The sequence below is a fragment of the Silene latifolia genome, chromosome 11, assembly GCF_048544455.1.
Source record: "Silene latifolia isolate original U9 population chromosome 11, ASM4854445v1, whole genome shotgun sequence".
Taxonomy (NCBI): domain Eukaryota; kingdom Viridiplantae; phylum Streptophyta; class Magnoliopsida; order Caryophyllales; family Caryophyllaceae; genus Silene; species Silene latifolia.
In genome coordinates this window covers 62,946,577-63,090,755 of record NC_133536.1, presented here as the reverse complement: position 1 = coordinate 63,090,755, position 144,179 = coordinate 62,946,577, and the positions used below count along the sequence as shown (strand labels likewise).

At 39.0% G+C, this 144,179-nt stretch overlaps 5 protein-coding genes and 1 non-coding gene across 16 annotated transcripts; 3 read left to right on the top strand and 3 right to left on the bottom strand.

Moving 5' to 3' along the window:
• Positions 1-10,462: 10,462 nt before the first annotated feature.
• On the bottom strand, positions 10,463-10,569 carry LOC141616124 (small nucleolar RNA R71). Its single transcript, XR_012530494.1, has one exon. It is a non-coding gene; the product is annotated as a small nucleolar RNA R71 (small nucleolar RNA).
• A 53,211-nt stretch (positions 10,570-63,780) lies between these two features.
• Positions 63,781-81,533, top strand: LOC141611699 (pleiotropic drug resistance protein 1-like). Of its 3 annotated transcripts, none has more exons than XM_074430302.1 (23): positions 63,781-64,175; positions 71,833-71,953; positions 72,039-72,127; positions 72,577-72,661; positions 72,738-72,897; positions 72,977-73,053; positions 73,571-73,624; positions 73,723-73,813; positions 73,976-74,277; positions 74,375-74,653; positions 74,906-75,383; positions 75,464-75,567; positions 76,164-76,320; positions 76,402-76,461; positions 76,548-76,699; positions 77,169-77,501; positions 78,041-78,331; positions 78,427-78,510; positions 78,774-78,907; positions 79,098-79,325; positions 80,114-80,285; positions 80,707-80,961; positions 81,054-81,533. In XM_074430302.1, the coding sequence occupies exons 1-23, from the start codon at positions 63,919-63,921 to the stop codon at positions 81,309-81,311; spliced, it is 4,221 nt and encodes a 1,406-aa protein (XP_074286403.1). In that variant the 5' UTR covers positions 63,781-63,918; the 3' UTR covers positions 81,312-81,533. The 3 variants fall into 3 exon arrangements, 2 of the variants coding, with proteins under 2 accessions (XP_074286403.1, XP_074286402.1); XM_074430301.1 differs by having other exon boundaries at positions 76,545-76,699; positions 81,054-81,363; XR_012528699.1 differs by lacking the exons at positions 80,707-80,961; positions 81,054-81,533 and having other exon boundaries at positions 76,545-76,699; positions 79,061-79,325; positions 80,114-80,221.
• On the bottom strand, positions 64,428-67,619 carry LOC141611701 (pre-mRNA-splicing factor ATP-dependent RNA helicase DEAH1-like). The gene has a single exon (XM_074430303.1). It carries the CDS (start codon positions 67,529-67,531, stop codon positions 64,550-64,552), a length of 2,982 nt encoding a protein of 993 aa, XP_074286404.1. The 5' UTR covers positions 67,532-67,619; the 3' UTR covers positions 64,428-64,549.
• Positions 81,534-82,832: 1,299 nt separating the features above from the next.
• On the top strand, positions 82,833-113,483 carry LOC141611698 (pleiotropic drug resistance protein 1-like). 9 transcript variants are annotated; one of them, XM_074430294.1, is made up of 23 exons: positions 82,833-83,098; positions 91,278-91,398; positions 91,529-91,617; positions 92,002-92,086; positions 92,163-92,322; positions 92,395-92,471; positions 92,910-92,963; positions 93,062-93,152; positions 106,522-106,823; positions 106,921-107,199; positions 107,571-108,048; positions 108,129-108,232; positions 108,429-108,585; positions 108,668-108,727; positions 108,805-108,956; positions 109,370-109,702; positions 110,132-110,422; positions 110,518-110,601; positions 110,745-110,878; positions 111,057-111,284; positions 111,366-111,537; positions 112,760-113,014; positions 113,104-113,483. In XM_074430294.1, exons 1-23 carry the CDS (start codon positions 82,848-82,850, stop codon positions 113,359-113,361), a joined length of 4,215 nt encoding a protein of 1,404 aa, XP_074286395.1. In that variant the 5' UTR covers positions 82,833-82,847; the 3' UTR covers positions 113,362-113,483. The 9 variants fall into 9 exon arrangements, with proteins under 9 accessions (XP_074286395.1, XP_074286394.1, XP_074286393.1 ...); XM_074430293.1 differs by having other exon boundaries at positions 108,799-108,956; XM_074430292.1 differs by having other exon boundaries at positions 108,796-108,956.
• A 5,592-nt stretch (positions 113,484-119,075) lies between these two features.
• On the top strand, positions 119,076-119,853 carry LOC141613492 (uncharacterized). Its single transcript, XM_074432232.1, has 2 exons — positions 119,076-119,253; positions 119,483-119,853. The coding sequence occupies exons 1-2, from the start codon at positions 119,076-119,078 to the stop codon at positions 119,851-119,853; spliced, it is 549 nt and encodes a 182-aa protein (XP_074288333.1).
• A 6,648-nt stretch (positions 119,854-126,501) lies between these two features.
• LOC141613491 (uncharacterized) lies at positions 126,502-127,343 on the bottom strand. The gene is made up of 2 exons (XM_074432231.1): positions 127,158-127,343; positions 126,502-127,017 (listed from the first exon to the last, which is right to left on the bottom strand). The coding sequence occupies exons 1-2, from the start codon at positions 127,341-127,343 to the stop codon at positions 126,502-126,504; spliced, it is 702 nt and encodes a 233-aa protein (XP_074288332.1).
• Positions 127,344-144,179: the final 16,836 nt, after the last annotated feature.

The window sequence follows — 144,179 nt, the reverse complement described above, 5'->3', positions numbered from 1 at the left end:
TATCCCAACCCTCGTGGGGTTATTCTTCCATCTGATGGTACTGTAGCCAGATCCAACCTTGTTACTAGTTCAGTTGGTATCCGCTGTTTGCTGATGCCCCCATGTCGATCTACCGGTGGAGATCTTCCTTCACCCGTCACCAGCTTCGGGGTGACAGATCTTTGTTTTAGGACATCAATCTGTGCCCAGAGCTCTCTGTCTCTCCTTCTTGCTTCAGCTTCCGCTTTCCTTTGGTCTTCTCTCATGTTTTCCATGGCTTTCTGAAGATTCTCTACGCCAGTGAGCAAGATTTGCGTGGGACTAGGTGGAGGGATGAGGCCTGAGCTCGCTGTTCCTTTATCTGATCTGGCCTGAGCTGTGACAGCATGACTCTTAGGAGGTATAGAGGTTTTGGTTGTTTGTGTTATTCTCGAGGTATGTCCGGGAGCCTGCGTTGCCACTGTTGATGTTGGATTCTGAGTAGAGGTGTGTGGTGGCGACGGTTGTCTGCTCCCTGACACGGCATCCGATGCTTGTTTATCCATTGTGTATCTAGAGTATCAACGATTAACGACCACAATGCCCCACGGTGGGCGCGAAACTGTTTAGGTATTTTTTACCAAGTTGATTGATTCGGGTCAATGCGGTCTTACTCGTTGGTTAGTCGTATGATTGTTCGTGTGTTGATGCGTAAATAAAGAGATAAAGTACGGAATATAAATTAACATGTGAGATTTGGTGACGCGGAAAACCCAATGTGGGAACAACCGCGGGAGGGACGGTACCCTTCCAAATATTGCACTATACTTGAATAGGAGGATGATTACAATAGTAACGTGATGCTAATCTCGCTGGCACGAGGTGTCAGGCCTGCAAGATCTTGGACGGAAGTATATGAGAGTATGAGAATGTGCTTATGTCTTGAATGTATGAATGAATGTCCTTCTTCGATTGTTTCCTTGGCTATTTATAGGGTGAGAACCCTAGATATGTCCTACCTTGATTATGGAAAGGGAATATAATTTCCATAATAACTCTTTCCATATTTGGCCGCCTTCCCCAATTCTCCCTGATCTCCCTAACTTCTCCCTGACTCTTCTTTCCTTAATCCGGACGTCTCCTCTGATGGGCCCCTGGTCTTCTTTCCGCACACGCCAGCCCGTTCCCCCTTTTCTAATTACGGGCTTCCTTCCTCCTTATCACTCCTCCCTTAGTCTTTTATTTTATCAAGTGGGCCTTCTTTTACTGTGCTATTTTTAGCCCAAAAAGTAGGCATTAGGGTTCGAGAAGCGGGATTTCTTAGCATCGGTCGGATCCGGGGTGGGTCCGATTGGTTGTAACTTCCCTTGGTCCATGACCCTTTTCAGGGCACTTGCATAAGTTGACCCTATATTAGTGAACACCCTCTGGGGGCGCTCAGCCCTCTTAGCGGTTGGTTCAACGAGGTTAACCTCATCAATCTTGTTCGTCTGACCATAAGGGCGAGCTCTGGTTGACGTGGATCCCTGGTAGCCTCTACCGGTGGTTTTGGCTAGGACACCCTTTCGGAGGTCATCTTCAATGCGTGTTCCAAGAATTTGCAGGTCCTGGAAGGTCTTGATGTTTTGGTACCTCAGTAAGTTGGCATACACTGGGCAGAGATTGTTGACAAACTTTTCCACCAAGTTTGACTCACTCGGCTTGCTGACCAACTGGGTGCTTACCCTCCTCCAACGGGTTAGGAATTCGGTGAATCCCTCCTTGTCATTCTGGGTTAGGACCTCAAGAGTACGGGTATTGGCTTGGATTTCGACATTGTCGGCATACTGCTTAGCAAATTCAACGGCGACCTCATCCCAGGTAGTGAGGTTCTTCGGGTCAAGGGAGTAGTACCATTGGCGAGCGATCGGCTCCAAGGATGATGGAAAGATCCGGGTGAAAAATTCTTGTTTGACCCCCTTTATGGCCATGTAGTCCTTGAAGGCTCGGATATGATTGAGTGGGTCCTCCAGTCCCTTGAATTTGGGCACATCAGTCAGGGTAAAATTGTCGGGTAGTTGATCCCCAACAGGTTCAAACCTTCGGTTGTTCTCAAGATGGATATTGTTACCCCGGGCTAGGAGTTGTTCTTCCAAGAGCTTGAGCCTTTTCTCAGTTTCGGTCAAAGACGGAGCGTTGTGCTCTCCAGCTTCCTTGTTTTCCAGGGTGTCGATACGGGTCTCGACACGATCCAGAGTGACCTTAAGAGAAGTGAGCAGGCTGGCTAGTTGAGCAGTTGTGACATCTCTGTTGTTATCATTGTTGTTGTTGGACGAAGCTGAAGACGGGGCCATGGCTCTGAGGTAGAAAAACGGCTCACATTACAACTCGATCCGACACGGTTCAAAGACTGAACGCAGACAACACAAAGGATGAGACAAAGAGCAGACTCAACAAGACGAGGATGACCGTGCGTGGTACCTCGGTGCTGACTCGATTTATGACGTGACGGTGTTGACCAAACTTTTGACACCCAACATAACGGCGTGACGCCGTCGGACAAGTCTCGTGGTGAGTGATACCGTCGTAGAGTATAAAAGATAAATTTATAATCCAAACTACTACTATAGATAGTGGCAGTCGGGGTCGAACCACAGAGAGGCGATGCAATTAACAGTTGTCTAATTTTAGTCTAAAGTAACAGTTTCGGGGGTTTGATTTGAATAGTTCTATAACTAATGGTAACAAAATTTAAAAGTAAACTAAATCAAATAAATGAGCAAATAAAAGGAAAGGATGAAATCAAATATTAAAAGGATGCTAAGATGGTCGGTTTACTGTTGTTTCGACGGCAGTATCCTAGGTAAGTCTGAGATAATCACGTAAGACGGGAAAATAAGAAGTCCTCTCGGTCCATTATTAACAGGTAGCATCTTTCGATCTAGCTACGGGTCCCTAATATAACTAGTACTAACTCTCGCCCTGAAAAGTGATTCTTAAAAGCCTAAATTAACTTATCTCTCGATCTTATTAATTTAGTCGTCTTAATTAAGTAGTCTATTTCCCTCCCCTATCTTTCGATCTGTCGGGTCGGTCAATTCCTAAGCATTCAACTAGTCGCGTGCACTCGATTCGTCAAATATAGCAATTAAATCAATTAAGGCGAAGCTGATCTCACGTGAGTCGGTCGATCGACCAGGGTAGGCAGTCGATCGACCATGGCGCGACTCAGGTCTACGAATTTCTACACCGCCTACACTACAGGTCCCCTACATCTTAGCACGAAGGGTTTAGCTACTCATGACAAAATTCATAACAACAATGAAATTAACAATTAACAAAACTGGATGCATGATTAAATAAACTAAGCAAATAAGATGCATAAACGGAATAAAGCTTTGGGAAACTACTCTATGCAATCTAATCTATGAATGAATAAAAGCAAACTGAAATCAAGGAACGTAAATTACCGAATGAAAGCAGGAAGAAGAATCCGAAAGCACGAACTTTATTAACGAAAGTAAATTGTATTGAATGATTATGAACTCTAATGCTAAACTCGATATTGAACCCTAATTATTTCCCTAAAATTCGATGATAATCTTCTGAAACCTAAAGTTACGTTATATAGATAGTCTTACGTAACTTTTATTCCTAAAACCTAATTACATTGGGCTTTCTAATTCTCGTCCTTTTAATTCACGCCAGAATCACGGTGTGGTCGATCGACCACAATAACCAGTCGATCGACCAAGCCTCGCTGAACAGTAGCTTCTGATCTATTTCAGGAATCGCGCTCTGGTCGATCAACCATGTAGGTCAATCGATCGATTGCTTTAGCTGGTACTTCGCTCCAAAAGCCTCTCAAAGTTGTCTTTCAGGCCTCGATTCGCGCACCAAGTTTGCTTCCCGAGTCTTTACTCCATGTCAAATGCAATGTTAGATACTCAGGGACGGATTCGGCTTGATTTCCGCTGGATTCTTCACATTTCTGCAATATTACACAAAAACACGAAAGTAGACGGAAATAGGGAAAATTGTAATACCCGCTCTTTTAGAGACCCTTTGACCAACGTTGACTGACCTTGCGAGCGGGAATAGTCTTAGAAGTGAGTGCCAAAACCATCTTGGGTTGCGTGTTAAGAGTGGTACTCGATAGAGTAGAGGTTACTCGATCGAGTAGCTTGGTTACTCGATCGAGTAGAGGGCCACTCGATCGAGTATGTTGGGTACTCGATCGAGTACCGAGTTTTCAGCGAGGGTTTTATATCGCCTTTTGTTAAATCCGCAAATCACTTCCGCCACTTTCCTCCTATCCTTCAGTCGCCTCTTTCCTTTCCCTTCACCTCAAAACCTCCATGGAAGCCTTTTGAAGTTCCTTGTGCCTTAGGAGAGCGTCACTTGAGTTGGGTAGCGGTCTTTTGCCGCGTTTCTCCTCATAGGTATGTCATAATCATCATCCGTGTCCTTGTTCTTTATAGTTAGGGTTTCTTGTTGGTAATAGATAATTGTATTGTGGTTATAGGCTTTGCCTGGTCGCTGGATATGTTGTTTGTCGGCATGGATTGGTTGCAGTTGCTTAAAGGTAGGTTCGCCTACTCAGTTTCTGTAGATGGTCTAGTGTGTCGGTCGTTGTGGTTGTATTGTGATTGATTAGTATCGTGATTGTATTGTGACGGTTGTGATTGTGGTTGTTGTCTCTGGTTCTCGAGATGCGTTCTCGGCTGAGTGGGGTCACTTGCGGGAGTGGCTTCATGCCCTAGTTTCGCCCTTCGTGGAACCCGCCACGGAAGAGGATGTGCACATTAATGGACAGGGTTATCGCTCGATATGATGAGCGGGGCTTAGGTGGGAACGGCTGCGGTCCCCCAGCATGGGGCGGTCAGTCCGGTGGACGATCGATGTGGAGGTTGGTTGGATTATTGTGATTGTGTATGAGATTGTTAGCGTTGTATTGTGTTGATAATTGTAGTTGCTGTTATCGTGTCTTATCTCAGTACTGACCTTGTGTGGTTGTTTGTTTGTTATGTGTCTGCCGTGATCCCCTATGGTGAGCAGTCGGTCTTAGCAGGTGTTGATGTTGTTGATAGCTGGAGTCCGGGCAGGGATGAGTCTTCACGAGATATGATGGTCATAGCGAGTAGTCCTTGAGTTGTATCTTTTATATCGTTTGTTGGTTTAAAGCACTTGTAATATAACATAATAGTTCTCTTATCGACGTTTGATAATTACTATCCTCGGGCAACCGAGATGGTAACGCCCTTATATGCTAAGGAAGGCCTAGTTAAGGCTCCTCTGAATATGGGGGTGTTACAAAATGGTATCAGAGCGACGATTTTGGAACCTGTAACAAATGAAAATAATGAACGTAGTGAGTCTAATAAAATGAACCTGGTGTATGTGTAATGGGAGCCCCAGCTGATGCTAGATTTTGGGTGAGTAGGCGCCCTCATTTCAAAATCTTGGCCCCATGATACTTAAGCCAGTCACATGGTACGGGAATGTGGAGTCCGTGTGTATATGTGTGACGTGTATGCTAATTGTGTCGGAGTTACTTGTAGTTGAGCCTTGGTTAGAGTTAATAAAGATATGATAGTTGTATTTGGGCCGGGTTTAGTGAAGTTTTGGCATGATTAGTGAGCTTGTATGACGATTTTGAGATACGTGACAAAAGTCTATTCGATAGAAATGCGTAGAAGGTGAATGGGTGTGCTATAATGGAAGGATTAACATGTTGGTGTTTGCTGTAAGTTGATGGAGACGGTAGTCATGTACGAGTTTATAAACCCTACCGTGAGTAAGATGATGATAGTTATAGAATTGTTGAGTTATAATTTGAAACATAGCATATAGTAATGCGTTTATGCCTTGTTTATAAGTTGAAATTTCCGCTGCGTAATAATTGATTTGTACAAAATGATTTGCTTATGATTGAATGTAGAACATGATAGAGTAATTGGTTATGAGGATATACAATTATATGTTATAAGAAAGAATGGATTAGTGTTAATTATATGTTTCATGTTATTGTGAAAGTGAGTTTGGTAGCGATATGTTAAGACAAGTTTTGAGTATGAAAGGATGACGTGACTAAGCTTCTGAGTGACTCGGTAGCAGGTAAACCGAGTTGGGTAGTTGTGTAGCGTAATGTGGCATACACCTTATTAGTGAGGAAATATGTTATGCGTGAGTGATGATTGTAAAACGTGATCGAATGTGATAATTAGTGCCGAATTCTGAACTTAGTTTGGAATCGACACGCGGTGTTGTTTTGCAGGTGTCTCCGATTTACTTTGTACTTCTGACCGAGTACTTAACTATACTTGACCGAGTGCGAGTGCTTACTAGACCGAGTAGACCTCACTCGATCTAGTTAGGAAGCTATGACGTCGGAATGTGGAAAGATTCCCTACAGATACTCGACGAAATAGCTCCTACTCGATCGAGTAGGGTGGTACTCGATCGAGTACCCAAGGCACTCGATCGAGTAGGTTACTGTACAGAGAATCTTACGGGTTTCATAAAACCCCTATTCTTTCTATCCTTCTCATTCTTCTTCTATAATTTCGAACCCTAAGCCTTGTTTCCTCTCAAAATCTCTCATACTCTTGGGTTAGTGGTGATTCTTGAGGTTGATTTCTTTGTTTAATTTCGTTTCTTTACTTTGCTACTCAATCAAGGTATGCTTTTCTTCCTAATTTACATGATTTATTGATTTGAATGTGTTAGAATAATGATGCAATCTGAAATTTTCGATTCATATGGATAGATTGTTGCTTTTAATAGTTGAAATATGATTCGCATGCCTTCTTTCCATGTTTGTTGGTGATTAATTGCTGTACATTAGACTAGAAATTGCAAAAATTGAAACCGAAATTTCTAGGGTTTGCAAAATTGAAATTGATTTTTGATTGTTTTACAATGATTAGATGATGGAATTGAGTCCTATATATTGTTTATATCATGTTGAAGGATGGATTTTGATGATTTTCACCTTAGAAAGTTGCCTTAAAACTCCGTCTTAAAAGTGCCTCAAGTGGAAATTCATGACCTATAATTGGAATTTGGTGTGGTATATGACTGTTTAAGTGAAGATTGAACTTCAATATGATAGTAGTGATGATAATTGATGAAAAATATGCCAAAATTGTTACAGCTGTAGAGACCGTCTGAAAAGTTTAATTGAGTTATTTGTTTCTAATATGGAAGGTATGATGATGTGTTCTAAGTTATTCTTTTTCATGAACTAGTAAGAACGCCTCACATGTGATTAAGAGTGTGTATGGAACAACCTTAGAATCATGCTAGGATATTCGAATTTGTCGAGCATGTGCAATCACCATGATAAATTTTTCACAACTGTGGCTTATGAGTAGCTGTAAACTGAGTTTATATATCAAATTTGGGAGACTGCTAGTGAATGTGTGTACCTAGCTGAGTATTCAAGTTAATGGCATGAATTATATGCTTCACATGTTGAATTTGTTGGTGAATTTGAGTGCCTAACTGAGTATGTAAAGTCCAAATTACATGAAGTATATGCTTTACGTGTTCATGCAAGTTGTTTAAGTCATATGCTGAAACAGATGCCGAGACTGAACATAGGAACACGTTAAAGTAAACGGGGGAGGGGTAATCCGCCTGAGATTGGGGAAGGGAGCGGACCTGTGGTACCCGCAGTTCCGGAGTACCCTTCTGTTGTTTTTGTTGATTTCAAACAGCGAGAGCGTTTTGTAGCTTTACAAAAACGCAAGATGAGACCAACGAGGTGTATAGATACTACACTGTTGGAAGAATTGGAGATAGAGACGGATGTCCGTCACATATTTGAGACTTTGGGCTTTATGGGTTTGTATAGGCTGAGGAAACACTCTTATCCTTTTCTTACCTTGGAGTTTATAAGCTCCTTTATCTATGACCCCGCTGCCCAGACCGTTGAGTTCCGGTTGATGAACACTAGTTTCTTGCTTTCTATGGACCAATTTGCTTCTCACCTTGGGTTGGCCAAGCCTCCCAAGGACTCCATCACTGATATCCCTGCTGAGTGCGATGTCTGCCGCTGATGTGACCATAATTAGCGCACATTTAGTCCCCGAATTAGCCTCGTTCCCATGCTTTTTAGTGCATATTTGGGTCATTTACTATCTTTAGTTCTTTGTTTTGCATATTCTTTGAGATTTTGATCCCTTGGTAGGAAAGGAGTAAGAATCTTGCATTTTCGTGGCAAAACGAGGCTAAATTGATCGAATCCAATGACCAAGCATCAAGGAGAGACAAGATTAGAAGGCATTTGTACATATGATAGTAGATGAGCAATGTTGAGAAAGGATCCTTGAGTGCCCGAGGAAATCCCCAAGGAATTTATGAAGAAAAGGGAAGAAAAGAAGAAGGAATTGTGCTGAACTACAATCCGAGCGGATTGTCTCCAATCCGCCCGTCTCCTCACAGCACAATCCGAGCGGTTTCCTCCAAAGACGCTCGGATTGCACCACAAGAATCCGCCCGGATTCCCTTGAATCCGCTCGTCTTCCACCCCCAGAATCCGCCCGTCCCGACCCCAATACGCACGGATTCCTTCACAGCCAATTTCGTCTTCTCCAAGCTACAAAGAAAGAAGCCCTTCCTTCGGAAAATACCGGCTCCTCCTTGCTCAATCTAAAAAGTGTAATTACTAGTTTAGCCCTTAGTTAACCCTAATGCATCCTCCCTAATTTTCACTATAAATACCCCATTAGTCTAATTAGAGGAGCATGTTCTTCTTATCAATAATTAGAGTAGTTAATATCAATCAAATCTCTCTTTAATATTGTAATCAAGTATTAATCAAGTTCTAATACAAGTTTTATTTCTTGAATATCTCTTTTGTTCATCCTTTGTTTTGGGTAATTGAAGATTATTTGGGTTATTATTGGGATATTGACAACCTCTCAATCAAACATCAAGTACTTCTATTATTCTTGCTTTGTTATTGGAATCATTAGTAGGTATAATCTCTTAATCGCTTTTTAATTATTGCTAATTACTTTTATTTGTTCATCATGTTTCACTTTGTTAGTATGATTGACAACCTTGCTAGCATGATCAACATGATAATGAGTGAGTAGTCTCTTAGCTAGGGTTAATGGGTGATTAGGGGAAACCAACATGGGGAATGATTCATGCTTAAATTAATATGCTTTCATGGTTTATTTGCTTGCTTGTTTTGATCTCAACTCATGCACATGTTATGTTTCATGAAATGCTAAGCCTATGAATCCTTGCATTTACCACCATCACCTATCTTTTCAATGAGACTTGTAAGACATAACCCAACTCGAGTCTCATTAGACCATGCATGTTGTTGAGTAGGGAAGACTAAGTCGACTTGTAGGTGTTGTACAATCTAATCGATTCGGCTCCGGGACCCAAACTTTCCTAGGATTGTAAGATATAACCCAACTCAATCCATCACAACAATAATTGCTTGCTTATAATTTGAGAACATGTTTGTATGATCATATCCCATGACTCCCCTATGATCCCATGACACCCTAGTGCTTTTTAATCAATTGTTTACACCCCTTTTAATTCATCTTGCTAGTTTATTTTCATTGCTATTTTAGTTAGTGACCTTCTACATCAACCCAATTTGTGACACCCCTAAGGCACCACTAGTTTCAATAGAAATCTCATCTCAATTCCCGTCCCTTGGGATCCGACCTTTACTTGCCTCTTTACTAATTGTAGAGTTGTTTGTGAAGCTATAAATTGTGTTTTGATTCGGACGTGACCCAACGACCACATCTTTATTTGTGAACACGAAACGGACCGATCAAAAATGGCGCCGTTGCCGGGGACGGTGTTTGTTTGATTTAGATTTCTTTTCATTGTTATTAGTTGTGTCTTTTCTTCACCTTGGGGAAGTAAAACTCCTCAAGGTTTGTTCTAATTGTTTTCAAGTTGTTTGATATTTTGCATGTCTAGAAGGTCACAAGGTGACTTGTTACCTTTTGACCGTGAAATTGAAAGAACCTTAACAAACAATAGGAGACTTGTTAGGAGGAATTTGAGAGGTATTAGTGAAGTTATTCAACCAACTATTGAGTTCATCAACCCTTTCGCAATAGAAGGAGAGGAGAACTCATTACACAATACCCCACAAAATCAACCTACAATGCCTAAGTTTTCATCACACTCTGTACCCACCGAGGAGAACCTACCCAATGTTACTCCTACACCACAACATCTAACCGGAAATTTTATTGCCAAATCCGCCTTTATCCAATTAGTCGAAAGGAGCCAATTTGGGGGGATGCCTAGTAAAGACCCTCATTCTCATATGGAAACCTTTTGCGACTATTGTGATGCGATTTCTCAAACCGGTGTGACTCAAGACCAAATTCGATGGGTCTTATTTCCTTTTTCTCTAATCGGCACCGCGAAGCAATGGTTGAAGGGCCTTGATAAGGCCACTCTCGGAATTGATTCTTGGAAGAAGTTGGCTCTAGCTTTCTACAAAAAATTCTACCCACCGGAAAAGACTAACATGCTAAGAGCTCAAATTACGGGTTTTAAGCAAAGGGATGAAGAATCTTTATATGAAGCTTGGGAGCGGTTCAAGGGAATTTGTCGCTCATGTCCTCACCATGGACTTAGCGAATGGTTCTTGGTACAACAATTTTGGAATGGTTTATATGAAGATTCAAGGAACATTCTCAACATGGGATCGAATGGAATGTTCACCGAAGTTGATGACAATCAAACATGGAACAAGATTGAGGAAATGGCGGTCCATAATTCACAATATAGTAGACCTCGCAAGGCTACTAGAGGAGGAAAGCATGAAGTGGACTCCGTTACTCAATTGGGTGCTCAACTTAGTGCTCACATTGACACAATCAATTTGAAGTTTGAAAAAGCTATGGCTAGACTTGAAGAAGTCTCAAAATCACCAAAACATCATGTTAATGCCATGACGGCATCCTCATCAATCCCAAGTGGGATATGTGAGAATTGTGGAACTTTGGGACATGACCAAAGTGAATGTAGGGGAAGAAATGAACAAGTGAATGCTTTCCAAGCATACAAGAGTGGTACCCCTTATTCAAATTATTACAATGAGAATACCAAATTCCATCCAAATCTCTCATACAAAAGCCAAAATGTTCAAAACCCTCAAACAACATACACTCCACCACCCATGAGAAACCAAAATCAAAGACCCTTTTACAATCAAAACCAAGGTTACCAAAATCAAAATCCATACAATCACCAAAATGACCAAGGTTTTGATGTCCAAAAAGCGGTCCTCCAAATGCAAAAGAATCAACAAGAATTTTTCACTCAAATGCAAAAAGATAGCCAAGCAAAGGAAACAACCATCAACAACATCCTAGCTCACACCAAGATGTTGGAAACCCAATTGACTCAACTAGCATCCTCAAGCTCACAAAGACAAAAGGGGCAATTACCACCTCAAAGTAATCCCCCGAGACATGAAACGGTTAGTGCCATTCACTTGAGAAGTGGTACAAGGTATGAAGCACCGAAGAAGCAAGTTGAGGATGAAGTTGTGGAAGCTAGTGATAAGGAAAAAATTGTGCAAAACTCCAAAGATGGAGAATCATCAAAAGAAGGAAGTTCAAAGAAAAATGAAGATAAGGTCAAGGAGAAGGAGCCCGTTGTGATTAGACTTCCTTTTCCAAGTCGTCAAGCCAAGCCCAAATTTGATGATCAACTTGGAAAGTTCATGGAAATTGTCAAGAATTTGGAAGTCTCGATTCCCTTCACGGAATTAATCAATCACGTGCCGGCCTATGCGAAATACATGAAAGATATCCTCACAAAGAAGAAGTCAATACGGAAGCTTGAGACTATCGCCTTCACTAAGGTGAGTAGTGCAATACTTCAAGGGAGTTCACCTCCAAAACTAAAGGATCCGGGAAGCTTCTCAATACCGTGTACCATTGGCGACACAACGATCAACAAAGCCTTATGTGATCTAGGGGCTAGTGTGAGTGTCATGCCGTACTCGGTAAGTAAAAGGTTGGGGATGGGAGAGATTAAATGCACCAACATCACACTCCAAATGGCTGATAGATTTACGAAGACACCATTAGGGATATGGGAAGATGTCCCCGTGCGAATTGGGAAGTTTTTCATCCCGGTGGACTTTGTCATTGTTGATATGGAGGAAGATTCCAACATTCCAATCATCCTAGGAAGACCTTTCCTACACACCGCGGGTGCGGTGATTGATGTGAAACATGGTGAGCTCACTCTAGAAGTGGGAGATGAAAGCATAACCTTTAATCTTGACAAGACTATGAGAGCTCCTCGGTTGCATGAACCGTGTTTCATGATTGATCATTATAGCCGAAAGGATGAGAGGAAGAAATCGGAACTCCAATGGAAGAAGAAAATTGAAGATGCTCCATTCAAAGAGCAAGTGAATTGTGACAAGGAGAGCTTGCAAAGCTCATCAAAATCAATCAAAGAAGAAGAGGATGGCCTCATTGGCCAAGAGAAGAAATTGGGAGAGTTGTCTCCATCAAATCAAGAAATTTTCAATGATCAACTTAATGAAGTTTGTGGTCTTTGGGACGACGAATTTGAAAGGATTTTTAATCCCTACATTGGTAATGCCATCGATCAATATCAACAACAAGGGCAAAGGACTATTGAGGACCTCTACCATGATAATGAACAAGCTTTTGATTACTTTTTCAAGGTGTTGAGCAACATCAACAACACCTTGAACATGCCCCCTTGACATCTCATCAAGAATGAGAGTTTGGTGGAGTCCTCCCTAAACCACCATTTGTAAATATTTCTAACTCCCTAACTCGCATTTCAATTCTTGTATTGCATTTTTGTCATCTTTGGATTTATTTTATTTACTTTGATCAAGATAATTGTCATGTTTGAGAGAAGTGAGGGAGGGACTAACAATTTCAATTGATGTGTAGTGCTTTACCTTAGTGTGGGGATGACAATTGCCTAGGCTATCCATTCCTAGTAGTGCCCCCACAATGAAAAACACAAGATATGAAGAAGAATGGAAGAATGGTAAGGGAAATGCATTGTACACGGATGGAACTGAATCCGGGTACAAAGGGGTCGAATCCGAGCGGATTCAAGAGAATCTGCCCGTTTTCGTGCAATCCGAGCGTACTGGGTAGAAGACGCCCGTCCTGAACTGAGCTGAATTTTGAAAATTTTTGACTGTGACTGAATCCGGGCGTCCTGAGCAGCAATCCGCCCGTCTTGAAGAATCCGCCCGTCTTCAATGAAAGACGTCCGTCTTTGCAGGTAAGGAAAACAGGAAAAATTTCCTGGACTGAAATCCGTCCGTCTTCTGCAGAAGACGCCCGTCCCGTGTTTTCAAATCCGAGCGTCTTCGAAGGAATCCGCCCGTCTTTAGGCGAGTTTTTCCAACCCAGAAAAGGCAGAATCCGCCCGTCTTTGGCTGAATCCGCCCGTCTTGCCCCTGCAGCTCGAAAATTTCGGTTTTTATAAAACCCCACCCACCTTCATTCATTCATTCATTCATTCATTCATTCATAACACTACTTCAAAACATCAAAACCCTCATCCTCTCCATCACAAAAACAAAATTCCTCAACTACATTCACCAAAATCAAATCAAAATCATCCTTCCAACAACAAATTAATCACTCCTTGTTCAATAAAAATCATAACCAAGCACAAATCTTCAACCTTTGAGTCGATTTTTGAACTCATAAAGGCAAAGCCTTTCACCTTTAAATCGATTTGGGTACACTACAAATTGAAGATTTTTCATTCTTTTCTTGGTTAATTCATCAATGGCAAGGACTAAGGGAGCAACAAAGGCAAGAAAGGCACCAAAGACACTTTCACAAAGGCAAAAGGCTCTTCAAGCAAAGAAAGCATTGGCTATGGTGGTAGCAACACCAAACTTGGAAGTGCAACAACAACAACAACCTTCTATGGAAGCAACAACATCTTCTACTCCGGAAATCGATCAACTCTTGCATTATCCGGAGGTAACTTTTATTTCCGAAACCCATAGAAATACTTTTGCCAAGTTTGCTAGGAAATCACCTCAATCCACCAAATTTATTTGTGAAGACACCTTGGATAAGTTGGGTGTCCTTGAGCAAACTAGAGCCTTTTTCAAAGCCATGGGGTTGAAGAAATTGTTTGAAACAAAGGAATTGACATACCCCTCCCTTACCTTGGAGTTTTTGAGTTCTTTGAAGGTCACCAAAGTTGAGAGTAGGGAGAATCTCGAGTTTCGTCTAGCTAATGTTAGTAGACGCATTTCCTTTAGGGAATTGGGTGGAATCTTGGGTCTTAGTGATGAACCGAGTTATTTCAAGAATTATGGAAAGTATGACCCCGACCCTCTTTGGGAGGCAATTTCCGGAAGGAAATTTGAGGACTTTCATGCGAGTCGTGCTCTTTTAGTCCACCATCCGGGCATAAGAGTATGGCACAAGGTCATGGGAAACACCATAATTGCAAGGAAAGATACCAACCATTTCACCAAACTTGATTTTATTCTTCTTGAATCGGCTTTGAATATTGGAAGAGTACACACCAAGCCTTACAATTCTTTGAGGCTCTTGGTAGATAGATGGCTCAACATTGATTGTGGGAAGAAAGGCACTACCGTTATTGTCAATGGCGGCTTAGTCACTATCCTAGCCAAACACTTTGATCCTAACTTCAACAAGGATAACAAGTATAAGGCGAAGGAGGGTGGTCATCTTGTTGATATGCATACTATGATAAACAAGTACAAGTGGGTTGCCCATAACCCTCTTGACACCAAGTATGGATGGCTCACTAGTGAAGCTAGATTGTTCACTTTGCCTTCAAAGATTTGTCGCCTAAGTGTCCACCGGACCAATTATCTACTTCCCCTTTATAAAGAGGCCGAGTATATTATCCAACAACAAAAGGGTGAACTTGAAATACCCTCCTCTTCCAACGTCATACCGCCTTACCCTTTCGAGTATGAAGAGTTCAAGCTCGAGGGGGTTGAAGCAAGAAATGATTATGTGACTCTTCTCATGCAAGCAATGCACAAGCAAGCCTTTGAAGATCGGAAAAATGCTTACTTGGCTCAATATCCACCCCTCCTACACTTAGCTAGGCAAGGACTACTTGATCCATCATGTCCTTTGCCTAGTTGGGCGGATAGAGAAGTCCTATTTCCGGGTGCATCTAGGGTCGTTTCGGGTGACAATGAGGTTGTTGGTGATGAAGAAGTTGATGATAACATTGGTGAAGAAGCAAGTGAAGAAGGAGGAGAGGATGGTGAAGAAGATGATGAGCAAGATAAGGAAGAAAGTGATGAAGCAAATGAAGAGGGAAGTGGCAATGTGACCACTTCTAATGAGGAAAGTGGTGATGATGATGATATGATGGAAGATTAGCAAGCCTTGGAGACTCCTACCCTCTCATGGTTTGTCTATATCTCTCTTTGTTTTTAATTATTTTCTTGATCATTGTTGGAATAGTCCTAAGCACCATAGGGGACTCACACCTCGGTACCATTGAGGTGTTCTCATTTTATTGTTCCCATTTTCAAAATCCAAAATGACAAACTAGTTTCATGCATTGCATAGTGTGTGCATGAACTACACCCACCCTAAGACATTAGCAATAGTGTCTCACTCGGTTTGGGGAAGTTAATGCATACACAACGGGAGGTAATCTAAATTATCCTCTCCGTCATAACAAAAACCATGCATCATGTAGTGTAGCTTAGAATAGATTGCATTTAGTATAGAAATCATGCATCATCTTTGCATAATTTCCATCATTTTGGCCATTGAGGACAATGCCCATATTAGTGTGGGGATGGGAATTCTAACATTTAACTCTTATTCAAAAATCCAAAAAAAATTGAAAAATTTCGAAAATCATAAAAATTTGAAAAATTGAAAACCCAAAAACATGTTTATTTCCTTTTGTACAAATTGTCTTGTATATATTGTGTTTGTTCTATCTTTGTTCACATTTATCGACTACGCCACATCCGAGACATGAGGATATTGAAGACCGCATGGTATGATCTTTCCAATCTCCTTTTTCCTCTTTATGTTAATGACTATGTGGCTTTATTTTGATTGATGCGGTAAAACAATGTGAACTTAGGACTTGAATTTAGTTTACATGTCATATTAGTTGATAGAATCATTTGCATTAGGATGTTTATATTAGTTGCATCATAGCATGTAGTTGCATTTAGAGAAAAGTTTTGAAAAATGCCTAATTTGGAACTTTGACAAGAGCAACTAAGCCATTACAAATACTTTTTCAACTTAAGACTTTGTCTACTAGAATGGTTGTAAAACACCCTAAATTGTGTCATACTAGTGTCTTTTGACCCATGACCCAAAACCTAGTCAAGGGTTTGCATGTGAGTCACCTATTCCAACCCCGTGATGCGATGTGGACTTGGTTAACTTGTCTAGATGACCTTGATTGACCTTGTGGTAAGGCAACCCAAAAATACTTTCTATCAATAAGTTTGAAGTGCTCATTTCTAAAGTTTTGTCATGTGGAAGTAATTTAATGCCAAGGAAACCTCAAATGTTATGAATTGTTGAATGTTGAGAAATTTTAAGTTGTTTTGATGGAGGCGTACCACTTCGATGTGCTTTGGTGCGGGATCCATTGAATTGGGCCCCCATACGGTTGTGAATTCGGCCGCCCAGAGACAGAGTGACTATCACCCCGAAAAGCTATTGTCTAGAGGTTAACCGGTTGCCTAATAAGCGATTGGCGAAAGCAAAGGACACTAGCCCGGAAGGGACAAACCCCATCTTAAATTTTTGAAATGTGAAAGTTGAAATGAGGACAATTTTGAATACTAGTCATATCCACCCATTGTGTATAAAGATTTGAGCATTTCATTCCCAAAAAGCCTTTTTGTCAAGCCACTTGGTCGAGCTTGGGACGATCCATGACCTTTACTTTTGTAGAGAATTCGAGACTTGTCATGTCATATGCTATAGCATCATAGGGATCATCATTCCACCACCATCCGATCGCTCTTGACGAAAGCATTTGGAAATTGAGGACGAAAGTAGTCTAGTTTAACACCATTTGGAGGTGATTTAGTGCCATCCTCTTAGCCTTAGTAATTTGTTGAACTAGTATTTGTGAAGGATTACATGCTCTTAAATTTGTTCCTCTTTAGTGCCTCTGCCACTTGATGAGGAAGTGGCTATTCTTTTGTAGATGCATCCATTTTGTGATTTTGTGTGCTTAATGTTTGGATGTGTCGCCATTTTGGCAAGACCCACCTTGCCTTGCAAGAAGGCATCCTACCTCATGGTTGTCTTGTTGTGAGTTGAAGGGGCGGAGAGAGACCCGCTAATTGTCTCATATCGGCTATATTATTAGGATAGTTTAGTATTGGTCCTAGTCTTTGTCACCTCTTTACTCGGGACGAGCAAAGGTTCGGTTTGGGGATATTTGATGTGACCATAATTAGCGCACATTTAGTCCCCGAATTAGCCTCGTTCCCATGCTTTTTAGTGCATATTTGGGTCATTTACTATCTTTAGTTCTTTTTTTTGCATATTCTTTGAGATTTTGATCCCTTGGTAGGAAAGGAGTAAGAATCTTGCATTTTCGTGGCAAAACGAGGCTAAATTGATCGAATCCAATGACCAAGCATCAAGGAGAGACAAGATTAGAAGGCCTTTGTACATATGATAGTAGATGAGCAATGTTGAGAAAGGATCCTTGAGTCCCCAAGGAAATCCCCAAGGAATTTATGAAGAAAGGGGAAGAAAAGAAGAAGGAATTGTGCTGAACTACAATCCGAGCGGATTGTCTCCAATCCGCCCGTCTCCTCACAGCACAATCCGAGCGGTTTCCTCCAAAGACGCTCGGATTGCACCACAAGAATCCGCCCGGATTCCCTTAAATCCGCTCGTCTTCCACCCCCAGAATCCGCCCGTCCCGACCCCAATACGCACGGATTCCTTCACAGCCAATTTCGTCTTCTCCAAGCTACAAAGAAAGAAGCCCTTCCTTCGGAAAATACCGGCTCCTCCTTGCTCAATCTAAAAAGTGTAATTACTAGTTTAGCCCTTAGTTAACCCTAATGCATCCTCCCTAATTTTCACTATAAATACCCCATTAGTCCAATTAGAGGAGCATGTTCTTCTTATCAATAATTAGAGTAGTTAATATCAATCAAATCTCTCTTTAATATTGTAATCAAGTATTAATCAAGTTCTAATACAAGTTTTATTTCTAGAATCTCTCTTTTGTTCATCCTTTGTTTTGGGTAATTGAAGATTATTTGGGTTATTATTGGGAGATTGACAACCTCTCAATCAAACATCAAGTACTTCTATTATTCTTGCTTTGTTATTGGAATCATTAGTAGGTATAATCTCATAATCCCTTTTTAATTATTGCTAATTACTTTTATTTGTTCATCATGTTTCACTTTGTTAGTATGATTGACAACCTTGCTAGCATGATCAACATGATAATGAGTGAGTAGTCTCTTAGCTAGGGTTAATGGGTGATTAGGGGAAACCAACATGGGGAATGATTCATGCTTAAATTAATATGCTTTCATGGTTTATTTGCTTGCTTGTTTTGATCTCAACTCATGCACATGTTATGTTTGATGAAATGCTAAGCCTATGAATCCTTGCATTTACCACCATCACCTATCTTTTCAATGAGACTTGTAAGACATAACCCAACTCGGGTCTCATTAGACCATGCATGTTGTTGAGTAGGGAAGACTAAGTCGACTTGTAGGTGTTGTACAATCTAATCGATTCGGCTCCGGGACCCAAACTTTCCTAGGATTGTAAGATATAACCCAACTCAATCCATCACAACAATAATTGCTTGCTTATAATTTGAGAACATGTTTGTATGATCATATCCCATGACTCCCCTATGATCCCATGACACCCTAGTGCTTTTTAATCAATTGTTTACACCCCTTTTAATTCATCTTGCTAGTTTATTTTCATTTCTATTTTAGTTAGTGACCTTCTACATCAACCCAATTTGTGACACCCCTAAGGCACCACTAGTTTCAATAGAAATCTCATCTCAATTCCCGTCCCTTGAGATCCGACCTTTACTTGCCTCTTTACTAATTGTAGAGTTGTTTGTGAAGCTATAAATTATGTTTTGATTCGGAAGTGACCCAACGACCACATCTTTATTTGTGAACAAGAAACGGACCGATCAGCCGCCTAATGCCTTGTCTGACCGGGAAACCAGCTCCCACCTCAAGTAACATGCTGATTAATGATGTTCAGCATGTCACATTGAGAATCTTTCTTCGTTCTCTCTCGAACCTCCTTTATGACCGACCGGATATCAGTAAGCTGAACAATCATGAGGTGTTGCTTTTGATCTCGTACCTCAACCCGGAGCGGACCAGGAAAGTGGTCTTTAATGCTCCTTACATGGTTTGTGCTGCCCTTGCCTTGATGGCCACTGCCTCTTCCCGGTACTTGAGTTGTGGCGCTATCGCCACTCGGTTAGCTGAAAAGCTAACCTCTTTTGAGGCTTCTTCGGAGTACGTGCCTCTAGCTACCCAAGTGCCCACTATGGACTGTGACTACTATCTCGACCTGAAATGGTTGAGGACCTTGGCTGACGGTAGCCTAGCTTGGAGGGTGTGGGGCATGAGTTGGATGAAAATTACAGCTCCTGAGCACCTCCCACCGACGGAGCCCTTAGAGCCGGCGGTAGTGACTGTGGATTCTGATGATGAGGATGAGGAGGAGGATGTTGATAGACCCCGCCAGCTGCAGACCTACCTCATCGACGACACAATTCTCGAGGTGATGCCAGAGCCGAAGAAGGGAGAGAATGCATCGGTCATGGCGGTGGAGAGACCTAGGTTGGTGAGAGGACCCCGTCGAGTGAGGGAGAGGACCTGGGAGACTAGGCCACGGCCGGTAGCACCACAGCAGCAGCAACATCCTTTTCCGTGCTACCCTTACCTCGACACCCCGGAGACGCGATCCAGCTACTTGGCGGAGAGAGTGTCATCTACTTTGACACTCAGGAACATGCACGAGATGGCGTACGCTCAGGGGATAGGGACCGAGGGACCGCATCCGGTCTGGTGGAGTGGAGTGGGGGACTACACAGGGGTTTTCCACTCCTACGGGGTGGATCAGTCGACGTGGGGGACACCTCAGTCCTTCTCCTACGGTGGCTTGACCCCATGGTACGTGAGCCCGGGAGCCGGAGCAGGAGGGGATGCGGGGATTGGGTCATCAGAAGCGGGTACTTCTGGCGGTGGTGGTGATGATGAGGTGATGGTTGAGCAGCAGCAGCAGCAGCAGCAGGAGTGATACTCCTTGTTTTTATCTTTGTTTATAGTAGTTGATGTTGGTAGTGTTGTTAGACGGTAGTATTTGTTTTCATTGAGACTTGGTTTATGAACTTGTATTGTTGTCCATAAGGTCGGATTTGATATTTTGAGCTTATTGCAGGATGTTGGGGGTCGGGGAGTCATCCCGACTCGGATTATATAACAACTATGTTTATGTATGTTGGGTTACGACAAGTTTTATAAGGCACTGTGGCCTGTAGGTACTCGACAGAGTACCCCGTACTCTATCGAGTAGCTGCAGGAAAGTGGGATAAAAAGCATTCTGATCTTTGGGCTACTCGATCGAGTAGCATGGCACTCGATTGAGTACCGCTACATACTCGATCGAGTAGCACTGTTACAGGAGATTTTCGAAAATTAAAAATGTTCAATTGTTTTATAATTGCAAGTTTGATGTTTAATGTGGTTATTAGTGCGTAGTAACACCTTTGAACCGTTAATTTCATATGTTGGAAGTCAAGTTTCGGTTTTATAGCATATTTGTAACAATTAGTGAAGTGGTGACGGTTTCTTGATTATTTTAATATTACATATGCCACATTACGATTCATCCATTAAAGTTACATCTTATCATACGTTTGTGCGTATGATATTAACGTGCTTTATCGATGGCGGCTAGTTATCCCGGTGGGTTGTGTATGATTTATAATTTAACGAGTTTATGCTTAGCGAGTAATGTCCACAATAAATTATATGTTTCTAATTCATGTTATGAATCAAGTAATAAGTAATATGCGTTGTAGTTTCGGTGGTGAACTTCGGGGACGAAGTTCCTCTTTAGAGGGGAAGAGTAATGTCGCAAAATAAAAAGGCTGATTTTGAAGTTATGTTGTTATTCGTTTACAAGGTTTTGTTGTTTAATTACTAATTTTTCTAGTACGTTGGTCACATTGCTTATGTGAAGTCTAGGTGGTTACTTTAGTTCGTTGTAATGAATGTGATAGTATGTTTTAAAGGACCATCATAAAGAGCTAGTTGTGGTGGGATGTGTCGTAATAGAACGAATTAGTGAGTAACACAGTGGTGTTAGTTGTGCAGTATGAGGTTGATGTGAGATATGTCTCGGGTTGATAGTTGTTATCGTATGATGGGTGATCGCTGTTGGTGTTGATTCGTACTGCGAGATTAATGTTTTATATACGATAATTTGTAAGAATAGAGGTATACATATAGAGTGATAATTGATGATGATAATATTTGTGTGATAGTTGCAAGAGTTGATATATATATGTATGAATAGAGCGTTAGACGGTGATGATGATGACATGGGGGATAGTCTTTCCGGGGGTAATGATTTGAGCAGGAAGATTGGTGAGGTCGTGTTGTTTCCGTGTCTTGTGCGGGAGATAGGTGAGTTGAACTTAGGGGACAAAGTTCTTTTAAGGGGGGAAGACTGTAATACCCGCCCTTTTAGAGACCCTTTGACCAACGTTGACTGACCTTGGGAGCGGGAATAGTCTTAGAAGTGAGTGCCAAAACCATCTTGGGTTGCGTGTTAAGAGTGGTACTCGATAAAGTAGAGGCTACTCGATCGAGTAGCTAGGTTACTCGATCGAGTAGAGGGCCACTCGATCGAGTATGTTGGGTACTCGATCGAGTACCGAGTTTTCAGCGAGGGTTTTATATCGCGTTTTGTTAAATCCGCAAATCACTTCCGCCACTTTCCTCCTATCCTTCAGTCGCCTCTTTCCTTTCCCTTCACCTCAAAACCTCCATGGAAGCCTTTTGAAGTTCCTTGTGCCTTAGGAGAGCGTCACTTGAGTCGGGTAGCGGTCTTTTGCCGAGTTTCTCCTCATAGGTATGTCATAATCATCATCCGTGTCCTTGTTCTTTATAGTTAGGGTTGCTTGTTGGTAATAGATAATTGTATTGTGGTTATAGGCTTTGCCTGGTCGCTGGATATGTTGTTTGTCGGCATGGATTGGTTGCAGTTGCTTAAAGGTAGGTTCGCCTACTCAGTTTCTGTAGATGGTCTAGTGTGTCGGTCGTTGTGGTTGTATTGTGATTGATTAGTATCGTGATTGTATTGTGACGGTTGTGATTGTGGTTGTTGTCTCTGGTTCTCGAGATGCGTTCTCGACTGAGTGGGGTCACTTGCGGGAGTGGCTTCACGCCCTAGTTTCGCCCTTCGTGGAACCCGCCACGGAAGGGGATGTGCACATTAATGGACAGGGTTATCACTCGATATGATGAGCGGGGCTTAGGTGGGAACGGCTGCGGTCCCCCACTGGCAGGGCTGGTCCAGTGGATAGTCAGTGACGGAGGTTGGTTAGATTATTGTGATTGTGTATGAGATTGTTAGCGTTGTATTGTGTTGATAATTGTTGTTGCTGTTATCGTGTCTTATCTCAGTACTGACCTTGTGTGGTTGTTTGTTTGTTATGTGTCTGCCGTGATCCCCTATGGTGAGCAGTCGGTCTTAGCAGGTGTTGATGTTGTTGATAGCTGGAGTCCGGGCAGGGATGAGTCTTCACGAGATATGATGGTCATAGCGAGTAGTCCTTGAGTTGTATCTTTTATATCATTTGTTGGTTTAAAGCACTTGTAATATAACATTATAGTTCTCTTATCGACGTTTGATAATTACTATCCTCGGGCAACCGAGATGGTAACGCCCTTATATGCTAAGGAAGGCCTAGTTAAGGTTCCTCTGAATATGGGGGTGTTACAAAAATAGTAGCATAAACTACATAATTGAGCTCTGAAATGCGTGTATAATAGGGTGTAAAACATCATATTTAGGACACGCATCAAACTTCCCCAAACCAAACCCTTGCTTGTCCCCAAGCAAGAACTAGACTCGATCCTAAAACCTAATTGGAACGATTTCAATCTCAGAGCGAAATGCAACCTGCAAAGCCTAAACCAGTTTAATGCAACAACTAACAATCAATTAGCAATATGAATCATGAAAACGAGTTCTGTAGTCGTTAAAAACTGCTGAACCGTCAACTATGGAGACTTATCATTATGGACTCTCACGGGTCGCTCATATCACACATAAGCAGAGGTGAATATATGTAAAAGATAGAAAGAAGTAATTTTGTAATGACACTCACCTAACTACGACCTATAAGAACATGTCCTGCAATCTAATATGAAAATAATCTCTACAACCGTACGTATGCATTCCAACCATACAAATGACCATGACACATGCCGAGGTGAATATGGATATATGAGGTAATGGGTAAGAAGGGGCTAAGGTAAATTTGGAATAGAGGAGTTAAAGCCAAGCTAGTAACTACAGATCCAAATTATAACAACATCCAACTTCTTGCTCAAAATTCAACAATAAAACCGGTGCTAATGATTAGCACTAATCTCACAATCTCCAAATATAACTGTAATTCCCCAAATGATATTAATAAAACATGGGAATAAAATCACCAACTAATGATAAATCCAATCATGTGATTTTTCGAATTTTTCTTTCGCTACTGCAGCAAGCAGTCGATCGAACATGTGACACGGTCGATCGACTGACCTTTTTTTTCGAATCATTTTTTTCTTTTTTTCTTCTCTTTTTTTTCTTCTTTCCCTTCTACATTTCACCAACATATTCTCAACGCGAGACATAAAAACCAAATTGCAATAAAATATTCCCACAACTACCAATACTAGCTCGGATAGGGTAGGCTAAATATAGGATGTAGTTAAAGGGACAAAGGCTATTTTTGGCTATGTGAAGCTTATGGGTAAAATAAATAAAGGGGAACCTCTACCACATATGTCAACAAACCACAGACCGAATGCATATAGGTATTAAGCAGATAAAGTTCATATTTATGCATATTGATATAACATGTCTTATAAGGAGTAACTACTCACAATCCTAGGTAAACTGGTCGTGAATGACACCAGTTATAGGCTCTAAATCTCAGAAAATATAATGTAGTTTGCCAAAAATCTAAGTCAAGTCTTAAGATTCAGCGAAATATTTAACGAAAACTCGTAGACTATGCATATGTGATTCTACTAATAACATGTCAATTAAGCACGGCTTAGGCATAAACAGCTAAAAATGCAATGTCATCATTGAGATACTACCGTTCCGACTCGACCTATATGCTAAAATAAACGTGATATTTTTTGAAATTTTTGAAATTTTTCAATTTTTTTGAATTTTCTGTATATATAAGAGAAATGAAATAACAAATGCAAACTGAAGTGCAATAAACGTGAAACAGAAATGCAATAAAACATGTGAATGCAATGCAAAACCCTTCCCCAAACCAAATCACACAATGTCCCCATTGTGCAAAATCAAATAAAAGAAACAAAAGGGAAATGGGAATTTGCGATAAATTAACTAAATAAGACATAAAAGTGACTCGGAAACTCACAGGACTTTAAGCGTAGAAGGAAACCTCCCCAAACAAGCGTGAGCTAGGAGGTTTCAGTAGCCAGCAGTGCTACCATAAGTACCTGAAAAGAAACAAAAATACCGCGCGTAATTCCGAGAAAACAATTTACGAAACGCAAAATTATGTGCAAAATAAAAAAACGGAAGAAAACATAAATGAATCGGAGAATAGAGTGGAGAAAAGACTCCCTTAACTCCGCAAATCGACCAAACACAGCAGGGGAATGGTCGTGAACAGATACAGCAGCGAAGGCAGTCGATCGACCATAGCAGCCAGTCGATCGACCAGGGTGACATGAACAGAAGCTCCTGTAGCTGCAGCGGTCAGTCGATCGACCACACAGGCCAGTCGATCGACTGCGATACCTGCTGTATGTTTCTGATTTCTTCGAATTAGCTCAATAAATTGAGCTAATATGGTCTATGAACCTGCAAATACACATAATAATGCGCCCAAAATTGCGCAAAACCCAAAGTAACAGTCTAAAGTCTTTAAATCCTAAGCAAACTTATTAAAGCAACGTCTCGCGCAAACCAAAGCAATAAATAGTCTAACAAAAGCAATAAAATGTTGTTTTTTTTTAAAAGAATCTTAATCAACTAATAGTTGATCAAGAATGGCCACGAATGGCCCACTTGCTCGGCTTCTGGCTACAAGAGGTAGCCTCTACAGTGCTCATCTCCTCAGCTGCGCTCCTAATAACTTCAATATCCGCAGAACTCAACGGATCAACATCTCTAACTTCTTCCCAGTCAATGACCTCGTCTGGCTCGTCAAAATCCAAATCGGACTCCGTCACCTTGACTGGCTCCTCATCTGTGCCATAGCTAAGACATCCTAGACCGCCTCTTTGAACGATTGGCTCCTCATCAGCTGGAGCAACATGCGGCTCTAACTTCCCCAAACCAGCTTCTGCAACAGTAAAAACAGAAGGATCTTCCTCCAATTTTCTCCCAATCTGGGGCGGAGGTGTTATAGCAGAAATAGGCATAGGGGTAGGCATATCAGGCAACACAACGTAAGATTTAGCTAAATTGCAAGTTACTGGGTACATAGCATCCTTCTTCTTATAGGTCTGGGCAAAAACAATGGACTGTTTTCCCACCTTAAAGGTCAATGTCCCTGAGCCAACATCTATAACTGCACCAGCAGTGTGCAGAAATGGTCTACCCAAAATGATAGGAATGTGAGCATCCTCGGGCATATCTAGCACAACGAAGTCAACTGGGAAAAAAAACTTTCCTATTTGCACAGGAATGTCCTCTAAGACTTCTATAGGCTGGACCGCAGAACGATCAGCCATCTGTACGGTCATATTAGTGACTGCAAACCTGGTCAGACCCAACTTCTTAGCTAGACTCAAAGGCATAACACTAATGCTAGCTCCTAGATCACATAATGCCTTCTCAATTGAGAAGTTACCAATATTACAAGGAACAGAGAAGCTACCAGGGTCAGCTAACTTATGAGGTGCAGTATGAGTCAAATAGGAACATGACTCCTCAGTTAGTGCGACAGATTGCACAGTATCAAGTGATTTCTTTTTAGACAAAAGCTGCTTCATAAATTTCATGTAAGCAGGTACTTGATTAACTAATTCTAAGAAAGGAACTTGCACATTTAAACTACGAATAACATTTTCAAACTTGTTAAATGATACCTGTTCCTTTATCGGCACCAATCTCTCCGGATAAGGGGCTGTAAGAAGCAACTTTGCCCTCTCCTCTAGGTCTCTCATACCAGCATCAGTGGACTTAGGCTGAAAATCCATTACCTTGTCCTTGTTGTAGCTCGAACCTTCTTCAGACCGTCTCAGGAATGAACCATTAACCGTCGTAGGGTCATACTTTGGAACCGGAACTGACCCATCAGTATTTGGATCTTGCCTTAATAATTTCGGAGTCGTCGTACCCCGAAATAAATGGTCCCTCAAGTTATCTGGCATTGGAGTACGAAAAGGTTCACGATCAGCAGCATCTTCAGTCGATCGACCATGTAGATCAGTCGATCGACTGGCTTACTCAGGACCATAAGCTTCAGCATTGCTGCGCGGTGACGATCGACCAGTGTCTCTCGATCGATCGATCGATATACCTGCTGATCGTCTTTTTCTTGCTACTGTTCATTCCAGCCTTTTTCTTACTTGGTTCAGCCTCATCTTTTTCAGTAACCTCTTCGACCATAGTGGGCTCATCAAGGGTAGACCCACTCCTCAAAGTGATCGCATTCAGAGTCTCTTTTTGATCCGGCTGCGACGGTAAATGCCTCGGAGCTCTAGTTGCACTTTTGCTTGCCAATTGGGCAATTTGACTCTCCAACATTTTTGTAGAAGTCTCTCTAGCTAGAGACTCCTTTTGCAAAGAAACCCGACAAATTCTCGAACCATGTTTTTCAATTCGAAATATCGAACCTTGAAATTGCTGATGCTGAGGCACATATGGAGGCTTTTGATACTGCTGCTGCTTATGAGGGGGCACATAATTCTGCTGCTGCTGCGGTAGTGGACCCGGATTAAGGACATTCTGGTTAGTCCACCTCAAATTGGGGTGGACATTAGAGGGATCAGGATAAGTATCAGTCTGCCTATAATGTTGAAAGGCAGCACATGTTTCATTCGAACTAGTACAAAACTCCGAAACATGTCCCTCTCCTCCACATCTTTTGCATGTAAAGGGACCGTCTGAAACTGCATTAACTTTATATATACCTTCTTTTTGGGATCCCCCAAAATCTATCTTCTCGAATCTCACAGTAAGGGCCTTTATTGCAGCTACAGCAGGAGATTCAGCTGATCTTCTCTGATTTCCTCTAGAATTCCCATGCTCAGCTTTATGGGTGGCCAGGTCATCGATGATTTTCCACCCCTTTGTCTCACCGCTATTTTCTTGAAATCTCCCATTAGCTGCAGCATCTAGGATAGCTCTCTTATCATCATAAAGACTATTATAGAATTGGTTGCACATAAACCATTTCTCAAACCCATGGTGTGGTATAGTTCGCACCAGTCTCTTGAAACGGACCCATGCCTCATGAAAATCTTCATCAGGACCCTGTTTAAAGCTTGTGATCTGAGCTCTAATCGCATTGGTCTTCGATGCAGAGAAATATTTCTTATAAAATGCTAGGGCCAGCGAATTCCAATCAGTAATCCCGTTAGCGGCTCGATCCAGATCTCGGTACCATTCCCTAGCAGCATCACGAAGCGAGAATATGAACATCGTCTCCTTTACCTGGTCCTGGGTCACACCTGCTAGTGGGGGTATGGAACAATGATGAGTCAATGAATGTCTCCATATGTTTAGCCGCATCTTCATTTGCAGCTCCCCCAAATTGGTTTCTCTCAACCAAGTTAATGTAAGACGGTTTCGGTTCGAATTTTGTTTCCGTCTCGGCTGGCAACGCGAATCCCTTATAGAGATTCTCAGCTTTTGGCTCGGAGTGACTGGCTATACTTGCTTCTTCAGCCATATCTGGAGATGTAACGGTCTCAGCTGAAGAAGTAGAAATAGGAGACGAAGGTGGATCCTCCTCAAATAACTCGTTCTCGTAATAACTGGACAGAGTACCCAGCTCTTCCTCTGTCGGCAATACTCTAGATGATCGTCTCAACTCATGCAAAGTTCTTTCGATCTCAGGATCTAACGGTCGTAATTCACCACCCTATGACCTGCGCATAAGAGGAAACTATAAGTAGAATATGAGATGAGTTTAAGGAACAGATGTCCCTTAAACTAAGAAAAAGACTAAAATAAAAACAACTAAAGATTAAACAATTGCCTCCCCGGCAACGGCGCCAAAATTTGATACCGTCGTAGAGTATCAAAGATAAATTTATAATCCAAACTACTACTATAGATAGTGGCAGTCAGGGTCGAACCACAGAGAGGCGATGCAATTAATAGTTGTCTAATTTTAGTCTAAAGTAACAGTTTCGGGGGTTTGATTTGAATAGTTCTATAACTAATGGTAACAAAATTTAAAAGTAAACTAAATCAAATAAATGAGCAAATAAAAGGAAAGGATGAAATCAAATATTAAAAGGATGCTAAGATGGTCGGTTTACTGTAGTTTCGACGGCAGTATCCTAGGTAAGTCTGAGATAATCACGTAAGACGGGAAAATAAGAAGTCCTCTCAGTCCATTCTTAACAGGTAGCATCTTTCGATCTAGCTACGGGTCCCTAATATCACTAGTACTGACTCTCGCCCTGAAAAGTGATTCTTAAAAGCCTAAATTAACTTATCTCTCGATCTTATTAATTTAGTCGTCTTAATTAAGTAGTCTATTTCCCTCCCCTATCTTTCGATCTATCGGGTCGGTCAATTCCTAAGCATTCAACTAGTCGCGTGCACTCGATTCGTCAAATATAGCAATTAAATCAATTAAGGCGAAGCTGATCTCACGTGAGTCGGTCGATCGACCAGGGTAGGCAGTCGATCGACCATGGCGTGACTCAGGTCTACGAATTTCTACGCCGCCTACACTACAGGTCCCCTACATCTTAGCACGAAGGGTTTAGCTACATACTCATGAAAGAATTCATAACAACAATGAAATTAACAATTAACAAAACTGGATGCATGATTAAATAAACTAAGCAAATAAGATGCATATGAAGGAAAAGTAGATCTATATACTTACATATTCATATATGTTTTAGGTTAATTTGTCATAAAATTAATAAATGATCTTATGCATGCAAACTAAAATAAATAAGTGAAGAAATCATTTTCTCACCATATGAATTTCGGTCAAATGAGCACCAACAAGATCTCCTTCTTGTTAGTTCTTGAGCTTTCCATATTGGATGAACATACATGACCTCAAAATAGAAGCCCTCCAATTAGTTGCACCCAAGACTATCCCTCAAACCCACAAACTAATATGTACTAGATATTTATATTGTGGTTTACCTTAAAATTGATTACTAACACTCATATATTACATTAATAATTTTAGTAATCTTTCATAAACAATTTGGATTAAAATCTCATCTTTTTGATGAAGATTAAAGAGAGAGAAGAGAGGAAAACTACATGAACTTTTGCATGTAAAATTAGAATGAATGATAAGTGAAAAATTAAGAGAATAAAATTCACCCATTAGCCTCACAAAACCGGTTGGCATCTATCATTATAGACCATAATTATTTTTCTTTTTGTCTTCACAAGACAAATAGGTGTAAGGCTTTTTCATGCTCATGTCACTATCAAGTGTCATAGACAAATGAATAAGACAAATGAATAAGACCAAAACCCACTAAAACACCCACCTAATTTCGGTTTACATGTTGTAATATGGAGTCCATTTTATTTTTGTCAATTGTACAATTGTATGTCATGTGACATGTGACATGTCTTATGTCATGTTTTAATTTAAAATGCATATTTAACAAGTTAAATATCATTTACAAATTAAATAAATCATATTTAACAAATTGACTAGTAATATAAAATTACTTTCTCATAAAATGGTCATTTAATTACTAGTTAGTATAATTCACAATATCTTGTAATTATAACTAACCTATCATTCTCATCTCGCGTGTTTCGCAAACACCGATAAACTTTAGTAATATAACTTCTTAAATTACTAAATAAAATCTCATTTAATCACATTATAATAAGATGTCATTTTTCTCTCTTATAATAATTTGTTCAATTTTAAGGAATTAATTAATCTGTATCGGTATACAATTAATTAACCTTTTCAATTAAGGGAATCGTCCTTTAGGTGTGACCTCAAGGGATCAACTGGTCACCACTGTCGCACGACAGTAATGTCAAACTCTAGCCAGCCAATCATTACCGATATGTGTGGACCAGTTGACTATATATATATGTATCATCCCTTCCGTATTCTTGAAATGAGATTTAATAATGATATTTAAATTATGTGATCGCACTATTGTTGAGGACACATTTCCCAACAATCTCCCACTTGTCCTCGACAAGTGTGCGTCACCAATTCTCTTGTCCTATTACTATCTCCCACTCAATGCAAGGTGTCTTTCGAGTCGTACTTGCAAGTGATCATATCGAGAGTGGTTTCCTCGATCTGGAGAATAACTGATTGACCGGAATTTATCCACCATGGATACCTTCCGAGCGTGGCCACGCATTTCCAGTTCATTACTCCTCGAGTGGCCCTGAGATATTGTTTTAACCCCGACAAGGGGTGGACAATTCCTATCGCACTTATTCCCTTCGACTAGCCACAGCCATCATAACCCAAAATATGCCCATTTGACCCCATTTACGAAGGTCGTAGTAACACAAATCAAAGTTAATCTGAAACTGTGTCATCTTAGGCGAACAGTCTTTAGTTAAAAGAATCGACTCATTAGAATACTATAGTAGCTCTCGCCACGACCAGGCTATATAAATTTGCCAGAACTCTATAAGCGGCCACTGCCCGACAAAGTGTTCCTAACGATCCCTATGTGATCGACTAGTCATCTCACATGACTCTATGGCACTTGAACTTGCCATCAATCGCATCACACTCTAGTCACTTCGAGACGTCACCTCATACAAGTGACTATGGGCGAATACAATGTTAATCCGTGTTCACTTTAACGGGGTTCAATGTTGTCTCTACAACCCGTTTGGATGTAACAAAGTATAAAAGGAGTTTTTAAAGTAAAAACTCGAACGACAAATGTGATTATCACATATGAATAGTCAATGCCTGATTACTATTTCATGTTCTATAATCTAATTTGATCTTGTATGTAGTTGTTCATTTCAATTCAATTGAAATGACATGACTCATCATGTTAAGCCTATGAGAAGGCTTTGGTTAGTAGGTTTTATCAACTTCTTGTACCTTACTCAACCTTACTACATACTCGTTTTCCTTTGTAATGTATACATCTGCATTACAAAACTTTCTGAGTACGTGTCGAGATCCAATCAAGACATAGTCCCTCTAGTCTTAGAATAGCTCTCAATGTTTTCACAGTGTACGGGACCCATCCCTCTTGCACATCCCATGATTGCAAGTGTACTCAATTTCCGTTATAAATATCTCTCATTGTTCTTTATTGCCTAGAACGATTCTAGAAAATCTACTTCTTAATTAACATAGCCACAATGGTATCTTAACCATCCTAATGTGTTTTGATTATGGTTTTGTCGGAAACCATGCGCAATCTCAATTGTCAATTGTCACTTGTGTAACACCCTTACACAAAATTGCATCATAAACACTTTGCTTTACTTCCTTAATGCTTCTGCAAGCACTTAAGGGTAATCTTTATTGCTTACTTGGTAAAGATTACTTAAATTTGATTTTGAAAACAATTAATCATACTCAAGGTATATGAAGTGTTATACATCATTACTTATTTAATTGATCCGGCAGCGGAAGCAAATGGAATCAATCAAATATGTTCAATTTAATTGAACTAGTCATGAATCTTATCAACGTAAGACTTCTTATTGACGCCAATATCATGTGGATTTATCTTCATAAATCCGGATATTAAAGATGTATTATAATACTCCAAAAGTCTTAAATCATTCGCAATGATCAATATGTCATCCACATATAAGACTAATTAAAATTACCGTAACTCCCACTAAACTCCATGTATAAACACAACTTCTCGACTTATCGAGAAAAGTTTTATAACATGATCAAAACATTGATTCTAACTCATTGATGTCCTACTTAAGACCATCTCTTAAGTTGCACATTATCTTAGGATTGCAAGAATCTATAAAACTCATGACATGTATTGAATACATTCCTTCTTTTGAAGAAGTGGGTTTTAGATTCACATGCTGTATGCGTATCCTCATAATGAAATACAATCCCTAAGAAGATCCAAATAGACTTAAGCATTTCAATTAGTGCAAAACCCTTTGCAACCAATCTTACTTTGAAATCTCTCTTTATTAGTGCAAAACCCTTTGTCACTAATCAAGCCCTTTTGTTTTGGATTTTCATGGCTCTAAGCCTTGTATTGAGTTGTGACTTAAACACTCTAATGTAAGTCATATGTTCATTACTTTCTAGAAGTAATCAACTTGAATCAAACAATTTCTTTTGTAAGTTATAAGCTCTTTACTTTCTTAAAAGTAGCATGAATTCATCATTTTTAACAAGTGACGAATTTAACCTCCTAGGTTTTGAAGAAACAATGTCTTACACAAAACGTCTCATGTAGCCAAGAAAGACTAGTTTCTTGCGACATAACATTCTCTGTGGCATTCTTTGTGGCTCTTGAGTAATTTCTCCCACTCTGTCTTCTAGAAATAAACTTGTATTTTAGAAAGACAGCTTCACGAGCCGCAAACCCGTCGTACTTGTGATAATTGAAAGGGAAAAATGAGCATTTGTTTCTTGTGAAAACTTACAAGCATGGTACTCTTACCATTTCATATCTCATATGATTCGATTTAGTGGAAAAATAATTTAGACAAAATGATAAAATCCCCAAAAGGATCAAGTAACTCAAAGTAACTTGATTGAAGTCCAAACCATATCGAATAGCGTTTTATTTCTTATCCAATCACACATTATTCCATAATGCGTGCTAAGAGAGATTAACTTGTGATACTATATCACATTTCATTTGGCTTATATCAAAGTCTTCACTTTGATAATCCCATCACGACTAAATCGTGATTCCTTGAACTCTTTAAACTTCTTCAAAGATTTCTCTATTTACCTTATTAAGTGAACACATTAGTGTCAACCTAAATCGTTGGTAAAAGAAAATGATCAACCTATTTTGGATCAATGATTTACAACCTCGGTCTCCTTTTCAACCAAAAGGCACGAGACATCTTGCTTTGAATACAAGATACGCATATACCATTAACAATCTAATGGTTTCAAGAGTACTCGATAACTCTTTGCGTTCATCATTCCAAAATTTAAGGTTTAATCTTGGGTTACCAATTTGAATCTTACATCATCTACATGATATATCATTCTAGTTTGGTTTAGAATATAATCACCTTGATAATGGGCTAGCCATACATCAAATCGTGGTGTATAGGGTCACAAAAGTGAAAACCTCTTTTGTATCTTAACAAGTTTATATTCTTATTTAGAGTTTATGCACTTAATAGTCATAATTAAGTACAACTTTAAATCCAAAAACTAGATTGAGTACACAATTACTCTATCTCTCGACATTATTGTTGCTAGTCGTCATATTCTAATCATCTTATGTGTCGAATACAATGATTAAAACCTCCACTGGTTTCTAATATTGACGAAGTGGTACTAGCAAAATTTATGTTTAATCAAATAAACATTTAAAGAAGAAGGTTCCATTAGATGTCCCACAACTAACTTGTTGATTCTTCAATAATTTGGTGTAGTTTCCTTTCTTGTGTCCAACATTTAAGACAATAGAAACTTTATTGGTCGGGATTGATAGGTTTAGTATCGTCATTTCTCAATGACTTTACTTTTAACATTACCTTGTATCAATTCCATTATTATCTTTACTTCTTGAACCTCGTCCTCATCTTAACGGTTTAAGAGAATGCTCCCACTCATTTCAATGAGTCTTTGCTTTGAGAAGCAAAATTGAATTCATGAAGATTACTCTTCATTTGTTCGTTTTAGTCTTAAAACTTTCATTGAAGTGGTTGCGTTATTTTGGTCAATTACGAATTCTGAAAATCTAATCACCAAAACAATTTATCGCTTCAAGGTACTTAATTCAATTAAGTATATGAAACATAATCCATTGTAAGTAGAAGTGTTAGTCAAGAATCAAAAACCTGTTTGATAATGAATAACTTTAATCTATACTCTTTACAAGAGATCCTTAGCAATGGTTCGTTTGAGGTTTTAGAAGCAAATTCAAATTTTGTCTTTAGTTACGCTGTTTTAATGGAGATTGGTATCAAAATCGAAATGATATCGTATATGAATTGTGGTAAAGAAATAGAACAATATAAAAACGGAATAGTGGAAAACTTAACATTTATCGTTTTATTAATACTTGTAAATAACAAGTAAAGCATTTACATAGTGACCTCTACCCAACTATGATAAATGATTCCAAGACCCAAATTCATATTGACTTAGGCACGGTATGGCCGATGAAACCCTTATCAATATAACTCGGTGGATTAACGTTTTAATCGATTTTACTTTTAGAACTCTTGGTCGATAAAATTACTTTAATAATTATCTATAGCCCGGAACACATGCAACTACGGTCACGAATACTTCCGTTGAGCTCAATCCAAATTTCGAATAAATGTGTCCATGATCCAAATCCACATCAACTTGGTCACGGTATGGCCGATGAAACCCTCATTAACATGAACTCGGTGGATAAACATTCATCACCCACTTCCCCTACGTAACAAGGTTTGTACCCCGGTAGGGCCGAGTGCACTCCCTCGCGAAATAGGTTTTCATGGTTTCTACTATTTGGTAAGGCTATGTCTTAATTAATTGTTTTAGCGAGAGGTCATGTCAATTTATTATCTATCACGTTTTAAGTGAACTAAAGCGGTGAACTACGATAATTCTAATTGACACGGTCGATAAACTCGATGAAAGAAGATGCATGTTTTAGTTATGGCGATTTAGCGATGCATGCGACATATAAATAAAATGCAAAGCATAAAAAAATCCTAGTATGGCCTTCCTAAAATAGAAAATCTAATTAACTATTACATATTCGGAAACCAACTCCATTGGTCCCTTGAACTTCGGTTGTGGCACGCATCTCGAGGTAACACCGTCTTTATGTATCGCCGTCTTGAATGAATCCGTCTTTATGGAACTCCGGAATAATTAAATTACATAACAAATTACATAATTTCCTATTATACATATGTAATTAAAATAAATAAAAATCTATTAAATTACAAGACGGTGATACGAGATCACAATAAATTACAACCGAATCGATATTCCCATACATTTCGGGTAATACCAATTAAAAACTAAGGCCATACTAAGTAAAATTACATAATTCAAAATTACATAAAATAAAATTATGACAATCATAAATAAAATGCAGCATTATAATATGTATGAACATGCCCAATTTTATGCTAAATCGCCTTTAAGGAGCCAATATCGTATACTAATCGGTTTTTACGGATTTGCGTGATTCAACCTTTTAAAATCACAATAAATTACATAAATTCATATTTATGCACAAGTTAATTACCATAACCTCTTAGGACTCAAAATTTAGTCTTCACTAATTATTTGACCATAATTAACTCATATTTCTAAAATTTGTTCATTAATGGACTTAAAATTATAAAAATAAGCTATAAACTTCAAATAAATCACAAAATTTCAAATAAATTCAAATTTTGAAATTTAAACTCATGAACATTCTGGAAAAATACCATGACACTCATAATGTTCAAAAACTTAGGTTAAAAATTTCGAAATTTATCCGGAAAAACAATGTTGCGGTTAATCGGTTTTAACTAAATAATCATAAAAACATGAGAAAAATTATATTCACCAACTTTTCAATTTTAAATCTGAAAAAGATAATAAAATGCAACATTGGACGTTTTTCCTTAGTCATGGAGTATGTTTTATTAATATTTCACTAATTAAGTCACTATTCATGTCATTTTTCTTCAAAAATCCATAAATCATGCAAAAAGACTTCATTATAGCCTATTATTTTACACACATCTTGTAAAATTGCATGTGACAACATACTAAATTTCTATGACCAGATTCGAAATATCTCTCATATTAACCTATTTTTCATTTAAATTCAATTTTTAACATGAAAAATCCATATTTCGAGCATAAAAACTCATAAAATTATGAAAATTTCCAGATCATCTAAAAATAATATATGTGAAAACATATCCAAAAACCACTGGAAAATTCGAAGTTTAGCTAATTTTCGTCCAAAAATGACATTTTTATCATAAAAATCACATTTTAATGTCAATATTATATAAAATGAACAATAAAAATCCATAAATTAACCAAAATATCCTAAAAACATTTTAGGATCAGAAACTTTAACATGCAAAAATTAATTTTGTGATATATCATAATAACACAAATTATACAAGTTTTATATGTTAATCTTTATTACTCGGAAAAACTTTTAACCGATTTGCATGCAAACAACCATGGCTCTGATACCAATTGAAGGAAAAGTAGATCTATATACTTACATATTCATATATGTTTTAGGTTAATTTGTCATAAAATTAATAAATGATCTTATGCATGCAAACTAAAATAAATAAGTGAAGAAATCATTTTCTCACCATATGAATTTCGGTCAAATGGGCACCAACAAGATCTCCTTCTTGTTAGTTCTTGAGCTTTCCATATTGGATGAACATACATGACCTCAAAATAGAAGCCCTCCAATTAGTTGCACCCAAGACTATCCCTCAAACCCACAAACTAATATGTACTAGATATTTATATTGTGGTTTACCTTAAAATTAATTACTAACACTCATATATTACATTAATAATTTTAGTAATCTTTCATGAACAATTTGGATTAAAATCTCATCTTTTTGATGAAGATTAAAGAGAGAGAAGAGAGGAAAACTACATGAACTTTTGCATGTAAAATTAGAATGAATGATAAGTGAAAAATTAAGAGAATAAAATTCACTCATTAGCCTCACAAAACCGGTTGGCATCTATCATTATAGACCATAATTATTTTTCTTTTTGTCTTCACAAGACAAATAGGTGTAAGGCTTTTTCATGGTCATGTCACTATCAAGTGTCATAGACAAATGAATAAGACAAATGAATAAGACCAAAACCCACTAAAACACCCACCTAATTTCGGTTTACATGTTGTAATATGGAGTCCATTTTATTTTTTTCAATTGTACAATTGTATGTCATGTGACATGTGACATGTCTTATGTCATGTTTTAATTTAAAATGCATATTTAACAAATTAAATATCATTTACAAATTAAATAAATCATATTTAACAAATTGACTAGTAATATAAAATTACTTTCTCATAAAATGGTCATTTAATTACTAGTTAGTATAATTCACAATATCTTGTAATTATAACTAACCTATCATTCTCATCTCGCGTGTTTCGCAAACACCGATTAACTTTAGTAATATAACTTCTTAAATTACTAAATAAAATCTCATTTAATCACATTATAATAAGATGGCATTTTTCTCTCTTATAATAATTTGTTCAATTTTAAGGAATTAATTAATCTGTATCGGTATACAATTAATTAACCTTTTCAATTAAGGGAATCGTCCTTTAGGTGTGACCTCAAGGGATCAACTGGTCACCACCGTTGCACGACAGTAATGTCAAACTCTAGCCAACCAATCATTACCGATATGTGTGGACCAGTTGACTATATATATATATGTATCATCCCTTCCGTATTCTTGAAATGAGATTTAATAATGATATTTAAATCATGTGATCGCACTATTGTTTAGGACACATTTCCCAACAGCATAAACGGAATAAGGCTTTGGGAAACTACTCTATGCAATCTAATCTATGAATGAATAAAAGCAAACTGAAATCAAGGAACGTAAATTACCGAATGAAAGCAGGAAGAAGAATCCGAAAGCACGAACTTTATTAACGAAAGTAAATTGTATTGAATGATTATGAACTCTAATGCTAAACTCGATATTGAACCCTAATTATTTCCCTAAAATTCGATGATAATCTTCTGAAACCTAAAGTTACGTTATATAGATAGTCTTACGTAACTTTTATTCCTAAAACCTAATTACATTGGCCTTTCTAATTCTCGCCCTTTTAATTCACGCCAGAATCACGGTGTGGTCGATCGACCACAATAACCAGTCGATCGACCAAGCCTCGCTGAACAGTAGCTTCTGATCTATTTCAGGAATCGCGCTCTGGTCGATCGACCATGTAGGTCAGTCGATCGATTGCTTTAGCTGGTACTTTGCTCCAAAAGCCTCGTAAAGTTGTCTTTCAGGCCTCGATTCGCGCACCAAGTTTGCTTCCCGAGTCTTTACTCCATGTCAAATGCAATGTTAGATACTCGGGGACGGATTCGGCTCGATTTCCGCTGGATTCTTCACATTTCTGCAATATTACACAAAAACACGAAAGTAGACGGAAATAGGGAAAATAGTAGCATAAACTACATAATTGAGCTCTGAAATGCGTGTATAATAGGGTGTAAAACATCATATTTAGGACACGCATCAGTGAGACGACTCATAAGTAAAGACCCATAAGTACGTTTACTTCGACTCGATAGACCCGAGGCGGAATTGGAATGGTGGACTAAAGTTTTCGAAAATAGATATTTTCAAAAAGATTCATTTGTCGATTTATGGACGGATTCCGAAGATAGAGATCTCCGCAAGTCGGCCAGTTGAAAGGGTTGTCTTAAGTTTGTTTGCAGAAGACGGTTTTGAGTTTGATTCGGCTCGGAAAACAATGTATTGTTTCCCAAGACGGTTTTTGAAATTCAAAATTGTATGTTTTGAAAATCGGGTTTTGAAATGTTTGAAGAGGTCTCGGGGACGGTGCATGGTCCTCAGGATCTCGCAAGTGTCTCGAGAAAAGGGTGTGTGCTTTCCTCGGGTTTTGAAAGAGCCATTGTCGGCGCGAAACGGGTTAAAATCCGTGTCTAGACACGGCGATTATAACGGCGTAAAAAGGTGATTTGAGATGGTTATAAAAACCGGGTTTGAAAATCGTCATTATGACGACCTAGAAAGGCGTGTTCGAAATGGTTATAAAAACCGGGTTTGAAAATCGTCATTATGATGGCCTAGAAAGGCGTGTTCGAAATGGTTATAAAAACCGGGTTTGAAAATCGTCATCATGACGGCCTAGAAAGGCGTGTTGAAATGGTTATAAAAACCGGGTTTGAAAATCGTCATTATAACGGCCTAGAAAGGCGTGTTGGAAATGGTTATAAAAACCGGGTTTGAAAATCGTCATTATGACGGCCTAGAAAGGCGTGTTCGAAATGGTTATAAAAACCGGGTTTGAAAATCGTCATCATGACGGCCTAGAAAGGCGTGTTGAAATGGTTATAAAAATCGGGTTTGAAAATCGTCATTATGACAGCCTAGAAAGGCGTGTTGAAACGCAACGGCCGGCGAAAGACCGAGGTTTGAAATGGCCATTATAACGGCGCGAAAAGGTGATTTTGAAAGTTTGAAAATGACACGGAAGGACTTATGATCAAGTAGCACATAAGCACTCACAGTTCATTATATTATGCAAAATGCTGACACGGGTTTTGGCTTAGAAGGGTGGGTTACACACCAAGCAATCAAACCCCAATTTGCGAGAGGGATACCAATCCAAACAAAATGTGTAAGGAGGGTGCCCTAGCCTCGTGCTCGAAAGTGATGAAAGCTCTTTGACGAAACAGAAATGTGTATCGTCAATGGTATGCTTGACTCAATAGGGATTCGAAACGCGGGGATGAGAAAACTCACGCCGACGAGACGAGCCAATTGGTCGAAAAGGGTTAGGTTGTGGGCCCGGACAAGGAACCCGACTGTGACCGTAATATCAATTAATGCATTCCAACCAAGACCTCATTCGAGTCTCACCATCTGTGGGCATGGCCCACCTGCGTATACCCAGCCGATCTGCGGGCAATGGCAGCGGTCTTTTTTAAAGCCACGCTCGGCGGCGTAAAAGATGCTTTCGACCGGATCGTTTTAGATCGGTCGATTTCGTCTCGGCAAGGGTCTCAAAACGATTAGAGATGTTCGAAGTCGCCACCAAGCATTTGTGGGATGCTTGGAACCCGTTCGAATCCACTTTATACCTAGGTCAACCAAGGCAAAAAGCGGTGTTTGACATAGGTACTAAAGATAAGGAATCGTCCCTCTTTAGCATCCTATCTCTAGAATGACTCTCGTACGCCCTGGATAAGGTCGTCCACTATCCAAAGTTTCTGAGTAAGAGGTGAAGGTACATATTGGGAAGCCCTTTAATCAGACACCCAATCCCGCTCGCGAGCGACCTCTCTTGATCGATCTTGGTTGGTTGAATGCAAAAGTTGATAAAACGGTTTAAATGCATGAATGCGCATCCAATAATTTAAACCTAACATGTGAGAGCTTTCTAAGTCGGTTGATTTAATCCAAGTATCAAGTATAAGATGTCGATTTGTATTTATGGTTGATTTGCATGCAAGACAGAAATTAAACATCCATTTACCGTATTAGGTTTATGGTTCATAACGTGATCCATTTGTCTTAGTAAGGCGTTTTGCAAATATGATTTTTGAATGAACAAATTAGTCATCTGATCCGTCTTATATCCGTGTTAACCGGAGTCGGGATCGTCCTAGACTAATGCTGGAAGGGGAACAGACCCTGCACCAGGCAGCCATATGAGGCGCGAGCCTGTTGGCGGTGCAAGGGGGTCTCCCCTGGTTTGAAAATAGGAAAAGAAGATGGCATGTTTAGGCGCGGGTCAGTCAACGGTTTTAAGACGCATTCTGACCATTGAAAAACGTTTATAAAACGTATTGAAAATAGGGATTTGAACCCGTTTTGGTTTGAAAGGGTCGTTTAGAACGTATTTGTGTTGATTTGAGGAACGAGACTTGAATAATCATCATTATTTTGATGATATTCGGTGTCGGGTTCGACTTTGACAAGCTTGACATGAATAGTTTTGAAAATAATTATGAACTAATTATTTTAAGTTCATTTGAATATAATTAGTCGATACTCATCATCGTACCCGGGTTAAAATACGGCCTGGTATGTGGAACCAAGGATGACTTTGTATTGGTGACTAATACATTTGTTTTGAAAATGTGAAGAAATGATGAAAGGCTTTAAAATACCTCCCAAAATGTAAAGAAATGAAATAAAAGGCTTTAAAATACCTTTGAAATGTAATTAACCAAATATTATCACCGAAAACACGGATTAAACCGTCATGGTATTAAGAACCAAGGGTGAAAAATGTTTTATGGTTAAAACTTGTAAAAATAAATAAAAGGGTTTGGAAATATTTGAAATGGTAAAAACCGATTACAAATATGAAAATGAATTAATGAGGAAAGACGAGAACAAACACGGTTGAGTCTGGCCTGGACACCCCCATTGAGGCGCGAGCCTCTGTGCATAACAAGGGGCTTCTGTCTCAGGCCAAAACTCAGTTTTGGCTCGTCTATCCCATGTTTTGGATCGTGTTATGCATGATTTAGCATGTTATGGTCATAAAACAAGTAAAGACATGATAAAAGAAGGATTTTGACACCCTCATACTTACATGCTTGGTTATGGCGAGAAACTGACGTAAGTGTAACAACTCGTTTGGTCGGAAAAGACTCAGTTTAAAACCGTTTTAGTAAGTAAAAAGAGTGTTTTATTAAGATTAGTGATGGTGTAGTGGTCGAGATGGTCGGTCAAGTGATTTAATGCACGATGACGGTACCAAACAATGTGTAAGGCTTGTATTTACGATCAGTAGGTCGTAAATACGCGTCGGATTGTGACTTAGGAAGTCGAGTCGAGAATTTTAAGGGAGAAAAGAGGGGTCGGACACCCGCGTAACTTCTCAAATGGGGGCATTTGAGGGGTATTTATAGGAGAATGAGTGGTTGTGTGAGTTTTGAGCGACTGGCCACCTGGGCTGCTCAAAGAGGCGCGAGCCACGTCGCGGGTCTTCGAGTTGTCTTGTCGCTTTCACACAAATGCAATCATGATTTGTTATATCCTAGGATTTGTAGTCACATATTTGGTACTTGACCATTCATGAATCCGGGAAATCTTAGCATAGAAGGTTTTGAATGGTTTATTTTTTGTGGTTGACTCGGTTTGACTCGTTGTTGGAGTCGGGATTTGAATTTCGAGTCGGTTTTTGGTCCGGTGTCGGTTTTGACTCTAGTTAGTGTCATTGCGACCCCGTCGTCATGATTTAAACACTCCATGTACTTTTGAAAAGTTTTGAAATGTTTTATTTTCGAAATCGTTTTAAGTTTTCCGACGTAAAGTTGTACACGAACTGTCGATCAAACGCCGCGATTCCAAAGCATGTTATAGTCCGATAATCATCGAGTGTTTGTTGGAGTCTCAGCAGATACTGGGTATCTACAATAGGATAGTTGGGGACTTATTAAACTACCCTAATCATGAATTTATCGGCCTACTAGCTGCCCAAAATAAGCTGCCAACTTTGGATAACTTGTGTAAGAGAGGGATGCAGTTGGCTAATAGATGTGTGATGTGTGAGAGCCAATTTGAAACTGCTTCCCATCTGTTCTTTGAATGTTTATATTTTGCTGTTGTATGGACTACTGTAGCTCAGTGGCTGAGAGTTCCCCAGCTGACTACGTTGGCAACTCTTTCTCATTGGTATAAAAGGCATAACAGGGGCAGTAGCTTGGTTAAGAGGCAGCGCATGTGCCTTCTCTTGTGTGATATATACCAAATTTGGAGTGAAAGAAATAGGAGAGTCTTCAAAGGAATCCATGCTTCCCCAGCAGCTCTCATCTAGAGGATCCATTATCTAATCATTCTACGCCTAAGTCAGAAATGTAGTAGTAATTAGGCGTTTATCATCTGTGGTTTTATTGTATGGTTTTGTTATTTTAGTTGTATAAGGAAAGGTAACCACACTGGTTCCATTGTGGAAGTAAGGTGATGCGTGCATTTTATATAGGTATTTCGTACTTCATTTGCACGCATTTCTATGCATTTTGTGTAGTGTTTAGCTACAAATGTCCCCCGAATTGTCTACTTTGGTTTCTCTTGTCTTATTTGCAGGTATGAACCAAATAGGAGCATAATCAAGATTAATACCTGTCCCTATGCATGCATTTAGTATATTAGTTGAGTCGGAGCCTTAAGACTACTATTTTGAGATGCGCAAAGAAGTAAGTTAGCTAGGCGAGCAAAGGAAGAACTTTAAATTATTAGTACCTACTTTGAAGAGCCATATCTCGAATTATACAACTTATTTTCAGGTGATTCTAATTGGTGATGAAAGTTTGTCCTCTTAGCTTTCCAACTCCACCGGAAACACCCTGTTTGCCCAAGTAACAAAGAAATGGCAGCCGTTTGAAGTTCAGTGCGCGAAGCAGGAATTGTGCGCTGGAAAGTACTCGATCGAGTACAATTGTGTTCGATCGACTACTTTTTCTACTCGATCGAATGGGGCCTTTTTGATAAGTATTCGATCGAGTACCTAAAGTACTCGATCGAGAGGTTTTAGCTTGGATTTGCTCGATCGAGTGATATAAAAGTCCTCGATCGAGTATTTAGCTATTATACTCGGGATTTTTATCCCGTGATAGGTTTAGTTTTGTTAATTTTCACTTCCCTATATAAGGGAGTCGTAACTAGGTTAATAGACTTCTTCTTTTACCTTTTAAGACTTCTCTTAATACACTTTACTCTCTTAATCTTTCCCTAAAACTTTCTACTGTAACTTTGCTCTTGGATTTCTTTGCTCGGATTTGGGTTGTTCTTTACGCCGGAATTCTTGTGATTGTAATCCCTCTTCTCTTTATTAATCTTAATCTTGTTATTAATTGCTTTAATCCCTTGTTTCTCTTATCATTAATTTCTGCCCTAATTTCATTTATGCAATTTTATTGTTATTTCATAATGCTTTCAATTAGTTCATTCACTGTTATTAATATTGACAACATTAGTAATATGAGTAGCTAATTTCTCTTATGTTAGGATTAGGGAATCCATGGTAGGATTGTGACGATGTAGCGAATAGGCTAGATAATTTATATGTGAGAATCTGTCCCCATAGCAATATGACTGTAACACCAATTTAGTTGAATGCATGCTTCTAAATTACATTAATTTGGTTAATTTTACCCCTAGATCGGAAGATTGGAGTAAATAGACCTGCTATGAACAGTAGACTACCCTAATGAGGACGGAAGTTAAATTAGTGGAATTCTAGGATAGAAAGTGGACCGGAAGGACCTTTCCTTTATCCTTCTCACAGTAGATTGTCTAGGCTATTTGCAGCTGAGTCGATAGACTACCATGGTGAACCGAAATCCTGGCATACTCTCCTTATTTGAACACTCTTATCGTATTTTCTCACTTTTACTGCTCTCACTTTATTTCTCTTTCCCTTAACTTTTAGCAATTTAGAAAATCAAATACAAAACCCCCAATTGTGACTTAGATAGACGGACTTACAGATAGATATCTTGCCTCCCTGTGGAGATCGACCCTACTTATCACTAGCTTCTGTTAGTATATTTAGGTTTATTTTTGGTACATAAACGACCGTATCAAATTTTGGCGCCGTTGCCGGGGAGGCAGCGTAGTTTTATCTGTTTTTATTTAGTCTATTTCTTGTCTCAAGGAACCTCGGTTCCTTGAGACCATTCTCATGTCTTTCGTTCTTGACTTCCCGCAGAGAGAGAGCGAAAGTTTTGGTTCTTATATAGACAGGTGGGAGGAGTGGCTCGAACTAAGACGAGGAATGCTTTCGGGACTCCAAATATGCCAGTCTATCATCCGGGGAATTAACGCCCCTACGCGAGCATACCTCGAGGCTAATGGTAAGTGGGATTTCGAAGGAATCCCCGTAAAAGAGGTATTAGAATTTTTTGAATGGTTTGCTACTGAAACTCTTAAACCCAATTTCTCTCTTCATGTTGACTCGGATGAGGGGGTGGATGAGACCTTAGAAACCGTTTTAGGAAATACTGACGAAGAAATAGAGGACCATTAGCGTGGTTGATAATACCTTTTATAAGGATAATTTAGAACCCCTCTATGATTCTTGCACAGATAGTGAGGACGACTGGGAATGTCTCTTTGAGAACTTCCCTATTGACGAGTCTAGCTATAAGGAGAGTGAGGAGAAAAGTTTTGACAGTCTTGAGGTTAAATGGGATAGTTATGACGATACTATGGATGAACCTATTATTGAGGACCCAATTGACCCAATTGACTTTACCATCCCTTGCATTTGGGATGAATACCCACCTTCTCCTTTAGCAGACCAGATTCCTCCACCTCACAATACTAACCCGTCAGTGCATCTGGATTATACTCGCGTTATTTTTTAGTCAAATGCTTATGAGCTATCTTATTTTCCACTCGAGGTTAATTTGAGCTTCTATATTCCGCCCTTAGCTGTAGGGTGGAATAATTTTGTGGATGTTTTAAGGAGCTGTCATAGGAAATTTGTTAGACTTAAATGCTATTTCATTTTAATTTCCTATGTTATTGCTATTTTATGGTGCTACTTACAGTTTTGTGTAGCACGTGCGCAGTTATTTGATCGGCTGCTGCGTGCTTTGAGCTGTTTTGACTGGGCTTAATTGAAATGGCTGGATGAAGAAAAGATGGTCGAGCTGGGACCTGTCTGAAACTAGCGCTGTCCGAGAGGCAACCCGGAGTTTAAATTTTTAGTTGATTTGCTTTTAAGTTTTTGTTGCGTGTGTAATAATTGGTTTTTAAACCATAGACTGGAACATTTAGCTTGTTTTGTTAGTGTCGCGGGCTGTTTATTGCATCTTTGCAGGAATCTAACGTGGATGGCTCGATCGAGTGCCTTTTATACTCGATCGTACCCTTTTGCTGCTGATTTCACTCGATCGAACATATCTTCTCCTCGATCGAGTGCCTGCAAAAGAAGGTCTTTCGATCGAGAGCCATGTTTCCTCGATCGAACTGCTTAGACGGCCAGTTCACTCGATCGATCATTGTGTCCTTTCGATCAAGTACTTCCGCTTTGATTCGCTTCCTGTGACGCCACTGTGAAGCTGTTTGTGACCTCCCATGTTGCTGGCTGGTTTGGGGAGGTCCCTTCTTCGCGTAATCTTGTGAGTTTTCCGCATCTTCACTCTCTCCTTTTTAGTTTGTATTTCCTTTCCATGTTTTGGGTACAATGAGGGCATTGTACGGTTTGGTTTGGGGAGGTTATGCACCATATCTGTGTCTGCATTTATGTTTTTATTGCATTTCTGTTATCACGTTTAATTTCTGTATGCATAGTCGTTTATTGTTAATAAAATCCAAAAATCTCATAAAAATTGAAAAAATTTCAAAAAAATCAAAAAATATTCACGTTTCATTTTGCATATAGGTTGAGGTCGGAACGGTAGATTTCCGTGATGAAATTGCACTTTAACTTGTCATTTTTACTTAAGCCTTGCATCTAATTGATAGTTATTAGTTGAGTCTTGCGCATATCTACGAGTTTTTGTTCAAATTTAGCTGACTGTTTAGATTTGACCTGATAAATTGGCAACCTACTCTATAAATTCTGAGTTTTAGAGCCTTATAACTGGTGACATTCATGACCGGTTTACATAAGAATTGAGAGTAGTACTCCTTGCATAGCATGTTCATCACTTTTGCACATTTATGAAATTCGATTTCTTGTCAATTGCATACATTCAGGTCTGTGGTCGGTGTCACATGCAGGGAGGTGCTTGCAAATTTCCTTTTCTTACATTTTTCACCCATTTAGCTCCACTTAAGCCAAATTTAGCCTTTTTGACCCATTAGCTACATCCAAAACTAAGCCTTCCCAGTCAAGCTAGTTTAGTGTGTCGTTTGTGGTATGTTGATCCATGTTGCGAGTTTGGTTCGTTTTTATTGTTTGGAGTTGGTGGAAAAATGAGGAAGGATGAAGGAATGAAAGAAAAAGACGTGGAAAAGAAAAGAAAAAAACACGTGTGATAGGAAAAAAAAAATCGAAAAAAAAAAAAGAGTGCAAACACACGTGAATGCAGAAGAAGAAAGAAAACAAAAGAAAAAAAATCAGAAAATTGAGTTGAGTTGGTTGAAAAAGAGACTGTATATGCTTATTCTCATCTTGTGACGGTCTCCCTCCTCTGGTTTATTCATATATTTTTGAGGAGATAGTGTATTTGGACAGTGAGTTGTGTGCCAATGAAAGGCACTTGTACTTTATTTTACAGTCAGTTGAGATTCGGATGGTCTTATATGGCCTTGTTTAGGAACTAGCTTGACGCTTTACCTTCACATTTCCATTATTTGTTTTGCCTTTTCTCACCTGAACCTCACTTTCCCATATCATTTGTAAGCCCTCAGCTGTGACGGACATTGTTGGTTGGAATGTATGTGTAGTACTTGAATCGTCTATCATTTTTGTTGCATGCATGTTATGTAGATCGCAGTTTAGGTGAGTGACTGTTTCTCTTTCTCTCTTATACATATATAATTCACCCTTTGCTTCATGAGAGAAGAGTGATCACGTGAGAGTCCGATTTTGTTGGTCTTGCAAGGTCGATAGGTCAGCTTTATTTATGGACATCTTATAACTCCTTTGCCTGTTGACCGTTGTAGCTGTAACTGTTGATTTTCGTTGCATTAAATTGGTTCAAGTAGACAAGTTATAGCTAGCTCTGAGCTTTCTTTTTCCGTTCCATTAGTTTTGCATTTAATTTGCTTGGGGACAAGCAACGGTTTGGTTTGGGGAGATTTGATGCGTGCATTTTATATAGGTATTTCGTACTTCATTTGCACACATTTCTATGCATTTTGTGTAGTGTTTAGCTACAAATGTCCCCCGAATTGTCTACTTTGGTTTCTCTTGTCTTATTTGCAGGAATGAACCAAATAGGAGCATAATCAAGCTTAATACCTGTCCCTATGCATGCATTTAGGAGATTAGTTGAGTCGGAGCCTTAAGACTACTATTTTGAGATGCGCAAAGAAGTAAGTTAGCTAGGCAAGCAAAGGAAGAACTTTAAATTACTAGTGCCTACTTTGAAGAGACATATCTCGAGTTCTAAGACTTATTTTCAGGTGATTCCAATTGGAGATGAAAGCTTGTTCTCTTATATTTCCAACGCCACTAGAAACGCCCTATTTGCCCAAGTAACAAACAAATGGCAGCTGTTTGAAGTTCAGTGCGCGAAGCAGGAATTGTGCGCTGGAAAGTACTCGATCGAGTACAATTGTGTTCGATCGACTCCTTTTTCTACTCGATCGAATGGGGCCTTTTTGATAAGTGTTCGATCGAGTACTTTCGATCGAGAGGTTTTAGCTTGGATTTGCTCGATCGAGTGATATAAAAGTCCTCGATCGAGTATTTAGCTATTATACTCGGGATTTTTATCCCGTGATAGGTTTAGTTTTGTTAATTTCACTTCCCTATATAAGGGAGTCGTAACTAGGTTAATAGACTTCTTCTTTTACCTTTTAAGACTTCTCTTAATACACTTTACTCTCTTAATCTTTCCCTAAAACTTTCTACTGTAACTTTGCTCTTGGATTTCTTTGCTCGGATTTGGGTTGTTCTTTACGCCGGAATTCTTGTGATTGTAATCCCTCTTCTCTTTATTAATCTTAATCTTGTTATTAATTGCTTTAATCCCTTGTTTCTCTTATCATTAATTTCTGCCCTAATTTCATTTATGCAATTTTATTGTTATTTCATAATGCTTTCAATTAGTTCATTCACTGTTATTAATATTGACAACATTAGTAATATGAGTAGCTAATTTCTCTTATGTTAGGATTAGGGAATCCATGGTAGGATTGTGACGATGTAGCGAATAGGCTAGATAATTTATATGTGAGAATCTGTCCCCATAGCAATATGACTTTAACACCAATTTAGTTGAATGCATGCTTCTAAATTACATTAATTTGGTTAATTTTACCCCTAGATCGGAAGATTGGAGTAAATAGACCTGCTATGAACAGTAGACTACCCTAATGAGGACGGAAGTTAAATTAGTGGAATTCTAGGATAGAAAGTGGACCGGAAGGACCTTTCCTTTATCCTTCTCACAGTAGATTGTCTAGGCTATTTGCAGCTGAGTCGATAGACTACCATGGTGAACCGAAATCCTGGCATACTCTCCTTATTTGAACACTCTTATCGTATTTTCTCACTTTTACTGCTCTCACTTTATTTCTCTTTCCCTTAACTTTTAGCAGTTTAGAAAATCAAATACAAAACCCCCAATTGTGACTTAGATAGACGGACTTACAGATAGATATCTTGCCTCCCTGTGGAGATCGACCCTACTTATCACTAGCTTCTGTTAGTATATTTAGGTTTATTTTTGGTACATAAACGACCGTATCATAAGGATCTTGTACTATCTCATTCCTTATTTAATGAGAAGGATCCTAAACTTTATGAAAAAATAAAAAATAATAATAATAAACTAGTTGGAAATAGGAAACAATGAAAAACCGACTTCAGCCTTGCGTGACACGCGCGCCTGGGTCCGCGACGCGCGCGTAGTACTAGACAGAAAACACTGTTCCATGTATTTGCTACTCCGTGTTTCTTCTCTTCTTATCACTGTTAGGCTTGTAATGTTGGTCCATTAGGGGATACCCCGTGTGCACTTTGTCTAGCCTCTTTGATTTCCTTGGCCCGATTTACACTTATCATTAGTAGCCAATTTGACTTGAAACTCATATTATCTTCTTCTCAATTTCTACTTAACAATCACATTTCTTCTTATGCCCACCTTGGTGTCTTTAGCCCAAATGTTGGATATGCTTCAAAGGCGTCATTATCAACCCATAAATACTGGAGTACTAAAATCTATGAACGATTTTTTAAAACAATGCTCAAAAATAAAATATTTATCGTTTTGGGTTGGTTTTGAAACTATTTGTCGAAATGGTGTCCACGTAGGCTCGAAAAATTTTGAATCGGGAACACGGGATAGACATGCCGTTCGGAATGGCGTGTTTAATGTCAAACAAAAAAAATAAAAAAAAAATGGAGAACACGCAATTACAGTTGGCGTATCTTTATCAAACTAGAAAGCAAACTAAAGTGGGTGTATTCTTTACCCATTTTCCATGTCTTTACAACATCAAACATTCAAACTCATCCTCACCCCCAAATACGGATCTCGAAGTACATTACGCATGTTCTCTGGTGGACTTAAATCAAGCCCAGTGCTAAGAGGCTCTCGGTATCTGGGTCCATTTATGGTTGTTCGAAATGGTGAGAGCGACGGGTTAAGGTGGTCGAGTGGTGGTAGGGATGGTGTGAAGTGAGATATGTGCTGGTGGTTGAGGGAGAAATGGTGAGCTCAATTGGTGGTTAATTTGTGGTGGTGGTCGTCGTGTGAATCGAGATCGAAATGAACGAACGAAATGAGAGAAGGAAAATTAGTGATGTAGTTGATTATTCATACCAATTTGAAAAGCCATAATCACAACAACTTTTTAATTACATGAATGATACTTGTTGGTGGTTTTTATTGTGGAAGGAGGGATCTTGCGACAATGGAGGATTAATTTGGCCAAGTGATGGTTTGATGCTAGGAGGACAGAGAAAAGGGTGCGGTGCCGACAATACACAACTACTGCTTGGTTTTCTTGACTTTTAAGATTACTAAAATACACGCCACTACTTGGCGTGTCTACCCCAAAAGACACGCCATTGCTAAGGGTGTTTACGTCAGTTATTTTTTTTCAATAAACACGCCATTGTCAATGGCGTGTTTACTCCATGTTTTAGGTTTTAAAAACCCGAACCTACGTGGAAACCATTTTGACAAATATTTTCAAAATCGACCCAAAACAATAAATATTTTATTTTTGAGCATTATTTTAAAAAATCGTTCAAAATCTATTCACCTATAATTCTACTTAAAAAAAATTTTTGGCTATAAAAGAAACCTTTCTTAAAATCTCATGGCTCGTTTCGCTAGTCGATAAGCCATAGAATTCAGGTTTCTAGGAATAAAACTAAAACTAATACAGTGAAAGAAAGGTAAACTAGCTTCAATATCAAGTAGGATTCCTTGCGTCAAATGGTGTCCATTCTTCACTCTTGTGATCTGTAGCAAGATCTGTAGGCAGTCAGAAAACACATCCAAATGAAGAATCCCATTAGCGCTAGCCCATCTTAATGCTTCTCGGATACCCTTTGCCTTAGCCTGTAAAGCAGATTCAGACCAAAAACTCCTGCCGCCTTCAAAGATGATAGAACCTTCAGGGTCATACGCCACCCAGCCAACAGTAGACTTTAATGACGTATTCTATCCAACATCCACTTTCACCCTAATAGTATTACACCCTCTGCCTGTGCCTATCAGATAAACCAGAATACTATTTTCCAGTTTTTCCCGAACTTCATTACGCGGTAGACCAGGAAAATACCCCTTCGTTCTTACCATCCCTTGGGAAGCCTCATAAGCAGCAGTTGCCTCAGCAGTCGTCTTAGATTGAAAGTTGTAGAAAGCCTCGGGTGAGAATGAATCCCCTCTAAATACGAGATTATTACGCGTACACCATATGCACCTGATTGTAGCAAGCAGGTTAATAACCAAAAACTCCATGTTATCAGCCTCCAAAAGGTAATTAATCCAATTAATAATGTAACACCCCCATACTCCAAGTGCCTTACCAGAACCACTTAAGGCATGAAAGTGCTACCATCTCGGTTACCCGAGGCAATGATAATCATAAGACAATAAAGAAACGTACTTTATTAAATAAGTTTAAGTGATTACATAACAAAACCAACTGTAAAGTAAAATACAACCGTCCTCAAACTATAAACCAACTGAATGAAACTGTCTTAACAAACACAGCGGAAGACTAAAGACTCTGATATGTGATGACTCCATCCCAAGCTATATCCCTCGCGTATCCAAGATATACCTGTCAAGCAACTGCTCACCACTCCCGAATGGATCACCACAGTTTTTAAAACATTTAAACGGGGTCAGTACTAATCACACAATTATAATCACAATCAGACAGAAATCAACACAGCTCAATCGTCACATATATACTCCGAACTCCATCACCAACTCCACAATACTGACTACACAATAAAGTATGTAGCCCTGCCAGAGTGCCCATCGCAACAGGTCACTCCACGCCGCCAGTGGGGGACCGCAGCCGTTCCCACCTAATCCCCGCTCATCTCCGTCGAGCGATAAACCCAAATCCATTAATGTGCACATCCCTTCTGTGGCGGGTTCCACAGAAGGCGAATAATGGGCGTGAAGCCACTCCCGCAAGTGACTCCACTCAGCCAGGGACGCGCCCCGAAGAACACAGACAGATACAAACAATCACAACTATTTTTTTTTTTGAAGGTTAAACAATCATAACTATTGAACAGCAATCAAACCAACAACCGTCACAATACTCGTATGATAATAATCAACAATCACAAATCACCACCAACACATTATGGGACTAATACTGAGTAGGGAAAACCCTACCTGGAATGCAATACAATCAGACGATCTCAACAGCTGCTATCAAAAAGCCTCATCTACGAATCCTCCTCCTAACATATGATCACATAATTACTAACAATCATAAAAACTAACAAAAACCCCCAATCCCCCAATTTAGGGTTTAAACAAACTTAATAAAATACTATAAAATCGATACGTAGATCTTACCCTCGATGCAAGGATCACAAGAATGTAAAGGATGATGAATTCCGACCTCTCAAGCTCCGGGATTTGTCAATAATGTGAAAGACGCGAAGTACGTAGGTTGAAATCTCTTTTGAAGTAATTAGGTTTGATAAAAGTGTTTAATGATGATGACGGAAATGTATATATACTTATTCGCATTATTAACAAAACCCGATAAAACATTACCCGTAAACCGAGCCACTCGATCGAGTAGCTGACGTACTCGATCGAGTGCCCCCTACTCGATCAAGTACCAAGGCTACTCGATCGAGTACCCTACAGACAGAACACTGTTTTAAAAACCAAAACACCCTTACTCGACAGAGTAAGGCCCACTCGATAGAGTACCCAGAGACTCATAAAACCGTAGTATTACAGTCTTCCCTCCTTAAAAAGAACTTCGTCCCCGAAGTTCAACCCATACATAAAACCAAACATACTAACTCGACCAAGACACAACAACATAGCTAAGAACTCAAACGAAAACCCAACCTATAAAACATGAACTCGTAACACCAACTCCACTAACTATTCTTACCTCCACAACATGGCTCACGATATCGTATCAACTCCATTATCTCTCTCAACACTAACTCCATACACTACCAACTACCGTCCACAAACGCTGCTAGCTCCGTAATATATCATCCACTAGCAATTCCAATATCAAGACACTCATAGATATCAAACGGAATGTTACATTCTACCACCCTTAAAAGGAACTTCGTCCTCGAAGTTTACTCACACTCATAACCTCGTCCTCCAACTGTCAACACTATAGAACTCATATACGTCATCATCCAAGTGTCAACACTATCGAAAAAAATTCTCACACTCCTAAGCATCACACTACTACAAGCACGGTCATGACCTTTAACAAAATCAACCACAACACAAATCAATCTTTTATTCTACATCAAGACTCAAACTTCCAAATCTACTGCAACCTGTACAACCATTAAACTCTCTTTGTCGCATCCTACTCCTCTTAAGATAAATGTTACGTCCTCGTAACTCACTAATACTAGATCCTAGCTAGATCTTCTCATTATCCTCATCACCACCGCATGTCAAAGATAACCCATATACTCTAAACACTCGCCATGCATATACCTAAGGCTCTCTTAAACAACTCTCATACCTCAACTCATTCTGCACTTCATCTAACCAATACCACAAAATCTTTAGCTTAATCAAAACTTCAATTGTTCCCTATTACTGCCAAAACGACATAGTCCTCTATACCTGCACCTATCTCTATACTCATAACTCACGATCCACAATTATTACATACACCCACACTAGATCCTCAAGTTCTTTTCTTTCATTACCGCAAAACTCATACATAACTTAACATGACACTAATTCCCAACACCCTACACTCACTGTCTCAACGAAAGATTATGAACCACCTACAGCTTTCAGATCACTACCCACACATGTTCTACGAATCACTTGCCATGACTATGTGCACCAATGCCCCATCTACAACAAGATCAAATGTACTGTAACAACTTCTGACAACTGTGTCCCATCAACAGAATATCACTATACCGTGACAACAACAAAAACATATACAACTCTCTTTCATATCATACTTTACCCTCATTCCCAAACTGAAACTGGTAAGAAAAATCAACAAACAAAACAACAGTCTACATGTTCAACCAAAATTCGCAAGGAACAGCAGCAAACAAAACAACAATCTATGTTTGATTGGTATGTACTTTCGAAAACTCGTATCATAATCATCTCGCCTACTCCACCACAACCGGTGACGGCATCGCAACACCGCCACCAACAGCCACACCGCAGTGCGAAAATACCCGGATCACAACACTAAGTACCGTGCCCGGATCACCACCCGAGGCACCACAACCACACCGATAGACATCACAACATACACAATCCCATAAACACTGACTCAATATAACATCTCGGACAAGAAAACTTACTCAAGACTGCTTTACTAGATCACAACACCATATATCATTCGGAATAACAGGCAAGAATCTCATGCATACCATCCATACCTTTTCACTGAATAAACATATATCATGAATACACATGCAAGTATAACCAGTCATGTCAGACCACCCAAACTATCACTTTTGATCATCATTCCATTAAGTTACCGTATCCAACATATATTACAGAACATTCAGATAACAACATTATAACTATCACACCATACCGCTTCTCGTGAGGTCACAACCTCACACAAACATTTATATACATCTTAGACCCATAATCACATCCAACTAGTCAATCCTGATCACGTAAGTTACCACCTGATAAAAGTTACCTCTCACCCGAGCTTAACTCGTATACCCCTCATAACATATGCTCTCATTCGCATATCCATCACCCCCTGCCAACTGTAACCATACCATTAATACTCAACTACTAACAACCGCCTCATATAACCACATCTTATACTCTCTCACAACCATACATATCAGTCTGGTCTCTACAAAATCAACCTCTTTAGAATTGCTACCATTCTAATATCCATCACCCTTAACCACTAGTCACAAACCATAACACTACCACTGTCCGGACATCAAACCTTTTACACTCATCTCTAAACAGCATGGTTTCTTTCCTATCTTTGGTTAACATCCCAAATAACGAACATCAAATCCATCAACAAAAATTACCTCAAAACTATTTCCAATTCCATCCTTAATTGTATCGTCACCCGACTCACCACCAAAATCTCATACCGTGCAAATTCCTTACCCAACTTTTACTTTCTTTAATTTCTCGAAACTCATGATTATCATGTTGTCCTGGAACTTCTATATAACTGTAAACTCAAATCCTCATGATAGTATCATACATCTCGACGATTCCTTACTTTTATATCACATAACCTCGGTGAACATGTTCCTAGTTTTACTCCCCTCATTCTTTTCTTTTACCCTCGACAAAATCCCTTAATAATTCAACTCTTCATTATTTATATCCAACCCTCTAGTGCTCCGGTTACCTTCTCATTGCTCCAAAACTCACATCTCATTATTTTATATCAATATCATCTCCCTCTTTCTTACCATAGATATTCTCTTATTATGCTATCACTCACCCTTGCCACTAATCTGTCCATAGAATCAACGTTTAATGTTCAAACAATTGCATCTCCCTTTTTACATCTCTAGAAATCAAAATTCGTTTTATACCGTTAATTGCCCAAGTAAATCACACATTAGTTTCACCTCTTGATAACACAAATTCCCAAACTCACTCACTATCTGTAAATCTACGTCGCGCCATATCTCCATTAAGTTCACTATATACCACTTTTTTCAATCCCTCTAAAATGATCTTTCATTACATATATTCTTAACCAACACAATTCCTAACCATCTCCCTCCATAATTCTTTACACATTTCAAGTTGCTACTATCCACATTCTTCCTTTCAATCTATTCATTCTCACGTACCTTAGACTCACATCATCCCTTGCATATATTTACTTACTTTTACATTACTCAACACACAACCATATCACTCACCTTATCCCACAACACATGCTCCATGCCTCAATAAGCCATATTGATCTTCCTTTTTCTTTTTCCACTATCTATCGCAACCACATATAACTCATGTCCTCCCACCGAATTCATACTCACCACAGGTGCCACTCACTACACCATAAGATTGGGTAACTTACGCATCAAGACCAACATACATGTAAAACAATGCTTAAAGAAGCAAAATAACACCTTTGAATTAAACATAATATGCAACGAAGTCAAAATATAAGCATATGACCCAAAATAGGGGTCACTAAATCGAGTACAGGCCACTCGATCGAGTAAATGACTTACTCGATCGAGTAGGTAAAAGTCAGAGACAAGTATAAAAAAATTACCAGGGCTACTCGATCATGTAAGGGGTACTCGATCGAGTACCAAGGTGCACTCGATCGAGTGTGGGCCACTCGATCGAGTACCCTACGCATTTCTCAGCACTGTCCAGTTTTCATAAAACGGTCATAACTCACTCGTTTCTTAGTCGTTTTGGGCGTGTGACCTATCGTTAGAATCGTAGAAGAACAATCTATCACCTTCAATTGGAATCACATCAAAATCATTTATGCATTTCAAGTTATAACAGTTTAAAGACAACTCTGCTGAAATCAGACGATATAACTATTTGATTTTTACTTCCAAATAACTTAAACATCAACAAGGTGCACAAAAGCGACTCGATACTTGTAAAACCAGTAGTCCCAATCACATGTTACTATTTTCGAAAGCAAAGCAACAACATTCATCATGCATATAATTTATTTAACTTGCCAATCATGATTTACCCACATGCTTTTATTCTATCACTTTTCGTAAACAAAATCACAAATACATGACATCAAGTCCCCTATTCACATGTTACTAGTATAACAACATTATAAAATAACTTCCATTATATAACATGCTTAATCACAAATAATATTATCATGCAACAATTATTCATCTTTTTCCACCAATTATTCATGCTCTTACTCAAACTTTCAGCTATATAAACTCGTACAACACTACCAACAACATATATATATATACATAACTCTATGTATAACTCAAAACAAACCAACTTTCTTTCCATATTTCTATAATGCCATATCGTAAAACAACTATCATGCTTTCAATCAATAATGTATAACATCACCTCATTATCATCTTTCTCTACACATTCCCCATTCTCCACATACATACATCCACTGATTCATGCCACACATCACTATATAGATACACAATTCACAAGATAAACACATGGCGATCCCGACTCATATCCCATGGTGACCGGTTCAAAATTGTAGGGCAAGTTCGCGACTTTAGGACGTCTCCCAAGTCTTTGCATTAGCTCCCACAACTTCTACCCCGGGTTCATTTTAATTGACTCCCTATGTTCATTAGATTCATTGATTAGAGATTTCAGGATCGTCGCTCTGATACCATTTGTAACACCCCCATACTCCAAGTGCCTTACCAGGACCACTTAAGGCATGAAAGTGCTACCATCTCGGTTACCCGAGGCAATGATAATCATAAGACAATAAAGAAACGTACTTTATTAAATAAGTTTAAGTGATTACATAACAAAACCAACTGTAAAGTAAAATACAACCGTCCTCAAACTATAAACCAACTGAATGAAACTGTCTTAACAAACACAGCGGAAGACTAAAGACTCTGATATGTGATGACTCCATCCCCAGCTATATCCCTCGCGTATCCAAGATATACCTGTCAAGCAACTGCTCACCACCCCCGAATGGATCACCACAGTTTTTAAAACATTTAAACGGGGTCAGTACTAATCACACAATTATAATCACAATCAGACAGAAATCAACACAGCTCAATCGTCACAGATATACTCCGAACTCCATCACCAACTCCACAATACTGACTACACACTAAAGTGTGTAGCCCTGCCATAGTGCCCATCGCAACAGGTCACTCCACGCCGCCAGTGGGGGACCGCAGTTGTTCCCACCTAATCCCCGCTCATCTCCGTCGAGCGATAAACCCAAATCCATTAATGTGCACATCCCTTCTGTGGCGGGTTCCACAGAAGGCGAATAATGGGCGTGAAACCACTCCCGCAAGTGACTCCACTCAGCCAGGGACACGCCCCGAAGAACACAGACAGATACAAACAATCACAACTATTGAACAGCAATCAAACCAACAACCGTCACAATACTCGTATGATAACAATCAACAATCACAAATCACCACCAACACATTATGGGACTAATACTGAGTAGGGAAAACCCTACCTGGAATGCAATACAATCAGACGATCTCAACAGCTGTTATCAAAAAGCCTCCTCTACGAATCCTCCTCCTAACATATGATCACATAATTACTAACAATCATAAAAACAAACAAAAACCCCCAATCCTCCAAATTAGAGTTTAAACAAACTTAATAAAATACTATAAAATCGATACGTAGATCTTACCCTCGACGCAAGGATCACAAGAATGTAAAGGATGATGAATTCCGACCTTTCAAGCTCCGGGATTTGTCAATAATGCGAAAGACGCGAAGTACGTAGGTTAAAATCTCTTTTGAAGTAATTAGGTTTGATAAAAGTGTTTAATGATGATGACGGAAAGTTATATATATATATACTTATTCGAATTATTAACAAAACCCGACAAAACATTACTCGTAAACCGAGCCACTCGATCGAGTAGCTGACGTACTCGATCGAGTGCCCCCTACTCGATCGAGTACCAAGGCTACTCGATCGAGTACCCTACAGACAGAACACTGTTTTAAAAACCAAAACACCCTTACTCGACAGAGTAAGGCCCACTCGATAGAGTACCCAGAGACTCATAAAACTGTAGTATTACAAATAATCCATTGTCCAACGGGCATATGGAAATCGTTACCCGTTCGAATGCCCAAATTAAAGTAAGACCAGATCCTAACTACAATATCGCAATCTCGGAATAGATGATTCAAAGTCTCAATATTATCCATACCATAACAAAATCTACATGAAGGGTCCACATTTATTCCCCTTTTTTGGAACTCCAAGTACAATAAAATACCATAAAATGAGAATTTATTTAAGAGTAAATTATCAATTACACCCACGCTTAATACACTTTTTTACATTTACTCCTACGTCAATTTTTTTTTTTAAATTACACCCAAGTTAATGTCTCAGGTAATAAATTGCACCCAATATCGGTTTCAGACCACATTTCCGTCAAATTTCAAATTTTCTGGGTTAAAACATTTATTGTATGACGATTTTGCCCTTCTTCCTTCCTTTATTAAGAATATGTATGTTAGATGCCTCATTCATTCCCTTCTTCATCGACGCCTTGGTGCGTAGTGGGTTGATGGCGACGCTGCTATTACGAATCTGGTCGAAGCAGGTGGTGGTGGCCCTGACTGGTGCTGGCGAAATGGGACATAGAAGAACGAGCATATTGATTCGGGTTTCGGTTTTTAATCTGGGTTGAGGAGATGCAGGGGAGCGAGTCAATCAAATAAGAAAACCCAAATTGGGTTGTCGGGTTTCATGGCTGCGAAGGTTGTGAGATGGAGGCAAGGTGGATTGGAATTGGTGGAGGAGGTGGTGACTGAATTTGATGGTGGCTCGATGAAACCAAGCGTGTATGATACCGGAGAATAGTCGAGTGCACATGGTGTGAATTGAAGGTGGGCGCCTGGGTTGCTGCTGGTGTCGGGTTTAGGGAGAGTGACGGTGACGAAGCGGTGAAGATCGAATTGGAAAATTGGGGATCGAATGGGAAAATTGGGGATCGAAAAATTTGAAATAGGGGAAGTAATTGAACACTCAAAACTGAGAATTATAAACATGGGGGCAATTTCGTCATTTCATATAGTTTTTCACCTGAGAATGGCCGTGGGTGCAATTTATTACCTGAGACATTAACTTGGGTGTAATTTAAAAAAAAAAATTGACGTGGGAGTAAATGTAAAAAAGTGGATTAAGCGAGGGTGTAATTGATAATTTACTCTTTATTTAATTTTAGCTTATTAAACAAGAAATATCTGACGAATTTAAAATTAGGTTTACAAAAAATCAACTTTATCTTTTCGACAAAAATGAGGACTTTAAGTCGATTAGTGGTTTAATTACAGACGAAGATAACGCTTTTCTTACAAGTAATGTTAGTATGGAAGAGGTTAAACAAATTGTGTTTAATTTAGCTGCGAATAAATGCCTGATGGATTCCCTATAGATTTCTTTCAAAAATATTGTGATATTGTAGGAAATTTTGTAACTAAAGCAGTTCTAGCTTTTTTTTCCATTCGAGTAAACTACTAAAAGAAATAAATCATACTTTCATAGCATTGATTCCTAAAATTGATAATCCTCAAACAACAAATCATTTTCGCCCTATTAGTCTTTGCTCAACTATCTATAAAATTATTTCGAAAATTCTAGCTACTCGTCTTCGCAATTTCTTGCATAAGATTATTCATCCTCTTCAAGGTGCCTTTACACCTAATCGTTTTATTCAAGATAATATCCTTCTTGCCCACGAGATTTTCAACTCATTTAAGCGTAAAAAAGGCAAAGGTGGCGGATTGCTATTAAACTTGATATGGAGAAAGCATACGACCGACTAGAATGGAACTTTATTGAGGAAACCTTTAAACAAATGGGTTTCAATGCCATTTGGATTTCATGGATTATGGAATGTATAAAAAATATTTCGTTCTCGATGTTAGTAAACGGAACACCGGGAGACGTTTTTACACCCACTCGAGGTATTAGACAGGGAGACCCACTCTCGCCGTATATATTATTATGTGCGCCGAGATTCTAGCCAGATCTCTACAAAAAAAAATAGTGATCTTAGTTCTAGTGATATTGGTATTAGGATTGGATCTGGGGTGGAGAAAATCCCTTTTCTCACCTTTGCAGATGATACTATCATTTTCGCTAAAGCCTCTAATCAGAGTTGTAAAACCATTAAGTCTATTTTAGATAAATATTGCACGATATCAGAACAATTTATCAATTTTGACAAATCCACGTTTCAATGCACTAGAAATATTGAGCGGCCTCTTCGGGAATCCTTTAGAGGTATTCTCCGTATGAACGAGGAAGCTCATTTGGGTAAGTATTTAGGGTGTCCTATCATTGATAGTGGAGTTACTAAAAATACTTTCGACAGTATTATTCAATCTTCTCACAATCAATTATCAAAATGGAAAGTGAATTCCTTATCACAAGCAGGTAGACTAGTTCTGGTCAATGCAAATTTAGCCTCAAAAGGAACTTTTCAAATGCAAAGCTTCCTTCTTCCCTCGGCAATCCATAATAGATTGGATAAGATTAATAGAGATTTTCTCTGGTATAAGAACCCTTCACAACGATCCCCTAATTTGATTGGTTGGCAAAAAGTCTGTTTACCGAAGTCTTTGCGTGGATTGGGAATAAAATCTTCTGAAGCAGCTAACAAAGCGCTTCAAATGAAACTGTTATGGAAAATTCTTATGGATAAGGAAAATATATGTGTTAAAGTAATAACTAAGAAATACTTGAGAAAGTGTTCACTATTTGACCATAAGCCTAATTCAGTGTCTTCTTGGCAATGGCGTAAGCTTATGAGTCTTCGAAATCTCTTTAGAAAAGGATTGAGATGGCAGGTAGGAAATGGTAGCAACATTAAGTTTTGGTCTGATAATTGGGTTTTTTCACACCCACTCACCAACAGTTTGGGTAATGATGATAGTAACCGCGATCTAATTCTTTTGGTTAAAGATTTCATAACCTTTGAAAAACAATGGGATATTTGCAAATTATCCAATTTAGTGAATAACGATATTGTGAATCTGATTACTAACATCCCATTGCCACGTAATGATATTCCAGATAACCTCGTTTGGGGACTGTCCGTGGATGGAAATTTCTCTACCAAAACAGCAACTTGGTTAGCACAAGGATTGTTTGATCAAGTTCTTGACAAATGTGAATTTCAATGGATTTGAAAATTGGATATTCAAAGTTAAAATTTTTTCTTTGGAAAGCCTGTGTTGACGGCCTCCCAACAAAAGGTAGACTTCTCAAAAGTCATATTAATGTCCCACCGCATTGTGTTCTGTGCAACGATCCTATGGAAAACAAAGACCATTTCTTTTATGAATGTCCCTTAATTGGGTCTGTTATTCAAGATATGAACATTATTAGTTTCAACGAGTTTTTGTCAAATTATGATAATATTACAAGTCAAACTTTTCTAATGAAACTTAATTATCTCAAAGACTCAATTCCAAAAGATGATTTCATTAAAATTACTTTTATTTGGTGGAATGCATGGTTTTATAAAAATGACATTATCTTTAATAATGCTCATTTTAATTTCAGCAAACTTATTATCTTATGTAACAATAGCACTAAGACATGGAATGTGACTAGATTTAAGGATTTCAACAATCCCGAAAAAGACGAGTCAGTTAGAAACAACCCTAGTAAGGAAGAAATCTGGTGGGAAAAACCTAGAACGGTTTCCTAAAGCTAAATTTTGACGGATCCAGAATAGAAAGTAATAAAGCTGCTTTAGGATATTCTATAAGAGATCATAGTGGAAAAGTCGTTTTGTTGGGAGCAAAAAAGTGCGGATCCAATAGTATCCTTGTTGCGGAAGCTCTCGCCTTAAAAGAAGATATTTTAGAAGCTAAATACTTAGGAATCTCAAAGTTAATTGTGGAGGATGATAATTTATGTGTTATTAACTCAATTCGAGGTACTTGGCAAATTTCTTGGGAAATTTCTAGTATTATCAAGGATGTGATATTAGACCTTCAATCTTTCGATGAAGTGATAATTAAACATTGCTTTCGTGAAGCCAATAAGGTTGCTGACTTCATGCCGTCTATTGGACATTCTTGTCCAACTCTTTCGAGGTGGTTTGATAACCGGTAGCTTCAGCTTACCTCACTCATTCGAAAGGATGCGATAGATTGGTCCTACTCTCGAGGATCAACCTAATTTTCTTACCTTATCAAAAAAAAAAAAAAAAATCACTTATCCCAACAATAGTCACCATACTAAACTTGTCTTACCATATCGCGTGCATTTCCAAAACACAAATAAGTTGATAACAAATGATGGTCGTGATTTAAATGTGTCAAGTAGTCAATGTGTGGGTTGGTGACTGATAAACAAATAAACAAATCTGAGATGCAGTCTTCCAAGATCGTTTACCACTTGACTCCAGACTTGAAGAAACGTTAAACTCCCAACTGTCTTGTGTGAGACAAAGTTGAAACTTCAATCTAGCAGCTAATGGCCTATAATTCACGCATTTAAAATTCAATGACAAACCCACCATTATCTTCTAATATATATAATTACTTTGTTTTTGTACCATAAAATATTACAAACAAATCTCTCAAAATGGAGAGCTTTCAAGTAGAAAACACTGAGAAGAATATGGAAGATAAGCATGCCTTAAAATGGGGTGTTCTTCAAAGACTTCCAACTTATAAGCTTGTTAGGAAGAGTTTGTTGTTTAAAGATGGGAATGAGCCTATACAAGTTGATGTAAACAGACTTGGTTTGCAAGAAAAGAAGGATGTAGTTGATAGGCTTGTCAAAGTAATTGCAGAAGATAATGAGCAATTCCTGTTCAAGTTAAGAGACCGTCTTGATCGGTACGCATTTATCTGTTTTTATTACTTCTTGTTGTTTCATCGTAATCAGTGGCAGAACGAGGGATTAGTAGGAGAAAAATCATTCAGGGACTAATGGCTCCGAGGGGCTACCTGCAGCGATTAGTCCCTGAATGATTTTGCTACCTACGTATAAATATTGGTTCCGCTACTAATCCTAATGCTTATTTAAACTTTCTGTTTAATTGTTTAGTGGCTATGTTTGTATCTGTTGATCATGTATGCTAGAGTGTATACATACAACTGTCAAAGTTCCATACCTTCTCAAAATGGAATATACAGGGGTGATATATAATTCAAAACAAAGAAAAATGGAATAAATCGGAGACATGCCTAGAGGGAGTTGTTCTAGTACATTAAGTAGCAGCAGGACGTCCAATCCCGCGTGGCACTCTCTTCGAAGAATGATCTTCAACGTCCTTGAGCTGATAATAATGAGGTGCTATTTCGACTAACCACTCGGGTTTCAGTTCAGTTACCTGTCTCATGTATTCTTTGCTTGTCAACACCAATTCATGATATAAAACCCATCTCGGTTGTGATTCAGTCTGAGCTAGACCTGAGCTCGGGTGAATGTAAGCTGTCTTAGGATGTTTGACAGTCCTGTAAGCTCCATCCTTCTGTAACTTTGCAGCGTGTGGAAAGAACCCTGATGCTATCGCCTTTTTTATAGCATCCAAATCATTCAAGCTGGAGGTAACTTCAATTTCAACCCTCTCCAAAAGCCCTAGAAGCTGATCTCTAATATCTCTTGCCCTTTTCATGCTCCTAACCTGAATAAAATTTTCATAGCACCAATTGGTTCCGTAATCACCTGATTTCCAGTCATTGTACACCTTGAGCAAAGCGATATGGTCTCCTACATTGCCCTCGTGAAATCTCATCCTTGCTATGTCGGCATGTACTTGCTTGTTCTTGGGACGGTAGAATATCGAATTCCCTACTGAAAGCATGGCCGCAATTGTGATGATTTCTTCCGAGCATTTATACTTCTCGGAAGCAACAATCATTTTTGACAGCATTGGATCAAGCGGAAACTCCGCCATTCTCCTCCCAGTCTTAGTTAGCTCACCTTCTTTATTGACAGCCCCAAGGGCATACAACATCTCAATGGCTTTCAACAATGCTTCGGTTGGCGGTGGGTCCATAAAATCAAAGTTCAGCAAATCATTAATTCCAAGGCTCCGAAGGGAAAGCACAACATTTGCAAGATTTATCCGCTGAATTTCTGGTGGAGTATTATCTTCCAAATCATTCAAGTAATTATATGAAGTGTAAAGTCTATAGCATTTACCTGGCCCGGTTCGCCCACAACGACCTGCCCGTTGCCTCGCTGACGCCTTTGAGATTGGCATTACCAATAAAGACTCAATACTTGTCCGTGGATTATATGACTTCATCTTTACAAATCCCGGGTCTATCACATACCTGATCCCGTCAATAGTCAGTGATGTTTCTGCAATATTAGTTGCCAAGACAACCTTCCGGGTCCCATCCGGAGTCGGGTCAAATATCTTGGCCTGCAAATCTGATGGCAGATTAGCATAAATGGGGCAGATTATCAATTCAGGAATCTGTGACCCATACCCTTTCATCCTGTTCTTCAGTAATTCCTCTGTTGTTTCAATCTCCTCTTGCCCTGTCAGAAATATCAGAATGTCACCCGCTGGTTCGGTAACATGTATCTGCAAAGCAGTGATGATTGCCGAATCCAGATAATCCGACACTGGGGTATTTGTGTAAAATACCTGAACCGGAAAACACCTTCCCGGAATGTTAAACTCTGGTGCAAAATCAAAGAAGTCACTGAATTTTTTAGCATCAAGAGTTGCACTTGAGATCAGTAGCTTCAACTCTGGCCTGGAACGAGCGACATCCTTAACTAACCCGAACAATATGTCAGTGGAAATTGTTCTTTCATGGGCTTCGTCAACCATTATGACACTGTAACTTGATAAGGTAGGGTCTCTAAGAAACTCGCGTAAAAGCATTCCATCAGTCATGTACTTAACAACTGTTTTATCAGAAGTACAATCTTCAAATCTGATGGAATAACCAACTTGGCGCCCTAGTTTTACACCCATTTCTCGGGAAACCCGGGCAGAAACGCTCATTGCAGCAACTCTCCGTGGTTGAGTACACCCAATTATTCCGAGCTTTGTATAGCCCGCTTCGTGGAGGTACTGTGGTATCTGAGTAGTCTTACCAGAACCCGTCTCACCAACAACTATTAGAATCTGGTTCTCTTTCACAGCTTTGAGCAACTCTTCTTTGTAAGAATATATTGGCAGTGATTTCCTCTCATCCTTAAGCTTTTCCATCCCAGATTTCAATTTGCATCTCTGCATTGACTGAGTTTCCGTCTTATCCTCAAAATTACTTCCTTCAATCATAGATGCCTTTATAAACTCAACCTGATCTTCAAAAACTAACTGATAAGTATTTCCACATTCTCTTTTGTCCTTGGAACCAAAACTTAGGGTTGATTTTCGGAGCTGCTGATGTTCCCATTCTTCCTGTTCAGAAACTGACTCGGTGTCTCTGTAACGCTGTGAGACAACAGAAAACCTTTTCTTCTGATTTACACGGCCTGCGTCATCATAGGCCTCAGGAATTGCGTACTCAGTAGAAATTTCACCAGCACTCCGCTCACTAACAAACCCGTTAACAATCCCGTAAAGTTCCACCTTACGCTTGAGATCACGACGCTCAGATTCCGTTACAACCTGATCATCAAACAGACGCTCATCTAATATCTCATCTTTCAGTTCATCCACTTTCTGCACTACCCTTTTTTTCAAGTATTCTTCCCTCGAAACTTTCCTAAGCAAACCAATATCATACTTACTTGTTTGATTTTCTCCTTCTTTCTCCTTGTCAGACGTTATAACCGTGGCTCCATTCCTAGTTTTAGCATCGTCCTTTTCCCGTATATGTTTCTCCAATTCCTCCCTTTCTTTCTTATCGCACTGCCTTTCTTCCTCTGACCCACAATCATCATCTTCTTCTTCCTTTTCTTCTTTTTTGGTGTCCGCAAACTCATCATCAAGTTCTTCATCTTCATAACTATTCTTCCTCCTGAAATTCCTTGACCTAAAAGAAACTCTGGCTCTTGCATTGTGGCCATGAACCCGGTCGTGCAACTCCTCTGAAAACGCCCTGGTATCGCTATCAGGCGACATACCGAGTTCCACAAGCTTTGCAAGAACGTCTGAAGGCGAATTAGATTGCTTAGATAAGTCAGTTACGTATTGTACCAAAGTAGGTTGAGAATAACGCAGAAGACACATTAATTTATCAGAGACCCATGTTTTAAGATCATCTCCTCCGCTCATCATCACAAAAAAAAAATCAGTTTTTGTGTTTCGTGTTGTGTAGGTTTTGCTGAATCCTAATCGTCTCCAATCCAAAGTATACCGGACACAAAACTCTCAAATTTGATTTAAACTGACTTGTCAAATAATTAACCAACCTTATATATTTATTTACCACAGATTTCCTAAAACACGTATTTTTATTTTTTATTCCCTCCACATCTTATTGTTCTACCCATTTGCCTTTTTAGAGGTCAACTTTTAGAAACTTTGACCATTAATAAATAAAAGATCTCCAATATTTTGCGGCCCCTAAATGAAAACCACTCTATAATTGGGCTTCATTATGTCATGTCTAAAATTGGCTTCATTACGTCATATCTAACATTGGGCCATATTGTTTAATTTCATATACGGGGTAATAAATAGGGTCCTGCTATACGTCGTCGACAATTTACTAATTATCGTCGACAATTAATGTAAATTTCCAAGTTTGCCCTCCATAACATAACTCCATTTCCGTCTCACTAAAATGCAATTTCCGTCTCACTAAAACACAAGTCAATTTCCGTCTCACTAACGTCTCACTAAAATCTTTCAAACAAAAAAAAAAAAAGACGGTTTTTCAAAAAAAAAAAAAAAAAAAAAAAAAAAAAAAAAGCGGGATTTGTAATTAACAACATGAACGAGAACTTAGCGATTATCGATTACCGCACCAAAAATTAATCTAAGTCGAAAAATGATTTTTTTGAAAAAAAAAAAAAAAAAAAAAAAAAAAATTCCGGACGAAAAACATTTTCGTCCAGACCAAGGTCCGGACAAAGAAAATTTTCGTCCGGACCATGGTCCGCATAAAAATATTTTTCGTCCGGACCCAGGTCCAGACGGAAATATTTTAGTCCAGACGAAAAATATTTTCGTCCGGATTTTTTTTTTTTTTTTTTTTTTTTCCGGACGAAAATATTTTTCGCCTGGACTGGTCCGGACGAAAATATTTTCCGTCTGGACTGGTCCGATGAAAAATATTTTTGTCTGGACCATGGTCTGGACGAAAAATTTCTTTGTCCGGACCTTGGTCTGGACGAAAAATTTCTTCATCCAGGCCCTTTTTCGACAAATTTTTTTTTTTAAAAAAATTATTAATTTCCGTCTTAAATTAGTTTTGGGTGCGTGGATCGATAATCGCTAATTAAAATAAGTTTCAATAAATTAAAAAATTAAAATAAAACGAACTATTCCCGAACGGGGTTTATTAGTAATTATTAATTATTTTTTTACGAAAACAAAACAAGACGGAAAAAATATAAGGGGGAGTGTCAGGGAGGGGTAGTTTTGGAAGTTCATTAAAATTGTCGACGATAATTAGTAAATTGTCGACGACCTTTAGCAGGCAGTATATAATTCTAGCCCATTTATAAGGGATAATATTTTTCAATTTGATTAGACATATTATTAGAATATTCTTATTCTGTTACATAAATAGAATTATACTGATTATGAGTATTATGTGAAAGCAATATTTTACTATTAATATTTTTAAAACTAAACTTGATGACTACAATAATTACTTAACGGTTATATTACACATTTAATGGATATAATAATTTAATAATAATATTTTTTAAAAACAAAGTTAACAAAATAGATCGAGTAAAACTGACAATCTTATACAGACTAAAATTGTTGTAACTACTCTTTTCTACCTTTTAATACAAAACATTATCATGCTAATTTAAATTTTATAATTAAATATCAATCGGAGTTAAATGCTACCCCGTATTAATATAATTATTATTTTCTCTCTCTAATTTGTCCATCTACAAAACCGCGCATTCGTGCGGGATCTATAAACATGATATTTACATGGTTAACTAATGGATAAAACGATGGTCAAAGTATCGTCTAGGAGATCGTGTATAACGTAAATGGGTAGAATAATAAGTTGTCGGGGAATATTTTTTTTTTCCCTTGTTTTTAGTTGGCGGCCAAGGAAAATATTAACAGGATGATATTTATGAGTGATTCTAAAAATAAATAAAGAATAAAATAAGAATAGAAGTCCTTGGAGCGCAAGCAATAAATAAAGAATAAAATAAAAAAAAAGAATAGAAGTCCTTGGAGCGCAAGCAAATGTATGCTATAAATACACAGCTCAATCAACATAACAATTTGGATTTAAACCCCAAATCAAAACAAACATATTATGCTCTTAATCGGTCCACCAATTCTCCGAGAATGTATCCCATCACTTCCATCACCATCTCCACCCGAAAAATCACCCAATTCGGCAAAAAAACCGGCTTTAACAATCCCACAAAACCCATGTACCGAATTCTTCTTTGCTGTAAACCCGGAAACCGTACCCGAAAACCTTAGCAGTTTGCTAGACAAGTCATGGCAGTATGACCCTTTAACCACATTAAGGCTTATTGCCTACCTGAGAACCTTTAGAAAGACCTGCAATGAAGGGTTCAACGTTTCTGCCCTTTGGCTTTACGAAACCCACCCTTTGACCCTTTCCTGCAATCTCAGAGAGTTTGCTGCTTTCGGGTCGCTCAGGGACTTTGCTGAGATCCTTTGCAGGCTCGTCAATGAACAAAGCTGTTATAATACATGTATCGGGATGAAGGATTCTGGGATTGCGCGACGGGCTGTCACCGAATATGTACAGGACTCAACCTATCGTTTTTTCCATGACAGAGTATCTGATCTTTTTGCAGATCTCTTGAAATCTGATATCCAATCTCTGAATTCTGGAAATGTCGATTTGCTTAGTTATGCATCAGTAGATTGCCCATCTATTGATTCCAGAATTGACAGGAATACTCTCCTCTGTGAAAGTATTGCCAAGAAGGTCTTTCCCAAGGATTCAGACCCAAGTTATAGTGGCATTCAAGATGATCATTATGTTTACAGGGTCCGAAATCGACTGAGAAAAGAGGTCATTTCCCCCCTGAGAAGGGCATTGCAGGATAAATCGGCGGAAAAGCCACAGCAATTACAGGATTGCACCTTGTCCTTGATGAAGAAGGCGTATCAAAAGTTGCTCAAGATGAAGGGTAATCCAAGCCAGCTCAAGTATTACCAGATGATACTGTCAATGATTCTTAAAGGAAACACAAAGGTTTTCCCTGCAACTCCTCTAAGTGTCGTATCTAGGCTAAATGGCGAAAACAGGGAAGAAAAGGAGTTAGAATGGAAAGATATGGTCAAGAAATTCTCTAAGGAAGGGAAACTAAGAAACTCTGTAGTTGTATGTGATGTTTCAGATGATATGTCAGAAACTGCGAAAAACGTTTCGGCCTCAATGGGGTTGATGATCTCAGAATTAAGCAACGGCCCATGGAAGGAAACTGTATATGGATTTAATCAATGTCTGAAGCGTCACAAAATCAAAGGAGATGATCTTGGTTCCAAGTTTAATTTCATCAAACACCTTATCTGCAATAAAAATGTAGATATCGAAGCGATTTTAAATGAAATATTGGAGGTGAGTATTAGCATGAAACTAAGCCCTGAAAATAGGGTGGAAAGGGTGTTTGTATTTACTAATAAGGAGTTTAGGAAAGGTGTGAACCATAGTTGGGGTTGGAATTATAGAGGGGTGTGGGAGAATTATGAGAAATCAGGGTTTGATCGGGTGCCGGAAGTCGTGTTTTGGAACATTGAGGGATTGAATTACAGTCCACCTGCAAGTAGAGATGTGTTTCATAACAGGTTGATGCTAATCAATGGTTTCTCGACAAGTTTGTTTGCGTTTGTACTAAATGAAGATGCTGTTTGGAGATCTCATGAAATTAAGTCAGTTACTACTGCTGAAGATGTTATGAAGATAACCCTTTCAGGAAAAGAATACCAAAATCTTGTTGTGCTTGATTGATTGATTGATGTAATTGCATTTTCAAGATTGATTAATAATTAATACTGCTACTTTTATTTCAGCCTTTCTTATCAATTAAACAGCCTTCTTATAGTCCAATGATATATTTGTCGAATTGGCTCGCTAAACTGCTTACGAATGCAATTTTCCCTTAAATGTGTCCCATACTTCATTCACAACCCATAATCAATTCGGAATCATGAAATGAGCTTGTGCTTAACCATCTCTTGTTACTGTAATTGTAATAGTAATTATGTGCTTGTTGCCTGTTTTCCAATGAAACAATCAAATATGAGATGCAGTCTTCCAAGATGGTTCACTAGTTGACTCAGATTTGAAGATCAAACGTTATACACCCGACTCCAACTGTCTTGAGTCATATTTGATTTTCCTTTGAATTTGCATTGAAATGGTTCTTATACCGGCACTCACCTGTACCATGTAGAGTTGCCATTGATATCCCTACAGTTGAAGTACGATTCGAGGATTTGAGCATTGATGGAGAAGCTTATGTTGGAACTCGAGCTCTGCCATCTATATACAACTCAGTTCTTAATCTGCTAGAGGTTCAGTGTCTTACTTGCATACATTAGCACTTGTTTGCCATTCATATATTTTAATTTTTGCTGTAAATGCTGTCTAATTCTGCAGGATGTGTTACATTATCTCCATCTTTTGAACAGTCGAAAAGTGCCTATATCCATCTTGCATGGTGTGAGCGGAATAATCAAACCTGGCAGGTTGATATCATAACAACTAACTGTACACCTCCTCCACTCTGTAGTGTTCAATACATTTTTCTTTTGTCAGACATTCAAATCAATTCACTACATTTACACTTTGTGTTAGAAATAGCCGAAAATATCTTCCATTTGAATATGTGATTGCGGGTCCCATTTTTCTCCTATATGCTTGAATGTTGATCTCCTAAATCTTTGGTCCAAAGGCAAATGAAGTGAATTCAAGCAAATAGAAGGAGTAGTCTTTAGCTATGTTACGTCAGATTATGGCAGCAAACTCTTTTTGGCGCTTCGTTTTATGTCAAAACAACGAATTTTACAGTGTTTAGTATTCGACACTTGCAGCCCCGTGTGCTTGAGCCTGCGTAATGTAGGTCTTTGGATTCTTGGCTTTATTAGATATTGGGTTTGGAAACTAGGGAATATAACTTAATTGACACTTTGTGTAGAATGGTACTGCTACTAGGACCCCCAGGTTCGGGGAAGACAACATTACTTCAAGCTCTGGCGGGCCACCTTAACAAAGGTCTGAAGGTAGGCTTACAAGCTTCAAAGTGCGCTGTAATTGACCGTCTAAATTAAAGTGAGACTTATTGGTGAATACTATCAGATTTCAGGGAACATTACGTATAATGGGCATGAGATGGATGATTTTGTTGCACAGAGGACCTCTGCATATGTCAGTCAGCATGATTCTCACATTGGAGAGATGACAGTTAGAGAAACTCTTGCTTTTTCAGCTAGATGTCAAGGTGTTGGAACCAATTATGGTATGGGAGTTTCTGTCTTGCTCAAAGTTTAGTTTGATGAAAAATGCATATATGATTATATGATTTTGGGATTACATAGACATGCTTGTGGAGCTAATAAGGCGAGAAAAGGAAAATAAAGTCATTCCAGATGCGGATATTGATACATATATGAAGGTATGAGTTCTTCTGCAGTAAACAGGAAAAAAATACCCTGTGAGTTTCCACTTCGGTACCCTTGATTTCTCTGTTAATTCCACTTTTCCTGAACTTGACAAATCTCACTTCACCGACTTTGAGGTTTCTGTTGAATTCTACTTCGATGACAAGCAAAGTTATGTTAGAATCCAAATAACAAATGCTTTAAGCATTGGTTAGTAGTTTTCATGAATTTATCTGAATATTCACCTTAATCTTTTGTTTATTGTTGATTTCTCCTCTTAATTATGCATGGAAACATTGTTTAAATAAATTTGGACCTGTGACTGTTATATCTTTTGTTATTGAGGTGGAAAAGTGTAGAAACCGCTCCAGACTTATTACTTAAACCGCCAAATTTGAATATTGCGGAATCTTATAATACTAAAGTGGAATTAGCCACAATCTCAGATATCAAAGTGGAGAACTTCCAGAACATTATATAATGAAAGTCTCTGTTTTTTCTTTTCGCTCAAATGGTGTCCCGTGTTTGAAGGCTGCAGCATTAGAGGGGCAAGAGATCAGCATTGTGACTGACTATATTCTCAAGGTACTAACTGAATGCCTATCTACAACATGATTATCAATTATCATCTCAAGAACAAATAAAATCAAATAAAACTTCACTTATGTTTTCTTAAACCATAGATTTTAGAAATGGATTCATGTGCTGATATGCTCGTTGGGAACGCGATGATAAGAGGAATATCAGGCGGAGAGAGGAAGCGCCTCACCACGGGTAAGACTCGTTTGAGGTTCATTTTATAGTGCTCCTTAAATTTTATATTGGACAGTTTAACAAGAACTTGGCATCAGACCATTTCCTTGAAGTAACAAGGTGATCCTAAGGAACTGCAGTAATGTTTTCAATGTTCTCCTACTTTCATGTAACGTGATGCAGGTGAGATTCTGGTGGGACCAGCAAAAGCACTGTTCATGGACGACATTTCTTCGGGCCTGGACACCTCTACCACATTCCAAATTGTGAACTGTATCAGGCAATATATACACATTTTAAAGGGAACTGCAGTCCTTTCTCTACTTCAACCTGCACCTGAAACATTCAACCTCTTCGATGATATCATACTCCTTTCTGATGGTCAAATCGTGTACCAAGGTCCACGTGAAAGTGTGATTGAGTTCTTTGAATTCATGGGATTCAGGTGTCCTGAAAGGAAAGGAGTTGCTGATTTTTTACAAGAGGTTTTAAGCATCTTGCCTGTATTTATTTGTTTCTAAACTTTGCAACTTCGACAGAAAAAGTTGATATGATTGTTGTTTTTCTTTTATGATTTAGTAGGTGACCTCTTTAAAAGAGCAGGAGAAGTATTGGGTTAAAGAAGATCCATATGTTTTTGTGACTGCCAAGGATTTTACAGACACATTTCGGTCATTCCATGTCGGTCAGAAACTAGAGCACGATCTTTCAGAACCATATGACAAGGTGCGAAGCCACCCTGCTTCACTGGCCAGGCAGACATACGGCGTCAACAAGAAAGAGTTGTTGCAGGCATGTGTATCAAGAGAATTCCTACTGATGAAAAGGAATGTTTTTATCTATCTATTCAAGATGACAGAAGTATGTCATTGAGATCTTTTAGCCATCAAGCGATTTTGATGTGTACTTAGCTAAGCCATCTAACGAGTTTCATGTATCATCCTTTTAAAAAGTAAAAAAAATCAAGTTTCTTAAGACCTTCGAGGAGAACACAATCCTAAATGGAGCCATTTCGACAAATACTTTGCCCCAAGCCTATTTTGACATTTTTTATTCTGACATCAGATTGCAGCTGATTTACGCTTTTTTTTTTGCTTCTTTTAATTAATTCAGCTTGGTATAACGGCACTTATCACATCAACATTGTTCTTTCGAACAAAAATGCCTAAGGAGACGGTGGCAGATGGTGGGATTTTCATGGGCGCACTGTTTTTCTCAATCATCAGGATGATATACAATGGATTTTCAGAGGTCTCATTGACTGTTAACCAGCTGCCAGTCTTCTATAAACAGAGGAACCTTCGGCTATATCCGGCATGGGCATATACTTTACCTAAATGGATCCTCAAACTTCCTTTGTCAATAGCGGAAGTTGCCATATGGGTTTGTATAACCTACTATATAACAGGATTTGACCCAGCCATTGGAAAGTTCTTCAAGCACTATTTGGCACTCCTATGTGTACACCAGACTGCTGCTGGTTTATATAGACTGATAGCTGGTTTGGCTCGAGACATGATTCTAGCAAACACACTAGGACAATGTGTTGTGATGGTGTATATAGTTTTAGGGGGTTTTGCTTTGGCTCGAGGTAATGGACAACACTTAAAATTCCGAGATATATTAACCTATCAACATAGATCTTTTATGGAAGTATAAATTTGTTTACAGGGGATGTGAAGAAGTGGTGGTTATGGGGATATTGGACGTCTCCTATAATGTATGGGCAGAATGCTATAGCTGTGAATGAATTCACTGGAAACAGCTGGAAAAAAGTAAGTTCAATTTCTCCCTACTGTGTGCATAAAACAACAACATTACTTTGGGGACTTACAAAGAGCTCTGAGTCTTGCTTATGACGGGTTAGGAGTTAGACATGCTCAGCCTTATTCCTGTGTTTTTACCAGGATGCTGTTTCTAGATTACACATTAGCAATATATTACTCCCTCCGTCCCGGTCATTTGTTGTCCTTTGGTTTTGGCACAAAGACCAAGAAAAGGGGAGGGAGCCAATTAATAAATGACAAGTGGAATAAATTGAGTGTGAATGATCAAATTACTCATCAAATTCATTCTTAAAATAGAAAGGACAACAAATGACTGAGACACCCCAAAATGGAAAAGGACAACAAATGACCGGGACAGAGGGAGTATGTTTTTACCCCATTAGGAGTAGGATATACTTAGTCAACTCCCATGTTTTTGTTGGGAGGTTATTTCAGGCTGACATGGTGCAGAGAATCAAACCAACCGAAGTCAAAGAAGCACATAAATGAATAGCGAGTCTTTGACTCTGTAAGAAAATATTTCGGATGTATGATAGCTAACAAAGTTATGATAGTTAATGATATGTAAACTTGGTATTTGATAGGTTGATCCTAATTCCTCAGAAACATTAGGCTTAGAAGTATTGAAGGAACGTGGACTCTTTGCCGGTGCAAACTGGTATTGGCTTGGAATAGCAGCAATGGTTGGCTTCTGGCTACTATTTAATTCTCTTTTTACACTTTCGTTGACATGCCTCAACCGTAAGTGCCTGTTTTCTTAAGGTTTAAACGATGTTGGAGCCAGTGAATTTTTCAACTGACTAGTCTGAACTGATCTTGCAGCTATAGGGAAGCCTCATACAATTCCATTGGCAGAAAACAAAGTGGAAGAGAACTCATCTGGTGAGATATACATTGTGCAGTGTGCACATTAGAAGATATACTTTTATTCAGATGTATGATTCAATTAAATTGCGTATTTGAAGTAGATAAAGAAGAAAGACAAGCACAAACGCCGTCAGTGATGCTGTCACAACCCACAAAACAAGAGGAGGATAAGAGGAAGCAAGTCGTGGTTCTTCCTTTTGAGCCTTTGTCCATCAGTTTTGAGGAAATCAGTTACTCAGTCGACATTCCTCAGGTATCTTCTGGATCTTTGAAGTTTGGGTAGGACTGCATACAATGGACCCTCATACATTGTCGCAATTGGAAACCTCAAACAACAACCGATAATATGCTATTAACTGAAAGATCCGATGTTTTGCCTTAGAGTGAAATGGCATGTAGTGTTGACACCACCCGAACCAGTCAAAATTGAGCCAAAATGACGTATCTAAACTGAAACTACACTGAAGGTTATACACATAATAATTGACAAAAACCTTCTTATATACGACTACAAATTACCTCTTCAGACCCCAGTGACACTGACTCATAACCAACAGGTCTGAAATTTTCCAACCTGAAATAATCAGTACACTAATGACCCGATAATAACACAACCCCAAGTGCATAAATTTTATGAAAACATTGGAGCCTTAATTACCTGGGTCACCTATTTGCTATGTCTAACTGATCATTATGTTTTCTGGTCGCGGTTATTTCTTCAGGCGATGAAGGGTGAAGGTGTCGCTAATGATAAGCTACATCTTGTAAATGGTGTGACTGGTGTGTTCAGGCCAGGAGTCCTCACTGCGCTGATGGGCGTAACAGGTGCTGGTAAAACCACTCTAATGGATGTATTGGCTGGAAGGAAAACTACTGGCTATGTCCATGGAGGTGTCTACATTTCTGGATATCCGAAAAGGCAAGAAACATTTGCTCGTATATCTGGTTATGTTGAGCAGACAGATATCCACTCGCCTCATGTAACTGTTTATGAAGCATTGCTTTTCTCTGCTTGGCTTCGTTTGTCCACTGATGTAGATTCTGTCACAAGAAAGGTAACTGCCGAATGAAAATAGAGGTTGTTACTATTACTTGCTTAATTTAGACCCAGCAAACTGACATGATCTGAATAACCTTGTGAACAACCTTGTTCACAAACCAAATTAGACCCAAAAGATCATATGTTGAATGTGACCCAAACCTCAAATTGACCCGACCTGACTCGAATTAATATTATACAAAAGATGTCGCTAAAATATACAATCTCGCTAACTATATATCTACACAATATTTATTTATTACTCGATATTGACCCTTAATGACCTAACTCGGACTCAAATGATCCAACCCATAACCAGTCGGCCTGAAATGTGTTTATCGAAACGACCGGATAATTTTACACTTAATACTCTAAACAACCCGGCCAACCCAATCTGACCGAGAGTGCATCATATACCCAAAAAGACCGAAATAACCCGATCAAGATTGGTTCATCTCCTACCTGAGTACCTGACTGCATGACCTGCTTGTCAGGTAGGTCTACTGCTAAAACTATTTTATGATCCGTTGCTTTACTGGAAACTATGGATTTCAGCTGTTCATCAATGAGGTTATGGAGCTTGTGGAGTTGACGACATTAAGAAATGCTCTAGTAGGCTTGCCGGGAGTAAATGGTCTTTCTACTGAGCAGCGGAAGAGGCTAACAATCGCTGTTGAACTTGTTGCGAACCCATCTATCATATTCATGGATGAACCAACGTCTGGACTTGATGCTAGGGCTGCGGCAATTGTAATGAAGACAGTAAAGAATACAGTAAATACAGGAAGAACAGTGGTTTGCACCATTCACCAGCCTAGCATTGATATATTTGATACTTTCGATGAGGTACTTACAAATGTGATTCAACAATCTTAAAGGACGAATTTGTGCACGGACAAAGATTATTTTACTAATTATGTGTTGTGCCTCTGAAAACACAGCTGCTGCTACTGAAAAGAGGAGGGGAAGCAATCTACTTTGGCCCACTTGGTCACCATGGTTGCCATTTGATCAGTTATTTTGAGGTCAGTTGTAAGAAAAGTTGGGACAATGTTGCATACCTGTATGTCATTATGGTTATTAGGTTTTTTTTGTAACAGTTCAGACTAGTTTGCTAGTTATAATCCAGTACAATAGAATTGGATCCCATTAACATAGAAAGTTGGCTGCAGTGAACTGTGTTATAGTGTTTACTCGGGTTTATCATTACTACAATTGATTGGAAACCCTCTTACATTGTAATCAGATTATATCTAACCGCTGTATTGGTCATACACGTGTCTTCCAGGAAATTGACGGAGTTGCTAAGATGAACGATGGTTATAATCCAGCTACTTGGATGCTTGAGGTCTCTTCAGGAGCTCAAGAAGCAAAATTAGGAATCAACTTTGCAGACATTTATAGAAGATCAGAACTATGCAGGTAATTTACCATATGAGAGAGACCAAACCCAAATCCTTGTGGTCCGCATTCAATTAAGAACTAATGGGTTGGTGTCACGAGTGAGACAGTCTCATATAAGTTAGTATTGTTCTAAGTCAAGAATTAATAAACTTGTATTGAATCATATAACAGAAACATTGAATTTGATGCCTCTGCAAAATTCATTCAGGAGGATGAAAACTCTGGTGGAGGAACTAACCGATCCCGTCCCAGGCACACAAGAGTTACATTTTTCAACTCAGTACTCACAATCTTTCTTCAGTCAATGTATGGCTTGTCTATGGAAGCGACACTGCTCATATTGGCGAAATCCACGCCACAATGCTGTTAGACTTCTGTTGTCTATTCTGCTAGGCCTTACTTTTGGTTCAATTTATTGGCAACTCGGCTCCAAAAGGTACATCATTAAAGAAAGTACAATTCCCAAACAGAGCTTTAAATAGTTACAGCAACAATGCTAACATTATCTTAGTTCCCTCTAAGGCATGGTAAGGAGCTTGCATGTACTCACCTTATCCTTTATAGCCTGTTTTTCAATGAACCATAATGCAAATTTTATCGGTCTACTTTTTACTTCACAAAATAAAAGTTGCAGATACTTGACAGAGTTCTTTTGCTTTATTAGGTCCTATTCCAAAGTCAAAGAATCTTGAGCTTTTGGTTCCATCAGAAAAGAAATTGGATGTTTCTTACTTATCGGAGTTAGAATTTGGGCAGCGGAAGTATCGTGGACCCAAAAGTCATCTAACATAGATCATTTGTATAAATTGGAGTGATACACTTTTATAATTTTGGGGGGAGGATATAAGAGAACTACTCTCTTATGGTGAGACCTTGTAGCTCTCAATGAGAGCACAAGACTACACAATATAATGCATTGCACATAAGCCTACTTATACAACTTGCGTGACTTTAAACTTCCCTTAGCTATTAATGTATATGCTCTCTGTAACTCCTTTAATGACATTTAACATGTAGTAAATATAAACTAATGTAACTTAAAAAGTTAAGTTACACAATTAAGTGTCAAATTCCAACAGTCTGATAGTTCAACATTTCACTTTGGCAGTCGGTAGCGTTTCACACACTCAATAGCCATGTCCAATGCTCGACCTCGTGTCGTCTTTGGATACTATCACAGTGGAATGGATTCACATAGAGTAAATCATTGTTATGACATTGCAGGAAGAGGGCACAAGATCTATTCAACGCAATGGGCTCCATGTATGGTGCTGTTTTTGTATTGGGTGTGTGCAATGCTTCTTCAGTGCAGCCAGTTATAGCTGTTGAAAGGACAGTCTTCTACAGAGAAAGAGCCGCAGGGATGTATTCTGCTGTGCCATATGCCATCAGTCAGGTATGTTCGCTTTTTAATTTCCGAACATATGATAGTCCTCATAAAGTCGGTAGCACAAAGTATAGGTTAGCTATGTTACACTGAATCTTCATGCTACCACATACCCTTATGTGACACTTAAATATGAGTGTGACATTTTAAGTCAAACGCGTGGATTTTCAACATTATAGCCGAGTTAGACACTTGGATACACATCTATGTGATGTATTTGGAGCAGAATCGAGGAACATTGGAAGTCAGATGTTTGTAACATAGTGCTCCCTTTATCCATGTTTAAACTTCCTGATATCAATATCAGGGTGTCCATGATAAACTATCGACTTGAAATATTTCTTTTCCTGTGTTATTTATGGTCATTGGTGACTATAGGAAAAGAGACATATGTGCTTCATAATTTCCTGATGCGGTTTCTGTCCTGCAGACCATCATTGAACTGCCATACTGCTTCCTTCAAGCCATAATTTATGGAACCATAGTGTATGCTACAATGGGATTTGAATGGAGAGTAGATAAATTCTTTTGGTTCATATTCTTCATGTACTCGACCTTGTTGTACTTCACCTATTATGGAATGATGGTAATGAGCCTGTCTCGGAACCAGACTGTTGCTGCGATCCTTTCCTCAGCTTCTTACACTCTGTGGAACCTTTTTTCTGGTTTTGTCGTTCCTAAAACTGTAAGTATCCATGTTTCTATGCATTTGCTCTACCTTTTCCATATCACAACATTCTGCTAAGAAAATTTGTTCTCTCTGATCTTATATGACAGAGGATACCAATTTGGTGGAGATGGTATTACTGGATTTGCCCCGTTTCTTGGACACTTAATGGACTGATAGTTTCTCAATTCGGCGAGATCAGGGACAAGCTTGACACAGGAGAAACAGTGGAGGAGTTTATACGACATTATTTTGGGTTTCGAAGCGACTTGCTGGGTGGTGTTGCAGCTGTGGTCATAGGGTTCGCTCTGGTTTTCTCACTCACTTTTGCTTACTCAATTAGGACATTCAATTTCCAGGTTAAATAATGAATAATACATACTCAATTAGTCTATATCACAAGCTCGGACTATGTGAATTTTTTTTTTTTTTTATCCGTCAGCTTAATTACATATATTAATCGTGAAGATGCATATTGATACAGACGGTAGGAAGTTGCTCATAATTTGTCATCACTAGAAAGACCTTGCATCCAGCTTGGAATATGGGTTGCCGTAGGAAGAATCCTATGAATGCATTTAATTGAGAGACATGGAACACCTTATGAACTTTCCAACTTATAAGCTATAAGCAACCTTTCCAATAGTATCTTCCACTTAAAAAAGGTCCATAATATTTAGGTGAAATTTTGTCATACATCCTCTGGTGAACCGAACCTTGCCTGTAAGGTCACCTCAATCCTTAATGTTGAAAACTCTCTGTGTTGTACCCTTGTCAGCCTACATTTTAGCCTTTGCCAACTGCTGTTTGTTTGAGTATAGCTAACATAGCTTATCTGAGCTGTATGGTTCTGTCGTCCACACTCTCCACTAGGGACTCCGATCCCCTGGTAGATAAGGAAGATAGATGGGAGGAGGTTGATTGTATACTGCTTCATAAGGAGTCACTAGCAGAATGGCAGGTAGTAGTATTATACTACCACTCAGCTAAAGGAAGCCAAAGTGACCATTCCCTGGGTTTTTCTCCGCACATACACCTCAAGTATGATTTAATGCATCTATATACCAACTTCCTTTGACTTTGACAATCTAAGGATGTAACTCGAACACATTATCCAAGTAGGATTTGGCTACCTCAATTGTTGTAAAAGGATGAGATGATGCAGCCATCAAGTGTGGATACTTATCTTATTCACAACAAAAACGACTTCCTTTCCTTGAGACTTTCGCAACCCTGGTATGAATTTCATAGAAATGTCCAAATATACTTCATAATAGTAGACGTGGCAAAATTGACCCGTCCCGACACCCCAAGTGAGGACCTGAACCGTGACTGTTATCCCTAAATAACTTGATAAACGGACCCGGCAATGATCCAATCCGAAATGGCCGGACCCAAAGCGATTTGACCTGAAGTGATCTTGAAACAAAACTTACCCAATCCGGTCCCAGTCCCCACCACAAAAAAACCTGGTTCAGCCGGCCCTACCATAGCCCCCAGAGCAGTCTCGTGCCACCCTCCCCCAGCCTGGCCTGCTCACTGTCCAGCTCTACTCCCAACTCAGCAGATCATGTTTAGAAGTTTAAATGTTGCAAGTGGTGTACGTGTAGCTCGTCTAATTAAATAAAATATCAGATGCAATCTTCCAAGATGATTTACAAGTTGACTTCAAGATTTGAAGACGGATATTATATTATTATTCCATCACCCAACACAATGAGATAGATTAATGTCCATGTGATCATTTAGTAATGGACGCCTACTCCGTAAGTCCGTATATTTTACGCATATATTATATACTCCGTATATCACATGATAAACCCACCATTGTCTCCTATGCATATATATAACTACTTGTTATTAATCTGTAGCATAAGATAGATATTCGAAATCAATCTCTGAAAATGAAGAGTTTTGACATAGAAAACAATGATAAAAACGTAGAGAAGTTAGTTTCGGTGTCGATGGAAGATGAAGATGAGTTAAAATGGGGTGTTCTTCAAAGAGTTCCAACTTATAAGCGTTTAAGGAAGAGTTTGTCTGATGTAAAGAGATTTGGATTACAAGAAAAGAAAGATGTTGTTGATAAACTTATCAATGTAGTAGCACAAGATAATGAGCTCTTCTTGCTCAAGTTACGACACCGTCTTGATCGGTATGTATACATCCCAATATTTGTTTCTTTTTTCGCTCTTTTACTTACTGTATTTCATACTCTCTAAGCATGCCAATATTTGATTTGATGTTTACAAGAAAGGGAAAGAGAAACAGTAATGATTTTCTTTGTTTATGTTTATTTGACATAAACGATTACCCCAAAATCCCTTTACACCCCTTACCTCCTCGCTCCTAGGGCAATCCATTCCCTTTCCCTCATTCTCTCTATCTAACAACCAATTGTCATCACCTACGGTTGCCACCACGATACCAACTATCACCTCGCCAACCCTTTGGCCACGCCGGCGACCTCTCAAATAGGTCAGGTTAAAATACGGTTCAAATACAGATCGAATCATACGAATTACGAGTCAAGCTAGGGTCAGAATACCGGTCAAAAAATAGTTTCTAACGTCTTTTTTTACCATTTTTAAAATCAAAAAAATATTCTTTACAAGTTAATGTATATTTTGGCAGTATGCATTTTCATGAAAGGGAAACAAAATGGCTCATACCCTTTTTTAGTGTTTGTTTGGCCAAATTAATCATTCCCTTCCTTACTTCCTAACTCCTCCACATCCTTACCTTTCACCCCCCAAGATATCTCATTCCCTTTCCCCCTTAACTTATCTATTTACTCGCCAAGCCAAACCACGACCACCATGTGAAGGTTGTGCTGTCAGACCACCTGGTCTCCGGCGACTTCCCCACCGCAGCTCCAAACACCCTCCGCACCACCCCAACCAACTACCAACCTTCAACCCGTAACATCCACCATCACTGCCCAATGGCCAACGCTCTACCCTAAACACCTGTTGGTGTCGGTTACCTAATCCCTTGGCGCCGACGACTTCTCGCCACTACTATAACCATCACCAAAAAAAACCCCTTAAAGACTTCTCCAACATCGAAAATGTCATTCTCCACCCTCGAAAACTCCAGATTTGCTGTTTTGGGGGGCCGGGAGGAGATTTCCGGTGTCAGGGAAGGGTTTTATGGATTTTTTTGTAGTGGTTATAGTGGTGGCGGGAGGAGTTTCACATGGACGAGAGGAAGACGGCGAGAAAAGGCTGTGAATTGGAAGGTGTCGCCGGATACGAGGGGTTGTCGTCGGCACCAGTGACATTTTTTAGTCGATGGTAGATGATAGTATTGGTAGAAGTTGGTGTTTGTTGGGGGTGATTGATCGGCTAAATCGCACACCTATCAAAAATAAACCAACTGGCCTAAACTAATGCAGTAGAGGTAGTCGGGATCGTATCTACAGGGAGGCTGTTTGCAATCTTAATGTCAATTCAAGTCTGTCTGAGTCACCAAATTGGGGCTTTGAATTGGGTTTGTCTAATTAACTAAGGTAGCAAACAAAAGAAAGTAAATTGATAAACGATTTCAAATAAGAAAGAAACAGCTAGGATGGTCGGTTCACCACGGTCTACAATGATCTAAGGTAAGGTCAACGGTCAACAATAAACGGTCTGAAGGGTACTGAACAGGTCCTCTCGGTCCACTATTCGCCCTAGAATTCTAATGTAGCTCTCGCCCTAATTAGAGTATTCTATTGTTCATAGCAAGTCTTCGCCTTTTCCAATCTCTCGATCCAGGTCAAGGTTTAACAAGATGGTCAATTAATTACATGCACTTAATTAATCAAACCGCTATCAGATGCTACGATTAACAATTCAGACGGAGTAAATAGCTGGACCTAAAACCCTAACATATTATATCATAGAACCGTGGATCCCCTAAATTCTAGCATAAGAGGTTTAGCTACGCATAATTAAATGGGAAACAACAATTAAAGTAGAGGAGAAAACTAAGAATTGTATGATGGAATTAAATAGATATTCAACTAGCATAAAACGAAATTAATGAGAACAATAAAGAATAATAATAGAAATAAAGAACGAAGAACAATTGAAATTACCGAAATTGAAAGGGAAAGATTACAAGTTAGATCTGAAAAACGAAGGAGCAAAGTAACGTAAAACTCTGTTTTTGCAAAAGTAAAGATACCTAATAAAGTTCTCAGATCGTCTTTATATAGTAAAAGCTGAGAATTATTAATTAAACGACTAATGGACCGAATTAACAAGTTAAGCAAACACGGTCTGGTACGAAAATAGTCGATCGACCAGAATAACAGTCGATCGACTAATTCTCTGAGCAAAAGCAGTTGATCGACTAAAGTAACCTGTCGATCGACTTTTCTGGGAGAACAACAGCGTCCATCATCACTTTATCATGCTTCCTTTCGTCTTCATGCATTCCAAGATGATCATTCCCGAGCTTAACTTCACTAGTATCCCGAATGCAACTCCGGGGGACAGGTTTTGGCTTGTTTAACACTCTTTCGGGTCCAAATCTGCATAAAATACAAAATAACCCAAAGTAGCCGATTCATGGGAGAATAGTAGCTAGTCGCTACTAAATAAGCATAGAAATGCGTGCGAATGAGTAAAGTAAGTGTATGAAATAGGCACGCATCAGTGATAGTAGAAGTAAAAACGGGGTATCAGTGATTCCTTTATTTATTTGTTAAGATGAAGTTAAATTTGGAGTAAACTCATTCCTCCACCCCCCCCCCCCCCCCCTATCCCATTCCCTTTTCTTTTCCTAAACCAAACACTAATTTCGCATACCCATTCTCCTCTAATTTCACACCATCCTATTTCCGGAAGGACTATGTCGGTCGACCAGACCGTCAGCCGTGGGGTTGTTGAGGGTGGGTCAGGGGGGTGGGTGGGTCTGGGTGGTGCGTGGGGCTTGGTGTTCAGTTTGTTAGTTGTCTATGTTGTTGTGTACTATTTTTCACCCGTGTACTACATAACGTTTGAGTTCTGCGATTTTTTTAAAAATGTAATAGGTAATTTATTTAGTACCACCACCATCGACCCAGCAACAACAACACCACATGTAGGGGTAGGCATAATCTTGTCTCGACCGGAAAAATGGTTCGGTTTGGACCGGAATGCCTTGTTATTTTCATTTTTTTTCTTAAAATTGTATTTTTTTCGGTCCAATCTGGTCCGATCCGGTCCATTGGACCGAAATTTGAAAAAGTGGGTAATTCCGATCCAACCGGTCCGGTCCGGTCTTGGACCAGAATTTTTCTGGTCCGGTCCCAGACCGAAATTTTTGTAATCTGGTCCGGTCCCGGTCCATGAATTTTGTCGATTCCGGTTCCGGTCTGGTCCGATTTTGGACCAGTGCCCAGCCTAAACCACATGCGACCATGTGCCATGTCTCCAACGACTTACAATTACGTAATGAACAACACAGTATAACACAATTGATAATTCACTAATAAATTAACTCTTTTGTAACTTAAACCCTAATGAAAAAAAAAAAAACTATACAAAGTGTCAATTTAATTATTGATAATATACTAATGAATTAGGGCGATGTTTGGTTGGGGTATTGGAAAAACCCCACCCCTTGTAATCTCGAGAAAAATGATTACGCATCGGATGTATTACCTCATACCCTTCTAGTTTTTGAGTTTTTATATATATATATATTGAGCATTTTAAATTTATAATTTCTATAATAATTTTTTGATGGCAAAACTCAAAATTAATTTAATTTATAAGTAAAGTTTTTTAGCATTGTTGTATTTTTTTTGCTTAATGTTTAAGTGAACGAGTTCAAAAACTTTATGGTAAAAACTCATATTTTTTTTAAATAAAACTCAAAAAATTTATCATAAAACTTAAAAAGTACAAAATCAGATGTATTACCTCAGGTGTATAATCTATGAACTCTGCAATCTCATACCTACCTTCCTCCTTAGGTATTCCCCCTCTATACAATTCTAAAGTGAACCAAATGATAATTAACATGTATGAGGTTCTAATTCCACCATGATATCTCAATACCTGCTCTATAGTCTATACTCGAGTTATCATTCATAATTAAAAAAATTGAAGGAGGTTAACAGTAGAGAGAAGGTAAAGAGAATTATGTTTGAACTTTTTTAGTCAAGGGTAGACAAATGAAAAAGTTGAGATAAAAAGTACTCTAGTGAGTAAAGCGTATTGCGAAAATAAACTCTGACAAATAATCATCAAATACCATTTTAATGATTCCGGCCACAGAAAAGATAATATTTTGTCCAAAATTTAAAATTTGGTATTAAATCTTGTTGCATATGAATGTATTGCCCTTTTCGCTTATTATATGATCAATTTAAATTAACCTCCGTCCTCCCAAATGCCTTAAATAGTGATAGATAACTTTATGGATTTAACAAGTTTGAGAGGAAGAGGGTTCAATTAAATTTGGTCATGTAATACGGCAAATGACAATACAATCATAAGCAACAAGAGTTAGTACCAAATTTCAAATTTTGGACGGAATATTCTCTCTTTTTTTTTTACCGGAATAATTAAATGCGAGCAATATTTAATAAAAGTTATATGTGCAGCGACTAAGTTTCAAAATTTTTTTACTGAAATTTCTCATGATACCCCTTAATTTTGTCAGATTTCCCATGTTACCCCTACTTTTAAGAATCTGCCCATAGTACCTTAAGGTTCCATTTTTGTCCCCGTGGTACCCCTTAATGTAACGACGGTTAACAGAACGTTAACTTTTGATAACGGGCAATAATTATTAAATTAAAAATTAATAAAAAAATATGAAATAAAAATAAAAGTTTGCCATTTTTCATGGTACTCCTGTACTTTATACATTCTTCTTCAGATATCCTTGAGATGTAACAATTTTCCTATGGTACCCTTGAGCAATTTTGTTATAAAGGTTTCCACTAGATTCCTTATTTAAGCAATGTAATAACTTGATAAAGAAGTTATTTTCTTATCATTCTGTGTATCATCTCGATTTACTCTTACTCTTACTCAACATATACATAACTAATGCTAATTTTATGTTAAAATATAAGAGCTTGAACAAAATCTTCATCTTTCCCTTCATGTCATCATTAACGTAATTCCTCAATTCTTTCTTTTAAATTACATTAGCCATGTTTGAATAGTTGTCTAACTTCTTGTACTAAGTTAACATAGTCAAGTAAGTCAGGCAGTCAGGAATCATTTTCTATATAATCTCTTCTTAAATTCATAACCTTGTAAATTTTTTGGATGGCGAGTTGTAATGGCATAACATGATACGAAGTACTTCTTTTGTTGTAATTTAGGGATATCTGGGGAAAAATGTATAAAGTAAAAGGGTACCACGAGAAATGCGCAAACTTTTATTTTAATTTCATATTTTTTATTAATTTTTAATTTAATAATTATTATCACGTCATCAAAAGTTAACTTTCCGTTAACGACCGTTATATTAAGGGGTACAACGGACAGAAAAATAAAACCTTAAGGGTACTACAACGGATTCTTAAAAATAGGGAACCCATGAAAAAATCTGAAAAAATTAGGGGATAACATGAAAAATTTCCAAAAACATTATATTTTATAACTTTATAAGGGATTAATTTTCAAAAATTGGATTATACAAGGATTAATAATCAATTAACCAAAAAGAAATGGAGGCAAAATACGAAAGAACAGGAAAAATATACTCCCTTCTATTCATAATAAATCTCCTCCTTTTTTTTGTTTCATCTATTCATATAACTTTCCCTTTCCCCTTTTTTAATAAAGTTTTATTCTTATTTTAATCACCTCAGCAATATTATACTTTATTATCTTATTTTAATCAACTCACCACACATCAATATTAATATTTAATATTTATTTTAATCACCTAACCCCACAATAATAGCATCATACCTTCACTCTCTCCAATTATCTCACTTTACCACAATACTTCCTCCATTCAACTCCACTCTACCTATTTCACTTTTACACACTATTCACAATTGTGTATTCAATTTCGATTTTCTCTCGATACGTAAGTGAAAATATATTCATGTGAGATCTTGTTTTATTCGTCTTTACGAGTACATTAAAATTATCTAACTTTTATAATTTTTGCAAATACGTAGCTAACAATATTTAACGCGTAAAACACGCGTTGGCAAATGTGAAAAAGGAAAGTGGTAGAGTGGAGTTGAATGGAGGAAGTACTTGCGTATTTGATTCACACTGTCAAGTCAATTCTCGTGCCCCTTCTCAATAGTGAGAGACCGATAGTTATTCCGGATAAGAGGGAGTATAACAAAAGGGCAATACTCCGTAAGAAAGAGGAAGAGAAACAGGGGACACGATCCATTTTTGTCGACAACATGCGTATCCATGACCCGTTTCAAGCCCAATTCGGATCCCTCGTCTCACTGTCCGATGAGGCGCAAACGATGATTCGAGCTGGAGTTGTTTTTATGAGAAAAAGGTGGTGAACTGTCGCTGTCACTGTGGGCCGAGGACGAACGAGTAATGTCACAAGGTAAACTCGAAAAAAGTTAAAAAATGTAACTAAAGTTTTCGGAATTACTTTTTCACATACGAGTTTTACTTTTTCAAATCCGTATGTGAAAAAGTTTTCATTTCCCAGTGGGACGAGCGCCCCTGCTATGTAGTCGGGGTGGAAAAAGGTAAATATTATGGTGAGTCGGGGTGGTATGGAGATGGTGATGATGGGAAAATGGGCTTTGGAATTTGATGATTATCGATAAATCATGGTCATATTAAATAGAAGAGGGCGTATGGATTAAGGAGATGAATGAGTTGGAAGATGAAGGTTTCATCCTTTTTTTTTATGAGGAAGAAGGTGATGGGGGTTCATTTTGATGAAGGTTAAGGAAGAAGAAGGGTTGATGGTGTTCTTTAGGAAGGTGATGGAGATATGAAAGAAGTAACATGATCTTGATAGTTGTATGAAGAATACCAGAGGTAGCAATGTAGGATTGTAGGAGTATTCTCCTTTGGTTTCTCGGCTTTGGGCCGAATAAGAACGGTCCTTCAGCCTGTATCCCGTCTTTGATTAATATCTTTCATGACGACATATTAATCAAAGACGGGATACGGCCTGGACCGTATCAGAGGGTGAAGGAGGCTGATGAGTTTGAGAAACTGATTAAACAAGCCAATCTATTAGTTCTCCTTATTATGGTGAGATATTGTTCTATTATTAGCCTATAGTGTACTTAGTACACTTGTAATTTGTAATGTTGGGTAAGCTAGTTAGTACTGTATTAACTAGGACTTTTGTTGTTGTCGTTGTTGTTCGAGTATTTTGTGGGTTGCTGTACAGGTCGCCAGCCATTTGAGGGGATTTAGCATTTTGGATCTCCCAAATCGTAGTCATAGAAATACAGTGCGTTTTAAGTCTGGGTTCGAGCGTTGTGCAGGTAGGTCCTTGTTGGGTATTGTCAAGCTGCTCATTTCAGTCTCAAGATCTTAAATCAATTTAAGATCTTGTTAGCTCGGGTTATGAGTCTCCAACGCTGACAACTTGAAGTCTTGAATCTTCGGAGTTTGTTTTACGGAACTCCCGAAATAATCTTTTAAGTGAGCGAAGATCCCAAAATGAATGAAACATGATTGAAATGTTTTGCTTAGATGAGCTCCATAATTTATAAATTGAGTTTATTAATTTTGAAATGATTAATTTGTATTATTCAGTGATTAATTAACACGGGTTTTAAGTGTATCATCTTAAGACTGGTTTTGTGGGTTTTGGTCGTGTTATTGCAAGGTCGGGTCAAGCTTAGGTCCTCGGTGAGCCCTCTCAACGAGTGGAACTCGTTCTTAAGGCATGGGAAAGACCTTTTTTTTTTCTTTTTTTTTTTTTTGTGTGTAAAGGAAGCCACAAGAGTGAATACGATGTCGACGGGTTCCGAAGTCATGAGCACCACCCCTCATGACTTTACCTGCTAAGCTAGTTGACATGTGCACCTATCTTTAGTTAAGCGTGTAATATATCATAGGAACATAGTTCCTATATTGTGAAGTAGTAGAGGGTAACTACCCCTAATTTTCAACATGTATTATCGGTGATCCAGAAATAACATATGTGTAGTTCATTGTGTAGACCATTGCCGTATACATGAGGGGATATTAAGGTCTAAAATCATAGTTTGGGTGATTGGATCGAACCATCAGTTCATCAAATTAGGCATTGGGCTGAAATGCAAGTGGTTATGTAAAACTACATTGTTTATTGTTTGTCAACGCCTTCTCCCTTTGTAGTCATATTTGATTTTCATCTGAAATTGCATTGAAATGGTTCTTATACCAGCACTCACCTGTACCATGTAGAGTTGCCATTGATATCCCTACAGTTGAAGTACGATTCCAGAATTTGTGCATTGATGGAGAAGCTTATGTTGGAAATCGAGCTCTGCCATCTATATACAACTCAGTTCTTAATCTGCTAGAGGTTCAGTTTCTTACTTTCATACATTGCAGTTAATTCTTCTCCATTAGCACTTGCTGGCCATTCATTTCTTTTAATTTGCTGGCCATTCATTTCTTTTAATATTTGCTGTAAATGCTGTCTAATTCTGTAGGATGTGTTACATTATCTCCATCTTTCAAACAGTCGAAAAGTGCCTGTATCCATCTTGCATGGGGTGAGTGGAATTATCAAACCTGGCAGGTTGGTAGCATAACAACTAATTGTATGCCTCCTCCATTCAGTTGTGTTCACTACATTTTTCTTTTGTTGGACATTCCAATCAATTCACTACATTTACATTTTGTGTTAGAAATAACTCAAAATGAAGTGAATTCAAGCAAATAGAGGGAGTCGTCTTTAGCTATGTTACTTCAGAGCTCAGACACTGCACTATGGGGGCAAACTCTTTTTGGCGCTTCGTTTTAGGTCAAAAACAAGAATTTTAAAGAAAAGTTTAATCTTCGACACTTGCAGCTCCTAGTGCTTGAGTCTGAGTAATATAGGTCTTGATTCTCGGCTTTATTAGTTATTGGGTTTTGGAAACTAGAGAGTACAACTTAATTGACAGTTTGACACATTGTGTAGAATGGTACTGCTGTTAGGCTCCCCAGGTTCGGGGAAGACAACATTACTTCAAGCTCTGGCGGGTCACCTTAACAAAGGTCTGAAGGTAGGTTTATTTAAAAGCTCTGGCGCTGTAAATGACTGTCTAATTTACAGTGAGTCTTATTGGTGAATACTCTCAGATTTCAGGGAAAACTACGTATAATGGACATGAAATGGATGATTTTGTTGCACAGAGGACCTCTGCATATGTCAGTCAGCATGATTCTCACATTGGAGAGATGACAGTTAGAGAAACTCTTGCCTTTTCAGCTAGATGTCAAGGTGTCGGAACCAATTATGGTAGGTAGTTTCTGTCTTGTTCAAAGTTTTTGAGTTTGATGAAAATTGTATATGATTATATGATTACATTAGACATGCTCGTGGAGCTAATAAGACGGGAAAAGGAAGATAAAGTTATTCCGGATGCTGATATTGATACATATATGAAGGTATGTGTTATTTTTCATTAGACAGGAAAAATACCCTGATAATTTCCACTTCGGTAGTCTTGATTTCTCAGTTAATTCCACTTTTCCTGGACAAATCTCACTTCACCGACTTTGAGATTTGTGTTGAATTCAACTTCGATGACGAGCAATGTTTTGTCCGTATTCAAAATTAATATTATTATTGATTTATCCTCTTGATTATGCTTGGAATTGTTGGAAACATTGTGATTTAAATGAACTTTGAACTTGTGAGTGTTACATCTTTAGGTGACCAAGTGAGAAACCGCTCTAAACTTTAGCCACCAAAATTGAAATTGTGTAATTTGATAACACTAAAGTGGAATTAGCCACAACCTTAGATATCAAAGCGGAAAACATCCAAAATATTATGAAATTATATGTTGGTTTTTTCACTCAAATGGTGTCCCGTGTCTGAAGGCTGCAGCATTAGAGGGGCAGGAGATCAGCATTGTGACTGAGTATATACTCAAGGTACTAACTGAATGCCTATCTACAACATGATTATCAATTATCATCTCAAGAACAAATAAAATCAAATAAAACTTCACTTATGTTTTCTTAAACCATAGATTTTAGGTCTGGATTCATGTGCTGATATGCTGGTTGGGAACGCTATGATAAGAGGGATATCAGGTGGAGAAAAGAAGCGTCTCACCACGGGTAAGTCTCGTTCAAGTTTCATTTCACAGTACCATTTCAAGTTTAGATTAGACAGTTTAACAAGAACTTGGTGTCAGACCATCGTTTGAACTTTGAAGATTTAAGGTGATCCATTTGGTTGTTATTTTTTGGTGATTTAAGGGAGGTCACTTAGGCTTAATTGATAGCATTAACCATTTTGTATTGTTAATGACTCAATTAGACTATTATCGCTCCGAATTGCCCTTTTAGATTTATCTATGATGCTTTGATTATAGTGAAATTTAAATGTCATTTTTAAGATAATTCAGAGGAAGTTAGTGTGATATGGAATTGGAACAAAACCTCCACGACTATATGAATCAGCATTTAAAGGTATTTGAAGTGGTTAGGAAGAAGCTTTCAAGTGATGATATTGATAGTATTGAGAGGCTATTTACTCTTAAGGAAGTAAGGATGACGGTTTTTCAATTAGGACCCTTCAAATCACCAGGGCTAGATGGAGTACATGCTTTCTTTTTCTAAAATGTTGGTATATTGTTAAGGAAGACCATCTTGGCAGCTGTGCTTGGTGCTCTTAAACTCGATAATATTCTAAAAGAGATGAATAGAACTTTTTATTGTTCTTATTCCAAGGTGAGCAAACAATCTTAAGGCCTATTAGCTATTAGCTTGTGCAACGTTATTATGAAAATCGTCACCAACGTGTAATAGACTCAAGAAAGCTATGAGTAAGATGGTGGGTGAATAGGGTGATTACCAAAACGCGTTTGTGTTGTGTTGCTTGCACATGAGCTAATTCATAACATTTCTTTGAGAAGGAAACAAGGGCAGGTTGGCGTTGTTTAAAGCTGACATGAGTAAAGTTTATATTAAAGTTCGGTGGACCGCTGTTAGAGCTACTTTTACAGAAAAAAGGATTGCCACAACATTTTATCCAGCTGATTATGTCATGTGTTCCATCTGTATCATATGAAATCCTTGTTAATGGGTCGCTTCTTAAACAATTCAAGACTACTTATAGTCTCAGACACGATGACCTGCTATTTCTGTTTCTATTTGTTCTTTGCATGGAAGTTCTATCGTTACACTTAATTAAAGGAGAAGAAAAGAAGCTGCTTCGTGGCATTAAATTTGGTAGGATTGGTTTCTGCGGTGTCGCACTTACTTTTTTTTTTTTTTTTTTTTCCTGATAACCCCATTTTGCTTTTTGCATAATTGCATGGTGATCCTGTCGCCGGTAACCAAATAGTACTTTAGGATTTTCTACTTAGAGTTTCAGAGAACTCAAAGTTTGCCGACGAATACCTTGGATTTTATTTGGGCTTACTGACGGGATTTGGGAGGAGCAAAGAAGGAACTTTTTATGGTCGTATTGAATTTGTGCGTAGGCGTGCTTCTATGTATAGAAATTGGGCCTCAATTTTCAATATTGATGTGTGCAAACCGATCTTGCACTCTTAGAGCACATCAAATATATCCCTATTTACTAAAAGAATTGGGCTTATTATTATAGTCTATTCTATAGTTATATCTTGAACTATAAATGGATATAATCTTTTAATTGGATATATTCATAAAATTGAAATGCTCAGAATCTGCACAAATTTGATATGCAAAAGATTTTCCTCCACAGTTTTTATGATAAAAAATTCATTGGTTTTCTATGAAATAAGAAATTGTGGATCAAAATCCCCTATATACTAAAAGATTAACATATCTCTAAATTCTCACGCTTAAATTTCCCGCCTAGGTAATATTCTACTGATTTCCTAATTAACTAGGTTGAAAGCTCGTGCGTTGCACGGGGTAATTAACTTAGTTATAATGAAAGAATATTACAAGGCTTTAATTTTTACATATAATTATTTGTTTACATATGATTACAATATTTCTTTCAATGAAAATAGAAGATAAATACATACACACCTACCGTTTATTATTTATGCGAGAAAAACAAATAATAAATAAATTTCGCTATTGTAGAGATAATAATAGAAACTCTAATAAGAGACCTTTAAGACAATACTTATGAGACTTAAAAGATTTTAGGTTGCTCACATGTAAGTTCAAAAATGACTCATATTGATAATCATAGGAATATAGGATCACCCCAATTCGACTCTTTATACTTTATATATTAACCATATCTATATTATTTTTCAATGTGGGACAAATAACATACCAAGAAATAAACCATCTTTTTCGTACTTAGTACTATACTATATTACTATGTTCGTACGTTTTTGTTTTCTATTTTTTATCATAATTAAATATGTGCAAATAATAAGAAATATATACTCTAATGGTAGCATTTTTTTAACCACGAATCTAATTATATAATTTCCATAATTTTTATTTTTTACGATACTTTTTTGTCAAATGAAATGTATAACTATTTATATAAAATTTATAAACATCACCTAAATATATATAATATAGGAAATGTGTATTGTAATAATTAAAACATTCTCCACATTATTTTTTATATCATATTGTAAAAGCTCTCTAAGACCAGCGGCGGATTTAGCCCATATTTACTAGGGCTATAGCCCTAGATGAATTGACATATAAAATTGAGTGAACAAAGATTACATGAGTATACTATAGCACAGATGGCTTGTATGTTGTCTGCCGACCAAACTATGGGAGTTCAATTCCCACGTAGAGCATTTTTTCAATTAAATTTTTTGTTGTTAGAAAAAGTGCCCATTATTTTCTCGCCATAATCTAATCTTATTGGACAATCTATTATAAATATTTTACTTATTTATATCAAGTAATTATTGATTGTCTGGTATTATTAAGCATTGTACTCCGTAAGTCCCTAACATACGTATTTTTTTGATAAAATATTGTATACTAGTATCGGTTTTCTAAATAAAATGGTTTTCTAAACCGCCTTTCCTTATGCTAATCTTTACTATCGGTTTGCCATATCGATCATGATATATTTTTTTCGTGTATGTATCATATTACAAATTAGTTAAACTAGTAAACTATCTCGATATAAAGGTATGTCGCAAGTAATTTTTTTTTAACATATCCGATTTAGTAGTCTATTAATCTAGCCCTAGATACATTCCATTCCTGGTTCCTGCCCTGTCTAAGACAATAAAGACTCAAAATATATTTTGGGTTGATACCTAAGTTTCAAAGATGCATTCTATTTATAATCATAGGATCACCCACTTTATGCTAGTCTTTCGATGTGGGACAATTCTATTATTTATACGTTCAATTTAGGATATATAACATGCTATGAAGTATACCATCTGTAATATGTGCAAATAATGCGAAACCTATACTTTAATGATAACATTTTTTACCATGGATTTAATCATATTATTTTCATAATTGTTTTTTAACTATATCATTGGATCACCCACCTAGCTTATGCAATTTTTGATCTTTGGGAATATAGAATAAGTATTTTCACTAATCTAATTGTTTAAATTACATATTTTTTTTTCTAACACGAATTTTAATATGAAATGGAGGAATCAATAAAATGTATAAATAAATGTAAAATGCTTTTTTTTTTCTGGTGCGATTTCGATAAATGGTTAAAAATAACGTTGTGTTTTAGTCTTACTTAAATGTTATGAGGCATAATAATTACCTATATTTGAAAGTTAAAAAGATTTAGTTCTACTATTTATCAAAGTAAAAAGTTAATTATTGATTTGTTTGTGTATTCACGATCTTTTTATATAACACCTGATTTTATTATATTTTATAAATTTTCTATCTTAGTGTAGAGATTATCATTATTTATGACAAATTAATAACCAATTTACATATATTTAGCACCATTTTATTTTAAGTTGTGATTTTGACATAAATGAAGTTATTTATACTATCGATTGTCTTAAAATAATCATAATCATATTATAATATCACTAATATATAATCGCCTTTATAATTATTTACGTGATTAATATTTGTATGTTATTGTTGTAACTAAGGCGTGTCATTAATACAAACTCTTATAAGACCTATCTAAGACAATATTTGAGAGACTTAAAATATATAAGAGCTCTCTAAGACAATACTTGGGAGACTCAAAATATTTTGGGTTGATAAGTTTGAAGGATGAATCCTATTTATAATCATGAGATCACCCCACCTTATGGTAATTTTCTGATGTGGGACAATTCAACTATTTGTACGTAGTATATTCATAACACCTCCATTATTTTCAATGTGGAACGAATAATGTTCACTATCAATATTTACTAAACAATATTTATCTCTTAATTTATTTTTATAACATCAATCATCATTTTTAACTTTTAACTTTTACATAAATAAGGCTAATAAAATATCTCATTGGAATTACATATGCAAATTTTCTACCCTTTTCAAAATGGAGGTAAACTGCATTAGTTTAATTAATTGTCAAATTCTCTAATATCTGTATCTAAAATACCCTACACTAGTTCTATACAAAATAATTAACCAAATTATTTTCTTATACAAGATTAAATTGACTATCATATTTTTTACTCTCTTTTTTTAACATATTTCGTAACATATACATTTTAAATATTATATTTCATAATCTTCACCATCATAAGAATTCTCTAACAATTTTCTCTAAAAAAAACCGTACAAATTGTACGCGATCTACACTAGTTAGGAATACAGGATTGCTTTAACCAAACTCTTCTTGCTAAGCAAGCATGGAGAATCCTCAAGTATCCACAATTCCACAAACCCTTTTTTGGGGAAGGTTTTTGGTGCAAAATACAGCCTCAAGTCTTATTAAGGGTGATGCTGATGTTGTTGCTGCTAAAGACCTTGGAACTCGTCGTGGGGTTAGAAGGGGATCATTGGGGATTGTGTCTGCTTATTTCTAATATTGCTTGGAAAGCGGATGTTCATTCAGAATCGGAGTTTGGGTTATAATTGGGTGAATGGATCTATCTCGGTAATAAGATCACTCTCAATGTTAGAGTTCATTTCTAATTTAAGGGATTTAAAAGTGGGTCAATTGATGGATATTGGGAAGAAGTGGAATGAAAATTTACTCAAGGATTTACTCGACGAGTCTTGGGTAGCCAAATCTTGGCCATCCCAATTAGCATGAAGGAGTTACAAGACTCAATCTACTAGCTGAAAACTGCTTCTGGAGTCTATAGTGTTAAAAGTGGATATGATGTGACATTTAAGAAGCTAATGGATACAGTACCAACAAAGGATAGTACCAACAAAGAATAAGAAGAAGACTGTGGACTTTTTGTGAAAAAAGTTCTATGGCATCTAACAAGACCCATGATGTGGAAGATATTATTGTGGAAAATCTTGAAAGATAACCTCTTAATTGGAGAGGAATATAAACGACGTGATAGTAGTGAACAATTAAATTGTGTTCTGTGTGGTAATTCGGGGTGGTATAATCTTTAGACCATCTTTTTCGAGAATGTGTAGTATTCACAAGGCTTACTTATGGGCGACTGGCCCTTTGGGAATTAGATCTTAGAACTGGAGCGAGGTTAGTGTTAAAAAGTGGATGTTAAAAAGTGGATTGTTAATCGGCTTACTTTTTTTTTCTTAAGCTGAAAGACCATAAAGATAAGGTCATCTCCTTTTTTCGTACTATCTATAATGAAGTTGTGTTTAGGAGCCTCAGTTTTAACCCCTATTGGCCTGGTTTGGATGAGGGGATTTGGAGGGAAAGGGAGGTGAGGGGAAGGAAGGGAAACAATATCCTTTGTTTGAATAACAAAAAGGGTGGGAGGGAATCGAGGGGGAGGGATTTGGAGGGATCCATTTCCCTCCTCCCAAGGGAAACCAAAATATTTCCATCATAGGAAAGATAAAGATTTGGAGGGAAATTGTAACCAAATAAACACTCACCCTCCCTTCCCCTCCCTTTCCCTCTACTTTTGCTATCCAAACACACCCTTTGGATTGAGGGATTTGGAGGGAAAAGAAAGGGAGGGAGAGTAGGGGATTTAAAATTCCTTGTTTGGATAGCAAATAAGGGTGGAGGGAAATGGAGGGGGAGGGGTCTGGAGGGATCCATTTCCCCTCCTCGAAGGTAAATCAAAATCTCTTCATAATAGGAAAGATTTGGATGGAAATTGTATCCAAACACCCGCTCTCCCTTCCCCATCCCTTTACCTTCCCTCCTTCCTCCTTCCCCCTCTCCTCCCTTTCCCTCCACTTTTGCTATCCAAACACACCTTAGGAGCTATCAAAAGACTCGAGCCTTGTTTGGATACCAAAATAAGAGGGAAAGGGAGGGGAGGGGAAAGAGGGAAGGGAAAGGGAGGGAAGGGAAGGGGAGGGGGAATGGGGTGTGGGTGTTTGGATATAATGTCCCTCCAAATCTTTCCTATTGTGGAGAGCTTTTGATTAAGCTTGGAGGAGGGAAAATGGATCCCTCCAAATCCCTCCCCCTCCATTTTCCTCCACCCTTATTTCCTATCCAAACAAGGGAATGTAAATCCTCTATTCTCCCTCCCTTTCCTTTCCCTCCAAATCCCTACATCCAAACAAGCCTTAAAGAGTTTTTCTCTCACACACATGGAAGCCGATAAATAATCACCTTCTTTTAGGAGATGTCATTTTGAAGACTCGGGAAAGGAATTGAAGTCTTCTAAAGATAGTATTAGCTCTGGTCTTGATTTTTGATCGGTGAGATTCAAGATGGATGTTGCATGGGGTTGAGATCTCAAAACTGGTCTAGGATGGATGGCATACAATAGGAATGGTGGTATACTGGTATTATTCTTATAATTTCTATGTTTGGTTTTGAACAACCAGCAGGGCAGGCTGAAGCGGTCGTGATTTGACAAGTGCTTTCATGGGCTAAGCAGGCAGGTTATATCCATCTTGCTATATTCTCAGAGCGTCTCCCGGTGATTTTATGGACTTAAGGGTTGGAGATAAAAATCCATTCTATGGGGTAGTCACGGAAGACATCCTTGGCCTATCGAAAATTTTCGTTGTCTTTCAATCTGTTTATCCACCGATCCCTGAATTCGACATCCCATAATCTAGCCAAGCCCATAATCTAGCCGCCGAGGCTAGGAATCCTCCTTACTACTAAGAGAATAAAAATTCTCTTAGTTTTCCCTCCAAAATGAACCAACCTTAATAAGGAAACAACTAAAACTTTCTTTTAATAAATTTTAATAAACTATTATTTTTTCCTTAAAATATAATCTTATTATAATTATACTCTAATCTTTTAATTAAATTCAAAATAATGATTTTTTTTTATTATAATAAAATAAAATTGATATAAACTATAGATATAAGTTGCTAAATTTTTCATAATTCAATAATGATTACTTTAGAAAATAACTTAACACATACTATTAGGTTCGTGACAAAAAAAAGTTCATTAAAAAAATTGGAGAGAATTATAAAATGAAATCCGTAGTTTTATGGTAAAAAAAGTACTTTCATAAAAACACACATTTCATGCATAAGTTTACTCAATTCTCTTTGATTAGTTTTTCATTTCAATTTTTTTTTTGTTTCATCTCAAATACAATGAAGTGAAATATTAAATATTAATGAGGTGTCGATTTAAATAGTACCTTAAAAAATAAATACTATATATATATATATATATATATATATATATAGTGTCAAGTTCTTCTAAGTCCCTTTTTTTTTGAGTCCATAAGTCCCTCCCACAACCATTGGATCATGCATGGTGGAAGGTTGAGATTGAAAGCAAAAAACACACTTAACACTAATTAATTCACTTCTCTCTCTAGTTTTAATTATACATTCACTAATTCATTATCATTCACAATTAACACCATATTTTGTCTTATACTTCAAAGTTTATGAAAATTTTGTTAACATTTTTCCTGTTTCGGTTTTTTTTTCGATTTTTTTTTCGAGACAAGTTTTCGACTGTTTCGTTTTTTTCGTTTTTTTTTTCGAGACAAGTTTTCGACATTTTAGGATTTTACGAGTGTAATTCTAACGGCAAAAAGTGTAATTTTAAGAAATATTTTCGAGAATTTAGCGTTTTACAAGTTTAACTTCAATCTTTTCCGAGTGATTTTAACGAATAAAATTTTGATTTTTTGTCATTTTATCACAAGTTATTGTAATTTAGCATTTTACGAGTGTTATTTTAATGACAAAAAGTGTTATTTTAGTCCAGATAAGTGTAATTTCAGTCCAATGAGATTGTTATTTTTAGTCAAAGAGAATGTAATTTTAGTCCAGAAAAGTGTAATTTTAGTCCGAGAAGTATAATTTCACCAATCGAGAATGTAATTTTAGTCCATTGAGAATGTAACATTAGTCCAATGAGAATATGAGAATATGACCAAGTCCATTGAGAGTGTAACATTAGTCCAATAGAGGTAAGTGTAATTCTAACAGAAAATAGTGTAATTCTAACAACAAAAAGTGTAATTTTAGCCGAAAAAAGTGTTATTCTAGCAAAAAAAAAACTGTAATTTTAACAGAAAAAAGTGTAATTCTAACAACAAAAAGTGTAATTTTAGCCGAAAAAAGTGTAATTCTAGCAAAAAAAAGTGTAATTTTAACAGAAAAAAGTGTAATTCTAACAACAAAAAGTGTAATTTTAGCCGAAAAAAGTGTTATTCTAGCAAAAAAAGGTATAATTTTAACATAAAAAAGTGTAATTTTAATGGAGGAAAGTGTGATTTTAACAGAAAAAGGTATAATTTTAACAGAACAAAGTGTAATTTTAATGAAGAAAAGTGTAATTTTAACAGAAAAAAAGTGTAATTCTAACAGAAAAAAGTGTAATTCTAACAACAAAAAGTGTAATTTTAGCCGAAAAAATGTTATTCTAGCCGAAACAAGTTACAAGACTAAAAAATTTAGTGAAAAAAGTTAAAAAATGAGATCTCACAAAATATAAATAAGATCTAGGAAAAAATATAAAGGAAATTTGAAAGAAATATGTACAACAAGGCTAATGTGGAGTAAATACACAAAAAAAAGAAAAAAAAAAAGAAAAAAGACAAGATTTGTTACAACAAGACTAATGTGGAATAAATACACAAAAAAAGAAAAAAAAAAAAAAGAAAAAAGACACACGACTGAGTGACAAACCAAGAAACAAGACGAGGGAAAAAGAAAAAAGACACAGCAAGAAACAAAAAATGAAAAAAAAAGTGGATCTAAAAACTGAGAACAAACCAAGAAAAAAGGAAAAAAAAAATGAGGGAGAAAAGGAGAAGAGGACGGCTGAGGGACGGTGGTGTCGGCAGGGGAGGTGCGGCAGATCTGGAAAAAAGAGAAGGGAAGGGCGGTGGAAGGTCGTGGTGGTCGTCGTGTGGTGCAGTGGAAGAAGGTGAGGCGGTGGAGGAAGGAGGTCGTGGTTGTTTGTGTGTGCGGTGGTGGACGTGTGATGTTGGGGTCGTGGGTCGTCGGTGGTGGTGGTGAGGCAGGGGATGAGAGGTGCGTGGTGGTGTTGTTGTGGCGGTGGGGTGTGGGGTGTGCGGCTGTGTGGGGAAGGAAGGAGAGGAGGTGTGCGGTGGTGTGGTGGGGTGTGTGGGGTGTGTGGGGTGTGCGGGCTGTGGTTGTGTGGCGGGAGGCGGTGGTACCGGTGGGTTGGGTTGGAGAGAAAAGGGGGGAAAATTTTTGATTTTTTTGTTTTTGAATTTGTTTGGTTTTTTAGAGAGGAGAGGTTTTTGAGAGATAAAAAATGAGTGAAATTATGAGATATGAGAGAGAAGTGGTGTTTGGAAAAGTATATATATTAAATTAGTAGTTAATTAGGAAGAGTTAGTGATTAATTAGTATAGGTAGTGAGAGAGTGGGTTTAATGAGCTTTAATCCCCTACTTTTTGCTTCCAATCTCAACCCTCCATCTTCCTCATCTAATGGCTCTAAAGGGAACTTATGGACTCAAATGTAAGACATGGACTCACTTGATCTTATTACTATATATATATATATATATATATATAGATAGATAGAGAGAGAGAGAGAGAGAGAGAGAGAGAGAGAACCCAACTAAATCATTCATTTCTCTCTTCCTCATTCACCACCACCCACCACTATCCCACCCGACACCGCCCACCGCCCACCTCCACCTCCACCACCGCCGTCGGTAAATTATATAAACTCGTTTTTTTTTTTTTTCCAGATTTTGCGTCTCGGTTTTTTTCGTCACTTTTTTTTTTTTTTTTTTTTTTTTTTTTTCAGATTTTGTGTTAAATTTGTTGTTTGGGGTCGGTTTATTCTATTTGTTAATTTTTGTTATTTATTCTTTTCAAATCTCTTCTTGTTATACGTTTTTTTTTTAAAAAATTCGGGTTTTAAATATCGTTTTTTTTGGTGATATACTTTTTTTCATCTAAGATCTACCAAAATATTTTTCATAAAATTTGTTGTTAAAATTTTTATATAAAAATGTTATAAAATGACTAAAGTATACACAGTTATGGACAAAAGTTATACTGTTATAGACTAAAGTTATACAAAAATGGTCTAAAGTTATACAAAAATTGACTAAAGTTATACAAATAAGGACTAAAGTTATACAAAAATTAACTAAAGTTATACAAATATGGACTAAAGTTATACAAATAAGGACTAAAGTTATACAAAAATTGACTAAAGTTATACAAATATGGACTAAAGTTATACAAAAATGGACTAAAGTTATACAAAAATGGACTAAAGTTATACAAAAATGGCCTAAAGTTATACAAATAAGGACTAAATTTATACAAATAAGGACTAAAGTTATACAAAAATGGACTAAAGTTATACAAAAATGGACTAAAGTTATACAAATATGGACTAAAGTTATTTAGTCCATATTTGTATAACTTCAGTCCATATTTCTATAACTTTAGTCAATTTTTGTATAACTTTAGTCCTTATTTGTATAACTTTAGTCCATAATGGACTGAAATTATACAAATATGGACTGAAGTTATACAAAAACTGACTAAAGTTATACAAATAAGGACTAAAGTTATACAAATAAGGACTAAAGTTATACAAATATGGACTGAAGTTATACAAATAAGGACTAAAGTTATACAAATTATGCAATTTTTTGTATAACTTTAGTCCTTATTTGTATAACTTTAGTCCATATTTGTATAAATTAAGCAATTTTTTTTTTGAGAAACTTTAGGCAATTTTTGTATAACTTTAGTCTATATTTGTATAACTTTAATATTTAAAGGGTACAACTTTAGTCCATAATAGTATAACTTCAGTCATTTTTTGTATAACTTTAGTCCAAATTTGTGTAACTATAGTCCAAATTTGTATAACTTTAGTCCATAATAGTACAACTTCAGTCATTTTTTGTATAACTTTAGTCCAAAATTGTATAACTTTAGTCCATAATAGTATAACTTCAGTCATTTTTTGTATAACTTTAGTCCAAATTTGTGTAACTTTAGTCCAAAATTGTATTACTTTACTCCATAATAGTATAACTTAAGTCATTTTTTGTATAACTTTAATACAAATTTGTACAACTTTAGTCGGAAATAGTACAACTTTAATTCCAACAGAGTTCTAAAATAAAAAAAATTATCAAATTAATATATAGCAAGACAAAAATCTAAAATAAAGTTACACTAATTAATATTTCAAGGGTGTAACTTTAGTCGTAAATTGTATAACTTTAGTCGTAAATTGTATAACTTTAGTCGTATAACCCAATTAAATTAACAAATTATATACAAAAATAAAATGTTGGTGAATGACTCATGAGAATAACAAATTATATGCATAAATCTAAGAAAAAACCCGTAAATCTAACAAAAAAACCTGAAAATATAAGAAAAAACCCGTAAATCTAACAAAAACCGTAAAACCAACAATTAATAATTAAACAATACTACATGTGAGACGATTAAACTAAATCCGAAGACACACAAGACCATTTTTGAAACAAGAAAAAAGTAGAAGGGAGTAGATTAAAGGGGTGTTTGGCCTAGCTTGATAAGTGCTTTTGTAAATGAAAAATTAAAAGTTAGGTCAAACACCATGTTTTAGGGATTTAAAAAGCACTTTTAAAAAGCTAAAAAAAATAATAACTACCTTTAAAAGTAGAAGTAGCAAATAGGAGCTTCTACTTCTACTTCTACTTTTACTAGTATTTTCACAAGAATCAAGAATTTATCACATATATCAAAATAACGAAAAATAATTTTTCTAAAACTTTGGCCAAACAATCATAGTTTTTATGAGAAGTAACTTATAAAAAAACTCCTTTTAAAAAGGAAAAACTATTTTAGATAAGCAAGGCCAAACACCCCCTAAAAAAAAAAAAGAAAAGAAAAGGGGAAAAGAAAACACACAATCAACCACGAATTAAATTAAAAAAAAAAAAAGGGGAAAATAGAAACGCAAACAATGGAGAAGTCAGTATTTGTTTTTTTTTTTTTTAAAACTAGATCGGGATGTGGTGGAGAAGTCGAAGTCGGTGTTGTTGTTGGTTGTTGTTGCTGCTGCTGTCGTGGGACGTGTCGTCATTGATGGTGTCGTGTGGTGTGCGTTCTGGTGGTTGCGGTGGTGGAGGAGAAGAGGGAGGCCGGCTGGTGGTGTTGTTGTTGTGGTTGCAGTCGTGCAGTGGTGTTGTTGTGGTGGGGCGAGAAAGAGAGGAGAGAGGGTGACGGCGTGAGGCGGTCGCAGGTGGTGGCTGGCGTGGGATGCGTGGTGGTGGAGTCGGGATTGGTTGTTGGTGGTCCCGGTGGTGTGGTCTGAAAATGTGGGTCGTGTGGAAGTTGTTGTCGGGTTGTGCGGGGGTGGTGTGGGGGTCGTGAGGGAAGTTGTCGGTTGTTGGTGGTTGTGTGGGGGTGGTGGGGGCGGCTGACCGAGAGATTGTGGGGGGTGGTGAGGAGTTTTTTTGTTTTTTTTTTGTTTTGTTTTAGTTTGGGTTTTTTTGTATCTTGGTTTTTTTTTTTGTTTAGAGAGGGTGGGAGGAAAATGAGAGAGAAAGAGTGAATGTGAGAAATGAGAGAGGATGAGTGAATGAGGAAGTGAGTTGGGAGATTAGAATGGTGGAAGAGTTATACAAAATTAGGTGGAGTTATACAGAATTAGGGAGGGAGATTAGGGAGGTTCATTTGTGACCCTTGAATGAGATGTAATCTCATCCTTCCATCCCTTCCATCCTAAGGTCCTTATAAGGACTTAGGGACTCATAAGATGTAAGGGCCTTATGAGAACCCTTCTCTCTCTCTCTCTCTCTATATATATATATATATATATATATATATATACCGCGCAGTGGCGCGGGGATCTATACTAGTTCGTAGTTAACTCCTATCTACGATTGTTAAAAAAAAAATTGATCTATAATGCAGTATGGAACTAAGTTATTATCTGATCGTATAATAAGAGTCTTGCATTCTTATGCAAGTCATGTTTTCAATGTTTTCTTAGTCTCATGTAACATGATCAGGTGAGATTCTGGTAGGACCAGCAAAAACATTGTTTATGGACGACATTTCTTCGGGCCTGGACACCTCTACCACATTCCAAATTGTGAACTGTATCAGGCAATTCATACACATTTTAAAAGGAACTGCAGTCCTTTCTCTACTTCAACCTGCACCTGAAACATTCAACCTCTTCGATGATATCATACTCCTTTCAGATGGTCAAATCGTGTACCAAGGTCCACGTGAAAATGTGATTGAGTTCTTTGAATTCATGGGATTCAAGTGTCCTGAAAGGAAAGGAGTTGCTGATTTTTTACAAGAGGTTTCAAGCTTCTTGCCTATATTTATTTCTTTCTAAATTTTGTAACTTCGACAGAAAAACTTGAGATGATTGTTGTTTTTCTTTTATGATTTAGTAGGTGACATCTGTAAAAGAGCAAGAGAAGTATTGGGTTAAAGATGATCCATATGTTTTTGTGACTGCCAAGGATTTTACAGACACATTTAGGTCATTCCATGTCGGTCAGAAACTAGAGCAAGAGCTTGCAGTACCATATGACAAGATGCGAAGCCACCCTGCTTCACTGGCCAGGCAGACATACGGTGTCAACAAGAAAGAGTTGTTACAGGCGTGTGTATCAAGAGAATTTCTACTGATGAGAAGGAATGTTTTTATCTATTTATTCAAGATGTCAGAAGTATGTCATTGATCTATTAGCCAAGTATACATAATACTCTTAATAAATGCTTTTAAAAAATATCAAAACATGGTGGGGGAAATGTATTTATCAAAGATGGGTACATGTAGGATCACTAATCTTATTCAGGTTTGTAGCAACTTTACGAAGCTATAGCAATTACACATGAACTTCGCTGAGATCTTTGATCCATCAAGCGATTTTGATGTGTACTTGGCTAAGCCATCCAGCGAGTTTCATATATATGATCCTTTTTAAAAAGTTGGAAAGATTCGGACAAAATTGCTTAGCACAATCCTATTTGATAATCTGATTCTGATATCAAATTGCAGCTGATTTACGCTTTTTTTGGCATGTTTTAATTAATTCAGCTTGGTGTAACGGCACTTATCACAGCAACAACGTTATTTCGAACAAAAATGCCCAAGGGGACGGTAGCAGATGGTGGGATTTTCATTGGAGCACTATTTTTCTCAATCATCAGAATGATATACACCGGATTTTCAGAGATTTCTTTGACTGTTAACCAGCTGCCAGTCTTCTATAAACAGAGGAACCTTCGGTTATATCCAGCATGGGCATATACTTTACCTAAATGGATTCTCAAAATTCCTTTGTCAATAGCGGAAGTTGCCATATGGGTTTGTGTAACCTACTATTTAACAGGATTTGACCCGGCCATAGGAAAGTTCTTCAAGTACTATTTGGCACTCCTATGTTTACACCAGACAGCTGCTGGTTTATATAGGCTGATAGCTGGTTTGGGTCGAGACATGACGGTAGCCAACACACTAGGACAATGCGTTGTGATTGTGTATATAGTTTTAGGGGGCTTTGTTTTGTCACCAGGTAAAGGATGACACTTTCATTTCCGAGATACATTAACCTGTTAACTGAATTTTTTTATGGAAGTTAAAATTTGTTGACAGCGGATATAAAGAAGTGGTGGTTATGGGGATATTGGACCTCTCCTATAATGTATGTCCAGAATGCTATTGCCGTAAATGAATTCACTGGAAACAGCTGGAACAAAGTAAGTTCAATTTCTTCCTACAGTGTGCACAAAACAACATTCACTAAAAAAAGTGCTTACACTTTAGAAAAGTATTTTGATTTACTCTAGCATATTCTAAAGCCAGAGACTAGCGGGTGTCTAGCTCTTTTAGAAAAGAATATGATAGCTAGCGAAGTTATGATGGTTAATTATGTGTGAATTTTGTATATGATAGGTTGATCCTAATTCATCAGAAACATTAGGCTTGGAAGTCTTGAAGGAACGTGGACTCTTTGCCAGTGCATACTGGTATTGGCTTGGAATAGCAGCAATGGTTGGATTCTGGTTACTATTTAATTCCCTTTTTACACTTTCCTTGACATTCCTCAATCGTAAGCGCTCGTTTTCTTAAGCTTTGAACGATGTTGGAGCTTGTGAATTTTGTAAACTGACTGGTCTGAACTAATGCTGCAGCTATAGGGAAGCCTCATACAATTCCATCTGCAGAAAACAAAGTTGAAGGCAATTCATCTGGTGAGATATACATGTGCACATTAGAAGTTCTTATTTTTATTCAGATGTATGATTGAATCGACTTACAGTAGTTGCAGAAGATAAAGAAGAAAGACAAGCACAAACACCGTTTGTGATGCTGGCACAGTCCACAAAACAAGATGATAAGAGGAAGCAAGTCGTGGCTCTTCCTTTTGAGCCTTTGTCCATTAGTTTTAAGGAAATCAGTTACTCAGTCGACATGCCACAGGTATCTTCTGGATGTTTGAAATTTGGGTAAGGCTGCATAAAATCGACCCTCATACATCGTCTCAATTGGAAACCGCTAACAACTGATAATATTCTATTAACTGAAAGATTCAATGTTTTGGCCTAGAGTGATATGGCGTGTAGCGTTAACATCATCCGAACCAGTCAAAATTGAGCCAAAATGATGTACCTAAAACTACAGCTTATACACATAATAATTGACAACCAATGACACTAACTCATAACCACCGGGTATGAAAATTCCCAACCTGAACTAAGCAGTATTAATTACTCGATTATAACACATACCAAGTGCATATATTTTATGACAAGATCGGAGCCTTAACTACCAGGGTGACCTATATGCTATCTATAACTGACCATTATGTTTTCTGTTCTTTGTTATGTCTGCAGGCGATGAAGGGTGATGGTGTTGCTAAAGATAAGCTACATCTAGTAAAGGGTGTGACTGGCGTGTTCAAACCAGGAGTCCTCACTGCACTGATGGGTGTGACAGGCGCCGGTAAAACCACTCTAATGGATGTATTGGCTGGAAGGAAAACTACTGGCTATGTCCATGGAGGTATCTACATTTCTGGATACCCCAAAAAGCAAGAAACATTTGCCCGTATATCTGGTTATGTTGAGCAGGCAGACATCCACTCGCCTCATGTAACTGTTTACGAAGCATTGCTTTTCTCTGCTTGGCTACGTTTGTCCGCTGATGTAGATTCTGTCACAAGAAAGGTAACTGCCGAATGAAAGTAGAGGTTGTTACTATTACTTGGTTTAAGTATACCCAACAAAACTGACATGATCTGAATAACCTTGTTCACAATCCGAATTAGACCCGAAAGAACATGCTGCATATGATCTAAACCTCGAATTGACCAGCTCTGACTCGAATTTGTTGGACTTGATATTGACTGTAAATGACCCAACCCATAACCAGTTAACCACTCAACCTGAAATGAATCGTACTCAAAATGACCAGATAATTACATACCTGAACTCTAAAGGACCCGGTCAACCCGACCTGACTCAGAGTGCATCATATACACGAAATAACCCAAACCAAATTGGCTCAACTTGTACCTGACTGCATGGCCTACTTGTCAGGTCTACTGGTAAGACTTCATTATGATCCATTCTTTTGTTGGAAACTATGAATTTCAGCTGTTCATTGATGAGGTTATGGAGCTTGTGGAGCTGACAATATTGAGGGATGCTCTAGTAGGCTTGCCGGGGGTAAATGGTCTTTCTACTGAGCAGCGGAAGAGGCTAACAATCGCGGTGGAACTTGTTGCGAACCCATCTATCATATTTGTGGATGAACCAACGTCTGGACTTGATGCTAGGGCGGCAGCAATTGTAATGAAGACAGTAAAGAATACAGTAAATACAGGAAGAACAGTGGTTTGCACCATTCACCAGCCTAGCATTGATATATTTGATACTTTTGATGAGGTACTTACAAATGTGATTCAACAATCTTAAAGGAAGAATTTGTGCACCGACAAAGATTATTCAACTAATTATGTGCTGTGCCTCTGCAACCACAGCTGCTGCTGCTGAAAAGAGGAGGGGAGGCAATCTACTTTGGCCCGCTGGGTCATCATGGTTGCCATCTGATCAGTTATTTTGAGGTCAGTTGTAAGAAAAGTTGGGATAGTGTTACATACTTGTATGTGTATGGCTTATCGTTACTACAATTTATTTGAAACCCTCTTACATTGTAATCGGGATTATTTCTACCCACTGTATTGGTCATACATGATGTGTCTTCCAGGAAATTGGCGGAGTTGCTAAGATGAATGATGGTTATAATCCAGCTACTTGGATGCTTGAGGTCTCTTCAGGAGCTCAAGAAGCAAAATTAGGAATCAACTTTGCAGAAATTTATAGAAGATCGGAACTGTGCAGGTAATTTATTACGAGACAACCAAATCCCTTTGTTCCTCTTTCAATTAAGTGTTAACTCGTTGGACTCACGAGTGAGACAGTCTTATATAAGCTATTGTGCTATCTCAAGAATCAATAAACTTGTATTGAAACATATAACAGAAACATTGAATTTGTTGTTTCTGCACAAATCTTTCAGGAGGATGACAACTCTGGTGGAGAAACTAAGCAGTCCTGCGTCGGGCTCACAAGAGTTGCATTTTTCAACTCAGTATTCACAATCTTTCTTCAGTCAATGCACGATTTGTCTATGGAAGCAACATTGCTCATATTGGCGAAATCCACGCCACAATGCTGTTAGGCTTCTGTTGTCTATTTTGCTAGGCCTTACTTTTGGTTCAATTTTTTGGCAACTCGGCCCCAAAAGGTACATCATTAAAGATAGTACAACTGTAAACAGGGCTTTAAATAGTCTCACAGAGTAAATATCATTGTTATGAGATTGCAGGAAGAGGGCACAAGATCTATTCAATGCAATGGGCTCCATGTTTGGTGCGGTTTTTGTATTAGGTATATGCAATGCTTCTTCGGTGCAGCCAGTTGTAGCTGTTGAAAGGACAGTCTTCTATAGAGAAAGGGCTACGGGGATGTACTCTGCTGTGCCATATGCCATCAGTCAGGTATGTTTGCTTTCCAAGTTCAGAACATAACATAGTTCTCATAAAGTCAGTAACACACAGTATAGGTTAGCTATGCTACACCGATTCTTCATGTTACCACACGTACCCTTATGTGACACTCGAACATGAGTGTGACATTCTAAGTCAAACAAGTAGATTTTCAACATTAGACACTAAGATACTGTGAAATCATGAAAACGAGCTAGACCACACCGAAAGGGAGGAGTAATAGTCCATTTGATAACCCCAAGGCAGGTTTAATCGTAAAACCAATTGGCTATAGCAGGAGTACCCCCTTGATTTATAAGATAGTAAACTCTCTTTTCCATGATCAATGTAGGACACTCTTATGTCAGTATATGTGAGTTTTTTCACACTCCCCCTCACATGTGAGACCCATTAGAAATAGCCTAATACTGGAGGCTGGAGCCATCAATGGAAGGATTATTCTCCACGGCATAATTAGGCCAAGTATAAATTTAGATCATGAAAACGGGTCAGGCCACACCCAACGGGAGGAGAGAGAGTGTCCATTTGATAAGCTTTAGGGAAGTTTCATCCTAATATCAATTGCCGATAGGAGGAGCAGCTCCTTGGTTTACATTTGCTTTCTCCCCGTTTTTTTAGGCAAGCGGAATCTAATCTACCCTCCCTAGTCAACACCCCCTTAACCCCACCTTACCCACTGCTAGTGCTACCAAACCAACCACCTTGCCTCCAACCCCAATCCACCTCCCTCGCGTCAGAAGCCAACCCCTATCTGCCATTATTCACCCATATCCACCGGGAAAAAAAGCTCCTCCTTGCGAGGAACAACCTTCCACCCGTCGAAAACTCCACCAAGAATAACCTCCATCCCAAGGGAAAGGTAAAGAACCAAATGAAGTACCCCAATAAGGAAAATGTAAAGTACCATGGTGAATCGGAGGGAGTAGTAAACTCTCTCCAACATTGTTGGACACTCACTAGTGAGAAGAAATGAGTCTCTTCACAAATACCACTTCTATGTGAGACTGAGATACTTGTAGCAGAATCGTTTAACATGGCAATCAGATGTTTATTACGAGTGCTCCCTTTATCCATGAAATAAAGTTCCTGATATTAATATTACTGTCCATGGATAAAATTTCGACTTGAAATCTTTCTTTATGGTCATTAGTCATTACGGAAGAAGAGGCATATACGCTTCATAATTTCTTGAAGCAGTTTTTTTGTCCTGCAGATCATCATTGAACTGCCATACTGCTTCCTTCAAGCCATGATTTATGGAACCATAGTGTATGCTACGATGGGATTTGAATGGAGAGTAGATAAATTCTTTTGGTTTTTATTCTTCATGTACTTGACCTTGTTATACTTCACTTATTACGGCATGATGGCAATGGGCCTGTCTCGAAACCAGACTATTGCTGCGATCCTTTCCTCAGCTTCTTACAGTCTGTGGAACCTTTTTTCGGGTTTTATTGTTCCTAAAACCGTAAGTATCCATGTTTCTATGCATTTGTTCTACCTTTCCACATCATAACATTCTGCTAAGAAAATCTGTTCTCTTATCTTATACGACAGAGGATACCTATTTGGTGGAGATGGTATTACTGGATTTGCCCCGTTTCTTGGACACTTAATGGACTGATTGTTTCTCAATTCGGCGACATCAAAGAAAAGCTTGACACAGGAGAAACAGTGGAGGAGTTTATACTAGGATATTTTGGGTTTCAAAGTGACTTACTGGGTGTTGTTGCAGCCGTGGTCATCGGGTTCACTCTGGCTTTTTCACTCACTTTTGCTTACTCGATTAGAACATTCAATTTTCAGGTTAAATAATGAATAATAAAAATCTATATCCCAAATTCAGACTATTTGTACAATTTGCTGTCAGTCAGCTCAGTTGCATATATTAATCGTGAACATGTTATTATAAGATCGTCTTATTTGAATTGTTTAAATGTGTGAAAGAGCATGTTGTTTAGCTACATTGAAACGAATAAGTTGTATACATCAGATTGGTACAAAGAATGAAAGAAATTTAAGTATACAAGATTGAATTGTGTTCAGGAGCTTTGTGAGCATTATGTAGGGAGGCCTTGAGGGAACCTTTGAACATCAGCACAATAGTTGTAAATCATATAGTTCACTGGATACAATTTTAATGCATAAAATGTTACTCCCCCGTTCCGTTTATTTCTTTACCTTTGGTTTTGGTATAAAAGGGAAATGAAGAATCCATTTAAAGATATAGCCATCTTGTATTGAATGACAAGTGAACAAAGAAGCTTGTGATGATCAAATTACTCATAACAATCCCAAAATAGAAAGATAAACAGAATAAGACACCCTAAAATGAAATAGGTAAATAAATAATGAGGACGGATGGAGTAATTGGTAAAAATGTCAATAATTGGTAAAAATGTCAATTTGACTAAATTTTTTTTTCAAGTATATTGAGGACATGGCAAAGGATCAAGTGGAGCTAAAAAAAAAATGTGTATATATCCAAACACAAATTCTTATTTGTGATGGACGCTATCCGTCACAAGTTAAATACAAGCCGAATAGATATCATATTACTTAATATGGGCCGGATAGTACAATCCTAGTGGATTTTATGTATAATATATAGTATTGGGGTGGGTGTTTGGGCCAAATTCTGCAATATTGGGTCTGGAGGATTAATTGGGCTAAAAAGAGAATAGAGCTCGTGAGTTGGTGCTTAGATTAGAGGGGAAAGGCATCTGAGGGTTACTGATGATGGGCTGCGGAAAAGAGAAGACAAGCCCATCAGCTGGATCTCAGCTATCTAACACGAGCAAGCAACCTAAACCCTACTAGGGTTAGGTCCTATATAAGACGAAGGAGGGGGAGGAGCATGATTCATCCATAGAGACATCGTCCCGCATTCAACACTAGCAATCTAGGCGTCTTGCCTCTTGTACTCCTAACATATTATCATATTCTTGCTAGTGGAATACTCGAAAGGGTGTCGTCCCCTTCCCGCGGTCGTTTCCCACGTTGGGTTTTCCGCGTCATCAAATCTCACGTGTCAAATCTCTTAATTTGCATACCTCGTTACTCACGTACAAACGCATACATAATTCATCAAACGACGACGTACGACTAGTGATATTAGACCGCTTTAACCCTAACTAATTAACTCAGTAAAAAATACCAAAACAGTTTGGCGCCCACCATGGGACAAAGTGGCCGTCATCGTTAATCGTGCTACAAGCAACAACGGAACTATGTCAGGAAACAAGCAAAGCGTTGCTCCAAGGATTGAAGGAAGTCAGTCACCACATATGGCGGCGGGACCGCCAACGGTGGCAGGAGTGCAAGCGTCGGGATCGAGGCCTCTACCAAAAACTGGTCCTCCACCCAAGACAAGCCATGCAAAAGCCAGATAGGTGGAAATCCAAGCATGGACAAAAAAGGAGGCAGGATCTGCCCAACAAAAACCAGAAGCCTGCCCAGCATGCCACATCAGGCACCAGACTCCTCCGCCCAATCCAACCCAGATTATAATCAGTGGGATGGATACTCAGTAGAGGATGATTGGGAGCATGAGGGAGGAAAACAGAAAGGCGAAGGAGCAAGCAGCAGAAGAAAACCGTGCACTCTGGGCACAAATTGATGCCTTGCAACAGTAAAGGGTTACCCCAACGCCCGTGGCAATCAGAAGTCTGACTCCGACAGCAAGCCGTTGGGATGAGGCGTCAGGTAGTAGGGAACCAGCACGCTCGCTCCCAGCATACCTGGTTACAAGGCTGGATTTGTCAAGAACAACACCGGAAAGAGAAATAATCCCATGAGGCCTAGGATGCTTAACACCTGATGGCTGTCTAGTGACAAGCAGTATGGAACCAAGGGCAGGTAACCCCCGACTATTAATTTTGCTATCACTAACCAGACATCTGGTGTGGAACTTGTTGGCAGACATGAGACAGATTAGCAATCGGGATCCTTGATTGCAACAACCCCAGCCACCAGGCCTCAGAATCCCGCGACAAACTGGCTGGGGGAGGTATCCAGAATCAGTAGTTCGCCTGCGACCCCCTCACAGCTTATGACAACATCGGGGACATGCAGTATCTGGAAATCAGGGACATGCTCAGTAGGATTCCATGAGTGTCGGCGCCCCTAGAAAAGACGACTCCCGACAGCTACGCAGATTCCCCATTCATAGACGCCATATCACTAGTCACGGTGCTAAAGGGATTCAACGCCCCCACAATGACACTCTATGATGGCACGACAGACCCTTTTGATCATGTCAGCCAGTATAAGCAAAAGATGATGGTGATAACGGCGGTAGGGCACCTGAAGGAAGCTTGCATGTGCAAAGGGTTTGGGTCAACGCTCTCCGGCGCAACCCTACAATGGTTCGTGAGCCTGCCAAACAAGTCGATAACAACCTTCGCTGACTTGGTAAACGCATTTACCCAACAGTTTGCCAGCAGCAAGAGGCTTTGTAAAGCATACGAGTGACCTTTACATGATAGTTCACGGGTTTGATGAGAAGATCAGGGATTTCATCACCAGATTTAACAAAGAGAAGGTGGCAATAAGAGGATGTGACGTACTAACGACACTAGAAGCATTTAGAAGCATACCACAGAGGACTGCTATACTCTGCGAAAGGAGGTCAGATGCCAGTATAACGTGGAAAACCTGAGCCACTTATTACCACGTGGGGGCAGACAGCATGACAAGGTGGGGTCCACGAGTCAGACTCAGCCTTCGGCACCACCCACCTGCACGAAGATAATAAACGTGATAACATGCGGCTCAGACTTAAGTGGTTTAACATATTCAGTCGCGAAGCGACACACTACTGAAGTCAAAGGTAACAGGCCATAGTTCTCCTGTAGGGTCACTCATAGCAGCCTTCCAGCCGTCATCTTCAATGAAGTGGACATCCATAATAGTCAAGAGTATCACGATGCACTTATCATAACACTCTCCATGGCAAGCTGTACGGTAAGGAAAGTTCTGGTGGACACACGGAGTTTAGTCAACTTGGTCATGCTGGAAACCATAAGAAACATGGGATTCAGCGAGAAGGATCTGCAGAAGAAGACTATTCCGCTGGTGGGGTTATGTGGGGAGACAACACATTTACTTGGAGAAATCATAATCCCAACTTACGCAGGAGGAATCAACAAACAAGTCAAATACTTAGTCATTGATGGCCCTTCAACCTACAATGTTATCCTGGGAAGACCATGATTACACCTAATGAAGGCAGTTCCCTTGATATACCACTAGTGCGTGAAGTTCCCCACACCTTGGGGAGTAGAGGAAATACGAGGAGATAAAGGAGAAGCCATGGGATGCTACAAAAAGGCACTAAAGTGCACAACTGATCCCCCAGCATAACAATTACAGAAACAACTTGTCTACGCTGACTAAGTTGAGCCTCTCGCAGAAGAGCTAGATAAAGTTGGCCTAGACAAGCTGCACCCAGAGAGAACGGTACTGGTAGAATCGGAATGCACAGGTAACATCAGACAACAGTTGGTTGATTTTCTTAAAGATAATATGGACTTCTTCGCTTGGTCCCACAATTATATGATAGGGATAGATCCATCTATCATAACACACAAGCTAAGCGTAGATCCAAAGTGCCAGCCAGTCCAGCAAGGGAGACGAAAGTTCGCAGCTGGAAGAAATTAGGTTATCAACAAAGAGGTGGACAACTTGCTGGCAGCAGGCAAGATAAGAGAAGTAAAGTACCCAGAATGGTTGTCAAACGTGGTGGTAGTTCCTAAGGAGAATGGGAAGTGGAGAGTTTGTGTAGACTTCACTGACCTAAATAAGGCATGCCCAAAAGATCCTTTTCCACTACCACACATTGATGCCATGGTTGACGCCACGACAGGGCATGAGATGCTAACATTCTTGGACGCCTGAAGTGGCTACAATCAAATTAAGATGGAGCCAGGAGATCAGGAGAAGACAACATTCATGTTAGAAAGAGGAAGCTACTGCTACAATGTGATGCCCTTGGGTCAAAGAATGTAGGATCAACCTACCAAAGGTTGGTAAACATAATGTTCAAAGAGAAAATAGGGAAGACGATATGTTGGTACAATCAAGGAAAGTTGATAAGCACATGGAACACCTATCAGATACTTTCAGCACTTTAAGGGAATATAAGATGAAGTTAAACCCATTCAAATTCACCTTTAGGGTCTCATCAGGAAAATTTCTGGGGTATATAGTGACGCAAAGGGGGATAGAAGCCAGCACAGAGCAGATAAAAGCAGTACTCCAGCTGGAATCACCAGAGAAACCCAAAGATGTCCAACGGTTGGTAGGAAAGGTGGCAGCTTTAAGTAGATTTATCTCCAGATCTTCAGACAGATGTCGGTTGTTCTATGACATCCTAAGAAAGAGCCAAAAAGTTCGAGTGGAATGAGGAACATGAGAAAGCCTTCAGGGAGCTGAAAAACTACCTAAGCTCCCCACCACTACTGTAAAAACCGGAGCAAGGAGAACCTATATTCCTATACCTATCCGTCACTGAAGAAGTAGTCAGCGCAGTTATAGTCAGGGAGCAGGACAAGGTGCAACAACCCGTTTATTACGTAAGCAAGTCTCTGCTATCTGCAGAGACTAGGTACACATCTCTTAAAAAACTGGTGTTAGCACTTGTCACCGCATCTTATAAACTACGCCCCTATTTTGAGTCTCATATTATACATGTGGTAACTAACTATCCCCTAAAATCCATAATGAGAAAACCTGAGTTATCAGGACGTATGTCGAAATGGTCCGTGCATCTCAGTGGGTACGACATCCATTACGAGCTACAAACTGCGATAAAATCCCAGGCACTAGCTGACTTTGTATCTGACTTTAGCCAGACCATCCAAAATCTGGCTGAAAAAGAGACACTAATCTTGAAAGAAGGATAGGAAGGCGAAACTTGGACGCTGCACATAAACGAATCCTTAAACCAACGGGGGGCAGGAGTAGGTCTGGTGTTGCGGTCTCCAAAGGGAGACCTGATAGTGCTGGCAGTTCGATGTGAGTTCAAGGCGACAAACAATGAAGCAGAGTATGAAGCCCTCATACTAGGGATGTTGATGGCGTTGGATCTAAAAGTCAAGCGTCTGCAGGCATACAGTGATTCTCTACTTATAGTAAATCATATCAATGACTCTTATACAGTCAAGGACTCCAAGATGATAGCCTACCTCAAGGTAGCCAAGGGGCTGAAACAGAAATTCAAGGACTTCAAAATAGTCCATATCCCCAGGGACCAGAACGTGGAAGCTGATGCACTAGCAACCCTGGGGGCAATAATCAAACCAACGGAGCTATCCAGCATACCAATTGTGCATGTCCTAGAGCTAGCTATTCAAAATCTGGTAGAGGAAGACATAGGAGAGCTGGAGGAGCAGTAGGATGCGGATCATGTAGATAGGGAGGTAAGCGCAGAACAGCAGCAACCTGACCTAGATTGGCGCAATCCCTACATAGAATGGCTAGTGGAAGACAAGCTGCCAAACGATAAAAGGGAGGTAAGAGGTTTCAAAATGAAAGCCTCTAGATTTGTACTGGTTGATAACGTGCTTTTCAGGAAGTCGCTAGCCGGACCCTACTTAAGATGCCTGGATAGAGAAGAGGCACAAACTGTGTTGCATGCCATCCACAATGGTGAATGTGGAAACCATGCAGGGGGCAGGAGTTTGTCAAACAAAGCTCTAAGCCAAGGTTACTTCTAGCCCACGATGTGTGCATATGCAGTAGAATACATGAAAAAATGCGACGCCTATTAGAGATCAGAACCCATGATACACCAGCCAGCAGAACCCCTACACCTAATCATCTCTCCATGGCCGTTCATGACATGGGGGCATGGATATCGTGGGGCTGCTGCCCAGGGCACCGGGGAACTTGTTATACATGCTGGGAATGACATATTACTTCTCCAAATGGATAGAAGCTGAAGCATTCACTGAGGTAAAAGATAAGCAAGTGATCTCTTTTATCAAACGAAACATACTTTGCAGGTTTGAAATCCCATCAGAAATCATATGTGACAACGGATCACAGTTCGTGTTAGACAACTCTGATGGATTCTGTGCTAGGTGGAACATTTCACTGAAAACATCAGCACCTAGAAATCCGCAGTCCAATGGACAAGCTGAGTCAATTACTAAAATAATTGTTGAAAATTTGAGGAAAAGATTAGAAGAATTAGAGGAAAATGGGCAGATGAACTGCCCCCGGTATTATGGTCAGATTGGACAACCCCAAAGACGGCGACATGCCAAACCCCCTTCAGCCTGGTGTTTAGAGCAGAGGCAGTGATACCGTCAAAGGTTCTGGTTCCCACCCACAGGTATGGATGCATGACAAGGGAACTGAACCAAACAGAAATGATCAGGAGCCTGGATACAATAGATGAATTGAGAACGAGCGCTCGGATACGCCTAGCCTCCTACAAGCAGTCAGTCGCCAAAAGTTACAACAAGAACGTAAAAATCAGGTCCCTGGAGGTAGAAGACATGGTTCTCCGAAGGTGTTCTGTTTTGTCCATATTTCGCAGGGCTGGAAATACGACCAGGATAGAATAGTATGGGGGTTAACTAGTATCATTCTACTTTGATGTTATCGTGATCGTACCTTTGCATGGTTGATTATAATGTAAATAGAAACGAAAGTAAAAGTAATGAACAATAAAAGAAAACATGACACATAGATTTATACGTGGAAAACCCTTGAAAGGGAAAAAACCATGGGCACCAAGCCAGAAGAGTATTTTCACTATGTAATTGGGAGAATATAAGTATGATAATGATAATGCTTGTAATATTCTCTAAGTACTGTGTAGCTTGTAGTATGTATGTTTGTGTGAGATAATGTAGAATGCGTTGTGTATGTTCTCCATCAAATGTCCCATCTTGTGATGCTTGCTCCTCTTTATATAACCTTCTCCAAACGGTAGAGTAATCTTCACATTAAGAGAAAATATTCTCTCTTAATTGCGTAATTAATTGCCTCCTTAATTGCTGTCTTGATTGCTCCTTAATTGCGCATTAATGCCTATTAATGCTCCTTCTTTATGACAAAATCTTTCTCTTAATTACCATATTTAAGTGGTAATAATCTTATATAGTTATCCTTAACTTGGTCAAATGTTGACCTTACATTTGACCGTTGTCCTCTTATGCCTGGTGCCAGGCTCGAGTTACCCTGACAATCCTGCCCTTATTGTAAGGCCAGGGTTGAACTTAATCCTGGAGATGATGCGGGAGTCTAGGCTCAGCGACTGGTGCCTAACTTGAACTACCCTGTCGGACTTACCCTAATCGTCAGGCCAAGGTATAATTCTATCATGTTAGTAGTGCGAAATTCTAGGCCCAACAATTTCCCCTTATCTCCTTATTATCGCTGGGTCAGGCCATTAATAAAGAGATAACCTTTTCTTTTCATCTTTAGACAACTTCTCCAGGACGATTCAGCGTGCTTTATCATTAAGAAAACGGCTAGTTGCAGTAAACCCTAATTTTTACCGTCTATAAATAACTTCTTCACTTCATGCTTTATTTGTCACCAAAAACCGAGTAATTCCCTGAATTTTTTTTTGAATTATTCTTTAATCTTCATCGTAAAAACCCATAAAACAACCAAAAATTTCATCATGGTTACTAAGAGAAAATCCACCATGGGTGCTGTTACTCCCAGCACTCCAACGTTTCCTAATCATGTCGAAACAACTTCTGAAAATCAACCCATCATTCTTGGAGATGCATCCTCTGTCCAGTTGTTCATACGGTCACTATCTTCTACAAAAATTTTGAGTTTAAGTCGACGAAGGCTCTCGATGAACAACACTCTTTCCCTAATCGTCTCAAACCTGAGTTTGAGAAAATTTTGAAGGATAAAGGGATCATTACTGCTGATTCTGACGTATGGAATCCTGAAAGTCCTCCCAACAGGGCGGACTGCCTATATATTTATCAGGACCAACTCGGTTGAGCCTCACCTGGCGTATCTCAATTATAATGCCTATATCGCTGGTAAGTATTTTGTTCGCTTTTTTCTTCCCTGCAAGATTTGTTAGTAAAAAGCCAATAAATATTAAACAGGGTATACCTTTTTTACAGTTGACGATTGGCTGTCCAATATTGATTATCCCTCTGAAAGGGTAACTACTTTCCTGGCAATTCCTCTTATAGAGAGGTCGTGGCCATTTTGCTGCGGGGTGGACTGCATTCTTCGTTGTTTGAAGGCTGAAGGCTCCTTCAAGGTTCCTAAACATGTTAAGGCTGCTGGGGCTTCAACTTCTTGAAGTAAGACTTTCTTTTCTCTGACATTTTTCATTTGTGTTTTTAATGTGGTGCTTTGTTATATTGCTAATTTAGTTTTGTCGCGTTCCAGCCACTAGATCTTCTACCAGAATTGTCAATTTCGGCATAGCAGACTTGAATGCCAGGCTTGCCAAAGTCAAGGAGGAAGGTTCACAGGCGGCGGGAATGTCTTCAGTACTAGGACTGATCCTGATAAGCTAATTGATCTGACTGATGCCCCTGCCATTCCAGCTCGGTATATTCAGCATGTTATCCTGTACGTCCGATTCAATCATGTCGTCTGCGTACAGTTGACCTGGCTTGTCTTTGCCCCACTATATGAATCAATAATGTTTGCTTCTTGATCAAGTGTATTCGCGGAGTATGTGTGAGTCAATGTTCATTTGCTGCGACAAGGCAGGGTAAGACAAGTATTATATTGGAAAAGTATCCTAAGCCGATGGAGGCGACTGTGTTTCGTGAGAAAGAGGAATTATGGTGCTCGGCAGGCGAGGAATAATTTTTGATCGGTGTTAGTATCTAGCCCTGACAAGAGGGATGTCATTCGCAGAAATGTCAAACAATGGTATTTTGTCCAACCAAGGAGAATGTCCTTGGTAGAATCATTAATCATTTTGTACGTTTGCCCGGGGGAATGTCCCTGTAAAGATAATTTTATGTTTTGTTAGTCCTGGCCAGGAAGGTTATCCTTAATAGGATAGATATACATTTTTCTACTTTTGCCCCAGAGGTTTTATTAATGATATAAAGTTCGTCTTTCAGACTTGCTTTTTTTTAATCCTGTCATTCTTTTCAAACCTATTAACCTGTTTTCTTCAAACCTGTTAACCTGTTAAACTTGTTTTCTTTAAACCTGTTAACCAGTTTTCTTCAAACTTGTTAACCTGTTTTCTTCAAACCTATTAACATGTCTTACGTTTTAATTCTGTGTAGATCTTCAATCATGTACAATTTTTCTTCTTGTAATGATTCAAGTGGGTGGGATCCGGCATGACTGGAGAGCTTATGTCCCCTGCCTGGCTGGAGGGCTTGGTATTCGGCCTGTCTGGAGGACATTTGGACATGTCGTCAGGATCTTTCACCTTCTTACCCGTCACAGTGCTGCCCAGCTGTTGTAGAGGTGTGCAACAAATAGCTGGGTTAGGCAATTATTTCATGCCTGATTGGTCCCGCATTTGCCGTATCTGGTGTGGGTTACCAACGTTCGTTTGGCACGACAGGGTGCAACATAGATAAAAAGTACTTAATAAAAATATAACTGAAATTTAATAGAGTAACCCATAATTCAAGCAAAACAAATTTGGTTAGAACATCCAGCATGTGAAATGCAATTAAGTAGGCAGGAAAAAAATGCACATTGTCACGTAACATGTTCAGGAAAGGCACGACATAGCACACATTCAGATGAGTAAGTTTGGAGTTTTTACCTAGAACATGCAGGGCAGAAATTACCACAAGTATGATTGTGCTTTTAGGTGGGTGACATTACAAGATATTGGAATCATGTCTCCTTGCAGTGTTTGTAGCATGTAAAGTTCTTGTCCGATGATTGAGTAAATTTAGATATAAGCCTTCCCATACATGGACTAGATTGCCTGCTGATAAAATGATTTTTGTTTGGGAATACTTTTTGTAGGACAAGGTCCCCTTCCCTGCAAACTTGATGATAAAATGATATTCTTGGCCGCATCTCTTGGTTCTTCAATCCGTCGGGGTCAGGGTGACATTTGCTTCTACATGGATTGCAGCAGGGATGACTTCTTCACAACTGTTTTGGTATTTTTCTACCGAATTAGGTTAAATTAGGTCAAAGTGGTCTTATGCGTTATTTGAGGAAGGACTCCTGCATCTACTCGCAAGAAGCTGTTCTACATACCTGTTGATAGCAGGAAGTTTCCTGACCTACTCCCTGGTTTTTCTCCTGCTTCCTCTTTCAATCCTCAACAATCGCCACGCAGCATGTCTTCTGGTAAGTCCCTACAACTTTGATGCCTGATGTCTTTACTTTTTTTACCTGATATTCCCTGATGCCTAATTTCTTGCTGACAGCCGGTGCCAGAATTGATCCCTTAGAGGCCATCCTCTAGAGTGCAAGGAGGAAGAGGGCTGCTGGGAGCCCTGACACCCCTTTTGTCTCCAAGAGAAGTGCTCCTTCCCCTGCTGCTACTTTTCAGTCGCCTCCTGCTCGTTCCAGTACTGCTTGATCTACCCCTGAGCCTTTGGAAGCCAGTCCACTTTCACGCCATCGTCCTATTCCTCCGTCGAGCCCTGCTGCCGTTGGCGGAGGTATCACTGCCCATTTTCCTGCGAGCTTTGGGAACGTGGATCTGGTCCTCTAATGGCTGCTATGGACCAGCTTCTGTTTCCACCACTAGTGGAGGCTTTCAAGTAGTTTTCCCCTGAGGAGATGGCTGAGAATGATGTGCACAATGCTTTCATGGTAAGTATGCCCCTTCTGCTACCCCTGACCTTTCTAAACCCCTGTGTGGTGCAGACTTTGTAAGTATTTCTAAACATTTGGTTTTGTGATCCCCGTCGTGGTGGCGGGTTGTACTTCACACTTTTAGCCATGCTTGCCCAAGTGGCAGGTTTGGCCGTATTTTGGAAATTGCTGATGCCTGGTTAGCAGGAAGGCTTCTATCTTTATATATCTTGTATTGTGTGTGTCGCCTTTTCTGCCTACTGGCAGACTTAGGCACATATTAGGTAGTCGTGTCAGCTCGGGGAGCTAGTCTAGACTTATGAATATTGTCGTGTCAACCCAAGGGCCGATTTAGACTTTTGGGGAGGTGGCTGTGTCAACCCAGGCAACTGATTTAGACCTGTCGTGTCAACCCAAGGGGCTGATTTAGACTTTGAAGGTGGTCGTTTCAACCCAGGGGGCTGATTTAGACCTGTCATGTTAACCCAGGGGGCTGATTTAGACTTTGAAGGTGACCTTGTCAACTTAGGGGGCTGATTTAGACCTATCGTGTCAACCCATGAGGCTGATTTAGACTTAGCTAGTTGTCGTGTCAACCCAGGGGGCTGATTTAGATTTAACACCGCTTTGACTACTTAACCTTGTTCATGATGAAAAGTGTGTTCATCATGTTTAAAGCCAACAGCGGCGTACCTCAGACAAGTTTATCGCCATTCTAGGACTAGTGGAACGTTGCAGGATCCTGGTTGCTCAGAAATCCCTGCGCTCCTTATGTTTTTGCATGCATGATGGGGCCCTGACTACCTCGAGTACTCGGTGTTGATAGCTATCTTTGGGGGTGGTATCCGGGTAGCTACGTGAGCTTTGAGCTGTCGGCCACGCCCCCTTTCGTATGTTCTACAAGCCGCTTCGTGAGGGTGCCCCTACTAGGGAATTAGGCTAGGCATGTTGGAGTGCCATGTACCTTGTCACCCCGCATTCACAATTGACAATCATGTTGGTAACACTCTTAACGTACCATAGACGTTAGAGCCCAAAGTGGTATTTCAAAGAACCCAAAATAGAAAAATCAAAAGTCTATCAAAAAGGATGTGAAGTACATGGCGCTATCTCATGGGGTTCCAGAGCAACGTTGGACCCAGGAAGCTACAGGCCACACAGCTCCAATAGCAGTTTCAAGTTTAAAGAAATACGAATGAAAACAAGTACAATAGAAAACTAATAGTATGCCTACTATATTTTTCCTTTTTTTTTGGGTTTTTTGAATACAAACTCTGTACACTAAATTCTACTTGTTATCAAAAGTGATACCTCTTCAGGTGAAGTATGTTCCATGGTTTGTGTATTAATTGAACATCCATGGTCATTAATCTATACGCCCCATGTCCAATAACGTCTTCAACCTGGTATGGTTCTTCCCATTTATAGGCAAATTTGCCTACTTTGCGGTTTTTGGTGTTTTGGAACACCTCACGGAGAACCAGGTCTCCTACCTCCAGGAGCCTAATTTTTGCGTTATTGTTGTAGCTTTTGGCGACTGACTGCTTGTAGGCAGCCAGACGTATCTTCGCGCTTGCTCGCAGCTCGTCTATCGTGTCCAGGCTCCTAATCATCTCTGCACTGTTCAGTTCCCTTATCATGCATCCATACCCGTGAGTTGGAACTAGAACCTCTGATGGAATCACCGTCTCTGCTCCAAACACAAGGTTGAAGGGTGTTTGGCCTGTCGCCGTCTTTGGTGTAGTTTTGTCTGACCACAGTACTAGTGGCAACTCATCTGCCCACTTTCCTCCTAACTTCTCCAACCTCCTCAAATTTTCAATGATGATTTTATTACTAGATTTAACTTGCCCATTGGACTTTGGAGTTCTGGGTATTGACTTTTTCAGTGAGATGTTCTACCTAGCACAGTATCCTTCTGAGTCGTTTGACACAAATTGTGATCCGTTGTCACATATTATTTCTGATAGGATATCGAACCTGCAGAGAATGTTAAATTTGATAAAAGAAATGACTTGCTTATCTTTTACCTCAGTGAATGCTTCTGCCTCTATCCATTTGGAGAAATAATCTGTCATTGCGAGCATCCACAGTCTGTTTCCTGGGGCCCTGGGCAATGGGCCAACAATGTCCATTCCCCACGCCATGAACGACCATGAAGAGATGATTGGGTGCAAAGGTTCTGCTGTCTGGTGGATTATTGGTGCTGACCTCTGGTAGGCGTCACACTTTCGAGCGTATTATACTGATGCCTTTATTGTGGGCCAGAAGTAGCCTTGCCTGAGAGCTTTGTTTGACACTCCTGCCCCCTGCATGGTTTCCATATTCACCGCTGTGGAGGGCATGCAACACAGTCTGTGCTTCTTGCTTGTTCAGGCACCGTAAGTAAGGTCCTGGCAGTGATTTTCTGAAAAGCATATCGTCTATCAGTACGAATCTGGAGGCTTTCATTTTGAAACCCCTTTCCTCCTTTTTGTCAGATGGCAGCTTGCCATCTATCAACCAATCTAAGTAAGGCGTGCGCCAATCTGGATCAGCTGACTGGTCGTCTGTGTTTGACAGAACCGTTGCTCCATTCTCCACTCCTACATTCTGCTGGTCTTCCAGCTCTCCTCTGTCTATCTCTTCTGCTTTTTGGATTGATGGTTCCAACACGTGCGCGATGGGTATGTTGGCCAGCTCCGTTGGTTTGAAAGTTCCCCCAGAGTTACCAGGGCATCTGCATCCACGTTCTGGTCTCTGGGAACCTACTTAAGCTTGCAGTCTTTGAATTTCTGCTTTAGCTCCTTTGCTACTTTTAAGTAGGCTATAATTTTTGTGTCCGTGGCTACATATTCATCATTTACGTGATTAACTATAAGCAGGGAATCACTGTATACCTGTAGGTTTCTGATTCCCAAGTCTAGAGCTAGCCGCAGCCCTAATATCAAAGCTTCATATTCTGTTTCGTTGTTAGTAGCCTTGAATTCACAACGGACTGCTTGTGCTATCAGATCCCCTTGTGGAGATTGCAGGATTAGGCCTACCCCTGCCCCCCTTTTATTGGAGGCGCCGTCGATATGCATCTACCAAACTTCTGCATCCTTGTCCCCTTTGAGGGTCAGGATCTCCTTATCAGCCAGACTTTGGATAGCTGGGCTAAAGTGTGAAACGAAATCTACTAGTGCCTGTGACTTTATCGCTGTCCTCGGGTCATACCTAATGTCATATCCACTAAGGTGTACAGACCATTTTAACATTCTTCCTGATAACTCAGGCTTCCTCATTACAGATTTTAGGGGATGATTAGTCACAACATATATGGTATGCGACTCGAAATAAGGGCGTAATTTGTAAGATGCAATTATAAGTACAAGTACCAGCTTTTCGAGGGATGTGTACCTGGTCTCTGCTGGTAGTAGAGATTTGCTTACGTAGTAGACTGGTCGTTGCTCCTTATCCCGCTCCCTGACTAGGACTGCGCTTACTTCTACCTCTGTGATGACTAGGTATAGGAACAATGGTTCTCCTTGCTCTGGTTTTGACAACATCGGTGGGGTGCTGAGATAGTGTTTCAGCTCTCTGAATGCTTTCTCGTGTTCTTTGGTCCATCCGAATCTTTGACTCTTATTTAATATATCATAGAATAGCCTGCATCTGTCTGATGATATTATAATGAACCTGCTGAGAGCTGCCACCTTTCCTGCTAGCCGCTGCACATCTTTTGGCTTTTCTGGTGACTCCAGCTGTAGTATTGCCTTTATTTGTTCTGTGCTGGTTTCTATTCCTCTCCGGGTCACTATGTAGCCTAAGAACTTCCCGGATGAGACTCCAAAAGTACATTTGGAAGGGTTAAGCTTCATTTTATACTCTCTGAGTGTGTCGAAGGTTTCTGCCAGATGTTGCATATCATCCTTAGCTTTCTTCGAATTTACTGCCATATCATCGATGTATACTTCCATAGTTCTCCCTATCTGCTCTTTGAACATTTGGTTGACTAATCTCTGACAGGTAGATCCCGCATTTTTCAGGCTGAAAGGCATAACGTTATAGCGGTATATCCCCCTTCATAACATGGATTTTGTCTTCTCCTGGTGTCCTAGGTCCATCTTGATTTGGTTGTAGCCATTCCAGGCGTCCAAAAATGTTAGCATCTCGTGTCCAGCTGTGGCTCGACCATGACGTCAATATATGGCAACGGGAAGGGATCTTTTGGACATGCTTTGTTGAGATCGGAGAAGTCCACGTATACTCTCCACTTCCCATTCTTTTTGGGCACTACCACTACGTTTGACAGCCACTCTAGATACTTTACTTCTCTTATTTTGTTTGCTGCCAGCAGGTTGTCTACCTCCTGGTTGATTACCTTGTTTCTCTCTGCTCTCTGATGCGAACTTTCTTCGTCTCTGTTGGATAGGCTTACATCCTGGATCTACACTCAGCTTGTGTGTTATGATAGATGGGTCTATCCCTACCATGTCGTTATGGGACCACACGAAATAATCCATGTAGGCTGGCAAGAATTTGATTAGGAGTTACCTGGAGTCGCCTGTGCACTCTGCCCCTATTAGCACCATTCTTTCTGGGTGCATTCCGTCCAGGTTGATTTGATCTAGCTCCTCGGCTGGGGGCTTGATGGACTCGTTATGGACGTGCTGCTTCTGTAATTGCTATGCTGGAGGGCTAGTTGTGCACTTTAATGCCTTCTTATAGAATCCCCTAGCTTCCTCTTGGTCTCCACGTATCTCTTCTACTCTCCAAGGTGTAGGGAACTTCACACATTGATGATATGTTGAGGGGATCGCTTTCATTAGATGCAGCCATGGTCTTCCAAGAATGACATTGTAGGTGGATGGTCCATCAATGACTAAGTATCTTACTTGTTTGTTTATTCCTCATGCGTAGGTTGGGATCACGATCTCTCCTAGTGAGTTATCTGTTTCCCCACTAAATCTCACCAGTGGGATGGTCTTCGTCTGCAAGTCCATCTCGCTGAATCCCATGTTTTCTATGGTTTTCAACGTGATCAAATTGACTGAGCTACCAGTATCTACCAGGACCTTCCTTACTATACAATTGGCCATTGATAGTGTTATAATAAGTGCGTCGTGGTGTTCCTGACTGTCATGGACATCTTCTTCGTCGAAGGCGACAGCGGGCTGGTCGCCATAGGAGACTCCACAAGAGGTTTCTGGCCTGTCGCCCTTAGTTTCGGTAGCGTGTCTCTTTGCTGCTGAATATGTCAAACCACTTAGGTCTGAGCCGCTTGTTATCACAATTATTATTTTGGTGCATGTAGGCGGTGTGGAGGGCTTCGCCTGCTTTGTGGAGCCTACCTTATCTTGCTGGTTGCCCCCACGTGGTAATATGTGTCTCAGGCCTCCTTGTTTTTACATGCGTCTGATCTCCCTGCGCAAAGTGTAACAATCCTCTGTAGTATGTCCAATATCACGATGAAATTCTCACTTCTTCTTGCTATCCTTCCTCCAAGCTTATCAATTTATTGGCGGCCTAGGCCATCTTACCCCATCTCCCATTTCCCTTAGTGCTTTCAGAATTCCCCCGATTCCAGTTGTGAATCCATACTCAGCCAGAGTTGGGAGTTGTTGATTCTCTTCTCTGTTGTCGATTCTGTTTACTCCTCGACCGTATGGTTTGTATCTCCCCTCCTTCCTTTCAGTAGCTTATTTTCTGCTTGACTTCTCTATGGTCGGTGTACTCGACACGCTTGGTGTGCTTGCCCTGGCGAGCATATCTTCTTCCCGTCTGATTGCTGCCGCGACTTTTTCCCGAACTGTCTCAAAGCTGTGGCAGGGATGCATTGTCAGTAGGTTATATAGGTCTGAATTATGGTGTAGGCCCCTCCTAAATGCTTCTAATGCTGTCGAGACATCACACTCCCGTACTTCTACTTTCTCGTTATTGAACCTGGTGTTGAAGTTTCCAATCGTCTCATTGAGACCTTGGACTATTCGGTATAGATCACCAGCGTGCTTTTGTGGTTTCCGGCTGCTAGCGAACTGCTGGGTGAACGCGTTTACCAAGTCGGCAAACGTTGCTAGTGACCTCTTAGGTAGATTACGAGCCATCGCAGCGCCGACCATGACAGTGTTGACCCAAACTCATTGCACATGCAAGCTTCCTTCACATGCCCAATGGCTGCTATTGTCAACATTTTTTGTTTATATTGGCTCACATGGTCAAAGGGGTCTGTTGTGCCGTCAAAAAGTGTCATATTCGGGTTATTGAACCCTTTTGGCATGGCGACAATTGATATTGCGTCCACAAATGGTGAGTCTGCATAGCTATTGGGGCCTGCCTTCTCAAGTGGGGGAGGCATTCCTGGTACCCTGATTAGTATTTCCCTTAACTCCAAATACTGTTGGTTTGTCAGGATGCATTGGTCTGCACCACGGCTGCTAGCTGGCGGTTGCTGATTCCGGATACTGCTTCCTGGCCAGAGTTCTCCAGGGCTTTGATTCTGCCCATTATCCAGGGGGGTTGATGTTACGAGCGTCCCCAGGTGCCAGTCTATCTGTGGATTGTCTACGAATCCTGCACTAGGTGTCTGATTAGTTATAAAGAAATTATTGGTTGGAGCATTACTTGATATTATTTCCATGCTACTGGTAGCCTGCCAGCTATCTGCTGTTAGATTATCCTAGCCCTTGTGGGACTACCCTTTCTCCTCTTGGCATCACTGCCAGATCTAGCTTGATGACCAACTCGGTGGGGATCTGCCGTGGTTGACTTCTGCTGCCTGACGCTTGCCGACGTGTTTGCTTGTTGCTTCATGAGGTCTATCTGTGCCCATAGCTCCCTGTTCCTTCTTGATGCTTGGTCTTCTGCCTTTCTCTGGTCTTCCCGCATGCCATATATCGCCTTCTGCAGATTGTCCATGCCGTTAAGCAAGGTCTGCGTTGGGCTTGGTGGCGGAGTGAGATGCACGCCTTCTGGTCCCTTACCTGACTTAGAATGTGATCCTGCAGTAGGAGTCTTGGGAGGTAAGGTGACCTTGGCCAAGGATGTGACTCTCGACGCGTGTCCGGACGCCTGAGCTTGAGTCGTTGATGCCGGATTTTGGATGTGGTTTGGTGGTATCAGCGACGGCTGGCTACCTCCCAACCCATTTGGTGATGCTGATGTCGCGTTCTTACTTCCGTCCATTATGTGTCGAGTAATTAGTGATGACGACCGCTATGTCCCACAGTGGGCGCCAAACTGTTTTTGTATTTTTCTACCAAATTAGGTTAAATTAGGTCAAAATGGTCTTATGCGTTATTTGAGGAATTAACGATGAAAGTACGGTTGATATGTAAGTAAATAAAGACGTAAATAAGAGATTAACACAAGAGCTTTGGAGACGCGGAAAACCAAATGTGGGAAACGACCGCGGGAAAGGGACGGTACCCTTCTGATGTGACCATAATTAGCGCATATTTAGCCCCCGAATTAGCCTTGTTCCCATGCTTTTTAGTGCATATTTGGGTCATTTATTATCTTTAGTTCTTTGTTTTGCATATTCTTTGAGATTTTGATCCCTTGGTAGGAAAGGAGTAAGAATCTTGCATTTTCATGGCAAAACGAGACTAAATTGATCGAATCCAATGACCAAGCATCAAGGAGAGATAAGATTAGAAGGCCTTTGTACATATTATAGTAGTTGGGCAATGACGAGAAAGGTTCCTTGCATCCCCGAGGAAATCCCCAAGGATTTTATGAAGAAAAGGGAAGAAAAGAAGAAGAAATATTGCTGAGCTACAATCCGAGCGGATTGTCCTGAATCCGCCCGTCCTCCACAAGCACAATCCGTGCGTCTTCCTTCAAAGACGCCCGGACAGCAGCCACAGAATCCGCCCGGATTCTCCTGAAGACGCCCGTCTTCCCCTGCCAGAATCCGCCCGTCCCGACCCTAATACGCCCGGATTCCAGTACAGCGAAATTTCCTCTTCTCCAAGCTACAAAGAAAGAAGCCCTTCCTTCGAAAAATACCGGCGTCTCCCTGCTCAATCTAAAAAGTGTAATTACTAGTTTAGCCCTTAGTTAACCCTAATGCATCCACCTAATTTCCACTATAAATACCCCATTAGTCTAATTAGAAGAGCATGTTCTTCTTATCAATTCTTAGAGTAGTTAATATCAATCAAATCTCTCTTTAGTTTTGTAATCAACAATTAATCAAGTTTTAGTACAAGTTTTATTTCCTTAATCTCTCTTTTGTTCATCCTTTATTTTGGGTAATTGAAGATTATTTGGGTTATTATTGGGAGATTGACAACCTCTCAATCAAGCATCAAGTACTTCTTTTATTCTTGCTTTATTATTGGAATCATTAGTAGGTATAATCCTCTTAATCCCTTTTTAATTATTGCTAATTACTTTCATTTGTTCATCATGTTTCATTTTGTTGGTATGATTGACAACCTTGCTAGCATGATCAACATGATAATGAGTGAGTAGTCACCTAGCTAGGGTTAATGGGTAATTAGGGGAAACCAACATGGGGAATGATTCATGCTTAAATTAATATGCTTTCATGTTTTATTTGCTTGCTTGTTTTGATCTTAACTCATGCACATGTTATGTTTGATGAAATGCGAGCCTATGAATCCTTGCATTTTTTACCCATCACCTATCTTTTCAATGAGACTTGTAAGACATAAACCAACTCGAGTCTCATTAGACCATGCATGTTGTTGAGTAGGGAAGATTAAGTCGACTTGTAGGTGTTGTACAATCTAATCGATTCGGCTCCGGGACCCAAACTTTCCTAGGATTGTAATATATAACCCAACTCAATCCATCACAACAATAATTGCTTGCTTATAATTTGAGAACATGTTTGTATGATCAATTCCCATGATTCCCCTATGACCCCATGACACCCTAGTGCTTTTTATCAATTGTTTACAACCCTTTTAATTCATCTTGCTTGTTTATTTCCATTGCTATTTAGTTTAGTGACCTTCTACATCAACCCAAATTGTGACACCCCTAAGACGCCACTAGTTTCAATAGAAATCTCATCTCAATTCCCGTCTCTTGGGATCCGACCTTTACTTGCCTCTTTACTAATTGTAGAGTTGTTTGTGAAGCTATAAATTGTGTTTTGATTGGATGTGACATCAACGACATACCATACCACTATCGCGTTCGCATCAAAAATGGCGCCGTTGCCGGAGACGGTGTTAGCTTGATTTAGATTTTCTTATATTGTTATTAGTTGTGTCTTTCTTTGCCTTGGGGAAGTAAAACTCCTCAAGGTTTGTTCTAATTATTTTCAAGTTGTTCAATATTTTGCAAGATGGACTTTATAGATTGTTTTGTAGAGGACCACTTAAGTATACCTTTCTTCAAAGATCCCATAAGCATTGGAAGCCTTGGAAGCAAGTGAGGCTAAAAACATGTATTGGGAATTGGAGGTGGATCTTTTTGAGGCCGCTCTAGCCAACAAAGAACTTACTCATGCACAATCCGAATTAGTGCATAACATCCTTGTAGAAGCATGTCAACCCATAGAGGATGAGAAATCCATCCTAGAAGATATTTTACAAGCTCAAGAGCAAGAGGAACCCATCATGGAATTTGAATGTGATGAGGTTGATGAGAATGAAGAACGAGTTGAATATGCTATGAGAATGGAATGTCTAATGGAGATGGAGCAAATTCTCAATGAAACTCCAAAGGAGGAAAGTGAGGTACAAACTCCTACTTTAAAACCCCTTTCCCCAAATTTGAAATATGCTTACCTTGATGAATCAAAGACCAAACCCGTGATTGTTAATGATAGACTTGATGAGAACCAATTGGGAAAATTGCTTGATGTGTTGAAACAACATGAAAAGGCTATAGGTTATAGTCTAGATGACCTTAAGGGGATAAGTCCCAACTTTTGCATGCATAGAATTCATCTAGAGGAAGAACATAGACCTACTATTCAACCCCAAAGAAGATTGAACCCCCACATGCAAGAAGTTGTCAAAGGAGAAGTTATGAAATAACTTGATGCGGGAATTATATATCTCATATCAGACTCTTTGTGGGTTAGCCCCGTCCAAGTGGTACCTAAGAAAGGGGGTACCACGGTAGTGACAAATGAAAAGAATGAACTAATACCCATAAGAATGATCACCGGTTGGCGTATGTGCATTGACTATCGAAAATTAAACTCCGCAACAAGAAAGGATCACTTACCCCTACCATTCATTGACCAAATGCTTGAGAGGTTAGCCTCCAACAAATTCTTTTGTTACCTTGACGGGTATTCGGGATTCTTCCAAATCCCTATACACCCGGATGACCAACATAAGACCACCTTCACATGCCCTTATGGTACTTTTGCATATAGGAGGATGCCTTTTGGTTTATGTAATGCCCCCGCCACTTTCCAAAGATGCATGATGAGTGTCTTCTCCGATTACTTAGAGACCATAATGGAAGTTTTTATGGATGATTTTAGTGTTTATGGAAAGGACTTTGACTCATGTTTGCATAATCTTTCTCTTGTGTTGCAAAAATGTGAAGATGTTAGTCTTGTTTTAAATTGGGAAAAGTGTCACTTCATGGTCAATGAAGGAATTGTTTTGGGTCATTTAATTTCGGAAAAGGGCATCGAGGTCGATAAAGCTAAAGTTGAGGTGATAGAGAAACTACCACCTCCCGTGAATGTTAGAGGGGTGAGAAGTTTTCTCGGTCACGCGGGTTTCTATCGCCGTTTCATAAAGGATTTTTCAAAAATAGCGAAACCCCTCACTCAACTTTTGCTTAAAGATGCCCAATTACTTTTCACTGATGAGTGTGTTGAAGCCTTTAATAGAATCAAGGAAGCACTAATCTCGGCACCGATCATCCAACCTCCAAATTGGGAACTACCGTTCGAGATTATGTGTGATGCTAGCAACTACGCCGTTGGAGCGGTTCTTGGCCAACGGGTAGGAAGAGCTCTTCATGCCATCTATTATATAAGCAAGACTCTTGATCCCTCCCAAGTGAACTATGATACCACCGAGAAAGAGCTTCTTGCCATTGTCTATGCTTTGGACAAATTCCGTTCCTACTTACTTGGATATAAGGTGATAGTCTTTTCGGATCACCGTGCTCTCCGACACCTCTTGATAAAGAAGGAGGCAAAACCAAGATTGTTGAGATGGATTTTGCTTCTTCAAGAATTTGACTTAGAAATAAGAGACAAGAAAGGAGCCGAGAATGTAGTGGCGGATCATTTGTCAAGGATCCGGTTTCATGATGAAAATGGAGAAACCCCGATCAATGACTCATTTCCCGATGATATTTTGATGGCCATTCAAACACAACTTGAAAGGCACATCACCCCATGGTTTGCCGATTATGCTAATTATATTGTTGGAAAAGTACTCCCTCCAAATTTGAACCACAATCAAAGGAAGAGATTCCTATTCGAAGTGAAGAGGTACTTTTGGGACGACCCAAACCTCTACAAGGAGTGTAGTGATGGGCTCTACCGGAGATGCATCCCTCAATGGGAAGCCCAAGGAATCTTAGAAGGGTGTCACTCATCACCCTACGGTGGGCACCATGGAGCAAGGAGGACCGTCGCAAAAATTCTTCAATCGGGCTTCTATTGGCCTACAATGTTTCAAGACACAAGAGAATTCATCATTCATTGCGATGCTTGTCAAAGAACGGGGAATATCTCTTGGAGGAACGAAATGCCACAACGGGGCATTCTAGAGGTGGAGATCTTCGATGTTTGGGGAATCGACTACCAAGGTCCCTTTGTGACATCCAATGGGAATAAGTACATCCTTGTGGCCGTAGACTACGTCTCAAAGTGGGTGGAGGCAATTGCCACTCCGAATGATGATGCAAAAACGGTCACTAAACTCTTCAAGAAGATAATCTTCCCAAGATTTGGAGTTCCTAGAGCAATTATAAGTGATGGAGGAACGCATTTCCATGAGAAGAAACTTGCATCTCTTTTGACTAAATATGGTGTCCAACATAGAACCGACTTGGGATATCATCCTCAAACAAGCGGTCAAGTTGAGATTTCAAATAGAGAGATCAAACAAATCCTTGAGAAAGTTGTGAACAAGACCCGAAAAGATTGGAGCACAAAGCTTGATGATGCTCTTTGGGCTTATAGGACGGCCTATAAGACTCCCATAGGAGCCTCCCCTTACAAGCTTGTCTATGGAAAAGCATGTCATTTGCCAATCGAATTGGAGTACAAAGCTTTTTGGGCAATCCGAGCACTCAATCTTGATCTCAAGTTGAGTGGTCAAAGGAGGATGATTCAAATTCAAGAGTTGGAGGAATTCTGACTACAATCCTATGAGAATGCAAAGATTTACAAAGAAAGAACGAAATTGCTTCATGATAAGAGAATTAGACAAAAGGCCTTGCATAAAGGAGACAAAGTCCTTCTATTCAATTCCCGCTACCGACTTTTTCCGGGAAAGTTGAACTCTAGATGGATGGGTCCCTATGTGATAACCGAAGTTGGAAAATATGGAGATTTTGAACTCAAGGCAGAAGATGGAAGCAAGTTCAAGGTAAATGGTCAAAGGTTGAAGCCATACTATGAGGGAGCGTTTATTGGAGAGGTCGAGGCCACCTACCTCGGGCCTCCTCACCCTTGAAAGGACCATCTAAGGGAGAGTTTGGTGGAGTCCTCCCTAAACCACCATTTGTAAATATACTAACCCTCTAACTTGTATTTATTGTTTTATTGCATTTCTTTTAATAATTAGCATGAACTCTTTTCATGAGCGTAAGTGAGGGAGGGTTACTAATGAATTTTGAATGAAGGAAGGAACCAATTTTCAAGTGTGGGGAAGCATCTATGAGAGGAAAGGAAGTCAAAGGAATTCACAGCTTGAACACGTGCGTTTTCCCTGGAATCCGACCGACTTGCTGGAAACCGGGCGTCCTGAGGAGAATCCGTCCGTCCTGCTAAGCTGAGAATTTGAAGATTTTTGGACTGAAGGAGAATCCGAGCGTCTCAGAAGGGAAAACGCCCGTCCTGAAGAATCCGGCTGGCTTTGCAGAAAGACGCCCGTCTTTCTACCTGTGCATTTCAAGGAAAATCGCTGTAGAGGAATCCGTCCGTCTTCAGAAGAAGACGCCCGGCCCGATAAAAAGAATCCGAGCGTCTCATGCTCGGGACACCCGTCTTTGTGGCGTCATTTTTTGGAAATTTAGCTGTGACAGAATCCGGGCGTCTTACCCAGAATCCGCCCGTCCCGAGAAGCATGAATCCGAGCGTCTTCTGCTCGAATCCGCCCGTCTTCCCACGGTGATTTGACCCGACTTTTCTTAATTAAATTACACCCCACCACACATTTAGTGACACATCACCCTTCCTTCTACTTGCATTATAAGACCCACCTCCTTATGACTCCCAAACATATCCAAATCACTCTCTTAACCCACAAAATCAAAAAGCCCCAATTTTCTAGGGTTTCCAAAGGCAACACTCAATCAACAAGGAGCATCCTTATCCTTTCACAAATCAAAAGAATCCAGCTCAATAATCAAAGAATGACACCAAGGAGATCCTCTTTTAGGAGTGGGAGAAGACCAAGGATGAGGGGAAGTTCTTCTACCTCCCATGTCAACACATTAAGAAGGGAGCATGAAGAGATTGTAGATCTCACAAGGCTTGATGACTTCTCAAATGTGGAATTTGTCAATGATGTGCAAAGATTAGTCTTCCACCGGCTTCTAAGTAAGAATATTCTTCCCACTAAGTTTTTATGTCATGCTACCTTGAGGAAACTTGGGATTTATCACCAAGTGGAAGCTCTCTTTGAAGTTTTTGGTCTCTCAACCCTTTTTCGCATGTATGAACAAACTTATCGATCTCTTGTGCTTGAATTTTTGAGCTTTTTGAAGATTACAACCTTGAACAAAACAATATGCATAGAGTTTAGGTTGGAGAATATTTCTAGGATGATGACCCTTGTAGAATTCCCAAATGTACTCGGTCTCGATGTTTCGCCTACCCGAACATCGAAACCAAAGAAGTATAGTGTTGAACCTTTGTGGAGGGCCATGACCGGCCGGGATTTCATACATACCAAGGAATGTCTTGCTTTTCATATCCAAAATCCGATCTTGAGGCTTACTTATCGATTTCTTTCGGGCACTCTACTTGCCCGCCGAGATCCGGCCATCGTGAACCAATTAGACCTTGTGTTTATGGAATCCTACCTCAACATTCAAGGAAGAAATGTATACCACTTCAATGCACCTCTAGTATTGCTAGAGAAATGGGCAAAGTTTAGAAATGGTGACGATGATGGAATGAAGCACATTGTGAATGGAGGACTCATTACTAGGCTTGCAAAGCATTTCAACCCGAGATTCAATGAGAATAATGAGTATGCTCCTCTCTTGGGAAACACTAGGATAAACGAAGATCTTCTTATTATTCATCACCATTGGATAACCCTTGAGGGGGTCGATAAGCGGATAAAAGGGTTAACGAAAGGAAGCGATCCGATTTATCTTCCAATGGCCGACCTACCACGTATCTCCCCAAGAAGAGGACCTTTAGCTCCAATTCCATCCTACCTCATCCCGAGTCAAACAAGGCACGCACCACCACCTCCAAATCCATCACAACAACAACAAGAACAACAAACTCAAGATGAGAAGATCAAAGTGCCTCTCTACCCTTTTCCCTATCAACCGTATAACCATCCAAACCCCTTCATCCTCCCCCGTGATGACTTTGTCACGGGAATCTTACAAGATTTACACTACCGTCAATACGAAACCTCCGTGGACAATTACTATGCACTCTATCCTCAATATCACGAGATGGTTCGAAGAGGACGGATTAGTAAGGAAGGAGCATTTCCCTCATGGGCTCAATTGGATTTGCTCTTCCCCAATTTGGAGAGGGCTAATGAAGGGGCGAACGGGAGACAAGAGGAGGGGAGTGGCAATTCTTGTGGAGGAGACACGGTGGAGCTTGAAAGTGAAGAAGACGAATTCATGGACCCAAGTATGAGTGATGCTTCAAAGGAGATATGGGATAGCGATGTAGAGGGAGATGATGCCGATCTCTAGAGGATTACTTCATAGCTAGGTGGAGCGGGCGAGAGGCACCCACCTAAGTTTAAGTGAAGTTTTCTCATCTCCTCTCTTTATTTTTCAAAGTTTCATGAAAAGAAGTTTGTGTCTTGTTAACTTGTATTTTATTAATCTTGATCATTGTTGGAGTAGTCCTAGCACCATAGAGGACTCACACCTCGGTCCCATTGAGGTGTTCTCATTTTATTGTTCCCACTTTCAAAATCCAAAATGACAAATTAGTTTCATGCATTGCATAGTGTGTGCATGAACTACACCCATCCTTAGGACATTAGCAATAGTGTCTAACTCGGTTTGGGGAAGTTAATGCATACACAACGGGAGGTAATCTAAATTATCCTCTCCGTCATAAACAAAAACCATGCATCATGTAGTATAGTTTAGTGTAGAAATCATGCATCATGTTTGCATAATTTCCCATCATTTTGGCCATTGAGGACAATGCCCATATTAGTGTGGGGATGGGGAATTCTAACTTAACTTTTATTTAAAAATCCAAAAAAAAAATTGAAAAATTTCGAAAATCCATAAAAATTTGAAAATTGAAAAACCAAAAACATGTTTATTTCCTTTGTAGTGTAGTCTTGTATATATTGTGTTTGTTCTATCCTTGTTCACATTGATTGACTACGCCACATCCGAGACATGAGGATCATGAAGACCGCATGGTATGATCTTTCCAATCTCCTTTTTCCTCTTTATGTTAATGACTATGTGGCTTTATTTTGATTGATGCGGTATAACAATGTGAACTTAGGACTTTCATTTAGTTTATATGTCATATTAGTTGATAGAATCACTTGCATTAGGATGTGTATAATAGTGGCATCATGGCATGTAGTTGCATTTAGATAAAAAGTTTTGAAAAATGCCTAATTAGAAACTTTGACAAGAGCAACTAAGCCATTACAAATACTTTTTCAACTTAAGACTTTGCCTACTAGAATGGTTGTAAAACACCCTAGATTGTGTCATACTAGTGTCTTTTGACCCATGACCCAAAGCCTAGTCAAGGGTTTGCATGTGAGTCACCTATCCAACCCCGTGATGCGATGTGGACTTGGTTAACTTGTCTAGGTGACCTTGATTGACCTTGTGGTAAGGCAACCCAAAAATACTTTCTATCAATAAGTTTGAAGTGCTCATTTCGAAAATTTTGTCATGTGGAAGTAATTTAATGCTAAGAAACCTCAATTGTTATGAAATGTTGAGAATTTTAGTCGTTTTGATGGAGGCGTACCACTTCGATGTGCTTTGGAGAGGGATCCATTGAATTGGGCCCCCACACGGTTGTGAATTCGACCGCCCAGAGACAGAGTGACTATCACCCCGAAAAGCTATTGTCTAGAGGTTAACCGGTTGCCTAATAAGCGATTGGCGAAAGCAAAGGACACTAGCCCGGAAGGGACAAACCCCATCTTAAGTTTTTGAAATGTGAAAGTTAAGTGAGGTCAATTTTTGAATACTAGTCATATCCACCCTTTGTTTATAACGATTTGAGCACTTCATTCCCAAAAAGCCTTTTTGTCAAGCCACTTTGTCGAGCTTGGGACGATCCATGACCTTTACTTTTGTACAGAATTCGAGACTTGTCATGTCATATGCTACTAGCATCATAGGGATCATCATTCCACCACCATCCGATCGCTCTTGACGAAAGCATTTGGAAATTGAGGACGAAAGTAGTCTAGTTTAACACCATTTGGAGGTGATTTAGTGTCATCCTCTTAGCCTTAGTAATTTGTTGAACTAGTATTTGTGAAGGATTATATGCTCTTAAATTTGTTCAGTGCCTCCGCCACTTGATGAGGAAGTGGCTATTCCTTTTGTAGATGCATCCACTATTTGATTTTTGTGTGCTTAATGTTTGGATGTGTCGCCATTTTGGCAAGACCCACCTTGCCTTGCAAGAAGGCATCCTACCTCATGGTTGTCTTGTTGTGAGTTGAAGGGGCGGAGTGAGACCTGCTAATTGTCTCATATCGGCTATGTTATTAGGTTAGTTTAAATAATGGTCCTAGTCTTTGTCACCTCTTTACTCGGGACGAGCAAAGGTTCGGTTTGAGGATATTTGATGTGACCATAATTAGCGCATATTTAGCCCCCGAATTAGCCTTGTTCCCATGCTTTTTAGTGCATATTTGGGTCATTTATTATCTTTAGTTCTTTGTTTTGCATATTCTTTGAGATTTTGATCCCTTGGTAGGAAAGGAGTAAGAATCTTGCATTTTCATGGCAAAACGAGACTAAATTGATCGAATCCAATAACCAAGCATCAAGGAGAGACAAGATTAGAAGGCCTTTGTACATATTATAGTAGTTGGGCAATGACGAGAAAGGATCCTTGCATCCCCGAGGAAATACCCATGGATTTTATGAATAAAAGGGAAGAAAAGAAGAAGAAATATTGCTGAGCTACAATCCGAGCGGATTGTCCTGAATCCGCCCGTCCTCCACAAGCACAATCCGTGCGTCTTCCTTCAAAGACGCCCGGACAGCAGCCACAAAATCCGCCCGGATTCCCCTGAAGACGCCCGTCTTCCCCTGCCAGAATCCACCCGTCCCGACCCTAATACGCCCGGATTCCAGTACAGCGAAATTTCCTCTTCTCCAAGCTACAAAGAAAGAAGCCCTTCCTTCGAAAAATACCGGCGTCTCCCTGCTCAATCTAAAAAGTGTAATTACTAGTTTAGCCCTTAGTTAACCCTAATGCATCCACCTAATTTCCACTATAAATACCCCATTAGTCTAATTAGAAGAGCATGTTCTTCTTATCAATTCTTAGAGTAGTTAATATCAATCAAATCTCTCTTTAGTTTTGTAATCAACAAGTAATCAAGTTTTAATACAAGTTTTATTTCCTTAATCTCTCTTTTGTTCATCCTTTATTTTGGGTAATTGAAGATTATTTGGGTTATTATTGGGAGATTGACAACCTCTCAATCAAGCATCAAGTACTTCTTTTATTCTTGCTTTATTATTGGAATCATTAGTAGGTATAATCCTCTTAATCCCTTTTTAATTATTGCTAATTACTTTCATTTGTTCATCATGTTTCATTTTGTTGGTATGATTGACAACCTTGCTAGCATGATCAACATGATAATGAGTGAGTATTCACCTAGCTAGGGTTAATGGGTAATTAGGAGAAACCAACATGGGGAATGATTCATGCTTAAATTAATATGCTTTCATGTTTTATTTGCTTGCTTGTTTTGATCTTAACTCATGCACATGTTATGTTTGATGAAATTCGAGCCTATGAATCCTTGCATTTTTTACCCATCACCTATCTTTTCAATGAGACTTGTAAGACATAAACCAACTCGAGTCTCATTAAACCATGCATGTTATTGAGTAGGGAAGATTAAGTCGACTTGTAGGTGTTGTACAATCTAATCGATTCGGCTCCGGGACCCAAACTTTCCTAGGATTGTAAGATATAACCCAACTCAATCCATCACAACAATAATTGCTTGCTTATAATTTGAGAACATGTTTGTATGATCAATTCCCATGATTCCCCTATGACCCCATGATACCATAGTGCTTTTTATCAATTGTTTATAACCCTTTTAATTCATCTTGCTTGTTTATTTCCATTGCTATTTAGTTTAGTGACCTTCTACATCAACCCAAATTGTGACACCCCTAAGACACCACTAGTTTCAATAGAAATCTCATCTCAATTCCCGTCCCCTGGGATCCGACCTTTACTTGCCTCTTTACTAATTGTAGAGTTGTTTGTGAAGCTATAAATTGTGTTTTGATTGGACGTGACATAAACGACATACCATAACACCATCGCGTTCGCATCACCTTCCAAGGATTGCACTAGCTTTTGTAATGTGGAGGACGAATACAACAATGGTGGCATGACTTATTTCGCTAGTACAATGTCTAAGGTTTTGCAGTGTCAAACCCCAGGTCTGACACAAAGACTCAGACTTTAGTTGGTCTGGCTGTTCCGGTGTTTCTCAGGATGCAATGAACCTTCAGAAATGGATTAAAAATATCAAATGAGCTGCTAAATTTATGAAACTTGGTGAAAATTCATTTAACTGAGTAATTTAACTCTGAACAAATTTTCAGGATTTTAGAGACACCTAAGTATTTTAAAGGACTTAAATAAGACTGACTGACAAGAGAATTCAGAAAGTTTCATACAGGATTGTTGTTTGAGACTGAACAAGGAGCAAATGATATAATTATCAACCCAAATCCCACAGAATACTCACAGGGAAGTAAGCTAATAATTTGGACAACTTTAACTTGAATTTATCACAGCCAGGCACAAATAAATAACCAACTCAAGCCAAAAGCAAAGCCAGACAACCCACAGTCTGAGCACAGGATTGAATGAACCTTACTAACAGACTTTGTTCAACACCTACAAACTAAGCATAAGATGTTAACATGCCTGAATCTTAACTACAGACTATGCACAAGTTAAAGAGGTTTGAAATTAAGAGAAATCTCAGGTTTAATATTCATCAAAAGCTGCCTTAATGCAGTTGGGGTAGAGGTCCTTATATAGGCCTCTCCCTTGGAATTCTGTTACAATTTTAACCTAGAAATCTCATCTAAGGGCCAGGATTAGTTCTTAGGATACAAACAAAGTGATAGAAATATTTTACAATGATAACAAAATGATTTAAAGCAAAATGCAATAAAACAACAGAAAACTGCAGCTGATAGTGACAGGCTGCTTCCTTGGCTGCTGTGTTGCTTTGGCTGGAAGTATAAGGACGAGTGGGTGTAGTTGGTGCCTTGATTTTGGTTCTAGGTGATATCTGAAATATGGAGGGATAAACAAAAGCACCTCAGCATCAGTTCCTTCC

Coding starts and splice junctions, on each gene's coding strand:
- LOC141611699 (XM_074430301.1), top strand. CDS start 63,919: ATGGAGAGCTTTCAAGTAGAAAACACTGAGAAGAATATGGAAGATAAG. Junction 72,662..72,737: donor ACCTTAACAAAGGTCTGAAG/GTAGGCTTACAA, acceptor GAATACTATCAG/ATTTCAGGGAACATTACGTA. Junction 75,568..76,163: donor CTGGAAACAGCTGGAAAAAA/GTAAGTTCAATT, acceptor GGTATTTGATAG/GTTGATCCTAATTCCTCAGA.
- LOC141611701 (XM_074430303.1), bottom strand. CDS start 67,531: ATGATGAGCGGAGGAGATGATCTTAAAACATGGGTCTCTGATAAATTA.
- LOC141611698 (XM_074430292.1), top strand. CDS start 82,848: ATGAAGAGTTTTGACATAGAAAACAATGATAAAAACGTAGAGAAGTTA. Junction 106,824..106,920: donor TTGCTGATTTTTTACAAGAG/GTTTCAAGCTTC, acceptor ATGATTTAGTAG/GTGACATCTGTAAAAGAGCA. Junction 108,586..108,667: donor TTCCTTGACATTCCTCAATC/GTAAGCGCTCGT, acceptor CTAATGCTGCAG/CTATAGGGAAGCCTCATACA.
- LOC141613492 (XM_074432232.1), top strand. CDS start 119,076: ATGAAAGCCTCTAGATTTGTACTGGTTGATAACGTGCTTTTCAGGAAG. Junction 119,254..119,482: donor AAACAAAGCTCTAAGCCAAG/GTTACTTCTAGC, acceptor CCAAATGGATAG/AAGCTGAAGCATTCACTGAG.
- LOC141613491 (XM_074432231.1), bottom strand. CDS start 127,343: ATGCATATCGACGGCGCCTCCAATAAAAGGGGGGCAGGGGTAGGCCTA. Junction 127,018..127,157: donor TGGGAATCAGAAACCTACAG/GTATACAGTGAT, acceptor GTAGGTTCCCAG/AGACCAGAACGTGGATGCAG.